We start from the raw sequence: 123,541 nt of genomic DNA on the forward strand, positions 1-123,541 counted from the left end.
ATTTATTTATTTGTTTGTTTGTTTATTTATTTATTTATTTGGCAACCCATCTGTTTCCTGTTTTATGAAATACTTAACATTAGGAAGGCAGTTCAGACGGGACTTTATGTGTCCGGCTTGAGCATAAAAAGAGGGAGATAAATCCTCTGTGTTTGATTGACAGTGCTGCCTTGACAAACCCGCATAAGCTCCAGAGTGTCCAATCAGGAGTCAGATTCAGGGTCCCTCCCTGACTCCCAGGTGAGCTAAAGAGTCAGACTTCAGTAGATTTCTGTCAGACCGAAACACACTTCGTCTCCTCCCGAGGTTCACTCACTTCCATCCAGATGGTTTTCAGATCGCCGCTCGACTTTTTCTCAGCCTCCCGTCTCCTCTTGCCGCACTTCGTGGATGGGCCCCCTGTCTTGGCCCGCTCCCGGTCCCCGGAGGACCCTCCCTCCGCCTCTCCTCCTATGGCTTTCCCGGGACTGTGCTTCTCTGCGGCGCAGATCGCCAGCGTATGTGAGACCCTTGAGGAGACCGGAGACATCGAGCGGCTGGCCCGCTTCCTCTGGTCACTCCCGGTGACCGCAGACGGCCGTGACTCCATCTCTGAGCACGAGTCCGTGCAGCGGGCTCGCGCCGTGGTGGCCTATCACACCGGGAGCTTCCGCGAGCTGTATCACATCCTGGAGACGCACCGCTTTACGCGCGCCTCGCACGGTAAACTGCAGGCGATGTGGCTCGAAGCTCACTACCGGGAGGCAGAGAAGCTCCGGGGGCGGCCGCTCGGACCGGTTGACAAATACCGCGTGAGGAAGAAGTTCCCGTTACCGAGGACCATCTGGGACGGAGAGCAGAAAACGCACTGTTTCAAGGAGCGCACACGGGGCCTGCTTAGAGAGTGGTACCTGCAGGACCCGTACCCTAACCCTGGCAAGAAGCGGGAGCTGGCGCACGCCACCGGACTGACACCGACTCAGGTTGGGAACTGGTTCAAAAACCGGAGACAGAGAGACCGGGCGGCAGCAGCAAAAAACAGGTCAGTGACTTTTACTTGAAATGTGTCCATTGAGTGTCTCAACTGGCAACTTACAGGGAGCAGGAAGAAGCTTGCACGTATTGCACAGGGGAGAAGCCTAATGGAGCTATGGTATTAAAAGTCAAAATATCAAAAATTTAGGCAACTCTATATGTCCAGAATTTCTCTTTATTGATCATTCCCCTGCTTGGTGCTATTATTTACTCACTAGGTGAAGCAATTTCTTCTCCACAGGCAGCCAAGTTTGTGCGTAAAAGGGCCATTCATGCGTAAAAGCGCACTGCTATTCAAGCTTGTAGGTTTTTGTTTTCCCTCTGTGTAACCTGGTTGATCTTTCTTCCCCTTTCTCTCGCTATAATTTGCTTCTGGGTCAGTGTGTGGGTCAACCATCCTGATGGCGAAGGCAAAACGTGCATGAATGGGTGCAAATTGCTCACCATGCATGCAAAGGCTCCAAGTAGTTAGAGACGGAGATAATTTGTTTTTATGTTTTGACAGAAGATTTATTTCTACGGTTTTTATTTTAGTTTTAGTTTGGAGTTTTATTTTTTTCTACAATAATAAAACAATACTAGAAGGTTTGATCTTTAATTTTAAGTTGTGTTTGTGTTCACTTTGGTAAAATGCATTTCTACACTTTGGTTTAACATCTCCTCGTCTTCTCTTTATTTTAAGGTTGCAGCACCATCGGATGTGTCCAGACAGTGCACGTGCACTTAGTGGAGGAGAGTGCAGTCCAGATGGGAGCGCAGAGCGCACAGATGGACAAACCCTTCTCTCAGTAACGGACAGTGACTCTGACTTGGATGTCTGAGACATTTCATCTGTGAAATGTATCTTTGGAGGCCTGTGACGGTCTGCCATGGATTACTGGAGAGGATGATGTATGCGGACAAAGGATAGTCAGGGTGTACGTGGCAATACATTTTCAGGGCATAAAACAGCTTAATCCTAAACATTACCCCACACCAACAAACAGACAATGTAAATGCAGGTTACGTGGCTATTTGGCCTTTTTCCTTTGTCTTGTGAGCATATAAGCGAAAAAAAATTCTGTATGTGGTGTTGGTTTGAGGTGCTCTGGTGATCACCAGCTGCAGGTCAGACCCACATTTTTGATTTCTGACCGCATCACCGGATGGTAACAGGCAGCATCTGTTGACCCATCTTACCCCATCAGCCTAATTGAACAGACATCAAACTGCGGACCCCTGTTGGACTTTAACTCAGGGACCCCACGTAGGAGGAGTTAATCACTCTTATTTTCTCTAATTATGTGTCATTTATTTTTTTTCCAAGCGGAACTAGTTGTTTCTTTAGCAGCCCCTGAAGGACCCTTGGATGTCCACTGCTTTAGACAATCAGTGCACACTGAAGTCTACCTCCCTTTCTGGCTGTTTGTATATTTATGATTATTATTATTATTTGCTTCTTTACCTTCACTTTTACTTTACTTAAAGTTCACAGAGTTCACTGTTGAGTGTGTTTGTGATGATATGTCATACTTTACGTTCAATTTCATGCTGAAAAAATGTTTTGGTATTTTATATATAAATAAAATTATTTAATTTATGACTGTTGTGCCCACCCATTTTTTTTTAAAATATCACCATCCACACACACACACACACACACACACACACACACACACACACACACACACACACACACACACACACACACACACACACATTTATTGTATTGTATTGTATTGTATTGTATTTTTATTTTATTTTGTGTTGTTTACACACATGGTTTTAGGTTCTTTATAAAAATATTTTTAACACAACGTGATACAAAAACTTTTCCTCAGGATTTAGGATATTCACAGTATTAACTGTCAAACTAATAGTTTCTTTCGCGTCCTGCAGGTGCTATGTTATTATGCTGTCCTGAAAATTTGTTTTTTATTTTTGATGTGAGGGTGTGTGAGTGTGTGCTTTAGCCCGTCATGTAGAGCTGCAATAAGTTATACAAACCACCAGATGTCGCTGTACTGGCTTAGTTTGAGGCCTCGAAGCTGCTTCTTCTTCTTCTTCTTCTTCTTCTTCTTTTTTTAAATTAATTAATTAACACACAAACAGTTGATCAGCACAGGTGAGTTCCGCTGTGTCACAGCCACAGAAATCCACCTGCCCATTTACAGCTCGGAGAAGTGACCAAGTGAATTTATTGAAATACTGTTGCTTACTGCTGCTTTCAGGCACAGTTCACTTCCACTTTACTTTAGAGGTAAACATTGTACTTTTTACTCAAAGGTACTTGTTTCATTTAAGTTTTTGTCTAAAAAAACAATTGATGCAAACATATTGTTAAAAATGAAACTAGTTGTGCTCTAACGTTTTTCTGGTGTGCTTGTTCTTAGGTACGATTTTGACTGCATCCTACTCGTGACCAATACTTTCACTGAAGTAAAGGACATGAATACTCGTGAAACATTCATTTACGAGGAGCACTTGAACACTGCGTTCCCAGACGTCACGTCCTGGAAGCTTTATCAACACGGCCATATGTCGCGCACGCCAGCAGGTGGCGCACCTGGCCAGGTCTGATGCAGTCTACAGGTAGGGGCCGGACTAAAATGCTCAATCTCTTCTTTTCACTCAAGTCAAACCTCTGCTTCTTACAGTGGTGAAAAGTAACTGAGTGCATTTACTTAAATACATTTTTGATTTACTTATGATTAATTTCCATTGTCTGCTGCTTTATTCTGATCCTAACTGTGAGATTTGAAGCCAAAAATGTTTTTGATAAATACGCTCACGCATTTTCAAGTGTCCACAACATGAGTGCAAAAGGTTTTTCATGTGATTACAGATGAGCAGGAACGGCGGCTGGACCAGTGAGCGGGCCAGTGAGCGGGCCGTGGCATCCAGAAGAAAGCCAGTGCGGTTTAAGTGGCCGAGTATCTGCTCTTTGCCTGGGTGAGGGCGGGACTGCCTGTGGCAGTTTGAAGGTGCGTTAGATGAGGGCTAAACGATGCCTGTCAGAGGGCCCGGCAGATTTATGTGTTGTTAACTGGCAGCTCATTTACGATGTATGCACGCTCAACAGGCCCGGCCATTCATTCATTCATTCATTCATTCATGTGTGCCTGCGTGTGAGACTAAAGACGTCTGAGGACACTCACATCACAGTCCGTGATGGCGAGTGACAGTTGCCATGACGATCCACTTGTCACTCTAATAATAATAATAATAATAATAATAATAACGAGAGCATATTTCAAAAATTAGTCTATAAATCACTTCACATAAGGCAACAGATTAAAACCTAGATGTAATTAAACAAACATCAATAAATAAATACATACATACATTTAAAAAATTGCAAATTGCAAGCATGATCAGGGTAAAAGAAAAATAAATGTATGTAAAATGTATCTTTATTTATTTGAATGTCAAAATTGCAACAGTAATATTTTTGTTCTTATAAAAAGAACAAAAACCTACAATTACATGTAAATATACACTGAGTGGCCATTTTAAATCTTAAATCTAAGGCAACGCAGTGCAGCAGCTCAGGCATAAATTCTACCTTTATAAGGATAAAGGTGTTCAGTTTATATTGAGATGTTTCATATGTTTTTCCCTACGCACATTTACAAACATGAAGGGGGATGAGTAATAAAAACACCTGTCAATATAACGCAGTTTGATATTTACCACGGCCCCAACAATAATGAACATGTCTCTAACACAAAGACTGATCATTATAATTTTACTAAATGTAGAACTTGTGGCAGACCTGTTACTACGGCTTGAGACAAATTTGTGATTTTGGGCACTATAAATAAAACTGCCATGACTCTAACAATATGAACAGGTAGGTAAATATCCATATATGCACAGCAAGTTACAGGTATGTGGTGATACAGGTATAAGGTGTCTTAATTGGCCTACCATGCAGACTGATACAGACACTGCTGCCCAAAACACCATCATACCCCTCTCTATTCTTATTGCAACTTACAGTGTGACTGTATTACTCAAGAGGCGATTATGGAAACTAGATTTTGTCATGTTTTAAAACACTGTTGCAGCCACTTGTAACGGTGTCGATATAACATCTGCTGTGTTTCATCAGACTCTTTTGCTCTGTTTTTGTGTGTGTGTGTGTGTGTGTGTGTGTGTGTGTGTGTGTGTGTGTGTGTGTGTGTGTGTGTGTGTAGGCTGTCTGTGACCATGCATAAGGACTGAATGATGGACTGGCTCCATTGGCTGTCTAGCCATGACACACACGCACACACACGCACATGCACACTCCATGCCTGCGGGTGAATTCCATCCCCCCTCTTCGTCTCCTGCGCTCCAAAAAAAAAAAAAAACAACACACCTCTTCCATCTGCACGCGTACACACACACACACACACACACTCTCTCTCTCTCTGTCTCTGTCTCTCTCTCTCTCTCTCTCTCTCTTCTCTCATCCGGCGCAAGAGCCCGGCAGCGCGGGTGACGCGTTTTGCGCATTTCCTGCAGCTCGCGCTCACTCACGGATTCAGGAGAGAGGAGACGGGAAACGGGGGGCGCGCGCAAGGATCGAAAGCAGAAAAAAAAATCAACGGGAGGGGAGCACCGTGATGTATTCGGGGTGGTCGTGAGCCCGAAAAAGACTGCATTGAAGGTTCAATAAAGGCACTGCTGCCCGAGAGGACGCGCAAATATCGCGGTACCGTGAGGTCGAAGCAAGGAGCTTAACACAGCGAAGCGCGAGCGAGCCGAGACGGGCTGGAAACGGAGCACCAATCCCGGATGGCTAGGCGCGGCTGCTCGCGCTCTCTCCCACCCTGACCCGGGACAGACACACAAGGACCGTGGGGAGGCTCCGGGGCTTCGCGTGAACCCAACTGGAGCCCGTTAACCTGCATCCTTCCCCCTCCCCGTCCTCCTCCTAGACGTTTATGTCCTGGCCTGTTTCCGCCGATACGGTAATCTTGTCTGGCGCACGGGACCGACCATAAACAAACAAGGCAGGCGCTCGGGTGGGAGAGTCTTCAGCGAGCGACCTCTGAAGGGTGTGAGTCTGCGTTATATCTGCGTTTTGAAGCCCATTAGTGACCCATCAGCTGTGCTGTGAGTGTGTGTGTCTGCGCGTGTTTGTGTGTGTATGTGTGGATAACGCAGTGCTCTGATATGGCTGTACTAGACTGAGAGTCCAAGGAGCCAGCGGCATTATGGGATGTAGCAGGACTGTGCAGTGACCCCGCTCATTGGAAGGAAACACTCTGTGTACAGGAGCAGGAACAGGCAGACTAGCCTAAACACACACACACGCACACCCTCATCCTTCTATACACACACACACACATCCCAGAAGCCTGCAGCCATGCCTGTGTTCAGTGGCCTGTTGAAGGTGCGAGTGTGTGAGGCAGTGGACCTGAAGCCCACCCCATGGGCCTTGCGTCATGCTGTGGGGAAGAGCGGCTCCTTCCTGCTGGACCCCTACCTAGCCCTGAACCTGGACCAGACCCGGCTGGGACAGACAGCCACCAGGACCAAGACCAACAGCCCTGCCTGGCACCAAGAGTTCTGCACTGAGGTCCGTGAGGGAAGGAGTCTGGAGCTGTCTGTTTTCCATGATGCGCCCATTGGATATGATGACTTTGTGGCCAACTGCACCATCCAGCTGGAGGACCTGCTGCAGAACGGAACCAGGCACTATGAAGACTGGGTATGTGTTTGATGTGTAACCGTGTCTGTCGTCCTGCTGCTGTGTCTGTGAAGGTGAAATGATACTGACTAACAAACGCCAGGCTCAGAGACAAACAGGAGCCTCGGTTTCTGAAACAATCAGGGTCTGCAACAAACCTTCTGTTGCATTGTCTGCATAGCATATGATGTGGTGCATACAGTGCATGTGGTTACTTGAAGGCAGTGGGCAGAAAATACAGTGTACAGTGGAGTGGGTCCATAGTATGTTCTTGCCCAGTAGGCAGCTTTAGGGAGTTCAGGGCCTTGCTCATAAGCAGGGATGCACTGAACCAACCTACAGGATATCCGCTGATGCTGAGCACCACTCTGATACCGTTACTCTATTTTTCCCAAATTTAAAATCTCAAATTTAAAAACAGTCACTTTGTGGGAACTCCATGAGATGAACGAGACAATATTATACTGAATGAGTGCAAGTTATAGCAGAAACATTTCTCAGTTGTTTGGGCCTCCCAGTCACAAACATGCTCACTTTTCCTTAATGCCAAAAAAAAAATTATACTCTTTGCATTTTGAATGTGTTGGGTGTTTCTACACAGATGAACCCTAGAGTAAATGTTTACCATTATCACCACCATCTTCTTTCCCTTTCTTTGGCAGTGCAGCAGTGTTAGTTAACTGTGAATTCAGTTTCACGTTTTTTTTTTTTTGTCGAACTGAGACATTGAGAAAAGGTCGTCCACCACAGTCATGTGTCACCCTACAACACGGTCATGTAGTCCTTTTGTACCTGTGCGAAGAACTGTTTGGTTGTTTGCACCTTAATCCAACAGCTTTCCTTTTTTTTTTTATCTGTGACAGGGGAGCTGTTTGAACTTGCTTTTGATCTGATTTGGGCATCTCAGGTCCAGCCTGGAGTTGTCCTTCCTCAATTCCTCACATTCCTTCCTGCCTCTTTGTACTGGTAGAAATAGAAGGTGCCCTTGTCTCTGCCCCTGTAGAATTACAGTTATTAAGCAGACACAACTATGTAGATGTTCAGAGACTTTACCACAACCTGGTTACAGTACGTTTAGAGATACACATAGTGTAACTTAAAAGTGGTAAAGACTGAAGTTCCTTTCATTTGTTAGGGTTTCTCGTCATGTAATCTAATTTGCTGTGGGACTGTGGTGTTGGACCGCCACATGTGGATCTGTATATAAGAGAATAAAGGGCTAGTTGTTTTGGGCCTGAAAGTTTTTTTCTCCAGTTTCAACATGTGATCTTGTTCCACTTCTACGCTTTGTTATTATCACGCCTTTACGTTTGATGAAAGGCTGATGAAGGTGATCTCAGGACAAGAATTCTGGCAGCTGAGGGCTTGCATTTTAAATAACCATGTGTTGTGTTGGTTTGCATTCAGCCCGTTACTTACAGATAACATATATTTTACGCCACTGCCAACCATTTTCCCAAGCGTATTGGTTATTATAATCATTTTCTACCTTTCAGGCAGCCACTGGCTTCAGTTTGTGCTAGAACAAAATGAAAAACCTGTTTGAAATATGATGATAAACCATCAGAGTGAATGTTTAGTGTGGTATTAATACCAATTCTTTTGTCAAAATGGCACTTTTGTTGCATGGTAATACTGCTTTTGAATACTCTTAAATGCCAGAGTTTTTTAATACAGGCCTTGCCTTCAGTTGGATTAACATATGACCATGATGTAATATAAAAAAAAAAAAGAGAGGCAACAAAATGTTCATTGTGGTGAATTAATCTCAAATCTGAGGTCTCTGGAAGCTTATTTTCATGCAGCAGTACTGTAAAAGTCTAAGTGAAAGCTTTGTTAATGTATATGTGATGTAAAGTCTAAATGACTTAATAGACTAAAGTATTCAAAACCAAATGATATGGTTTGGTTGGGGGGGTTTAAATTGATGTATAGTTATGCAACCTTATACCATATCATTATACACTGGCATATAAATAGGTACGTACAAACACACACACACACACACACACACACCTCGTCCCTCGGCCATCCAGATTAAGGTCAGCATATGGATCACTCTGTTGATTGACCACATCCCATTGATCTGCCAGCCAGCTCATCAATGCATCTGCCTCACAGCATCACAGTCCCTCCCACTTCCCCTCCGTCCTCCTCCCTTCATCACTCCATTACTCACCACTTCTGCCTCCTGTGTCTCCCTCATCCTCCCCTCTCCAACAACGTTTCCCCTCCCATCTTCCTTACACCTCACCCCCCTCCCCCTTCATTTGCCCATCATCTTCCTCCCCCTGCCTCGCTTGTGTACCTTAAACTCCTCTTTCATCTGCTTCCTCTTGATGCTCTTACTTTAATTTACTCTTCAGTCTCCAGTGGGTCCAGTGGGGAGGAAAGGATGTAGAGTTCAGACTCAGGTTGGATTCTCACATTAGGAAATGTGAGAGGTATAATGTAGTAGTTAAGAGGTTTTCTGAGTCAGATTAGTCAGTTTTTTTTTTTTTACTCATTCGTGTCATATACCTCATACACTGGTTTCCCACAGGAAGCTTTATTTTTGGATATAAGATGCATCATCTGAGTATAAAAAGTGAACACAGCCATTACATCAGACATTTTCAGCATTTTACCATCCAGTGTCCACCCCACAAGAAGCTAGCACTACGTAGAAAGATCACAGGCTATTGGTGTTTTAAGAAGCTGCACGAAAATTAACACATATGTGTTATTAGATTAGATTCCCATCTAACTGATTGTTTTCTGTTGTTAAAGACTAAAACCCGTAGTTATTTTCGGTGTGTTTCACTAATAAATTTTTAGACACTTTTTTAGCATTATAAAATGTCACAAAATAGTGAAAATTCTCATCACAGTGCCCAAAAGCTTAAGGTGGCATCTTCAATTAGACTGTTTTGTTAAACTGTCCAAAAACCAAAGATACTGAATTTATCATGATATAAAAACCAGAGAAAAACAGCAAATTCTTGCATTTCTGGAGTTAGAAAGAGAGAACGTTTTGGTATTCTTGATAAGTTTTATTATGTTAGCCTTTAGTTGGGTGCAGCCTCATAGAGGCAGTAGCATGGCTGTCAACATCTAGAGTTTACAAAGTGCTTTCCAAGAAGCACAGGACGAACTTTGATAAGTGGCATAATTTAAAGGTAAAGTATTAAGATTTAATATTATGACAAAATAACCCTCCTCAGTATGATGCCAAAAACCAAAGCCAGGACCCATAGTGAGACCCAGACCAGAGTCCGACCAAATGGTACACTTCCTGCTGTTCAGATGAACACTGAGGCCTGTGTACCTCATCTCAGTCTTTCTCACTTCCTCCGCCCTTCTGCTGCCTCTCTCATCTCATCATCATCTCTCTGTCTCTCTTGTCTCTGCACTGTTATTCCCTTTCTCTCTGCTTCCTGTTCTCTTTTGTTTCCCTCAACCTCTCCATGATCCATCTCCCGTGGACCCGAGCGCTGCGGGCCAGGTTCCTGCTCTGTGCCGCTGGTGAAATATTAACCAGTCTTTGATGCTTATTAATTGTCCCACTCAGTAATTGAGATGCTCTGTGGAGCCCATCCCCATGGTGACAATGACAGCCCGTCCCCTTGGTGACAGCCTCTCACCCACAGAAACACCAGGGAGAGATATGGGTAGGTGAGAGTTGGGGGAGATTTGGGAGGGGGGGGGGTGTAGAGCCTTGGTAGTTCTTTGAGAAGTCAGAATAATTTTAATTCAAGGCCTTCAAAGGAAGAGAAACTTAAAAGGTTTTTTTGTGCTGTGTGGCCAGTCTTTAAGGGAAATTCCGTTTTACTCAGCAGCATAGTTGTAGAGATTGTGTATGCAGGTACTCAGCTTGACACAACATTATTGCATTGTCTGCTGGGCTCACCAAACCTCATACAGGTTGAAACACGCTTTACTCAGGTATTTACTCCACCTGTTTGGAGGTAAAAAGTGAAAGTAAAGTGTGAGATTGACATTGACGCAACATGTCCTTTACACACAGTTTATAGAAATATATACCCTTTATTGTTTAGCCATCAAATTAATGCAGATCCTGCTGCTATGTAGTCAAGGTTATGTACATGCTTGGTGTTACATGACTGTGTGCATTTTAATGTAAAGCATACTGAATTTACTTGTAGTGAAATGTGTTATATAAATAAAACTGCCTTGCTTCGCCTTTATATAGAGGTGAGCCACATACCACTGTAAACAAAGCTGCTTCTGTGCATTCCTGTGGAAACTATGGTATGTCAGTGGCTGAGCAATGCAAAGTATGATTACAATTGAAGTCACAACTTTCACTTTTCACTTCTGAATAAGATCTTTAGATAAATGGGTTATATATGGCTGCTGTCACAGTTGTTATTATGAAGATTTATGTAGAATCCCCCACAATGTAGTATCTTGAAGAGTCTTGAAAGTAATCCACAATGAGCCATATCATGTGTTGTTTAAATTGATACTACCTGTATATAACTATATAAATATATCCATAAAATATCTATAAAACAAATTACAAATAATTGTTGATATATGTCTGGCCGGTCGACAAAATGACATCGAAATTACACAGAATTTGGAGCGTTTTTCTTGAGGAAGTGTTTATTCTGCTAGTGATGACCCACATCTGATTAAATGTGAGCTAGACCTATGAAATCAGTTTGTTGACTTATTAGCTTATTTGCTCTGGTGTCTGATTTTGTATGAGACAACAAGAAAAACTCAAGTTTGCCAACTTGTTAGCGATGGTGTCTGATTTTGTACCAGTAGCAAGAAAATCTGCTGTATCTGGTCATTAACTTTTATTGTTTTGATAATAAATCTGATATGCACATCCTAGTAAAGGTGCTGTTTGCTTTACCGCATAAGTTTGAGTATTTTGGAAGAGAGAATAGAACTAAAGATGAGGCAATTTGCTTTGTCACATTACTCAGTCAGGAAATAAATGCCTTTTAGGCCCACTTTTCTTGCTGTATTGTTATATATTTTTGTCACAGCTAAAAACCCTGATCTCCAGGACTGCAGCAGCCACTGCTAGAGTTTATGACCCAGCTTCAAAGTGTATGCTGAATTCAACAGCAAAGCAGGATTTGTGTTAAAATATACAAAACAAGTCAGTTAATGTAATACAGTTGTTATCTGCAGTTAAGGCATTTATTACTGACTTTAAATTGCTAATACACTGGTTTCATCCACTTTATGTCTGGTTCTAAAATTAGTCCAAAAACAGTCTCAGGTAGCTTCAAAAGGTGTTAAAGGTCCTCAGAGAAAGCAGAGGAGGTAGAAAGAAAAGGGAGTTTGGGGGAGGTGAAAGGGAAATGAAAATGCTTTCAGGAAATAAATACAGGAAAGAGGGGACGGCTGTGGAGAAGAGAAAAACAGTGATGAAGGAGAGAGAGAAAGAGCAGGAGATGAGGTGTAGAAATAAGCTCTGTGTACATGTAAATAGAACAGGCTGGAGGTGGAGAGCTGTGAGGCTGCTGGAAGCTTCTGAGACCGAGCCTGAGACACGATGTCCACACAGTGTAACGTTTCCTCGCAGGGACACGGGCCACGTCAGATGTCAGCCAGCCACTGTTTGACACTTGGCATCAACACACACACACATACACACACTCACATGCTCATACTTAACAGCAGCCAGGATTAATGACTGAAGGACTACAATTAGAGGCCAGGGATCTGCCTTTTTTTTTAAATGGTTAATGGATTAAATTCATTTTTAATTTACATTTTTGAACCAAAACATGTAGCTTTGTGAGGCTAACATCTGACCCTGCAGTAAACCAATAATATTTTATTCTTACTTAGATGGTTAACCATGTTTCTAACCTCATATTGTCCATTGCTTATATAAGGCCTAAATTTGCTATTTTTATCCATGTTTGTTGACAAGTGACAAATAAGATGAATCTAATTTTATGTATTATGATGTAAAAGGCCATCAGTGATGGCTTTTCACCAATTTTCCCACTTTTTTGTTGACATTTGTGTAGTTTTTTTGTGCGATATCGTAGCAACAGCTACTGTAGCTTATTAGCTGTGTTGCAAATCTTCTGTTATTCAATCTTCCTTTTTTTGGAGTATAAACCAATCCTCAAATAAAGACATGGTTTGCAGACAGCCATGAGACAGGAGTTGATGGTACAAATAACTTAATAATAAGACTTAAGAATAAACTGCGTGAACTTACAGCTGCGGTAGCTTGTTTGCTAACAAGCTTGCAAAATGACAGCTGGCTCAAAGAGTGTTTTTCCCTCTTTAATAACTTTTTATTGAATGAAATGATGTACAATCTTGAGAACAATATGCCAGCTGGACCTGCGATTAGTTCCTACGTCTCTGAGCATTTAGCACTGATTATTATACTTAGACATGTGGATGAACTTTGCCCTTGAAAGCACTTTTCTCTTTCATGACATGACTCTGATCATCACGGAGGTCACATCCATATTGTTGCCACCCCTTTCTTTATTCCTGACCTCCAGACTCCATTCTCTCACCACGGCAAGTTGCCAGACAATGACATGATACGCTCCACCCCTTAGTGACCTGCTGGTTAAGTAGGACAGACTGGATTTAAGATGCAGTGTTGCCACAGTGACAATACACACACACACACACACAAAGACAAGCACGGTGCTCTGCCCACTGATGCCAAATCAGGTCAACCTTTGGTGTGTGTGTGTTTGCTGGAGGGTGTTTAATGCATGTTCTCAGTGAAAGGGAAGAAATGGGAGGATATCTGAGAGCTCTGGGACAGCAGGTGAAACGCACACTGTTTGTCCCCTCTCTCTCTCTCTTTTGTCACCCCAGCAGTTTGTCTATTTTTGTATGTCTGCAAAGATGCACTTTGAACGCATTTGGATGTAATCTGTCTTTTAGCCAGGGTATGGCTGGGTGCTTTATCGCAATTTGAAAGAGTGCGATTTTTGAATCGCAAGAGACACTTTCAATTTAATTGATTTTAATGATTACTTATTAACACATAAAATTATTATTGAAAGAATTATTCTGCGACTATAATGATAGCTGGAAATGATGATGAATGATGAAACAATTGGGTGTTGAACATCAACATTTGTTTGAAATCAACTGACATGTATCTGTAACAAAAACTCTCATGAACCAGAAAAAGCTGGCATCGAATGTCTGGACAGATTCGTGATGTGGTTTATCGTTTTATCAGCGATTTCCCGATTAAAACCCAAAATTTGCATTGGTTTTATTTAGGAAAAGTTCTTTTGCAGACTGCTTGTGTTTTGACAGCATTTTCTGTTTGAGAGCTTTGGTTTGCTTTTGTTTAAAAAGAACCTCAGAAATGTTATGGTATCAGTTCCTAAACTCACGCATTAGACTAACTAAACAAACGTGTTAATTAGTGAGCTCTAGAGGCGCTGATAGGTGGATTTTGTTGCCGTTGGACACAGCCAGGCTTAACCCTGTTTATATCATTATGTATGTATATTTAATGGGCACATATGAGAATGATGCTGATCTTCTAACACTATGCTAGAAAGCACGTAAACATATTTCCCAAAATGTTGACATTTGGCTTTAAAGGTCATGAACCTGGAGATCCTTGTGTCCTCCCAGTTTGTGAAGCTAGCGTTAGCTTATGCTAGTTAGACCCCTCAAGAATGTTGTTATTGAGGATTTGTGAGTCAGATGTAAAAGCTGTTAGCTACGCTCAGACATGACTAACCAACAGTTTCTATTACAATAATCCACCTAATGTACCGATAGTATGTAGCTGTTATCAGTAAATATAACACCTTTTTTAAATGTCGTTATTATATTTGAAAACTTTGTAATTCCCAGTAAGATTATACCACTAATGTAATATTGTAAATTTGAGCTGCAGTGGTCATAATGGTCATTTTTTTTCATGAAACAAGATGTTTGTGATCTGGGTTAGGGTTAGATCCAGACTTATTTGATTCTATACACATCACTAACACACAGTTGGTGTTAATTTAAAGAAGATAACTGCGATTTAAATCACAGTATCAGTCATCAAAGTCCTAATTAGATATCTTCATTAAATCATTCAGCACCTAGGACAGGGCTTCCTCCTGCAGCCTGTGTGTGTCTTCATTTAGACAGCTCCAACAGCGGTGACAGTCTGATCTACAGGGGCTGCTCATCAGGCCGTCTGCCAGTCCATCTGGACATCACACACCCGTGTTGAATGTTTGTGAGCTCTAAGATGACTGAACACTCAGGAGGATTTGAGCGGGAATGTCCGTTCTTCCTGCCCCAAGTGAGTTGGACCCCTCACTTGTGGCGGGGATCTGGCTTTGCCGAATCTCCCCCATACCTCCCCCTTCACCCTCCTCTACCACCACCACCACCACCACCACACAGCTCAGCTCTTCTTACATTATTAGCCGTCTGTGATGTTACATTAAAGATGCATGACTCTCACGCTGTCTCACTCAGCATAGACCTCCTGTGTGTGTGTGTGTGAGAGAGTGTGTGCAGGCGGACGCGCTCGAGTTTCTGAGCGATAGAAAGAAGGACAAACACACACACACACATGTTATTGTGTGAATGCGGTCGAGCTCTCTCAAAGCCGAAATTTGTTATTTGACAGATGGATGTGGGAGGCTGTCACTGAGACTAAATGCTCCTGAGAGAGACAGAGAGAACTGTCTGGTTGGGCAGAGATAGCGAGCTAGATGGACGGAGAGTGGGAGGGGGTTAGCTCCACAGTATTGATATAATGCAAGCTTTGAGTGCCCTGTCTGCTTGGTTGAGTGCTTCTCTGTGCTGCTGCATATGGTGTGTGTGCGGTGTGAGTGTGTTCGGAGCCCGCTTGTGTGTGTGTGTGTGTGACGACGGAGCAAACGCAAGAGAGTTAAGCTTGTATGTGTGTTTAACGTTAACCTCCCTCTGAAGTACATTTTAAAATCCCCAGACATTCTCACACACACACACACTGAATTTGCTGTATGTGTGTGTGTGAGTGTGTGTGTGACAGTGAGTGAGGGTTTGTGAAGTTATCCGTCTCCCTGGCTGTATCAGTGTCCTAATTGGACTAACAAGATTAATGAGGCGAACTAGATTCTGCAGCTCGCTCTCCTCCCATCTTTTGTTGTCAGGGTGGAGAAGCTCGGTGCATGTGTGTGTCTGTACACAGCAGGTTAAATCCAAGTCACGTTACAGTTCATTTAACGGGGGGTGGTGATGTGGATAAAAGTTTCTGTCACGGCTCAGGTAATTTTATTAGCGCCGAAACGATTAGTTGATTAATCAATTGCTACTCGATTGATAGAAAATAACTTTATAACAATTTTGATTATCATTTAATGGTTAAAGCCATTTATCAGGTAAGCATTCATGTCAGTGTAAATTTTATATATTTGTTTTGTTCAGACAAAAAAAAAAAAAGGGAATTTGAAAATGAAAAGGATAAGCCGACTTTAGTAGAGATTTTTAATGACAGATATGTTCCGGTGTGACAAGAAGCCTGAATGTACAAGATGCATAACTAACTCGTAGCCATCATTAATGTTATTAATTACATTAAAAGTGTATGCTGTGAAAAAGGCCTATTGTTTGTAACTCAATGACTTCTTCCATCTGGCACCTTGATAATGGTAAAAATTAAAGCAGAATATTTATGCCCAAACACCAAATGCCCCCGGATCGCCTCTACCTGAGCAGTCATTGGGAATGAGCTGCTACTTTGGCCACTTAAAAATGAATGTTCAGGAATATCTAGTGTGAATGTTGACACATTTTTCTTGGCGTTGTCGGTGCTGTCCACCTAAGTAAATATGTTTCCTCTCTTATAGCGTTATGTAATCCACCTACTCCTGAATGAAGATCTCAACAGAAATCTGTGGGTGAGGGTTAAAAAAAAAAACAGGTTTTCTTTCTTACCCCTAGTGTCAGGGGTGTTTACTGCCAAGGTCACAAAATAGTTCGAAGTGAGGTCTGTGGATTAAGCTAGCTGTCATCACAACAACATCTTTAATAACACAGACAGTTAACATATACATTCATCCCTTGACATTCATTTTAAGCAGTTCTCTGACAAGCTAAACTATTTTACAAGCTCCCACAAAAAAAAAAGAAGATAAAAGCAGGACTGCAGCCATAGAAAAGTGTTGCTAGGATACATGACTATACTGTAGTAGAACGGTAACCATAGAAACATCCGCATGTTAACATCAGTGTCGGGTATTTGAATCATCTGTTTGTTTAGGTTAAACAAGGATTTCTGACACTACACATTTGCCACTGATTCTTGTATAATTTCTGAATGGACTTTTACGCTTTTCTGGATCGTCAGTTGTTCAATTAATTTATGTGATTACACCAAAGTCAATGAATGTTTTACTGTACCATAACCCATCATGTTAGCCCATGACTCTTAAGCCACACCTGCTACGAGAAGCCTTTTAGACAAAATTTATGTGATGAAGCATTTTGGTGCGACTCTGAACAAGTATGAAAATCTTTCCCCTGTAGTTAACAGCTTCATCTGTGGTCCTATAACTTTCCAGCGAGTATTGTGGGTCACATCTACATTATCTGTCTAACCTATCTTAAACAATCTACTGTTAAATGATGGTGTAAATGCAGTGGAAGAGATTTTCCATCCCGGCAAGAACAAAATTCAGGAGGAACATTAAAAGCCTGTGCTTATTTCAGATTTTTTTGGCATGAAATCGAACACTGGCATGGTCTTAATTTGTCCTCAAAAACCAATATCTGTGTAGTAGTAATTCTTATTGATTTGGATATGAAAAATGAGCTTGAAGGCATTTCACAGCTCAACCGGCCAGTAACTGGTGATGTGAGAACAGTGCAGTTTTTGGCCGGCATGCCACCTCAGGACCCCCAGCATTAAATCAATGATGGTGCCGTCCATTTGCTCCACTCTGCTCCAAATCACTCTGAGTCCATCTTTCAGTTGAAATCCTCGCCGAGATGCACGGTTATGCAAGAGGTTACATTTGGGGGATTAGCGCAATATTTTCAAGGGTAGACATCAAGAATCCAATGGCGTTTATAGGTCACAAATCCCACGCAGTTGTTATGTGTTATACATACAAGAAAAGGATGATACTGCATGTATGCTCACATAAACTACTTGTATTTGGCTTCAGATAGATTCCGTCTTACTAGAGCTGCAATTAATGATTTTCATTATCGATTAATCTGTTTCCGTAAAACGTCTTGTTCTGTTCAACCAGAAGTTCAAAACATAAAGATATTTGGTTTAAAATGAAATGAATATGTGTACTCCGAACTCATGGATTGGACCACACCCATCTTTGAACTCTGCCTTTTGGTCTCAACTATACACATGTAGAGGTTTGTGACGGCAGACGGAGACAGACAGACAGACAGACCGACAGACAGACACCTGCCAAAGTACTCAAAAGCTTCTGTGGTAGTTCCCACAGTAGGTGTCTCCAGGACCACATTTTTACCATAATGCACACACACACACAAACTAGCCAAACTATGGTATGGGCTTTGCTGCTTCACATTTGTTGCAGTGTGATCTTTGCGTCTCATGCTCAGCAATGCATGGAAGCGTATGTGTGTGCGTTGCTGCCTGTGTGAGAGTCTGACTGTTGCATAAGAGGATCTGCTGCTGTCCCAGAGCTTAACTAAGGATTTAGACCTCTCTTTCTCACTCTCTCTTGCACTCTCTCTTCCTGTGTCGTCTGTCTCTAGCGCTCTCCGTTGCATTGTCTCTAATCTCCGTAATTGCATGTATATTGTCGGGGGATGAGGTCATTATTTGTTGAATAAGTCTGCACATGTCTGTATGTTTGCTTATCTTGTAATGTTTAAGCAGGAACATTGTTTTTCTTCTGGTTCTGGGAACATAAATTCTCAGAATGAAATGACCTCCATTTTGATGACACCTGCTAATACAAATCGACTGAAGCAGCGTTCGTCACGACTTGTAACTCAAGCAAATAAATGTTTTAAATAAAGTATTAATGACAGCATAATGATTAATAATAATAAATAAGAAAGACGGTGATTTAATCAGCTTCAGTTTTGATAAATCCATTAATTTCAATTGTATGTAGTTTATTCCATGTATATAGAGGATTAATGGATTATAACTCAGGTGCTATATACCTAGTGGTGACATCATTCCTTTTTCAGCAGCTTTGCTTCCCCTTCAGTCATCCTCCAACAACTAGTCTGTCTTTTGGCAACTCTTGACATCCCTGTGAGTGCAACAAAAGATATTAATTCTTACCATTTTACAGTGTTGACACAGAGAGGATTATGCTCACTGGTGATCTAAATATAAGAGGTCTGGATCAGACTCCATAACCATTACTTTTTTCCAACGTGTAATGCTGCAAATTTGTTGGCGGCAAACTCCTCACAGTTTTTGCGGCCAACAACATTTTGTCTAGGAATTGATTTGACTCTCTGTCGGGGAGGGATGTGAGTGCTTTACCAACAATAATTGATATACTTACATGTAATACCATGTTTTTAAATGTACTTTGCAGTCATAAACCTTTTTATCGTTGCTTTGGTTAATAGTAACATAATATTAACTGTGATAATACGCAGAGAGGTAATGTTATAGCTTGTTCATCTCTGTATGAAAATTAGCTTCTGCTCCACACACTGGGTTTTCAATATTATCTATCCTGGAACAGGAAGGAGACACGGGCCCGTTGCAAAGCACCTGTTAAGTGATAGCAACATGTGGATGAGCACATTAGTGCTCACCTGTAATCATTAAATAAACTTTGGCTTCATCAGTTATATTGAATTGATATAATACTAGAAAGTGTAAAAGATATAACTGTTTGCAATACTTCTTTTCTTTTTGGCATCTCTGTTTTCATCATTTAACCATCATTTAACCAAGTGTGACCACAGGGCTAATGTGTCCTGTGTATTCTTTTCACCTATAGATGACCCTGCCATCCCAGGCCCCAGCTGCGTATGCAAACCCCTGTTATAAAAAAAAAAAATCTCCAGATAATGCATGGAGATACAGCTGGAGCATTAATACCAGCAGTCAGTGCGGGAATATGATGCTGATGTTGAGGATAGAAATGAAAATAGTGATAAAGATGTGGATGTTAATGCTGCTAATGACACGAGTGGTGGGGAGGATTGTAATGCTGGTGAAGATAATGACCTCCTCCATGTGTACTGATGTGTTTGTTTGCACTGGAGGAAAGCCCCCCTGCTGCACTCACTGTTCAGCTGTGTTATTTCTTACTGATTTACTCTCTGTTTCTCTGTCTTTGTCTGCACAGATCGACTTGGAACCGGAGGGGAAGGTGTATGTGGTCATTGATCTGTCTGGATCCTCCACTGAGGGTAAGACCACCACAACACACTATAGTCTACTGGTATAAACACAGAAAGAGAATAAGGAAGAAATGTCATGACAGTGTGGTATGGTGGTGCCACTAATGAGCATTCGTCATATACTGATATCATGAGCCTTAATTTATATCTTGAAACTTTATTTGAGATCCATCAATCTCTCGGAAAAACAAATCATATAAATATGATATAAATAAATATAAAAAACAAATCATATGAATATGATTCGTTTGTCGGGAGATTGAAAATTTTTCACAGTTTCTGACATAAATTTGAAGAAAAACGCTTCATCATTTAAAGAAAAAAAAGGAAATGTTTCTCCTGTTGCATCATCTGCTGTTTTGTTACTTCCCCTGCTTATTTGAAGTACTTGCTTTGTTTTGTGAGGGGGGGGGGGGCAGCGTAGAGGTCAGAATAATAACATTGGTTATTATTCTGACAGATAATTACAGTAAACTTAATGCAGCTATAATTCATATTTTTATTAAAACATTTTATAATTGTATAATAAAAATATAAGAGAGTTTTAGTGAGTTTCCGCTCATTGTTTAGCCTCTGTTTTTAGTGAAAACAGAGAGACATCTGGTAGAGCCCAAAAACAGAGCTAAAAGGGAGTGATTATTGGAAAAGGAGTGATAATATTGCTTGTAAGCTATATGTTCTGGATGTGTAAATAAGCACCTGTTCGCTAGCAAGTACAATATATCATCTTAAGAGGATCTGATATGTTAATGATGTGTTCACAGCTTGTTTCCACTGCCCCTCAAGTGGCCATAAAATCAGTTATTGCAGGTTGAACATAACTTACATCCTGCCTTCACCGCTAGTTTGCTGCGTTGAAACTAGGTTGTGATGGAAAGATTACCATGAGAAGAGGCCAAGCATGAAGCCTGAGACCTTCCTGTTTTCTCAGAAAGTTACTTAACAGAATATGCAGAACTTTCTCCATCTCTCTCTTGTTCTCTTTTTTCGGTCTCCTCTATTTGTTTGTATTGATTAAACATGGAAACACCCACAGTGTCTTCCTCAATTCGCCTCTCCGCACACACACACACAGACACACACACACTCACTCACAAGCTGCCCGATAAGAGTGATTTTCACCTGCACCTGCGTATGTTCACACCTGGTTATAAATAGAAACAGCAGAGCAGCTCCCGGCCTTCCAGTGAAAGTTGTGTATATATATATGTGTGTGTGTGTGTTTATTTGTGTGTTAGGGTGGTGGGATAGACTGGGTAGGCGAGGGTGCAGCAGAAAGCCCCCAGCAGTATTGTATAGTGTATAGTTTCTCTGTGTAAAGACAGATAAAGAGAACAGTGAAGAGAGAGGGAGTAGATTCTTAAAATAGTAGGTGAGATTGAGCCACGGATTACACACACACACACACACACACACACGCACACACAGACTCAGGCGTCCGTGTCTTGCCCTCCTCATCGATGATTGGACTCTCTGTTGTGACCTCACGACCCGCTCCCCGCCCACTCCTGAACTTCCTCCCTCAGTTCAGCTGGCTCGAGTGCTCGTCATGTTAATGTATGCTGATAAAAACGAATGGTGTGTGTGTGTGTCTGTGTGTGTGTGTGCATGCATGTGTGTGTGCTGATAGGAGGGATGGAGAGAAGTAAGGGATGGAGAGATGGAGGGTGAGAACTAGAGGAAGAGGTGGTATTTTTAGCAGATTTTTTTTTTCACTTGGTGCAATCTGTTCTCTGCAGCTTCAGAGGTTGGGAGAACATGTTCCTCTCCTTTATTTTCTTCTCTTTTCTCCTCGTCTTTCCTCTCCATCCTTCTGCATCTGTTGGTCTCAGGGAGTGAAAAACAATAATCTGACCTAATCTGACCATCTGCAGCCTCTCCCTCTCTGTTTCTGGATTCCCTGCTCTCTCTTCCTTCATCCTTTTTGGCTCCTTCTAAATGTTTTCCTCAGATTTCAGTAGCTGAAACAACATTCCTCAAAGCCTAAAAGATAACATTAACACTTAAAATGGCCAGAATAACAATTTTTGGCAAAAACTTCTCATTGGTTGTTTTCATTATCAATGAATCGCTTGATTATTTTCTTGATTAATTGATTAATTGTTTGGTCAATAACACTAAATTAAAAAAATAAAAATAAATATCAAAAATTGTTAAAAGCCAGTTTATAAAAGTGAGTCTATACAAATGTTGTGTATAACAAAAGTTAAAATAAAACCAGAATCATTTGTAATGGAACCAATAAGTGATCAGTTGCTCTATAGTACTGCAGAAATAAATATGATGAGTTCATCTCACACTCCTCCATCCACCTCCTCTTCCTCAACCAGATAAAGGCTCCTTCTGATTCAGATTTATAAATATCATCTAATTTAACTTTGCGTTTCTGTCAGTCTAATTCTGTCGTCTTCAAGAAGGCGAGAAGCCTGGGTGGGACTGAGAGATGGAAATAATTTGGATGTTTTTACCTACATAAAATCTGCACAATTTCCAGGTATTATCATGGGATCTTCCTTTTTTATATTCATCCCCACAATGCGATATCAATCTATTTCTGGTCTAAAATGTTTTCGTAAGAGAAATAAATGATTCATCTTCAAATGAAGGAAGACAAACAGCTGTTTAGATCGACCTTATGGTTTAATAGTAGGAGTAAGTGCTTGAGTTTTATTTAAATGCTTCAACTTCAGATATTACTACAATTTCAAAAGCTGTAAAGAAATCACAATTTTAAGTTTACTGTATTACAGTTTAGTATCAGGGATCATGTGCATAAACTATCTCATGCAAAGAGAAGAGACGCTTTCTACTTGTAGCTAATTTCCATCTCAGATATTACAGCTGTGTGCACACTTTAGTTTTCATTTTCTGTTTACACATATCTACAATCATACTTAATATTTGAGGAGTCCCTTCCACTGTCACTTCAACTTCAAGTGTTTCCACTAAATTGAGTGTACCTTTAACCTCTGTGGACATTTGAACACACATCTCTTTGTAGTCTTTTTTTATTATTTGAGGAGCAGACGGGTTCCTGCCACAGTTGTAATGTTATTCATTTTTACGTCATCTTTGTTTATATCACCATCTGTAGTTCAGTGTTTCCTCTGCTTAGTCTTCGCTGTCTGCTGCTTCTCTGCATGTTTGTGTCGGATCGAATCCTCTGTCTGCCCGTATGTGTGTGTTTATTGGACGGCCATCTCCCAGTTGGTCATTCGGCGGGTCCAGAGTACGTCTGTCTCCAGGACGATCACTCCTAACTGTTGTTATGCCTCACCGCCCCTCCTTGTCAGCAGCATGCCTGTGTATGTGTGTAATGTGTGTGTCTCTCCTGGACAGATGGATGATGTATTATGTAAAACAAAGTGATCCCAGTAATGGCCTGTTTAGCTGCACCCCTCCCAACCCCCTCCCCTCCACCGACACCACCATCACACACAGATACACAAAAACACACACTTCCACTCACACACAAACAGAGTCCCTAGACAGCCTGTCTGTAATCGAACTCTGGAGAGGCTCAGCGGTAACCACATCTATAATGCACCCAGGAGAGAGATGGAGGGAGAGTGAAAGAAAGGCAAACTAGGACAGGAGCGCAGAGAGAAGGAGTGTGTGTGGGAGTGAGAGTGGAGGTGGTTCTCTTGTCTTAAGGTTACCCTCGGAAAGCATTTATCTTTCTGGGGAGATGCAGAGAGGAAGGGAACGGCTGGTTGGATGGTGCTCGCTGAGGAGGAGTATTTTAATATGCTGTCCTTCGTTTTAGTGCCCACACATGGAGGTATAAATAGCATGCACGCATACGTATGCATAGGCCTCTGGTAGGTGTGGGGTGTTTGTGAGGAAGAGGGAGGGAGGGGAAAAGGGAGATGAGAGGCCGTTGAATGATTAAACATCTTGAGCAACATGATGCAAATGGCCCTTATTTGTACAAACGGTCAGGAAATAAAATCGATGGGCATAAGAAAACATCCGTAGTCCTGGGATGTGTGTGAATCCTCAACTAAAACTTATTCAGAAACAGACAGAAGTTTTTTTGAAATATCCCTCTGCAGTTTAACTTTTATTCATAAACTTTGTGTCCGTCCACTCGACAGCCTCAGGAACCAATGACAATGAGGAGCGAGTGTTTCGAGAGAGGATCGGCCCTCGCCGGCGACAGGGCGCCGTCCGAAGACGTGTCCATCAAGTCAACGGACACAAGTTCATGGCCACCTACTTGAGACAACCAACCTACTGCTCACATTGCAGAGATTTTATCTGGTAGGAAACACACACACACACACCTGTGTCTAACATAACATACCTGCTGTAAAGTTTCCTCAAACCAACGTGGCTGAAATGCTGACTCGTCTGTGTGTCACCTGATAGGGGCGTACTGGGGAAGCAGGGATACCAGTGTCAGGGTGAGTACTTTTCTCTGGCGGATTCCAATTTCTCAAGTAACATTGCACATCATTTATTATTAAAGCACGAGAACACAAGAGGGATTACGAGTCGCTGAATGACAGCTGTGATTTGGTCGCAAGCCACCGTCACCCAGAGCCTGTTAGTAGTATTAAAAATGCTCATTAGCATAGTTTCAGTTGTACATTTTCCCAACATGCACTGTTTTTTCTTCAGTTTTCTTACACATTATACTGGAGAACAAAGTCTTACTAAACTGACCTGTTGAGGTACTTTATTGCTGCTTACTTGGAATTACAATCAAAATTGGATGATTCTGCAGAACGTGATGTACAGTACGTCCGGTGCAAACATTCAGTGCAGATGCAGGAAGTTGTTATGTAGCTTGGGAAAAGGTGAGGGTGTGGTGGATGATTGTCTAATGCGTTCAGCTTAAACTCTGGGGATTAGGGTTCACATCCTGTTTTAAATATTTAACCACGATGAAGATAGTTCCCCCGATGTCAACCAGCCAAGTAATTTTAGTTGCGCATGCTTGTGTACAAAGGAAGTGTTTCAGTCGTATTTTTTTTAGTCGTCTGTCTCCTGCACATCTGACTGAACAGGGTCCCCCTTTCACCAAATTTGCCACATGCAAACTCCGATTGGCAACACGAGATAATTTCAGTGTTCGTTGTGACACATTTCACTAATTTAAACTAAAATCACATTTGCATCCCATGCATAATGAGATTTTCAAGTGTCTTTTGTGAAACGTGACCCTGCTAGCAGTTGCGATCTTCTTGTGAGCAGTGCTTGCAAATGAGTACAGCTGTCTAACGGGTCATGTTTTACCAGCGTGGCTGCGACATGAAGGGTTTTTTTTACACTTAGAGTCTTTTTTCTACCACCTGCAACTACAGTGATTGTGTATTAGACCCTGAGCGCTGCCAAAACACACAACAGCGCTGTGCCTGAATGCATCCTGTATAATTGCAGACAGAGAACCTGAAGTTGCTACTGCTCTTCTGCAAATGTACCGCATTCAATATCCACTGAAGAGACACTGTGTTACCTCAACCACACTATAACCATATTGAAGGATAGAGAAGAAAAAAAGAAAAATCTTACTCAAAATATGTTTTGGTAAAGTGCAATTTATTTGACTGAGGATAAAATTGGTAATAACGTCACACTGTTAATCAATCTAATAAGTTCTATAGTCCACGTAGTTGTTGTGTGAACATTATTTGACTAAATTTATCGGGATTTGTGGATGTCTGATGCTGATGCTGTGCTTCCAGTGTGCACGTGTGTCGTCCACAAGCGCTGTCATGAGCTCATCATAACCAAGTGTGCCGGGATGAAGAAGCAGGAGGACACACCAGAGGAGGTACATACAAACTTACATGCAAGCATGCAAATACACATAAGAGTACCGGTGTAGAAATGAAGAGGTTTTACCACAGTGTTTAAAAAACACAGATGTAATTGTTCACCATTCAGGCCTTTCATGAATAAATCTGGGTTACTTAAGGTAACGTGTACACTTAATGCCAGCACTCGAACCACATGCATTATTCCCCCGATAATTCGACAGTGACCTCTTTGTAACACTGTGTGTGTGTGTGTGTGTCCCTCTGTAGGTGGGTTCACAGCGGTTCAGTGTTAATATGCCCCATAAGTTCAGTATCCACAACTACAAGGTCCCCACCTTCTGTGACCACTGTGGCTCCCTGCTCTGGGGCCTCATGAGGCAGGGCCTGCAATGCAAAGGTGAGTTTGTGTGCAGCTGGGAATTTACAGTGAGGGAACACAGGGAGGCATGATAACATAACTAATAGGTTCATATATATTTAGGGTTTGTTTAAGGTTGTAAGCAAAAAAGACAAATCTTTAAATTATTGTTAATTTTGGAAGAAACACTTTAAGCTCATTAGAGCTGTTTAATAATGAAAACCAACACATTCATGTCTTTGCCAAGAAGGAGAAGTTTCTGGTTCTGGTTTGGACTTTTTTTGGAATAAAACAAGCATTTTGATTTTGTTTCGCCTGAACCTCTACGTGTGTTTTTACTATTTTGCAGTGTGTAAGATGAATGTGCACAGGCGGTGCGAGACTAATGTAGCTCCTAACTGTGGTGTGGATGCCCGAGGAATTGCTAAGGTCCTGTCTGACCTGGGAGTCACGCCTGACAAGATCTCCAACACCGCACAACGCAGGAGGAAGGTAATGAATCGGTCTCATTCTGTGGTGCTGCGCATTTGGTCCCACACAAATGAAGATAGTTGCATTATTAATGTTTTATTTCAACATTTCTGAAACATGAGAGTAAAAGTAAACTCTGCATTTGGAAGGATTTGGTTCTTTTAAAAAATTGCTAGGAGATTCTTCTTTTCATTCGGTGTGTGAAACTACATTTAGCCTGTTGAAGGTTTTATTCTAAGTATTTTTGTGGACAACGATGCACGGGACAAAACAGCCACACGCTTAAACTGGGAAACTGAGATTAAACTGCACAACTCATGATTCAAGTTTTAAGAGGTCAGCCCAAAGGAACGGTCATGTTGTCTCTTTCTGTCTCCAGTTGACTCCAGGGCAGGACCCTCCCCAGTCTCCTCCTGAGCTTTCTCAGACTGAGGACAACAGCTTCAGCCAGCCAGCTGTCCCCACCTCCCCCTCACAGCAGGGTAACACTCAGCACAACACAAACACCACCAAAAAAACACAGATTTGACACAAACACGCAGACATTTCAAAGCCTTTTGAGAAGCTCTCTTAGCAGCATGTGGTTTTAATGTGTCAGTTTTACCAGCAAGAGGCAGTAATTTGATTTCAGTAATAATATTGTTGCTCCTTTTAAAAATAAGTACTTAAATGTGTTATTGTCCTTTTAGATATAAGACTAAACATGAATTATCTAAGAATTATCCCCCACCGCCCACCTCCATTTGTTCGTTAGTCATCGTCCTCTCACACTTGGCAAGCTGAGAAATAAAAGTTAACTTTCTCTTTGTGGAAGGATTCCCATTTTTGTTTTATCGAGCCAAACGACGGTGACAACAGCACAGGTCTCTGCAGCTATTTAATCACCCAGGTCAGAGATACTTTAACTGAGTCATCCCAGGTTTTAACAGATAATGCGATCGTCATTCCTGAAAGTTTATTGAAAACTAATTGGTAACAAATAATGAGTAATATCTCTTTATTTATATGACGAGCCGAACAGTGACAGGAAAAAAGGCAGTCAGCCTGTTTTCACTGATGTCTGATCTGCTTTTCCGATGACACCCACAGACTTGGCAGAGTTAGATCGCCTGCAGGACACGCTGTCACTCGACCAGCAGGGACCCCAACACTCCTCCTCCTCCTCCTCTTCCTCCTCCTCCACCACCTCCTCTTCCTCCTCGTCCTCCTCCTCGGCAGGCAGGGAGAACGGACAGAGCCAGAGGAGGAGCCTCAAGGACTTCAACTTCATCAAGGTTCTCGGCAAAGGCAGCTTCGGGAAGGTGCGACGGCACAGAGGAGGCGTTTGAGGGGGCTGTTTATTTGTTTACTGCTCATTATGTTTATAATTGAAACAGTTTTTTTTGTTGTTGTTGTTCTTTTAACACCCTGTTCAGCATTATTCATAATTGCTGAATTATCTGGAGATTTCAGGGAATATCAGGGACCATTACATTACAAGGCAGCAGCTGTTTTTACTCTCTACATTACGAATACAAAACCTTTCACTTCTGATAGAAATATGTTTTGCTACTCTGCAGCTGTTAACTTCTGTGATCTTTTTTTCTGCCCCCCCCAACGTTTCTGTTTGTCCCCTTCACCTCCACTTCCCTCCTCCCAGGTGATGTTGGCGGAGCTGAAGGGGACGGAGGAGGTTTACGCTGTCAAAGTTCTAAAGAAGGACGTGATTCTGCAGGACGATGACGTGGATTGCACTATGACCGAGAAGCGCATCCTGGCCCTCGCCCGTCGACACCCCTACCTCACCCAGCTCTACTGCTGCTTCCAGACACGGGTAGGACCACCAGACAGCGCACACGCACACGCACACACACGCATGCAGATTGGATAGCTAATCTCGGTTTGCTCAGTCTCATACCCGTCTCTGTTTCTCTTTCTGCAGGACCGTTTGTTCTTTGTCATGGAATACGTGAATGGAGGAGACTTGATGTTCCAGATTCAGCGATCCAGGAAGTTTGATGAGCCTCGCTCTCGTTTCTACGCTGCTGAAGTCACCTCGGCCCTCATGTTCCTGCACCGTAATGGGGTCATCTACAGGTAACCGCCCCCAACACCATTTTCATTGTTTTTCAACCAAGGACTCTAAAGCAAACTGTTCCTTAGAGGAAAAGATAGAAAACTGATAACTTATTTGAAGAACTCCTGGACCATTAGGAGAGTTTCATAAATAGCTCAGTTATAAAGAATATACCAGAAGGTGTATGACAACATGTTTCACACTTTAATTGCATTTCATGGTGATTCTCATGTTCTTTTTTTTACATTGCATGATCACTTTTCCCAGCGAGCCCAAGTGTTGTTGAAACCAGATGGTGCTAATTCTCTCCCTCTGTCTTGTTGTCTGTCTCTGCCTCTCTTCCTTAGGGATCTGAAGCTGGATAACATCCTGCTGGACGCAGAGGGACACTGTAAGCTGGCAGACTTCGGCATGTGCAAAGAGGGCATCATGAACGGAGTGACCACCACCACCTTCTGTGGCACGCCTGACTACATCGCCCCTGAGGTGAGCTGAGCTCAGCCCACAGAATGTGACATTGTCTTCAAGGTCATTTTTTTCTGTCTTAGCCACACATGGCTCTGATTTTTATACTGCACAGGTAACTAATTTAATATAGTTACTGGTAACTGCACACAGTTATTATTATTTGCCTGTTCATAGATTTTTCAGTGAGGAAAGGGAGAATGTTTGGTGGTTATTTCCTTTACTCACTGCACCACCTAAAAAAAATCCAGTCTGTTAAAATACAAGGGATAAGGGTAGACATAAAGTCCTTTGCACTGAAGTGGACCCGTGTTGTTGCAGCATGTTACACAGGTGGAAAAGCTGACGTTCAAATTCTGTCCTTCCTTCACTGTATCATGTTGTTGAATTCAGATCCTGCAGGAGCTGGAGTATGGAGCCTCTGTGGACTGGTGGGCCCTGGGGGTGCTAATGTATGAAATGATGGCCGGTCAGCCTCCGTTCGAAGCTGATAATGAAGACGACTTGTTCGAGTCGATTCTCCATGACGACGTCCTCTACCCTGTGTGGCTCAGCAAAGAGGCCGTTTCTATCCTTCGAGCGGTACGTGTCGCCTTTCGGCCGAGACGCACCTCTTTTAACATTTTCTTTATTAGATTATTAGAGTTTGAAGAGCTATTAAATTCTCTTCAGGAGTGAATCTCATCTTCTTCCACACAGAGTCTCGCTTGGTGCTTGAAGGCGTCCACAGCGAGCTGAAGAATAGTTTAATTTTGGTATAATTGAATTCAGGAGATGAGATCATGTACTGAACGACTTGTTTGGGTTTTTGTTTCAGCTTCTTCAGACTTCTCACTACAAAATACATGTAAACAAAATCTTCCTGTGAGGAGGTCTCTGGAAAAATCTGCTGGTGTTTTGTTAGTTAAAACTTTGGTTTGGATGTTTTTACTTGCTTACATAGTTTATGCCTGTCATGTGTTACACTTCTAAAAAAATGATACAGATACCTGGTGATCTTTGAAGGTTGTTAACGTTTACTGCTCTGAACAATGACACGAATTCAGACCAACTATTTTTCGTGTTGCTGTCTTTGTGTCTGCAACACCACTTATTTCCATTTTCATGCGCACAATACATAGATACCAGAGGAAAGAGATTAAATAGTAAAAATTGATCAGTCAGGCATGTGTCCAATCAGTAGTCCATTTTGAAAAGATTTCACATCGTGCCAAAACGTTTTACTCGAGATTTTCAGGTGTCATTCTCTGATGCTCTTGTGATCATTGTTATCAGACTGTCATCATTCGTGTTTCTTTGCTCAGAGCTGCACACGAGCCTGCAAATCAAACTCACTCAAAGTGCACTTAATGCAGAGGTGTTACACTGCACTTTTCTCTGATACTGAGAAGAATACAAAAGTCAGTCTAAGAGGTTAAAGTGATAACAATGCGATCATAAAACCACAGTAGATCGCAAAGTGCTCTCACAACAATGAACAGACCGTAGAACAAAAGCAGCACAGCTTTCAGTCGCAGTAAATAACACCAGCACTCATCTGACCTGTTTCATCACTCTGCCACTACGCCTCTTTGTTTGTACCATTCACAGAGCCATTAATGCCTCAGCTCTATTATTAGCACTGAAATGCTTTTTGCTCAACCCTTCGTTCTGTTTCTGTCCTCATCATTAAGCCTCCCTGCTGGCGACACTTGTGGCCAGAGACACTGTTTTTGGGTTGTCCATCGTTCCTGTTCTCGTGAATGCCATGTCTCACGAAGGCCTTGATGGAATTTCTTCAAATTTGGCACAAACGTTCACTTGGACTCAGGGATGAACTGATAAGAATTTTTGGCCATAACTCAAGAATTCATGCGCTGATTATGACAAAATACACTTAATACTTTTTATTAAATTCCCTCAAAGTCTTCACCACATGTATTATATGACTCTGGACAGACATGGATGTAAACTGCAACTTGCCTGGTTGGCAGAGGCACACATCCATGAGGTGGTAATTCTGGTTTTATGGATGAAACCACAGCTTGAAGTGTCTTTTAAAGGGGCTGGTTTTCAAACAGTATAATTACAAGTCAAAACTCTGTGTTGTTTGTGTGTGTTTGTGTGCAGTTCATGACCAAGAACCCGGCCAAGCGTCTGGGCTGTGTGGTGAGCCAGGGCTGTGAGGAGGCCATCAAGACCCATCCCTTCTTCAGAGAGATCGACTGGGTCCTGCTGGAACAGAGAAAAGTCAAACCACCCTTTAAACCCCGAATTGTAAGAAACATGCACATGACTTACTGAAGCGCTAACATCACATCCTACAAAACTGTAAATCTGGAAAACCCAGAATTTAGTTTCCTTATACATGAATGTTTCCTGCATTTCAGACTCTTTTGTTTTTGTTTTTCACTCATTTTTACTTTTTAAAAAAATGGAACAGATTAATCTAGTTGTTGTATCCTACTGCGAGATCACTTTACTCTGCAGTTTACTGTAAAACGAGGTCCTCTTGTGGCGGTAACAGCTCAGAAAACATTTCTTGTGATAGACAAAAGGAGAGAAAATGCAAATACTCTCTGATCACTGATCAGAGTGCCTAAAAATAATTAAACAAAATACATGTTTAACTACAGTGTTTGCTTTCTGACCAATGTAATAATTTTAATTCAATTTTTTTGGTGATTGATTTGATGATTTTTTAACAAGCTCCACCTACATACAGCAGAACACTGACTCCCAGCCTTTTTTCGCTTGTGAAATTAAGGTATGTCTACTTGGACCCTGTTAATGCAGGTTGCATACATCTAAAAGGAGAGTCATTTTCCTGGATAAATTACGTAAAATAAGAAATCTAATGATGTTGCTGTGATAACAGTCCCAGTCACTTACAGCAGTAAGTCTCAGTGGTCAGAAGGTGTCACTCTAATATCATTTCTATAGCACTAGATTGTAGTGAACTTTCTTTCTCTGACGTCCTTCCCCTGTGTGTGTGTGTGTGTGTGTGTGTGTGTGTGTATCTCTGCAGAAAACCAAGCGAGATGTGAATAACTTTGACCAGGACTTCACTAAGGAGGACCCCGTGTTGACGCCCACGGACGAGGCCATCATCCGACAGATTAACCAGGAGGAGTTCAAGGACTTCTCCTACTGCGCCCCCGAGGAGACACAGACCTAACACACACACACACACACAGTCACACACACACACACACACCGTCACACACACGTGCACACTGATCCGACAATAATAAACCTTTCACGCACATACACACACATGCTGACACCCATACATTTGTGTAGAACCATAAATCCCTTTACAAAACACACACACACACACACGCACACACATACACGCGCGGTCACTCCTTTACTTTGAAGCTATTGGTTGTCGTTACTTTTGGAATATTCTTTACTTGCATTGTGTTGTTCTTGTTGCCTGGGTTATTATGAATATGAATATAAATATGAATATGAATATAAACACCTGCATATGCTCTCACACACATTCCCATGTGCACACTTTAAACGCAGATTCACACACACACACACACACACACTACAATCCCAAGTTTTTACACGCTCTTGCATACCTACAGGCTTGCCGTGTAAGCTCAGACAACCACACACACACACACACACAAACACACTCAAACATACACACATTTACACTGCTTCTCTCCCCAGCACCTGTATACATGTGGACTGTAGGTGCTGGGTGCAGAGGCCTGTATATAGCCTGTGTTGAGTGGCTGTATCGTGTTGGTATTGTCTGCTAGTACAGGAGAGTCGTGGCGCATGGACAAGCACCCTACCTGTGTTATTACTGTCCTCATTGTGGACCAGTTAGGGCCAAATACCCTTTGTGCAATACCCTGACTATCTATATATTTTATTTAGTTTGTTCATGTGTAATTTTTGTCTTTTTTTTCCTCAAGATGTGTTTTTCTTGTTTTTGTTTTTGGATTGTGGTATGATTGAAATCTTGCTCTCATTTGTCCTGTCTTGTGTGTACAAAGTGAATGTCGAGCTTAAAAGTTACAGGCTATTGAACTAATTATGTGGAGCACAGTGTTACAGGCGGCCTGTGTAGCAGTGAAAAGCCCGGTTTCCAACTACTTCATCCATCTGCTAGTTTCAGAATCCGCGTCCGTCCTGCCGGTGTGAATGTACTGGCCCGTGGGCGTGTTGTTTTTTTTTTTTTTTTCGTGAATGTACATTTTCTTGTGTGTGAATGCGAGATTTTTTTTTTCCCCTGTCGGTGTGGGACTTTTTTGTCTTCAGCATTTCTGTTTCTATAGTTACCATCAGTGTTTTCAGCCCCCCTTTCTTCCTCTCCCCTCCTCCAAAGCACCAATTCCCCTTTCCCACCTCAAGCAGCTGTCTCACTCAGCCAAAACCACTTGCTTTTCTGACTTTTGCTTTTTTCAAGAATGGCTTTTCTTTCTTATTGCTCTCTCTTTTTTATTATAATTATTATAATTATAATTATTATTATTATTATTGTAAAGTGTATCTGGAGGAAACCTTTGTGTATAATACTATAACTATACTATTATAGGTCTGTTACAGCCGGGGTGAAAAGAAATGTGGAGAACCAGCAGCTGAATTACCTCTCATTTCAAACACACAGACACACACACACACACACAAAAAACACCACACACAGACCCTCTCCTTTGCCTCCTCCCTCTTCTTCTCACCCTCTTTCTTGCACTCACACACACACACGCACGCACACACACACACAGAAGGACTGTTGTCTGTACAGTGATCTGAAGGCGAGCTGGTTGCTCTGTGTGCAGTAGAGTCGGTGTGTAGTGAAGCTTCGTGCACCCAGGGGTAGGGCTGTTCCTGGTCACACGTCTATCTTACTCTGTGCCAAAATGTAGTGCAACAGCCGGGCTAGTCCTGTCTGGTCTGATTCCAATAAAACACTGAGCTGTCTACATCGCTCCCAGACTCCTCGGTGTCTTCTTTCCTTCCTCTTTCATTATTTATTTACTTGTTTATTTTTTTCGGTTTTATCGATCCTCGCCTGCTACTGTTCAGAGGCAGATCTGTGGGATGCTTGAAAGTTTGTCTGACAGAGAAGAAGAAGGGAGGAGAGAGTGGAGTGGGGAGAGGGAGGAAGGGGAGGGGAGGGTGATGCTTTTCCTGGCCAGCTGTCCAATCATTGTGCTCACTTTGGGAGGCCTGTAGGTGATGCACATGCGCAGGCGAGAGGAGACACTTTCTGGAGTCTGTTCAAGTCATCTGTGCTGCGGGGGACCACTTGCCTTGTGACATTTGGCACCACTAATTGCCTCTCTGATTAATCAGGCTGCCTGTGATGGTGTAAATTGTGGTGGGGAGATTCCCTGCTGTGCTGTGACCTCCTGCTGCCACCATCTCTTTTTTTCTGAGTCAACTTTCACCATGACACTGCATAGAGACACCTGTTGGACGCGATGACAGCTGACAAGGAGAAGAGAAGGTAAAGCTGCGTGTTGCCCTGTTCACAGGCGTTTTGAAAAGTATCTACGCAGTGCATCTAATATGTTTTTGAAAATATATCCATGTACATGTTTAATTGACTTATTTATATGCCGGTTTGGTCTGTGACTGAGGTGATGTGGTGAGGCCAAAGATGGTGTCGTAACCACACTGGGCACTAGAATCTTCACCACAGTAAACTGCTGTCCTTCACAATTAGTTCATCAGTGGTGAAGGACTCAAATCTTTTTTGGTAAGAATCTTAAGTAAAAGTTTAGTTTTGGCAGTAAAAGGAACAATGTTAAAAGTTTAAAAAGTCATGAAAATAACCGAAAACTGGAGATTTCCCAACTCACAAACGTCCTCTTGTTGAAGTATTACATGATTCCCTACATATTGAGAAATTCCCTACAACCCTCTCAGACAATGTCAAAAATTCATTGTGTCATCAAACTCAAATAAGAGTCCCTGCAAAGTTGAGGTTTTGGAGATGCTCAAGATTTTAAAAGGCAACATTAAGAAAATCCACTTTGTTATTTCCCAAATCTGAAACCGCTCATTCTCACCCATTGTGTATGTTTTTTTTTTTTTTTTTTATGTCTGACCTTTGTTCTCTGCAGGGCGATCAGCCGTGAGGCGGCCAGAAGGAGACGTCGAGTGGAGTCTGATGTGTTCGGAGATTTATCCCAGCTCCTGCCGCTCCAACCCTCCATCCGAGCGCACCTGGACAAGCCCTCCATCATTCGCCTCACCCTCAGCTACATACGCATGCACACACTGCTCAAAGGTAACAAAACTCATCACGCACATCAAGGACATGCACTAGGGATAAAAAACGGGATTCAAATCATGTAGAAATTGCCAAAAACTGCATTTATACCTGTGGATGACATCAGTGTATATTCAAATCTAACATATTATTGTATATTCTGTTACGGGTTACACATGAAAAGAAAAAGTTGTCCTATCCGAGACAGTTTCAATAAAAAAAGTTACCGTTCAGAACATTTACAGTCAAATAGTGACAACTAATAAAAGAACAACCGGAAACAGGTGGGCTCATCAAACTTTCAATTAAATTAAAATTCAAAAGTAATATTGGGTTGAACAACAATGCTTGTTTAATATGTTTGAGTCTGCTCAATCAATATCAATCATAACATTTTTATTCTGCTTCAGAAAAAACCAAACATGTTTCACTTGAGTGAATAAGATCAGTTTTGTCTGTATACGGGTGTTGGATAGAGGAAGTCCTTAATAATATGAGAATAACACCTGAAACACACACAGTGATTCACCACATCCTTTATTCACAGTTCCCATAAACACTCAACACTCTTAAAATGTAGAATAGAACAAAAAAGTTTCCCATGAAATGAACGATTTTCCACAGCAATTTTGAAAAAAAAAACAAAAAAAATCATACGGCAGCAGAATCTATAAAATCCCTTTCTTGTGTTGTTTCAGGGAACTCAGGGACAAAAGCAGAGACCAGTCACGCAGTAAAACATGGACAAGTGTTGGAAGGTGGAGAGGAATGGCGTGTGCGTGAGGATGAGGAGAAAGAGACGGAGGACGTCGAGGCCTTGGAGGAGACAAACATGTACCTGAGGATCCTGGAAGGATTTCTGTTGGTCTTATCCACTGACGGAGACATGATCTACCTATCGGGCAATGTCAGCAAATACATGGGCTTGACACAGGTATACACACACATACACACACGTGTATTTCTACATAAATGATGTACAGTGTACACTTAGGATTCAGGTTTCAAAGATGTTATGTTTTCTGACAGACTGAGTTGATGGGACACAACATTTTTGAGTTTACCCACCCCTGTGACCACGAAGAAATCAAAAACAATCTACGGCTAACAGCAGGTGTGTGTGTGTAGCATGAAGAGTCTGTATTCAGTCCAGAGTTATATATTGTGTGATTGAGTACTATTTATTGTGAAATTATGCAAATTTAAACATTTTTTTTTTTTATCCAGCTCAATAAATTTCTTGTTTTTTAGAGGACGTTTGGTGCGGTGCAAAGAGGGATTTTGTCATGAGGATAAAAAGCGCTCTGACACACAGAGGAAGGAGCACCAACCTCAAATCAGCTACGTGGAAGGTTAGTGAGAAACAGTACTACTTTAAACAAAAATTCAGACTGCTACCCACCCTTTCCTGTAACTTTTGAAAATCATGAAGCATCAAAAAGCTTCTGATAAAATTCATTTGCTAAGTTTTACATAAAATTATGTGGTTTTAGGTTCTGCACTGTCAGGGCAGCGTGAAGGTGTGTGTCACTCCCTCTTCAGTTTCCTGCCTGCTGCTAACCTGTCAGCCTCTGCCCCTCTCACACACACTCCTCAGCACGCACACCTTCACCAGCCAGCACAGCATGGACATGAGGTTCACATACTGTGACCAGAGGTGATTTACACAAATGTGTACACATACGCTCAACAGCACACACACGTAAAAGTAAATATGAGCTCCTAAGAAACACACACAGGGTGAAAGTTGCTGCAGCACGCTGTATGAGTTGTTCTGCATGTCGCGTAATAAGGAGGAATTGTGATTCCATTTTGCAATGTTGCACGTTATGAAATTATTAAGAAAAAGGAAGGAAAATTATTGAACTCAAAGCTCACCGCCTTTTATTCAGCAGGTGCTCTGCACTGATATTTGTTCTGCTAGTTTTAACTGCTGGTTCCAAGAACTACAGGGAAAATACAAACCATAGACCAAATGACTAATCTGTCATAGTTCTGATTAGTTACTAATAACCCTCAATACAAATTATATTGTAAGGAAGTTGCAAGAGATTTTCTGTCTACTGTATATTTACAACACAAAGTAGCATCTTTGGTCTCAAATAATGTTTTTTTATGTTAAAGGAGCTGAAACACACGAATACAGAATATATTATGATTTTAACTTTAAACAAAAAAGTAAAACTGGATTTGAAGGGGTTAATTTAGCTTGACAGATGAAAAAAATATTCAGAAAATTAAGTTCTGCTGAGTTTCCTTCTTTCACCTTCCCCTTCTTTAATTTTAGACTGTTGACTACTCTTGCTTGTGGCTGCTGCTGAATAAGTAAAACTAAGTGAACTCGTACTTCAGTATTGAGCCATTGTAAGGGCTTTACACCATAAAAGCATCAGAACAATTCATTTATTGACATGTGCTTGAAGACTGGTTTCGGGCAGTATTTTGTAAAATAAATTCATGTCGTGACGGCGTTGTGTGTTTGTGTTTGTGCAGAGTGACGTTGCTTCTAGGCTACAGTCCTGAGGAGCTGCTGGGTCGTTCCATCTACGATCTCTGTCACACACTGGACACAAACTGTTTGACCAAAAATCATCTGAACTGTGAGTAGAGACGCACACAAACATACAGCACACACATGCACACACATCACGCACTTGTGTATACCTGATCCCCATCCCCACCCCTCTCCCTCTCTCTCTCGGCAGTGTGTTGGAAGAGTCAGTCAGTCAGCGGTCAATACAGGATGCTGGTGAGAGGAGGAGGTTACGTCTGGGTGGAGAGTCACAGTGCTGTCATCCCCAGTTCCCGACCATCCAAGTCCAGACCCAGCACCCACCAGCCTCTCTGCATCCTCTGTGTTACCTATGTCCTCAGGTGAGTGTGATCGCAGTGTTCTGAGCTGTTCTGAGCTGTTCTGTCGGTTGGTTCACCACATTTTGGCGCAGACACTCACGGTCCCCAGCGGACAGGGAATACTCATGTTTGCGTTTCCCCTGATTTCCTCTAGTGTCACCGTGATGTTGACATTTGTGGATTTCAGTAACATTTCTCAGAAACTACTGGATGGATGGCCAAGAAATCTGTAACAGGCATTCAAGTCCCTGATTCTCCTGACTTTCCACAAAGCACAATTACCAGGTCAAAATTGTGTCCAATACTTTAGTTTATGTCCAAATACCTGTCATTAGCATTACCATTGTGAACATGTTAGCATGGAGATGTTTGCATTCAGCTCAAAGCACTGCTGTGTTCTTACAGTGAACTGTTTTGAAAACTCCCTTTGTTCTTCGGTTTGCAGTTGCATTGATTTGAGAGTCAGATGCCAAACCACAACCTCCTTGACACAGGAGAAGTGCCACGTTTGTGCTACTGTTTTGCGAGACTTGTAACCATAATGACTAAAGTCACCTAAAGCAAACAGTGTACTCTTACAAAACCCTAACCGTCGCACTGTCAAATGATCAAAGGGATTTAGTTTTGGGTGTGATTTAACAGTTGTGAAAGGCACAGGTAAATGACCGTCCTGCTGACAGGTGCATCAGATCAGAAAACGCTTGTGTTTTTTTGGAGATCGCAGGCAAACAATATATTTTGTTGTTTAATTTGGTGGGCTTGCAGCTTTTTATAATGTTCTTCACTGGCCTTTGCTGCTCTTCTGGTCTTAATTTTCTTAATGCATTTCTGTCTGGCAGCTGACTCCTTCACAGTACTGATGAGAAGGTGCTTTCCAGGCTTTCCAGGTGCTAACACAGTACAACAGTATCAGTATCAGTAATCAGTAACAGTATCAAATTGAATTTATACTGTGATTTACAGAGACCAATAATTGTGTAGATGGCAGAATGGGAAGCTAACAACTTAAGGTTGCAGCTAATGATTATTTTCATTAGTCATTAATCTTTTGATAATTTTTTCTATTGAACAACAATTACTGCAGTCTATAAAATGTAACAAAATGATGAAATTGCCCATCACGAAACACAAAGACTGTGTGGCCATACAAATAGGTGATTTAGTGTAATTCAGAGTATTATTCTGAATACTTAATGCTGTATGTGCGTGTCTTACAGTGGAGTGGAGGAACCATCCCTGCAACTCTCTTTGGGCCAGACTGTCAACAGATATTTGTGCTAAACAGTCTGCTAAATCCTCATCCTGTACAAAACAATCACCTGCTCTTCTTCTGTGAATCACTTATTTTCATCAAACATGCAATTATTAAATATGAAACTTTCTAATTCAAAACAACTTTCTGTGTATTTGTGTTGTGCCTGATGTTTCTGAGGATATTCATGGACACTATTTTATGTATAGTATGTGGATATTGTGGTATTTTTTTTAATTTTAAGTGGGTTGTAATTCCAGCATAAAGCTTGTCACACAACCTGTTTTGTTTTTTTCTTTTTCTTCACAGCTTTGTACAACTGTTTTGCATAATTGTTGCAGTAGAACAACTTCTGTCCGCCTCACAGAAAACTGAAAGCTTAATGTGTAGACTGTGGTTGACAAGCAGTTGACGGGACGTAACGAGAGCTGAAATTTGTTCACGAAACCAAGTGGTTTGACTTTTTCCTGACCTCTCAGAGCCTGACCGTACTTCCTTTGGGGTTTCCTTCTGAGCCATCTGACACGTGGGGTGACATCTGACAGTCAAGCATAGACATAATGTACAGTGCACACGCACACACACACACACACACACACACATATATATAGAGAGAGATATGCATAGTGCTGATGAAGAGATGTGAGCAGACGCAAGTCAAAGCCACAGCTTCCTGAATGGAGACACTCAAGAGAAAAGTTCTCGTGAGAACGTTTTCAACTTTTTACCTCTCGGCCTTTAAATACACACACACACACACACACACACACACACACACACACACACACACACACACACACACACACACACAGACTATTTCAAGTTTCAGTTCAACTGCCTTTACTGGTGTGGAACTGAATTTAAAATAATCTGAAAAAAAACCCTAATATTACAACCATATGAATGAATAACAACAGAAAATATAAAATTACCCACTTTTTTTTTAGTTACGTTGAACCTTTAATGTTTGCAGTGTCTTTGTTCGATAACTCAAGAAATAGAACAAAATAAATCTCACTCACAAAATATAAATCATGTGGTGCATTTAAATACAAATGATTTAACACCTGATCGTCAACTCTTACACACGTAAAGGTGCTCTAATGTTTTGTGTGTGAGGATTTGTCAGCCTCTCTCAGGAACCTCAGTTTGGTATGAGGGATGTGCACCTCAGTGTCAGTCTACAGCATGTAGAGAATGATACTTGCTCCATCTAGTGTTTAACTGTTGTCACTGAAACAAAAGCGTGGGTTTATTGTTAATTTTAAGTTTGTATTCTGTGTATTGTGTCGCAAAGAAAGTTTCCTTGTTGTATCATAATCTTTTTCCTTGAATAACCCTGAGTCGATTCTTTGATCTTCACTTTCTACTGGTCATTTACTCTAAGTAATGTTAACTCCCAGCTCTGTCTCTCTTTGCTTTAAGAGAATAAAAGGTGCTTGTTAGCAATGATCTTTTCATCCAGCCGCGTGATATTAATTCTCTCACAAAGTCACGACTGAATTTGAGCCGTTACGTAGGCAAGAAAGTGACACGAGGTTTGCAAAAAGGAAAAAAACAAAAACACTGGTGAAACAGTTTTTTATTCTCTATGTTCAAAGCACTTCTTCAGTAACTTGGCTCTTGGAAATCTTTTTCTAATGTTGGATCAGTTTGCCAAACTGCCATTTTCTGGTTGACAGTGCTGGTTTTCAAGGTGACCCTGGAAGGTGTTGAGGGAATTTGTGTCATTGCGTGTTGTTTCCGAAGCCTGTTCACTCCGGTATGACCGAGGCACATTAGATAAGAGGTGGGTGGTGGGGTTGAGGGTTGAGGGTTTAGATTCGTGCTCCCACGAGCTCCCATTTTAAAAGCGTTGACTTGAACACAAAACTTTCACAACCCTCACACACAGACAGGACCACGGTCTCTGTTCCTCCAAGCTCTCGTGCACTTCCAGTAAAAGCACCATGTGACCTGACTGAACAGGCCCTTGTTTACGTCAGCCCCCCATATTCTTACCCTCCTCTCCTCCCCCAGTCACACCCCTATGGTTGGGTGGGTGTTGTCAGGCTGTAAGCCAATGACATGACAGTGCTCACCCTTTGAAACGCAACCATGATAAATCAGTGTCTGGCAGAGAGGCGGCCACAGGGGGAAAGAGGTGGGGAAAACCTGGTGGGATGATGAAGGAGAGAGAGGGCCCTTAATTTAATCAAAGCCAAATTAAGTTCTAGCTTTTCATGTATATAATTTCATTTAATTATTAATTGTCTTTTATTGCAGTCATTGCTTTATTGTGGAATTAATATAAGGTTGTATCTGGATAAAGAAAGGGAGGAAAAAACAGAGCTGACTGAATTTGACCTTTGGTGAAGAGTTCACAGTTCGAAGTCCTTTGACTGAAACATGTTTTACATGACAGGTAAAAAAACAAGTTGGTTCCGTTTGTACAAACAGGCACATGAACAAGATACATATAATTTCCTGACTTTTGTCCACATGGATGTCTGATGAAGATCTTACAGGTCAAAACGTTTGCTTCAGCTTATTCTTGGCAACTTGCAAATTCCAGTGTGCTGACAATCTCTGCTTTTCCCTTGCATGCTGTTTTTTATCCTGCACCAGTACCTGACTGGGGATGGGTGTGCACATCCACCTTCTATGCTTTGAAAGCATCTGGTTGGGTTCAAAACTGAACCAGTGAGCGCCATTTTTTGATGAAGGGGCCTCATGAAACATAAAAAAAAGCTGCTGTGTTCCAGATATCTGGAGCTCAGGTGTCTGAAGCCAGACACTGAGCCTTAGGTGAAAGGGGTCTCACTTGGATACAAAGGCTTGAGATTATCTTTTACTGCTGTTTGCTTATCTTCCAAAAAGAAAAGAACAAACTGACATAAGCATATTCAGATATTATATCCCTTCTCTGCTTCTGTCTGTTCTAAAACTGTGCAGTTTCATCTCAGTCAGTATATCAGCTTTTAGAAGTCGATAAAGCTATATGGCCCTGTAGTAGACCGATAGAACAATAAAGTGATAAGCTCTTTCGTTATTGCATTAGTAATCCTGAAACAATGCCCTGACTTTGTGCCACTTGCATTGGGTAACGTGGTTACTATTGATTACTGACATCAGAGAGATGATACACGATGTTCAGGGAAAAACAGACCAATTTGAAAACCTGTGTGTACTCATTGTAAATATATTTAACATAGTGTGTGGGTAAAATCACACCTAATTGAGCCATAATTCAGTTTGCTTTTCACATTGTGCAATCATGCGTTTGTACCACTCTTTAAGCATACAGTATGAATGTGTATTTGTACCTGTGCCCGGGGGGAAGCATCTAATCTTATCTCCTGTGCAGAGTCCACAGGTGTAAGCCCAGGTCAGGGCCTTCGCTCAGACGAGCTCAGCATTAAGGCTCTGTCTCGCTGTGCCATGTAGAGTGGCAGACAATGTTTGCATGTACTGTACATGTGAAACAGCATTAACATGATATGAACACGGTTGTACGTAAGAGCCACTTCATGCAAAGGTACCTTAGCTGTGCTTAGACTGTGTCTGTAAATAATCTTATAAAGAGTACAGTCTAGACCTGATCTATATGGAAAGTGCCTTGAGATAACCTCTGTTATGATTTCGCACTATATAGATAAAATTGACTTGACTGGTTTTGACGGTGGGAGCAGGTGCACTGTCATAAACATGTGACCAGCACAAAACTGGCCAGTTTTTTTGGGAGTGTTGTGCATGCTCAGCCTAACCCTAACCCTAATTTGTAAAATTGCCTGCACGTGTTGACTACTGAATGGTAGCAGAGGCCTACAGCAGATATTTAATTATGCGACAGTGTCTTGTGCTCTTGTGAAAAACATTGCTCTGCATGCAACGTGCTTAAAATATTATGAAAAAAGCCCCTTGTGCGTCATCGAGGAGCCTCTCTCGTCTCACTTGGACACATATCATTGCACACGTATAGAACGCTTGTATATGCACACATTAATGCACCATAGCACGCACAGATCTAGATAGGACATGCATTTAAGGTCAGTCATCAGTTTGTCTGTTGGTTGGTCCACCACTTTGGTCCAGACTGAAACATGTCAAAACCTTTTGGATGGATTGCTGTAACATTTTGTACAGACATTCATGGTTCCCAGAGGTTGTGTCCCACTGACTTTGGTGATCCCTGACTTTTATCCAGTGCCACTAGATGTGCTGATGTTTGCGTTTAGCTATCAAAGCCTCAAAGATTCGTTTGAATCTCTGTAGACTTTTACTTTCTACTGGAAGCTGTTAACAGTTATTTCTGCTGAGAGTTACAAACTGCATCACCAGATCAACTCCCCCTTTCATTGCAGCTGCCCATGAGGGTGGTTAATGACTGATGCAAACACAGTGGGCTTGTTCAATGTCTCCCACTTGACTTCCCCACTCTCTCTCCCCTCGCATGGCTGTGTCACTCACTCACCAGATCAGGGAACTGCTGATGACAGCAGGCATTGCAAAGATCCTTTGATCAAGCCACAAAGTACAAAAACTGTAACACTGTGGTCGCTGTACAAAAGCTAATGAGTGACCAGGCTGATGCACTTCATATCTGCCAGCTTATGTTCCTGTAAACCTAATAAAATATTAATATATTTGACATAGCAGTTGTTTATTTTTATGCGCATCTTGTTTCGTCTCATTTTTATTGTGTTCAGTTTAAATGTTATAATTTCTATGTGACCTTCAAGTGGTTGTTTGGTCTGAAAGTAATACTACCTGAACTTGCAGCTGGGGAAATAACTAACTAAAATAACTTGATCCAGTCAAAGGGCCTTGGTACAGTACCCTTTTAGTTAGTTTAATTTTAGTTTTAAAACGTTTATCATAATTAAAAATTGAACACAGTTATTCACATAATTAACACATTTTGAGTCAAAGCAAAAACCAAAATGTAAAAACTTTCAAGTTGTGGTTTTGCAGGTTGTTATCTGCTGGACTATTTCTTGGCAGAGTGCAGTAACTTCCTGCCTTTGTACAGAACCAGGATGAACTGTTTCCCACTGTTTCCAGTCTTATGCTAAGCCAAGCTAATTGCCTGCTGTCTTTATCTTCATATTTACACAGCAGACACGAGAGTGGTACTGATTTTTCTCATCCAACTATCAGCAGGAAAGTGAATGAGGATAGCTTTACCACTTGTTAAACAATTAATCCAAAGTGAGATGTCTTGTAAATAAGATACATAAGAACATAATGCAGTTTAATTCAATTAAAACCTTTGTGAAGGGAGGATTTTAAAGCTGATTCTGAAATCAATGATGCACACTCGGGAACGCGCGCTGTCAGCTGCATAGCACGGGCGCGCGATTCCATTGGTCCTCCTCTTCCGCGTGCGTCCCGAGGAGCTCCCGTTGCCTCCCTTGGCTCGTGCTGCCTTTTAAAGCAAACGGACGCAGCATGCCATTCCCCACTCGGCCAGAGGACGGGACACGGTGAGGAGTTGCTGTGTCGCTCATTCTACCCCCCTCTCCTGTCGTCACCCCCATTGTCCTTGTTGTTTAGTTGCCTTTTTATTTGTTCGTTTACACGGTTAGCTAGTTTCAGTCATGTATCGGTATTTCGGGGAGCTGCTGAGCCGCTCTGCGGGTAGTGCCCTGGCCTCGGGGTGCGTGGACTCCGCTCTCCCGGTGTCCTCGTCCCTGATGCGGGTCCGTCACTATGCCGACGCAGCGGACAAGCCTGACGACCCCAACTTCTTCAGGATGGTCGAGGGCTTCTTCGACCGCGGCGCAGCCATCGTGGAGGACAAGCTGGTGGAGGATCTGAGGACCAGGGAGAGCCCCGAGCAGAAGAGGAACCGTGTGCGGGGCATCCTGCGCATCATCAAGCCCTGCAATCATGTCCTGAGCGTGTCTTTCCCCATCAAGAGGGATAATGGAGAGTGGGAGGTCGTGGAGGGGTACCGCGCCCAGCACAGCCAGCACAGGACACCCTGCAAAGGGGGTAAGAATTGAGCCAAACCTCCCCGACCGGCCTCTTTGACGGCTAGCTGCCAGCTACTTAGCACTAGTTAGCAGCAACGTTAGCTACTTAAAAGCACAAAACTCAAGGCAGCTGCTGCCAGCAGCTGCAACTGTAGCTTGCCGCTACACGCAGCTACACTATTTTTATTTTTAGCTAACCAACGTTGCATCCGTGTTTTTTTTTTTTTTTTTTTTAAAGTAGCTGCTCATTTGTTTACATGAGATTGCTTATGAGACTTTTTTGTGCAGTTTACAGTGACCTTCCTGGTCACCTGTGGCTGCAACGTAACTGTTGTTTGTTAGCTTGAGTGCCGGCAGCGAGCTAGCCGTTAAACCTCTGTACCTGTTTTAAACTGTAGCCATCGATCTTTGATGTTACCATTCGTCTACAGTCATTTTGCCATCAGTCTCCAGTCTTTTAATCCATTGGTTTGATCTGGGTCAAAACTTGGATGGATGGATGCGCCATTTTATTTCTTGTTATCATCGATGTGGTCTACTTCTTACTCTGATTTTGTGTGTCAGGTGTGTGAGGTGATGGAGAGGGCAGCCCACAGGTGTCATGTCATTGAGCCTTTCAGGGCTTTGCATCTCCACATGCGCTGCACAAAACGCATGGTTGACCATTAAAAACCTCGTGCAGTGTTCTGTCATTTGATTCAAGCAAACAGGGAAACCCGGGCGAGTGCCAAAAGCAGAGAAAAATTATGTGGTCCTCACCCATTATATAGACAAATCCTCTGTTTAAAGGAGCTGTATGTGCAGTTTGTCAGGCCAGGGTAGAATATGCTATGACAGTGACATATGCCCTTTGGTTCAGAGTTCAAGGTTCAAAGCAAAGGCATTATGGTCTACTGTGGCAGTGCATTCTGGGTAAATTGTGAGTGGAGAGATATGATGTATAGGAATACAGGGGGTGTGAGACATGGGAAGGGGGTGGCTGTGTTTCCAGGCACTCCTATTTGTCAGCAGTGTGACAGGTGGGGGAGGGCGCTGTGGAGAGGAGGCATTCTCAGAAGAAAGAGACATGCCATTCAGTCAGAGGGCATGTTCGAATGGTGTGGAGTGGACGTTGGCCTGGTATTAACACTATGAAACCTTCCACCGCAACTGCCTGATGAAGTCATGGCATTTTTTTATATCACGCAGATAAAATATCCATTACAAATTTCTCCACTAAAGAGTAATGGATCAGTGCACCTATTTATGAATTTGCAGCCAGTCAGCCAGTTGTCAGAGAGAGATCACTTAGAGAGGCAATATAGGTAAAATCAATAACACTAACGTCATTGCCTCTGTCCATCTCAAAAAAAAACCCAGAGGAGAGCTGAGCTGAGCATCACCTCAATACAAACCCATATCAAGACCCTTCTTGGCATTAACTTTTCAATTCCAGACTCATCGACAGCTTTCTGCCACAGGCTGTTAGGCTGAACCAACCACAGACATTTCCACCAAATACAGCTAAACGGTTCTCTGTTACCCGGCGCTGGCACTTTAAACACAGTGACAGTCTGCTTCTAGGGACATTTACATTCACTGACAATTCTCTTGCACAATGGGCATCTGGCTATAGGTTTGACAAGGGGTGGGTCTCAAGGGTCAGAGGGAGGGGGTCTGTTTGCAGGGATCGAATGTGTTTGTTTTTTTGTTTTTTTCAGTACTTGTATTTATTACAAACTTAATTTCTTTGTTTCTACCTTCACTCTCCTGACCCCAGGAAACACTGTCTCATTTTGCCTGCACTGCAGTTGTATGTACAGCAAAGTGACAATAAAGACTGATTTCATTTTATTTTATTTTATTTGATTTGATTTGATTAACAGGCCTCTATAGTGGTAATATTACTAAAAACCTTCCTCTCTCTCATATTGCTTCATTCAGATTGAAGGAACAGCTAACCAGTGGTTGCAATGATAGGACTCATTTAGATTTAGAGGCATAAAACTGAGGGAAAATGTTATTGTGATAAAACTTTATTGCTCAGCCTGTCATTTGCAGTTGAAATATCTCATAATAATGAAATATAACAAAATATAATAAACATTCTCATAGGAATTCCTGTGAAACCACAGCAACTATTAGAACTGAACTTACAATTGACTCAGGAGTCACTTGTCTCAGATATTGACTTGACCTACACATTAAAATGTTCAGTTTACCCAATTTTTATTTAAGTGTTTATTGATTCAAATGGCCCAATAAACAGGTCTGGCAAGTCCCTCATACTGTATTCCTTTGTAAACTGGAGGAATAGGAGTGAAAGCTGTTATTTTTCAGTGGGTTTAATCATTGATATAGTGCATAGACCCTTAGCTATGTTCAGATCAAACTACAAAGTTCAAAGCCTGTCTTTTTTTGTGTGTTCATGTGCTTATTCTTTAGCTTTGAGAGTCACACAGAGGAGCAGCTACTGGATAGGGCTACACTTCGCTCCAGTGACTACTGAGTGAGGGCCTTAACTTAGGAACATCATGTGGTGTGTAGAAACTCTAGAAAAGAGTTTATAGGAATTTGTCCTGTTGTTAAGAAATATAAGACACTCGAGTTTTGTTTAGTCTGCTAAATAGTCAGCACTCTTCTCCTTTCTGTGCAGAAGTGGACTAAATCTGTGGGATATTTCTTGTCACTGTTGTCACATGGAAAACCATATGAGTGTAGCAGTTTGTCAATGTTGCATAGATACATAATAAAGGTTAAAGCCATTCATCAGAAATAATTTGTCCACTACTCTCATCTTTCATGGACAAGTTTATTTTTTTTAATTTGTGGATTATTATTATTGCATCCAGACAATTTCAACATCTTTTTACACTTCTGGAGAAAAAAATGCCACTACCATTAGTTCAGCTTGTAATACCATGAATAATTATCAGCATAAATGAAATACCACATGCAGACATGCAAATAATTCTGGGTGCACTAAATAAAGTTAATAAGAAGAAACAATTTCTAATGACGGGAAACATTCACGATAAGGCAAATGCTCTGAATAATTGAAACAAGTATTTAAACAATAATAATAAAAAAATATATATAGTCATTTAAACCAAACTCACCATTATTCAAGCAAAAGCCTCAAAATGTTCAGTCTATGTGGCAGGTTGCCTTAGACCCAAGAGGCTCCTCGATGGAAAGCTCCAACACGTCAGGCCCTCTGTGGAAACTCAGCTGCTCTGACTGCTGCAGAAACTCTAAATTTCAGCATGGGCTCAGTTTATTTCCAAAAAATCTGCCCTCCATTTCAGAGGAATGTGTTTACAGTTATGTTTTGATTCTTGTTGCTGTACTGGGTTGTTGTTTGGGTGGATAAATGGGTGGTTGGATGGGGGATGGTTAGGCAGCCAGGGTTTTTTTCCCCCCTTTAATTTGATCACAGAGCTCAAGATTGTCCTCTGTCGGCCCGAGGTAACTCAGATGATCTGTGTATGAATGGAAAAGCAGACAGAGGGGGAATCACAGCAGCTCTCTGAAAGATTGAGCTTTGTTTTTAGGTGGGCATAAACTGAAGTCATTAAGTGGCATTTAAAGATGACCTGATCGTGGGTGGGATTTGTGCTTGCAGTTGAACACACACAAATAGACACACAGTCCTGTTATCTCCCTAATGGACACAGATTCTGCAGTCTCCTCTTTGTGCTGTTTGCCCTTGGCTTTCTCTGTGTAAGCTAACTCTGGAAATGCTATATTTGGTATTGCTGGTCAATCTTGCACACACACAAGCACACTGTGCCAATGAGATGGAGTAGTGAGACAGGCAATCTGGTTGGAGCAGCAGCTGGCTATATGATCTCATGTAACGTTGTACACGGGCTGGCCCCACGCGTTACCCTGGCAACGGTAGTAAACTCCAGACAACAGGAAGAGATGATTGCAGCTTGAGGGCTGGGGTCAGAATGGAGGGCTGGGATTGGTTCACTCGGCCTCCACCCGCCCAACACTGTTACTGTGACAGACACAGTCATTGATCTCAGACCTGTTCATGTGGTCTGGTGTGGTTGTAGAGAACATGCACTTCAGTCAAATATCAACAAAATAAAAATGTTAATGTGTGTGTTTTATCATACAAATGTCACCATGTTTTAAACTTCCCCCTGTATATATGCGTGTGTTTTCTCAGGTATCCGTTACAGTACAGATGTGTCCGTGGATGAGGTGAAAGCCCTGGCTTCTCTGATGACCTACAAGTGTGCCGTCGTCGGTAAGTTTTAAAGTCTAAGCTTTCCACAAAGACTCTTGGTGGTTATCCCTGATCTCCTCATACATATTAATAGTGTACCTCTTGTTGGATTTTTGGACATGCAACAATAACAGAGGTGATCAGACTTTTGTTTTGCCCCTGTCTTCTGATTACACATTAAATATGTTGTTCTGCATGTGTATCTTAATGTCTCGTGTGTTGGCAGAAATATATGTATGTCCCTGTGGTTCTTAAGCTGTATTAATTTCCTCCAGATGTACCATTTGGAGGAGCCAAAGCTGGAGTCAAAATCAACCCCAGGAATTACTCTGTAAGCCTTCTAATGTCAAATCTCCTCCCCCACACTAACATGCACATGTAGAGATACACAGACATGTTTAACTGTGTGCTACGATGCTTGTATGAGAGCACTTAACATTAACAAGGCTGGAGGGATATCAGTTTTTCTATTTCTCTTTCTCACATCCAAACAAACCCAGAGCATGATTCAGTCACATAAGAACGCAAAGGGCAGGGCTGCAGACTCTCATCCTTTCATGTGGTATTCGTTCATCCACACAGCGAGGGCAAATAATTAAAAGGAGAGAGGTTGAAATGTGAAAGAGATGCTTGTTTGCATTCAGCTATTGAAGCAGATAATAAAATGTGCCTCTGTATCTTCCTCTAGTTTGAATTCTAATTTAATTTTCTGACCAATGACCAGATAAATAGTAAATGAGTGTTGTTTGGTTTAAGTTAAATGTTCTTATTCTGCCCTGCCTTTTAATTTGATTATAATTAGAGATTTTAGTCTGTGAGATAAACAGATTGAAAGGTCACTTGTTGCCTGTGAGATCAGAGTTGACTGCAAGGAAAACCTAAACAAAAGCTTGACAGCCTGAAGCACCTTTCTAAATATCTGATTGAAACTATTGCTTTATATGGAGGAGACACTGTTTGGTTTGCGGGAAGTAATGTAACCAAGGCGACTGCATGTTTTTCTTAAACTCTGCTCTTTCCATCTGTTGCAGGATAATGAACTGGAGAAGATTACCAGGAGATTCACTATTGAGCTGGCCAAGAAGGGTTTCATTGGTGAGTTTTTGTGTGTGAGTCTAAATTGACAACCGTTAAACTTGTTACTGAAAAGTTTAAAACATTTTGTAAGTAGTTATTTGTTGCACTGCTTTGTATTTGGTTCATTGTCTTTGGTGCTATATGACTAAGAAGCTGTAGTGATGGATATTTCCACTCAGAGGAGCAAACATATCCTGTCACGTTTAGCTGTTTATTCAAGTTGGGGTAGCTCAGGGTGTGCCTGTGAAAACTAAAGAGGGAAACAATTCATCACAGTGGAAAGGACAGGGATCGAGAGAAAAGTTCAACTTGAATCAGATGTTTACAAGTGGATAAAGCAGAAATAACTTATCTCCTAATGTGTATTCTGTATGCAGCGGTGGAAGAAATACTCAGATCCTAGTAGCAATACGACAATGCAGAAATACTCTGTTACAAGATAAAGGTATCTTTCAAAATTTGACTTGAGTTTAAGTATAAAAGTATTAAAATGCAGGAAGTTACAACATACAGTGATTCAGCAGGTAAACAGCCCCCATACAGGCTACTCCTTCACCCCTGCATGCATGCATGTTCATGTTTGTAATGTGTTCATTTCAAACACAGCAAAGAGCAATTTCACTCATCAGTTATGTGTATTTTGACATTTTTACATGTGTTTAGACAGCCTTACTTGTTTGATATGATGGGGTTTTATACAAGGGCCTTCACTAGTGAATTTTTTATACACCCCGGAGGTAAAGCTGTACCCACTGCACACATCACTGCCCTATTCTGTGAGTGTAACATGGTCAAACTGCCCGTATTGAGAGATTCGGTCATCCTTTTCTATGTCTCAGTTGCCCCATCCCCCATGTCTCTGCATGCCAGCTTCTGTTTTTGGACCTTGTTCCAGGATACAGGATCCTTCAGGGCACATGTATATATGACACAAGGACACAAAGCTTGCTGCTCACATTTCCCCTCTCATACAAATCTGTATTGTCAGTGACGTAGCATTCGTTCAGATCTTTAGGCTCGGCAGAGCATGCTTTACAGAACTCTCCCACTTTTCCCTCCCTTCCTCATCTGTATGTCTTTGTTCACCAGGACCTGGCATCGACGTCCCAGCCCCAGACATGAGCACAGGAGAGCGGGAAATGTCCTGGATTGCTGACACATACGCCAACACCATCGCACACACTGTGAGTTCTCAGACATACAGAACCAATCTGTCTGACTTGGCTGGTTTTTGGGATGAATTTTAAAATAGGCCAAATTAAACACCAAGAGTGACTCACATGTAAACCATGAACAGTGGTTTCCTGCCTCTCCCTTCCCAGCCGACCACGACAGAAACATTCCTACTCTCTCCAAAGCAGCTTTACAGACTGAGGCTTTTGTGTGTGTGCTTGTGTTATCAGTTAATCATTCTCCTATCAAAACCTGTTAAACAGGGATTATTTGACTAAAGATGGAAAATATTTACCCATGTGTGTGTTTAAGTGCGTATTCATGTGTGCACTGCAGCTATTGTAAGATCCAAATTGTCAGAAATGATAATGGTCAAAAACTCTCAGTTGACCTTGATTTTAACTGTTTTGGCCCTCAAGAGAATCCAGATGATTGTGCCCCAGACATGAAATGGATGATCGTTACAACTAGTTGATGGACACAAAATGCTTATCCTGGAGAAATGCCAACTATTCACTGGCTCCAGTTTCTGCACTGGGAAGATTGGCTTGGTTTTGGGGAACTACACAACCTCTTACTGTGTGTGTGTGTCAAGCATTCAGCATCATAGTTGAAAACTGAAAGTGGTGCACAAAGGGCCTCAGAATGCAGTACCACTGATGGCCACTAGATGCTAGTTTTTAAAAATGTCACTGTATTGAATTCCCTTCAAAAAGTAGTTTCCTTTTGAAATATAAGAAATTGTTTCCTGCAAAAAAGTACTGGGTTCGGTGCTATTTTTAATACTTCTAATGGATATCTTGGTGGCAGTTTTGAGAGTGATTGAAGTCTTTTCTGTCTGTTAAGCCCAAAAAGAAGCTTCGATAACTGTGCAACAACACCAATACTGTGTACGTAATTTTCTACGATTGAGTTTATGAGGTCTTATTTTCTTTGCGTGTGTGTGCAGGACATCAACGCTCATGCGTGTGTGACAGGAAAACCCATCAGCCAGGGAGGTATCCATGGACGTATCTCAGCCACTGGTCGTGGAGTTTTCCATGGCATTGAGAACTTCATTAACGAGGCTTCCTACATGAGCATGCTGGGCCTGAGCCCTGGCTTCCAGGACAAGACCTTCGTCATCCAGGTACACACACACACATACATGGTTTGATCATAGCAGAAACCTTTTGCTCAGGAGGAAAGAGACCCTGCATGTACCGCAGATATTTGCCCACAGATACTCAAAGGATTTAAGTTTTCATTTGACATCACGATGAGGGGGTTTAGAGCTGCGTCTCAATCAGCAACACGCCATCTGTTTTAGCCTGGCTCTGATCTCCTCATACCAAGCAGACAGCAGTGAACTAAAGGAGCCTCCCTTCTTTATTCATGGGAAATGATTCAGGAAAGTGGAACTAATTAAGTCTTTTGGGAGAAATGAGCCTGCTCTGCTCCTCTAATACCTGCATGCTGAGCTTATTGAGATTCAGCTTGAGATCAGTGATGTCACTGAGCTCTGTTTTTTTTTGTCTTAGTGTCAAAGATGAAATATAATCAGTGATATATCCTAGACAATGAAAATGCCACGTTGGAAAAGTCTTAAACAAAGATGCAATGGAGAGAGTACAAAGGTCACTACTGATTTAAACTGTGAATCTGTTGGGGGGGAGGTGGAAAAGTCAAAGAGCAGCATTCTCCCTGACAGTTTCACTTCCACTTGCCACATGGCAGCTCCTCACGTGTCAGGGACACACACACACACACATAAAGACACGCTGACAAATGGCAAGGGAACCCTTAGGCACTGGCCTTCACTGCTTTCATAGAATTCTTTCTATAATTACGTATATAAGTTTTTCATGACCGCAATATAATCTGGTATTCTTGATTAACAACCCTGTATATTTGTTTTACTCAACACAAGTGCCTGTCAGGACGACTGCACCTTCCTGGCACACAAAAGAGGATGTGATCATACTTTCATTCATGTTATGCTTGTTCTCTCAGCAGTAATACATAAATAATAAGAATATGATGATTGAGAGATGATGTTTGTGGAGGGGTTATTTGAGTGATGATGGGGTAAGGGTGTCACTGAAGAGGTGACGAAGCAGTGACAACAGCTGAATCGTGACGTGAATGTTCAAAACGCTAATCCCTCTGTGTGTGTGTGTGTGTGTGAGGATTATGTTGTACAGAGATTAGATTTTCTTAGAGATCTAGTAATGAGAGAGGAGAGAGCAGATCTCTAGTACGGTATCAAGATCAAAACGGGTTGATGTTTGTTTTTACTCCCCTGTCACGTCACTGCATTTAATTTACATTTGGAGATTCTATTCAACATATAAACATTTTTCCTCTAGATTTTTATAAATAATTTCTAAAACATGTACTGTATTTAGTTATATATCATTAAAGCATTATCATGTTAAATGGCACAGTTGATGAATATCCATATCACCTACTCTTAACTGGCCACATGGGGGCAGCAGAGTATACAGTTTAGTTACATGGACCTGAATTGTACTTTATGGTTGTGTAAAATGGATATAACAATTAAAAAAAAGTAATGTTCACAATTGATGTTATTTAATGATTTAAAGGTGAGGGATGCTGGACCGTGGTGATTATTACCTTGCTGTGACCTTTCACAGGGTTTTGGTAACGTGGGTCTCCACTCCATGAGGTACCTGCACAGGTTTGGGGCCAAGTGTGTGGGCATCGGTGAGATTGATGGAGCCATCTACAATCCAGAAGGCATTGACCCCAAACAGCTGGAGGACTACAAACTGGTACGAGCTCAGTTGCCTTCCCCTTCCCCTTTTTTCTTTATTTCATGTATTTTTTACTCAAGAGTTGTTCTCTTTTCTCTTTATTGATCTGTTTTTCATTCCCAAAATACATCAATCCATTCATTCTCACTTAACAATATTATTATCATACTTTTTTTGCTTCTGGAAATACATATTTTTCTAATCTTCTGATATTCTTCTCTGTGTTTCTCTGCACTTTCTACAGCAACATGGCACCATCGTGGGCTTCCCAGGAGCCAAACCCTACGAAGGGAACATTTTGGAAGCCGACTGCCACATCCTGATCCCTGCTGCCGGAGAAAAGCAGCTCACACGTCATAATGCCCCCAAGATCAAGGCTAAGGTAAACACCCAGTTTGATTTACCCAAAGTGCTGTGCCTTAATTTGTCCTTCGGATTGAAATGAAGCACTGGGCGACATGTGAAATGTGTGTTGGCTTTTTGTTTGTTCCTTCTAGATCATTGCTGAGGGTGCCAATGGTCCCACCACTCCTGATGCTGACAAGATCTTCCTGGAAAACAATGTCATGGTTATTCCTGTAAGCACACACAATGCGCACACACACACACACACACACACACACACACACACACACACACACACACACACACACACACACACACACACACGATGTGGACCTCTAAAATTAATAAGTTCACAAAAACAATTCTTTTACAGTTTATTCCAGTGTCTTTATTTATCAGAACAATCATGTTCATCCATAATTAGAACTTAAAAAACATTTTTGCAGTACAGAGGGAATTTGATAAAAATATTTCCACACAGAGGAATGAAGATTGTTCCAAACAGGCAGATGTCTGAGTATGTGGTGTCTCATGCTGCAGGACATGTACCTGAATGCTGGTGGTGTAACAGTGTCTTATTTCGAGTGGCTGAAAAATCTCAACCATGTCAGCTATGGAAGACTGACCTTCAAATATGAGAGAGACTCAAACTACCACCTGCTCAGTGAGTACACGACTGCTCTGTAATTCCTCTATAGTTTGCAGACAGACTATAGTGTGCTACGGTCGTAAGACACCGTCAGAAGATACATCATCATCATCACATTTCTTTACAGTTGATTATACATTTTGTTGTTAAAGAATTGTTAAAGATGTACAGTATATGACATGTAAATAAAAAAATATTATTGATTTTACAGCCCAGTCACCTATTCATGAAGGAAATAGTAGGAAAAAAGTTTTAATTGGCAGCCGTTTACTGTATGATCACCCACATTTCCCTTTTTTTCTGGTCTGTTTGACCTGGCAGGCAGACAGACAGACAGACAGACAGACAGGGCTTGTCTTTTTATTTAGGGGGAGGGTTTTTGGTCCCTTTGTTCCCAACCTAAACAGGATTTTCTTCTCTTTCTTCTCTGTTTTCTTCTCTTTCTTCTTCTCTTCCGTCAATGGCGAGTTGTGCCATTTGTGTAGCCATATTTAACATATCAAATTTCTTTTCGAATTCTGTCAGGTTTTTTTGTGTGCCTTGTATCACAACCTTTCCACTAGGGTATATACCTACAGTGCCTCCGTGAGGCAGTTCAAGTCTGATAGTGACTAGTTCAGTTTCACTGGTCCCAGTATAGTCAGCCAGTATTGCATCTTTCCACTCATTTGGACGCCTTGTAAAGAAAATGAGGTTGCATCTTACATCATTTCTTTTAGTTTCCTCAAAGAGAACATCTGGTTCCTCTGTCAGAATTCTTTTTTTTATTTCTTTCTTTCTGTCATGTTCTGCTCCTTAAGGGTATTCAAACCTTCTAGCAGTCATCTATAATAAAACAAAAACATGTTAACAAGCTACTGATGAATGGTACAACACATTCAGTACTTAGGTTTGAGATGGTACCTTTTTTGTGTTTTTCTCTTGGTGTTGTGATGCTCTGGTCTTCTGTCTGGGATTGTTGATACAGCTGCTTTGTGAAGGCACAAGAGGCAATCAAGTCTACCTCCCCTGTGTCACTTTGTCCTGTGTGAAAACTTTAAGTTTAAATGTGACCCTTCTTTTACTGCTGCAAGTATTCCAGTTCGTTTCAGTTAGCTCTGTGTTTGCTGACATAAGTTCTGAAGTCTACAAGAATCATGAGCAACTTTTATCTTTTAGCTCTTGCCTAGCAGCACGGGATACCTGGAGGTTTGAATCACTAACAAGGCTTCTAATGTATTTTAAATGCAAGATTAATTTGTTTTTAATATAGCTGCAGGAAAGAGAAGAAAATCACAATAACAATTCAGCCAACACGAATTTGAAGTACAGATAAGTAGATGAATTCTTACCAAATCTGTGGCAGGCAGAGTCAGTGAAGTTGCTGCTCTGAACAACCACGTTCCCTTTTCATTTATATTTTCTCTCTTGGTCGTACACAACCAATTAGGAGTTGGCAGAATCATTTTTTCACCATGTATGGTAATAGGCGTGTCAAGTTGTAAAAGTAGATTAACCGGATGAATCATCAAGGTGTCATTACTTGGTATGGAGTCATTTATGGAGAAACGAAAGAGATGTGTGTGATCTCTTTAACTTTTCCTTTTCCTACATTATCTCTCTCGTAGTGTCTGTGCAAGAGAGTTTAGAGAGGAAATTCGGCAAGCAGGGAGGACCCATTCCCATTGTCCCTACTGCTGACTTCCAGGCCAGAGTTGCTGTGAGTAACACGTGCTGACACGCACATATCCAAGCACAGACTGGTGCTGATCAGTACTGAACTGATGATACTTTTGGGAGTTTAAGACATATCAGGTCTGTTCTGGTAAGTACAACTTCCAAGAAATAGCCATATGCTCGCACTCTAAAGGCAGACACTGTCAAAAACTCTCCCCCCGTCCCACCTATTCGGCTTTTATATATTACCAAACTATCGGCCACATAAATAAAAGCATTACAACCTGAAAATGCTTACAAACTGTTTATTGTATATTCGTATGAAACAGCAAAAATCACCACTTTCTCAATAGTAAAAGCATGCAACCAAACTAATGTTTGCTGTTGCTAATAATTATACATTTGACTCAGTTATTAATCATTTTAGCACTGCTCTATGTACATACTGTATAAAAAGTGTCCATGAGATTGACATTTATCTTTCTTTGCAGGGTGCCTCAGAGAAGGATATTGTTCACTCTGGATTAGCCTACACCATGGAGAGATCTGCCCGGGTAAGTGATCGTGCAAAACATCACACAGACCAACCTGTTTTACAGGTACCACATGTTGTACAGGAAAACTGAAACGAAACAAATGACTTGCGCTTCAGCAGTCTGAAAATATCATAATCCCCATCCTTCTGTAAAGCAGGAAAATTTCTATCAGCCATTGAAAATACTGAGGAAATTTGTAACAAAACAAGTCAAATTGAACCGTATTTCACTGAGTTATGTCCAAGAACATGAACTGCATGTTTCCTCTGAAATTTACATGATATTTTTGATGTGAAAATGACAGAATTTTTAAACCCACAAGGACAAAAGGCTCTTCCATTGAGCCCTTGAGTTGGGATGGGATGGGCTTTGCCATATTTTCACTTTATTGCCATATTGTCTTGATGAGCTCCAGCTGTCTAATTCTCTCCATCTTCCACATGTTGCTTTACTGTTTATATGAAAAAATCTTAATAGCTTAAATCTCAGACTCATTTGTTGACTGTGTCCACATGAATCAGATTTGAGAAGCACTTGTGTTTGTATAGTTTGTGCACTTATGTTTTTGCATCTTTATACTGTTGATCAAACAGGATCATAATGTTTTCTTTTTCTGGTCAAAAATGGTTTTATAGAAGAGGAAACTGTTTCTAGTGTTTAACTGTATTCAGTTCGATTTATTTAACGTAAGGTAAAGAGGACATCAAATCTCATCTCAAGTCTACTGATGCACGTATTCAGCTTTGACAGATAATATCTCATAATGAGTTATTGAGTGTAGCCTGATGGTGCTGTTGACATTGCTGTCAGCCAACAAGTGTAACGTTTTCTCTTCTGCCTTTTTAGCAAATCATGCGCACAGCAAGCAAGTACAACCTGGGTCTGGACCTGCGGACGGCCGCCTACGTCAACGCAATTGAGAAGGTTTTCAAAGTCTACAATGAGGCGGGGCTCACCTTCACATAAATGGCCAATCACGTCCAACACTTCCTCTCCCTCACCCTCCACCCTCCTGCTATTGATCACCCTCTCCTGCCTTCTTCCACCTATTAAACAGCCTTCAGAACATATCACTGTTTACCGCTGCTCTTTGGCTCTTTCACACACACATATACAGCGACATGTTGGCTAGCCTGGTATTTATCATGTGATCTTTGTCTTGCCTGCATCTCTTTTTAAATATTGTCCTGTTCTTGTTTTTGCCTGAGGTTATCTTGAGGAAAAAGAAAATAGGGAGTTATATCCTGAGTGAGAAAGAAACACCCTGTCCCTCCCTGAGCCCTCATAAATGTTCATGATGTTGATGTATGGCAGCCATGTTTAGAGCGTCCTTTTTTTTTTGGATCGCTGAATGCACGTGTGACCCTCCTGCTGTGATTGTTTCAGTTGTCAGCACTACAGATGCCTTATTTTAGAAAGAGGTCTGTCCCGAAGGGGGGAGGACTACTTCAGTTTAACTTTAATCAAAAGGGATTTAACTTCATGTGAATAAGAGAATAGTAATTTTATTACTCTTGAGTTTGTCTTCTCATTCTTTAAGGACTTAAGAAATAGTAGTGAAGTTGCCAAGACTCAATAGTTCAAGTTCAAGACTCAGTAGGTGTTCTCCCATTCCTCGTCCCGCCTTCCTTTCGCGTTGCTGTCTCTCATCTTAAAAGCAGCTTCTCCCCGATTCCTCCACTGGCCAAGAAAAGGGAACAGGGAGGGTTCACGGTGTCACTGTGGCCGCCCTGTTCCCTGGTCTAATTGTCCTCAGTTTTAACCGTCCAGTTCCTCAACATAGAAATCGTTTTGGAGGAAATTACTTTTTTTTTTTATTTTATTCATTTTGTGGAAACCAATAAAATGTTCAGAAAAAGACTGAACAGTGTGTCACATGAGTTTATTGTAATACTATACTATCACAAATTTGGCAGACTGTAAAAGCGTTTAAAGGTTTGTGTGATCGATGGATGTTTTCATTTCAGAAAAGATAATGCAACATCTCGGTTAACCAAATTACAAAAATTTGCCATGACAAATGTACGAGACAATGTCCTGGCAGTAAGTGGACTGGTTGGTTTATGGGTCTCAAAGTAAAACATGATGAAGTTATCGTGTCTACCTGATAAATACTTGTAAGCAATAGTTTGCCACCCCCTCCCCAGTGGTCCACCTCTTCAATAAATTCTTGACACAGTAGCTGGATTTCAACAAAACCTTTTTAATTTCACTGGTACTGTTTATAAAATCAGCGAGTCTGCTTTGATGCCAACTTAAACATGGTGTGTGGTTTGTGTTTGTGTATTTGAGGTGTGATTGTGTATTGTTTAGAGTGTGGTGTGTGAGTGTGTGTTGGTACGTGTGTTGTGTAGTGTATGGTCTATGTGTGTGTGTGTGTGTGTGTGAATGTCAGATTGCTTGATAAGGCAACATGCAGTCATCAGTTTCCATTGGCCTCAAAGTAAAAACACACAAACCTGCACCAGACACAAACACACACACACACACTTTGCTGGCTGAACCTGTTCTATGTTAACACACACATATACACAGACACATACAGTGCATACAGACACACACACTGATGCCGGGCAGGCGAGCAGGGAAAGGTGGCATGACACTGAGTGACAGGAGGAGGGAATAATCTGATTGGCTGACAGTGAGTGGGAGCTTCGGGACAGCCAGGGTTCAGTCTAGTTATTGTGAAATAAAAACTACCCTAAGAACAACTACACACCTCAGAATTCAAGCTGTGCACAGAACTAAACATAAAGCTGATCAACGATGAAACCTTCATTCTGCTGCCTGGTTCCCTCACTGATTGTTTCTCGTCACAGAAATCTTCAACCCCTTAGACGGATTCTTCCCTTTTAATTTCCTAAACGTATTGTCCAGCATTTTATGCACATACCCCCAAAATTCATCCTGACATATTTTTGCCATTTTTTTTCCTTCAGGGCTTAAAATAAAGTTCTGTAGGTTTGAATTGAATTTGCAATGACTTATTTTCTGCCAAAGTTAGAACAATGCTGGTTATTTTGCACAAGAAACACTGATTTGGGGCTGAATTGGAACAGAAAGTCAGGAGATATCAGGGAGATATCATCCATGAATCAGTCAAGATTCAGCAATCAGATCTGCTTTTTTTGCAGGCAGATTGGCTCCTGTTAGTCCAATCTAACCACGCCAACAGTTGTTATTAAATTATAGTTAATATGTTCTTTCTTCATTCTTTAGCTCTGCTTATTTAGCCGTAAATAGGTAAAGTTATAGATAAAATCTTTGAAATTTTGATACTGAATCACAACTGTTCTTGTTTTCATGCATCACAGCTGAGAAAGATGAGCACTATGTATTGCTTCTTGGTTAATGTCACTTTTATGACCCTGTTTCTAAATGCTGAGGCGAAACACACACTAAGCCATACAAAGCTACACAGAACAGCTGCTACTCTATAGTTTCAACACGTGACAAGTCATTCTACACACCTGTTCATGCAGTCTACTGTAGCTAACTAACTACTGCACATATAACAGAGTGATATCTGCCATCAATGCACAATTCCCTGCGAAAGCCTCCTGTTTTTTTTTTTATTGTACGCCAGCAGCTACACATGCACACACATATTTAAGCATGGACACACAGGCACACAAACAGCAGCTCACACACCCTGTCACACCCTGCCTCACTGCCACAGTGAGTCTTTGTCTTTGACTGCAGAATACCAGCTTTTCCAGTCATCACTCATTTGCCCAGGTTGTGCGTCTGTGCTGGCATTTAGTTAATGTACTGTATGTGTGTGTTTGATGCATGTGCCTAATGAAGGTGTGTCTCTTTTTGTTTGTGTGTATGTGTGAGTGTTTGTGTGTGAGGTTTCCCAGAAGGTAGGCGTTGGGGCAGTAACGATATCAGGGTGACACTAACACAGAGGTGAGGTGAGGTGAGGGTAAGACGGGCCGTGGAGGAAAAAGCTACAGGCTGCAGAAAATCGGGGGGGGGGGGGGGGGACAAGAGGGTGAGGACAGGTGGCAGAGGGTAACGAGGAGGAAGGCAGAGGGGTGGATAGGGTCTGAGGTGGGGCATCCGGAAGAGTCTGTTTTAGTTGATTTTGGTTCCGTAAAGTCACAGAAAAATATGTTGAACATTTGGAGTCTGGTGCAGCGAGGCGAGGGGAGCGGGGGCGGGGGATGGGGACTTCTGGAGACGATCTGGGAGGGGGGTGGGTCCTGAAGACAACTAATACCCCTGGAAGGAAGGAAAGGAGGAAAAGATAAAAAAAAATATGTGTCAGTGGTGGACAAAGTATTTTGATTCTTGATTTGAGTAAAAAAATAATAATAATACAATATAATGAAAACGGGCAGTACCTGAGTATGTCAGTGCTTTACATAGCTATGTGTCGACTGTAATTTGATCTGACTAAGCTGCTGTTTGTAAATGATCGGCTTTGCTGTAGTTCCAGCAGCACTCAGACCTGTTTTCTTACCTCTCCTCCTTCGCCACCCTGCTCCATTCCCCCATATTCTCCCTGTATGAGGAGACAGAAGGAGTGAGAATAAATTAGATACAAAAGATGGTGGAGGAGACTTTTCTGAGAGGATGAAAGGATGAGGTGATAGCAAGGCGGAGGGCCATGAACACCAACAGCCACCTATGTAGCTTTTGTTTTTTTTTTCCAGCTCTGGTATATCAAAGCAGTTAAGACTACAAAGACCATGCTGTACAGTTGCCTCAATAACTATTATCATGCGTAAAACACTTCCTAGGGGGATTGGTTAGTTGATTAGAGCTTTACAGCATGTAAGAGTGAGATAAAACCTCTACCTGCCAGGCTCCAGGTGCCTGACGACCAGGCCTCGTTCAGCCTGAGCAGTGCATGAAGCTATTTTGGTGCATGCCATGAATAATGTATATTCACTGGCTTGTCTGAGGTGCTGGAGATGTGGCTAAGAGCTTGCACGTCACTTAATGCTACATGGAGGAGCTACATGGTTAGAAATGAGAAATTTTAGTACTTATTGTTGCCTAAACCATGTGACCAAGTGAGCATCTGAGAGGGCAGAAAAAGTGCTATTATATGTTTTTATGCAGTCCATGTTGTTCAGTGGAAGCTTTTATCTGAAACCAAAATACTGCAGGAATTTGTTCATTTTAACCCGGGAAGCTTCTGTGTCTCCTTTCCCCTCTTGATGCTCACTTAATCTGTTGAGGGCTATTAGCTAATATACTCTGCGTTACCTATTTATTAAGTACACCTTTATGATTTCACGTACTCCAGTGAAACAATCCTGCAATAAATCCTGCCTCATAACATGATGATTCTGTTAAAAAGGCAGATTCATTGCAGGTTTGTTGGATTGGATTGTACAGGTATGACTAATAGACTCATAACTTGGTGCAGGTAGCATGCAGAGTATCCCCTCTTTGTCTCTCCTTCTCCCCAGCCCACCCTGGGATGACCTATGACCCCCACACATGCTCTGTCCAATAGGCACCTCATATACAGGCTCCTCCTATCAGGAAAACACAGATGAGACAGTATAAACAAGAAAAAGTGAGAAAAACAGAATGACACACAAGACAGAAGCATTGCCACAATATCTTAACAAAAGAAGCAACACACGACACAGAAAACAGAAAGACATGCATGAAAGACACAAATGTTAGATGCTCTTACATCTAACATTAGAAAAGGAGGTTTGACAACAGACTTGGCTGTCAAATTAAAATTAAATTCACCATTTTAGGCAGGTAAATACAGTTTTACATCATTGTACACTGAATATCTTTGGATTTTGGAAAGTTTTTTTTTGACATTTTTGTGTTTAAACAATGATTCAAGTGTAAAAAAAATAAAATAAATAGTAGACAACTGATAATGATAATAATCATGCATTATAGCCCTAACTGATAAATGCAGAATACATAAAAGTTTTAAATTATCACAAGATGTAAGAGCAAAAAGAGGTTGTGTGTGTACAGAGCTGTACAGAGGTAAAAGAGATTTCTTTGACAAAGGGCTCTATCTAGTGGCTGACCTCAAACCAGCTGTCTTCAAAAGATCATTCAGTATCAGTTTAACTTCCGGACCTGAGAGTCTCCTCGGGTCCAGAAGTTTGTCTGAACCTGAGACATCAATCCTGTCTCAGATCTACATATTTTTGTGATGTGCTTGTCTGTGGAAGCCGTTTGTGTAACCCAGTGCTGCCCTGGTCACTGACCTGGTTGATCATCCCGGTCGATGCGGCAATGTTCTCAACGCCCTCCACAGTTGCCTGCGACACCTCGTTGGTCCCGGCAACCGTTGTGTCTGCCACAATGTTGGCCTGATCCACGGTCCTATTGGCCACTGGGAGGCAGAATGGAGGACGGTTAGTCGTGAAGCTGACACACACTGTACCATGTGTGACCTTGGTACTCTCTACATTACTTTGTGATTGTTGTATATTTTTGTGGTCTCACGTGTGCTAACTGTACTGTAACTGCGTTTTAATCCAACATTTCCACAGATTGTAGCTGTGGATGTCAGCTGGAAATCAGGACTGACTGTCTCAGATGGTTCCATGGAGACGTTCAGGGAAGCGGATGCATTTTTTTTCAAGGTGGGTCATTTAACCAGACGTCCATTTGATAAAATAACCCGTTAGTCCTCATCCTTAAAGTGTTTTCTCTTATAAAACTGAAAAATACCATTTGAAAACACTGAATAAATCTCAAATTTGTGTCTCTTGTCCAAGTACGTTTTAGAGTGTGGTAGCTTCTTTGCCTCACTGTGCTGTGCAAAGTCTGAGTGGGCTCATTACTGCCCCCTGAGGTTGGAAACACCCACTGGTACTTTGCTGTTGGTGATAGCTGCAGGTGGAATGGGTGTTTTTTCCCCCAACGACCACAGGGGGCAACAATGAACCCGACAAATGACTCAAATGTGAGATTTATGCTTCATTGCAGGTGTTTTCAAACTGTTTTTTTTTTTCTTTTAGTAAGAAAAAGACTTCACCATTGAAGACTAATTGTTTTGTCATGTATATATCTGGTTAACCTCCCCACCTCTGTCAAAGAGCAGTGCTCATAATATAAATACTGGATTTAAATGCTGGTTTTCACTCTGATATTCATATGCTGTGAGATCACCAAAATGCTTCTGAAACTGCTGTAGAATAACAGGTGAAACACATAACATCTGCATCCCCCTCCCCCAAACCCCCAGATTTGGGTGAAGTTTATGTGACAGCTGTGCTGAGGTCAAAGAACTTTTCTTACCTGTGTTTACTGACGACACAACTCCCTCCTTTGTCTTACTGCCTGAGGATCAAAGAGAGGAAGATTACAATCATGTTTGTGCATAAAACTCATGTATATAACTAATGTTTCCTACTTTCACTCATTTTTTACATTCCCTTGTTTTTTATAGCTTGACTTTTATATTTAATTCACAGTTTTTGTTGATATATTTTTGGTTTTGTTGAGTATTTTTGGTCTTCTAATCAGTGAAGTATATTATACCTCACTGGTGGTGCAATAAATGTATTAATCATTGAGAAAGGAAAAAACTTATAATACAATATTAATGCTGAACATCATAATTCTATTAAATGAAAAGGCTTCTCATTAAGTCACTGTAATAATGTGATAGTGTTTATCAGTTTTCACCCATTTATTTGACTTTTACTGTGATAAAAATATTTTAAATTGCCACAGTGTCAGAGAATTATTGCAGAAGTTGAGAGTTATATGATATTTTTCAAGTATTTCTTCTCCGCTGTTGCCCACTCTGGGCATGACCTTCCTCAGAGTGTCAGGTTAGCAGTATCCATTGCTCGTTCTAAAAATAAATTTAAAGACCTACTTTTACTTATGCGTTTTGGAGCTCTGTCACACGCAGCTGGTTTGCACAATTTTTGTGTTTTATGGAGATGTTTTTGTCAGAAACATCTTGTGGACAGTAGCACCGCTCTGTATTTCCCCTCTTCCCTCACCAGCCCTGTGCTCATTACAGAATGATCCCAAGCAGATTAAATTGTGGTTATATAATCTGCCAGAGTGAGGGATGGGACAGAAATATCTTCTCTGAAAGAGGAAAGGGAATAATGGGAGGAAGGTAGAAACTAAGGAAGGAGAGAGGAAGAATAAATGTGAACAGTAAAATGTGCATTGTTTTTCTACACAGATGCAGATGCTGCCATTTACAGTCTCCGGCATCCACCCGTCCTCTCTGTGTCTCCTGCTTTCCTCCATCTCTCTGCACGCTCCCCTTGGTACATGAGCCACGTGCCTGAGTACTGAGCAGCACTGCAGTACAGCCCAACACACACTCACGCACGCACACACACATACACACACTGCAATGACACAGCTTCTTTCTCTCAGCCAACAGAGGGAGCCCTGCAAGTGTCACTGCACTTTGTGACTGTTGGCATGTAAGCCTGTGGTAATCTGTCTTTCACCATCATACAGAACAAACTATGAACCATAGAAGAGTGTTTAACTTCTGAAGGAACTGTTTACTTCCCTTTTTTCATGCATATGATCAAAAAAAAAAATCCAGCAGAAGCTGATGCACAGGACGCTGCTGAGCTTATAACAGGAACAAGAAAGCAATAGTTGAAACAATCCTGATAATAAATGATAATCCCGATCAAAAGCTTGCCTCAATAAATGAAGATTGCACGGATTAGAGTGTGTGAATGCTTTTTCCTATAATGAAATAATGTATTAAATGCACAAAAATATGACTTTAGTTGGAGGATTTGTGCTTTAGCAGTCCTGCTGAGGTGAAAGCAGTGTCCTGTATTTAATGAAAATCTTATCAGTATATATATATATATATATATATACACACACACACACACACACACACACACACACACACATAAGATATGATGTCTTTCCATGATAAGAAATGGAAAGACATTTTTGGTATAAGGTTCAATTGATTCAACCACAAAAATGTACTGTGTTTAACTGAAATGTATTAACAAAACATAGGAAATAATTATCTATAATTTAAAACTTAACAGGTTTAAAACTTTCTAAAAAGAGCCATCTAAATAATCATGTAAAAACACATTTTTTGGAGCTTTTTGTGGCAGCTGGTGTTCAGTGACTGGATTTTTTTCTTTGTTATTTAATCATAGAGTACGTTCTGCTGTCTGTCCAGGTTTGGCCTGTGTGTCAAAGCGAGTGTGCAGACCTTGTTACTGTGTACCCACGTTCACATGCTGACGTATGCACTCTGCTGCAGGCAGATACAATGGTTCATCTGAGCCATTGACCCTCCTCACTTCAGTGATCACATCCCCCCTGTAATCTGTATTTCCATGTACCCTCTCCACCCACCCTCTCCTTTACCTGAGCTTGTCACCCCCCCCCCCCCCCCCCCCCCCCCCACTCTCTGGAACTTCCAGGTTTTATTTTCTAGCGAGTCTCATCCCCCCAGCTCCTCCATTATCCCTCCATCACTACATGTCACCTATCTCTCTCTTTCTGTCCCTCCATCTGTTCACCCAGGAGCCACGAGACCAGAGGCTCAAAGCTTTTTCTGACATAACACCCCTCCCTCCTCTCTCTCTCTGTCTTTTCTCTCTCCCCATCTCTTCCCCTGCATCTTTCCATCCTTACATCTTTCCCTGGGATGGGTGGGTAGAGGTGGGGGGTTGTTTTAAGAGCTGTGGGGGAGGAAGGTGGTTAGTCATCAAAGCAGCATGCACTGGCAGGCAAATCCAGTGGATTCGTGAGGGGGTGGGGGGCAAATTGCTGCAGTGCTCAAGTGATCCTTGCCCTGTCTGCCTCACCTCCCTCCCTCCCCCTCCTCCTTTCCTTCGTCACTTTTTCAGCTTCTGACATTGAGTCTTGCACACATATATATGTATGACAGTTAGTCAGGAGAGTGATGAAGAGATGGACTGCAGACGACGACATAGACTTCTTCTCCTCTAACTCCCTCACCCACCTTCTTAGTTTTACACCCCCACCCCTCCCTCCTTCCCTCTCAGGCGGCCTAAAAGCCCAGTACTCGGGATAACCTTGAGATGTGACGCAGTTGCTGCTTGAGCTAATATAAAAGTGCGGGAAACTACAGCAGGACCACACAGCATCAGAGCATTTGAAGTTATTTAAAGTTAGTTATTTAAAATGCTCTGTCCTCATATATTTGCATTTTTAATGTGAATTTATGCATTTATTTTAAAATATATGTGAATAGAGCTAAAAAATGCATGGGAGTCTGTTAAATGTTGATCAGCTCTGTTCTGAAATGAAAAAAATAAGGCAGATAAACATGCAGAGTCTCCGGGGTCTTTATCACCGGACGTCCCTGTGCACACTGCTCCACCAACCACTGAATGTGAATAAAATAGGGCAGGTGATAAAAGCCTGAGGCAGTGCCATCACAAGATCCTGCAGTATCACTCCTTTCTCCTCTCTTCTACTCTTTCTCATTTCTCTTTCATTCTTTTTTTTTCCAAGACAAACCAGTACCCCACCAGTTACTATCCTGCTACCCAGTCACAACTTTTTCCATCATCTCTCTCACCATCTAACCCCCCTCCTCACTCTAGCAGACCCCCACCCTCTGCCCTGCACCAGTCCTGCAGCAGTACCCTGCCAGCGCTCACTCCATCCCCTCGTTTCTGTCTTCCTTTCTTCTTCCTACTCCTCCTCCTTCCTCTGTTCCTCTGTTCTGCTCCCTTTCTCACAAGTGTCCCAGACATGGACACCCATGGGACCACACCTCAAACAGAGCAAAAACACATAATGCAACCAGACACGCTAAAAAATTTGCCCCACACAAACTTACCAACCTTCCACAGACAGGATGTGCAACGTACCTACATACATTACCCCTTCCTTGGTCTTGGCTGCTGCCTCCTCCATGCCGGCTTTGGTCTTCTCTGCAGCGGCCACCACTCCCTCCTTGGCCATGGAGAACCCCTTCATCAGTACATCCATCTTGGGTGATGAGACGGCTGGGCTCCCCTGTTCCAAACGGGCCTGGCTGGCTGGCTGGTGCTTACAGTGAGTGTGCAGAAGAGATGATGTGAGATGTCAGAGTGTGTGTGTCTGTGTATGTGTGTCTGTGTCTGTGTGTGTGTGCGTGTGTGTGTGCCTGCCGGTGGCTCCTCCTCCCTTTGGTACTACAACAGAGGGCTGAGAGGACCGCACAGCAGGGCTACAGCACGCAGACTGAAAGAACGAGGGGGGAGGAAACAGCCGGTATGCACGAGATGGAGGGAGGAGGAGGAGGAGAGTCAGCCGGATGCTGCAGCATTTTCAAGTCATGCTGCAGCCCCGCCCCTCAGCCATCCCTCCACTCTCATCCATCTTTCTCCTGATGACTCTCACTCATGCTCAACGCTGCCTCCAGCTTGCTGTTTGCATATATTTTGATTGGCACGTTGCTCTGGACACACCTTTCTAGATGCTGAGCTTGTTAGCACTGTTACATAACCAGCAGAGCTTCAGCAATGGGGGAGAAGAGGATTTTTTATGCCTTGTGAGATTTTGGCCTGTAATCTGTAATTGCATTACACATCTTATGCGAAATATTTTCCTTCTTTCTTTTTCTGATGCTGAGAATTTTTTGCTTTGAGTAACCAGTTGCTTATATACTGTATCTCAGTGGTTTGTATGTATTTATTGTGAGCATTACTCTGAACTGAATTACGCTGAATTAAGAGAGACAAAGAGGGAACCTGCAGCCACTTTTATTGTTGTGAGCGGAGAGAAAATGCTTTGTCATCTCCACCGGAATGACTCACAACTGCTGCCCTCCCTCCTCTTCCTCCTCCTCCTCCTCCTCCTCATGGTCCCGTTTCTGCCAAACATGCCAAGTCAGCAACGCAGCAATTCTGTGAACGGTTTTGATATGACAGCAGCTTCATTTTTATATGTTCATTTTTTTTTTTTAATCAAAAGGGGTCACGCAGAGAGAAATTATTGTGGGCAAAAATAAAATGTGCTGCTGCTGTAATAACATTCTTGGCATTCCTTTTCTACACCACATAGGTGATTTATTTGGAACACACTGATCCATGAAGTGCTGTTTTGCTTTGCTTTTTTTTTTTTGCAAAGAGGAGGACGTCTCCTCTGTCTCTGAATGTGCAGAATCCTGCTGCCCTCTGGTGATCACAGGAAATTTGACATCATGACGCAGCATTGTGGCTGTAGGCTACTGATGGTTTTTGACATTTGAAAGATAATTTAGAATTTTATTGGTCAAATTATGAGCTGTACAGTCATCAATTGAAGAGCTGATTTTAATTTTTTTTTTTTTGTGCTTTTTTTGCCATTAGATGCTCTTTCTGAATTGGCGCCCTGTCTGGTATCCCAGTGGCACTGGAAGTGACAGTAAATATGAAGAACGTCTCTGTCAATCATGACACCACACCATGCCATCAGTTTTGATTCCCATGATAGAGAGTGACACACATTTCATATGTGAGTTTATAACAGTTCACTCAGCTGTATAGTTTTAAGAAAACATTTATTCACATTGATATCAGTACATTTTTTGAGTGCATTTTTTTACATACTGTATTTGTGCCTGTAGATAAATCCCCATGTGTGTGTTTGTCCTTGTGTGGCTTTTCACAATCATGCTGATAGTATGAAAATTTATAATCTTGTGTATGCGGTTTATATACCGGGGGCTTAAAAGAAACATTATCAGTTCTGCATTTTCACTTAAATACTTCTTTTTTTTTTTTTGTACAATTTCTTTTTCATTTCAGAGAGACAGAACCCAAACAAAGAGGAAACAGAAGAAAAACCCAAATGCAAGATCAGGTCTTAGCAGCAGACAGATTCATTTGACAGGTAATACTGAGCCTATGAACACATAGCATTCTCACACTAACAGGTAATATCTCACATTCTACTAATCTAGTCTACAATACTATCTCACATCGCTGAGGAGTTTCCTTCTCCTCCTGCTCCTTTTTTCTCCTCCTGCTTCCTGTTAACTCCTGTGCTTCTGTCCATGTCCTCCTTTACATGTCCTCCTCATCTCTGTCTCTCTCTCCCTCTCTCTCTCTCTCTTCTCTCCTGCTCTTCTTTATTCCTGGATGTTGAGGATCTGTGCAGACAGTCCGTGGTGCCAGTTCTTCAGCTTGGCAAAGCGAGGCCCTTTCACCTCTGACTCAAACCTCTCTCTGATGGTGAGGAAGGCAGGACAAAACTCTTACATCAGGTGACGTAATGGTGGTATTATTATTTTTAATTACATTTTAAAAGAATAGCTCAACATTTTGCAGCAGTGCCCTTATTTGCCTTGATGCTTAAAGTTCAATGAGAACATTAATACCGCTCTCATGTCTGCTAGCTTACCTTAGCATAAAGACTGGAAACTGTGGGAGACAGCTAGCCTGGCTTTGTCTAAAGGTAACGACAAACTTCGACCAGCAAACTAGATATAATATGTTACTTAGTGAGCTTGAGAGTAGCTCATTGTGGGTGTGAAACAAGGCACATACGGCAATCTCCAGATTTACAGTCCAGTATTTTGTGGACCCATTCATCCACCCTGACCTCCTGCGTTCGTGGTCACTATGTGGCTTTGTCACTTGAATATAACTGTGTTGTTTTTGTAGTTTCACGTTTACTGTACAGATGTGAGAGTGGTATCGATTTTCTCATCTAATGAAGAGCAAATAAGCCAAATGCAAAATGTTGGACTCTGAGCTGAAGTGCTGCTGTCTGAAAAAGTGAGGAGTCTGTAATAAGTCCTCCTTACCTCGACCTCTGCAGGGCTTCCTCATCTGGGTCTTGCACTGTATGGAAAGAGAAACTCGTTAAACACTCACTTATGAGGCAATAACTGAGTCTGAACAAGAAGTGAGGATTAGCAGATATGAGTACCAAGAAGATCAAGAGAGAAATTACAGAAGGTCATAGGGTGGAATGAGTAAAAACAAAAGAAAGAAATCAGTGTACTGACGGTATTCAGTGCCAGTGATGTGGGCCAGGATTCTGAAGCTCTTCGACTGCAGGTTGGCAGCACGACGAGCCCATTCAGACATGTCCTGGGGTGTTTCTCCTGGCCTGATTACTGCCTGGTACACCGGAGATGCACAGTCTACCACAGGGTCCTTGACAGGCAGAACTCCACTGCAGGTGCAGATAGTAATGTTAGAGTTCTGTGTAGTATGTTCTGTGTACAAAGGCCCAACTTGACAAAGACTGATCATCATGTATTAAATGCCCATAATTCACTATTGTCCACAACGAAAGAGATTATACTACTATTATTTGTGGTGTTTACATCCGTTCCGTGTCTCAAACTTTGAGAATTCAAAAGTTGACACCATACAGAAAAGATTCATCACTTTCTAAGACACCAAATACAAATTTTTACCTCAAGTCAAACTGCTTCAAGCCTCCAGTTTGACAAAACACCATTTTCTTTCTCCGGGCGGTATAAAAAAGTGGACGGTACATGCCTGTTAGCTTATGTTAGAGGGAAATTATTTTTAAAAATATACTTCTGTACTAAAATTTCAGCAGTAGTTTCAAGTCTGAAGGCGATCATCACTTCATCATCTCTAATAAAAGAGGCGAAGTGTGATCAGAAGTGATGCACCCATAACCACACCCAACAGTGATGTCACGGTGTACTGACACACCCTGGGGCGCACTTTTACACCACGGCAGGAAGGTTAAAGTTTAAACCACTGGCATTTGTCTTTCCTTCCATACAGTACAGTTTGTTAATTCATTGTTTCCATTCACTGTATTTGTCTTGCTCCATAGCTTTACTCTGAAGGTGCCTGTCTCATACTGTACAGTAAATACTGGAGTGAGTTTACACAGCAACACGACTAGACAGTGTCTTTTCAGCATTCTTTAATGAGTGTTAGAAAAGTCAGTCGATGTGGATCCGGCATTAGTCGTTTGAAAACCTGTGATTTGATACTCAGAACATTCCCATGCCATGAAATCCCATCAGGGTCTTTAGATCTTGATGCTATTGGCTGTTTTTTCTTTAACGGAGGTCTCCAAAAAAAACAAAAACATGACTAGCACTCTCACACTTTGACCAAAGTACTTCTAAGTACTTCTTCACACATAGTCAAGTCCATGATGGATTCGCGGTTAATGAGTTTATCCATCAAACACCCACATAAAACTTCAGGAACAGATATTAACAAAATAATTGATGCTGCGGGACTTGGACACATTTTCAGCGGGATATTAGTTCATGAGACATATGGAGCAATGCACAAGCTGTTATGAAATCTTGAGACAAAGGAGACACATGTATGAGGAGAGGCAGGATGGAAAAGGAGAGCCGCAGTACTTACGCCAAGGGGGAGCCCGCCTCCTCACTGAGGTTGCAACCGGGAAGGAAAGATGGGGAGGGATGGGTGGAGGACAGCACAGGTGTGGTTGGTTGTTGTTTGGATGGAATGAGCAGAGGAAAGTGGGTGAAAGGCAAGGAGGAGTACGTGGCACGAACACAGACAACAAGGAAAAGCCCGGCCATACGTACAGTACAGTACACAGCCGAGATGTAGCAGCATAGGCTTAAAGATGTGCTTACACGTATAAAAGCTGCTGCTTTTTGTTTGGGCTTTTCAGGCAAAATATCTTAAAGGGTTCGTTCACCCAAATTACAAAAAGAAAGGAAACACATTTTCTCACTTTCTGCAATTGGTATCCAGCCATGCAGATAATAATGCTATCTGCTCGGCTACATGCCGCAAGCAGTATGTGAGTGAGTATGTTTTAGTTTGGGTGAACTGACCCTTTAACTTCTTGGCGCGTGGACCAGTTTGGTCAGTGTGTGAAGTCGAGTGCGTGAGTGGACAGCGCACATAAAAAGACTCGGGGGTGGGGGTGGGGGTGGGGGGGTTAGTTTGGTTGTGTGGCCTCACCTGTCGTGTCCCTTGGCCTGCGACTGCCCTGCAATGGCGTCCATGATGGCGTCCTGTGAGTACATGCTGATTGGTGTGTTGTACTGGGCGTGAACGATGGTGGCCTTTCCCCCTGGACCCCTCACCTCAATGGGCTTGTGGGTGGACAGGGCCGAATCTTTCAGAGCTATGGGGTTGAAGCTGGGAGTGTACTCCACACTGTCAGTGCGGGAGGGTGGGTGGAGGGGTCAGAGGTCAGGGAGTCAAAGAGGAGGTTTCAGGTGCAGGGGTGAAGGTGAGAGGTTAGCAGACAGGGGGAGGAGAGAGGAATTTGAGAGGAAAGAAACGACAGAGAAACACCAAAGTAAGGGAGGAAACTGGGTCGGCATGTAGTAATACAACTGACAGAAAGGGGGGGCTGCTGTACTGCTCAGTATTAATCTTTTAACTTTTATTAACTTTTAATCTTTTGTATAATTTGCTCTTGGTGCACAATTCGTATTTTGTTGTATGCTTATTTTCAAAACAAAAAATATTTTCTTTATATTCTTTGCTTATCATATTAATATATAGTGTGTACTGTTTTGCATAACTCTGTAGTGTGGAATTGGGACAAAGGCTTAATCCATCATGACTGATAAAACAACTACGTCATGCCACTAATGACAGGAAACAAACTTTTACGAGAGGGAAGCAACGGTAAAGCTGACGTACCAGTCCAAAGAAAACATGCTAATTTATCACAACAACCACCAGGCCAAACCGACAGCACCACAGGACAGACCATTGTCTGTGTTTCTCAAATGAAGCACAATGAAACACACACACCGCAGAGGATGTTTTACTGATACACACTATTGCTCATGCATTTATTTACAGTAATATACTGTAAATTGATTCATATCCACAAAATGCATATGAAAGCTAAAGAGGACCAGCAGAGGTGGAAAACATACTGTTGGTAGATTTCACACTATAAGAAGAGTTTAACATTAAAATGTCGGCTAAAGAACTTATTTTTTAAGAAAATAAGAATTAGCATTAAATATACTCAGGTATTTAAAATAAGTATTCAGTTTGGTTTTCATTTAAACTGTGTATTTTACTCTGTATATGGCAAAGTCAAACTGTTTCCTATACTGTAACTTTAAGTAGTTGACAGCTTCATTTTACAAACCATAATTTCATAAAGTTTGTTTTGTAAAATCTTTATCTCATTTATCTTTATCTCATTTAATGAGTGAAATGTTGTGAAGGAAAAGCAGAAAGTTTCACACAGTTTGTTAAAGTAGTAGTACCTTTAAGCTGTACTGGGGTACAGTCCATCAGTAGATGTACTTTTTTTACTTTCCACTTCTGGGGACCAGGTGCTGTTAATAACAAGTCTTGAATTTTCAGTCGTGCGAGTTATTGTTGCAGTTACCCGAAGAAACAAATGACCAGCACACTCAGTTTGCTGTTACAGTGACACCGAGGCCTTAAGCTTTAGCTCAGCTAGTTCACACACATGAATTCATGTTGAACACAACTTCGCCTCACACCAGAATCACCAGTGACAGGTGTCTGAAAACCAGTACTCAATCTACCGAGGTACACTTCATGCACATTAAATACTGAGAATGTGATGGTACTGACTTTGCAGCTGTGTTTGCGATAACCTGAAACACACCAGAGAGAAAGACACAGACAGAGAAAGAGAGGGTGCCATGAATCACCAGTGGTATTTTGGTAATAACAATGGCACCGTGTGTTTGTGGGAAACTATTCAAGTAGCAGTGCTATCCCATAATCTCATGTACAGGTCGTGAATAGCAGCCATTTGTCATCACTGGGATATTTCCCAGCTTCCCCTGCACCATTAGGGGTGACTGACAAGGGCAGAAGTGTCTCAGTCACATGACACAGGCTGGGGGGCAGGAGGTGGGGCGGGTGGATACATTTAGCACAGAACAGACACAAATATACACAAATACACAAACACAACACAAACCACCTGATCCACTTATGTCAGGACTGCTGCCGTTACATACACGCGAATACAGGTTGTAGGCAGAAGTAGACGAGCTGCCATTAGTGCAGCACGTAGCTACTTTCAGATAACTTCCACATTTACACGAACTAGCTTTATCTGTCAGAGGGTATGGATGCCCACCATGAACAATTCAACCCTGCTCGAGAGAGCAACACATCAAGATGTAATGATGAGGGAAGGACCCATGCTTGTAGTTTTTTCACGGGAGCTCACAAAGTAATAACTCTGTAAAAATCACAAAGCTCTTGGTCACCGCAAGTGCATGTTTGGATGTGACGTCATGACTTCAGCGCTCTATACAGTACACGGATGTGTCCAGGGTACAGTAGGTGAAGTGGAACGTGCTCAGCAGCACCTCGCACGTGGGATATCTTCCCACTGACTGGAGTGGTCTTATCCCAGGTTTGGATAAGAGGCATTGAGGGGATTCAGGATGATGGTGTGAAACTGGATCGGAACATTCCATGACCATGTACAACAGCTGCTCTCGCCTGTGTGTGTGTGTGTGTGTGTGCGTGCGTGCGTGTGTGTGTGTGTGCCAGAGGAATCAGAGTCTCTATGTGCTCGGTGAGGTGGGGCTGCTGGCATGGCACTGCCGTCATCGTCCTGAGGTCTGTCTGGAGCACGTTTCCTGACGCCTGACTTACCACTGGCTGTTACTGTAAAGCAGCTCAGCTCCAGAGGGGAAACACATTAGTGGAGACTGATACCTGAATGTGATATGTCAGAGGCCAAGCAGATTACGCCCTTAATTTACCTCTGCAAGTATTCCATGACTGAGGCTTCACCCAAATTCATGCCACCTCAGTGAGGAGAGTTCCCTCATCGGTGGCCACAACTTAACCCCCTCCACACTCCAGCAATTGCAACGCACAGTTCAGTTGCTGATTGGGCCCCGTGATGTTCTTTATTGTTCTTGTTGTCAGTAAATCTCACGAAGACACATTCAACAAAGAATTCAATCTACTAACCAGTGTTAGTCAAAGCTCATTTCTCTAATGGGTGACATGTTCCTGCATTACGATGAATACGGGCACTGTAGTTTATTTTGAGTAAGTCTCTCCCTACAGCACCAAATGTGTATTAATCTGAAGCCAAAAATAATCCCCAACAAATGATCTGTTTACTATTTACTATTGAATTTCTCCATCCTTTATATTTGAAGGCATCCACACGTATCGACAAGCTTGCCTTGTTGACTTTGCTGTAGTTACAAAATGTCACCTCCCTTTAACCTCAACAGCAAATCTGGCCCACAAAAAAAAGCTTTACAAGCAAGTCTGTGCTTTTCAAGCCAAACAAGGAATAAACACTCCCTGGTTTCATTTTATTTCACAATAACTGAGTCTGTAGAAGAACTGAATAAACCAAAAGCTCATTCATACATCTTCTGACCACTGGCCACTTGAGTCTATTTTGAATTACCTTTAGGACACCATCTGAGATATTTGAATGCGGCGCTGAGGCCAATTGACCTTTGGTTCAGTGTCTCAGATCAGATGACTCTGTACTCTGATCTCCTGCTACTCTGTTACCTGGATAAAGGCCAGGTATGTTTGTGTGTACGCTTCCAAAATAGCGCCACGTGTGAGAGGCATGAATGCTGGGATAGTGATGGAAAGTTCTGAGTACATCACGGTCCTGTTAATGTGAGATTAAACAAAGAAAGCATGACACTAACTTGTGAGTGTGTTGTTTTTAAGGTGGCCCCTGAAGGAGTTAAGTCATCTTCTCTCTGTGTTATATGACTGGAGGTTAATCATCCCATTGGTAACCTACCCCAGCGATGAAACTCCCCGGGCAGCTGCCGACCCCTCTCCTAACTTGCCTTGCATCAGCATCATTTCTCTGAGAGTTTCGGGAGAGTAGAGGCCGATTGGGGAATTGTACTGCCCCCGCTGACCTGGTGGAGATATGGCTGCTGTTGTGGAGGAGGCAGGAGCTTTGACCGGGGTCGAGAGGAACTCTGGATCTTTATGATGGACTTGGAAGTAAGTCCTTTCAGAGGGAATTTTATCCTGGAAAATTTCACAAGACACTGACTTCTACATTTAAACTTAAAATGTTTAGGCCTGACCGCCTTTTTCGTCTTGAAATGAGACTCAAGGGAGCAGCATGTTTCATTTTCCTGTCACATGGTTGGTGTTTGTGGCTCGCTGACCTCTGACTCCCTGCAGTTGCACTGTGAATATTTTACACTAGAGGGCAGCAGGACAATGCCTGATGACACCACCATTTAAGAACTGTAAAGCTGTAAATACTCACAAATAAAGATCAGGAATTCAAAACAGGAATGACAGACATACAAATAGACACACATTTACGTTCGCATGAATAAGTGAAAAACTTGAAAACACTGTGGGTGTTTGTACCTTCTGGTGGGGGATGACTGGCATGGGTGAGTCCATTCTTGGAGTTGCTGTGGGAACTGGTGCAGGACGTCTTGATCTGTAGATTAGACAACAAAGGATGCTTTTGAAATTAACTGTGTGTGGGTGCATTTCTTTTCTTTTTTTATTATTATTTCTAGTCGCCCTCCACTTTGTGTGCTTGTCTTGTATGAAGCAGCATGTGTGGCTATTTTCATGACTCTGACTTCCTCCTAATCGTCCACACTGATTTATCCTCATGTCCTTTTCCATTATCCAGGTACCGGTGCCCTTAAAGTTCCTCCTGTATCACCTGCTTAATTTTGTGGGGACGGGTGTTTTGATGTAAGTGTGCTGGCTGTTTACTTCTGCATGGTGAGTGACAGTTTGGTGGTGGCGGACTTGATCTTGTTCTGTGCCTCCAGGTGCGTCATCCCATCAGTGCTAGCCCCATCGATGGCTGAGATGATGTCGCCCTGGGCCAGGCTGCCGCCCGCTGCCTTGCTGCCCGGAGTTATCTATGGAGGGGTCAACAGAGCAGGTCACACGAGGACCACGGACACAGATTCCTCAGGAAACACAGAAGCAACTGAATAAGATGTGCAGTTACACAAACATACGTTACAGAGTGAGTAAATATTTGTCTGCACTGGGTTAATTTCCCAGAGCGGCTGTGAACTAAGAAACTGAGAGCTTTGATGCATATCAGGCAATATTCAAGATAATTATAATTAAAAACAATTTGTTCATATGTTTGTTTTTGCTTTAAACCCCAGGTCAAAACAGCTTCACGGCTCAGCTGACATATGATTTCCTCTGTGATGTAACGCCTCAGTCCACGTGACATTTTTTCTGAATGTTTCAGCTCAGCAAATAAGGCTTAAAGGTAGGGGAGAGAAAAGTTGACGAAGCAAAGTAAAGCAATCTATCAGATCTGCAGATGAAGGTCCTGGATGAAAATCTGTGTGTTAGAGTGGAACCACATTTTATCTAAGAGTGCAATCAGTCGCCATGACAGCATAAAATGTGTAGGACAGAATTATTTCTAAAGTTAAAAATAATAATGTTTGCATCTTTACATAGACTGCAGTGAACACAATAAGGATCCAGTAGTAAAGAGTGAGGCAAGCTGAGGACAGGGATGTCTGAGTGAAACTCTGCAATGGTTAAATGCAAGAGACAATTTTGACAATGTTTTTTATTTTGGAGCTGATGTGAATCAGCTCCAAAAAAAAGAACAAAAAAGAACACTTTTTTTTTTTTTTTTACACTCCTTACATTCATACATTGAATGACAACTGAACGTGGCTGAACTGAGCTCGGAGGCCTGGGGTATACAGTATTGGGTCTAGGCTTACAGTCAACTCGTTAAAGAGTTAAAAATAAGCAGTGCTGTTGATGCCTGCGGCTTCACTGTGATTGACCCCAGCTGAGCCCCCCCCCCCCCCACAAACACACACACATCACACCCCTCCCACACACCTGCTACTGACATTCATACCAGACTTCCTTGATTCTATCTTTTTTCTGTTTACATTAAGTAAAGTGCTCCTCTCTACAATCTTATTTCCATTTCAGTAATATTTGTCAATTCTGCTTTTCTAAAGATTGTTACTCGTGCTGTTGTTCCTCCTGTCAGCCTTTCTGCATGTTTTTCTTCTTTCAGTATTTGAATTCCAGTCATTATGCCTGTGTGTCTGTAGAAAGTGGAGTTAAAGTAGAAAGGCAAGGTGATAAGAAGCCAGAAAAAAATAAAAGCACGTGTAGACACACCTGCACAAGCTCTTAACAGTGGCCAATCAGAGACCAGAGGGCTGTTTTCATTCACTTAGAAATATCTCAGCCTCAGGAGAGAACGTAAATAGACTAAAGTGACACATGTTGAGAGGGTTAGGCTCAGGAGTACAATTTTATCTTAGCAGTTTTTCATTATTTTAACAATGACAGCCCCATACCAAAGCAGTTTGGTTTGCCGCATATTTAATGGCCAGCGTTTCAGCTTGACTAACAAGATCTAAGGAATCCACTGTCTTCATTCCTCTTTCCTTTCTTAGTTCTTGGCAAAAGTAGGCCGAAATCCAAACCGCACTGGTGTTACGTCAAACTGTAATGGCACCCCGAGCTGTCACGTCAGGCTGCAGTGTTTTATGTTAACCTTCCAGAGCCCATCATGACCACGGGGTGAACACAAATCCGATGATACAATGTCATACCAGGCTCGGATCAAAGCATCCCCTAGAGTTGCCTAAGACTGGGATCAGAAGACAATAAACTAACAGGTGTCCGCAGCTGTGAATCAATATAACACAGGCTGATCACCAGCTGAGCATCAATCAGGACTGAGGAATGAGTAGCTGAAGGTGTGGGAGGGAGCAGAGTTAATATCCACACTCTTCTACTCAGGTAAACATCATCTCCTCTACCTGTTTCCTTCCCTTCCTCTCGTCTACTGAATCTACCATCTACCATCCATTGCTCCACAATAATGCTGTCCTCTCAGGAGCAGCTCCAAAAGCTGAAACTGAAACTGACCATGAGCGAGGAATAAAGCTTACTAAAGGTAACACAAGCTGCTATTAGCTTCCTCGCTCACCTCGCGTCTTTCCTGTCCCATTCCCACCCCTCTACATCCATCTACCTCTCCTCAAATTCTATTTAAAGAAAACCCTGTAAATACACCAGTAGTCCTGCAAGAGAGAGAGAGAGAGGAGGAGAGACCCCGTCTATCTGCTGCAGAAGTTAAAACTAATCTGCTGTTGTCATTTGTGTGACAGAAAAAAGTCTTTAACTTTGCCATGTTGTAGTCAGTTCTATCTTCAGCAATTATGATTTTAATGTAACATTTAGAGGGTTTTTTTTTGTTTGTTTGAGATTTGACATTTAAAATAAATTAATTAATCTCTGTAATGTCAATAATCTCTCTCCCTGAATTGGTGATTTGACTCTGCTGAGCTAAAAAAGTAATTCCACTTTAGTCACTTTGGCTGATTATGACCTGTCAAGCTTAAATTTGGTGATAGATATTTAATATTTGAGCTTATGTGTAATGGAATCAAATATATATTTTACTCCTTTTTTCAGCTAGAATCATCATGAAAACTTAACAGCAGTAAAAACTAATCCTGCTGCACCTCCACTTAGTTCAGAACAAGTATTCCTGTCTTTCCACTGCCGCTCTATTCTAGAAATCTCTCTGGAGATTACATCTGAGCCTCCCTGCCCTCATCATGTACAGCAACATTACATAACCTCTGCACAACTATGGCTCACACACACACAAATCACACCTGCGCACACACATATCACACGCATTGTACTGTATGCACATGCACAGACAAAAGCATGATGATGAAGTGGAGAACACGCAACACGTTATTGCCAAAACAGGTGAGAAGGTGATTTGCAGGTGACAAGGATGAAAAGTGGGCCAAATTTAGTTTTCAGTCGGGTTATATTTAATAGTTTGAGGAACTATTTTATATTTTATAGTTTATATTTTACAGTGTAGGAGGTCCATTAATAAATCTTAGTTAAATTAAATCTTACTCAGATCTTTGAATGAGAAATTATAATAATGTGAAGCTTTGTGAAGTTAGAGGGATAAGTTAGGCATGAGGAGTGTTTTCATTACTGTGCATGTGGATGTTGACTTTTAATATCTTTGAGTGTGTGCCGTAGCCTGCCCTGAAAATCTTTAGTTTCAGTTTGAAATCATTGGTGTGCTATTTTGTCATATTTCATCAGAATGTGACACTGCTTGTGTGTTGTTTTGCCACAGCCGATCATCAGTTTGCCATTGTTAATGTCGCAATGCTTGTTGTTTTCTCTTTCTTTTCAAGTTGCTTTGTCACAATAAACCTGAGCCTGTGGGGATGTCTCTGCTCTTACCCTGGAGATGGTGAGCGGCATGTTGAAGTCCTTTCCACCCTGTAGTCTGAAGCCCCATGGAGCAGGGCCATTCAGAGTCACTGTGTACGTACTCATCTTCGGTTAAACGTCAACACTCCCCCTGCTAACAACTCCTGCTGGCTGTGTGGTTTCTCCTCCTGCTCGACGTGCCCTTGTTCTCCGTCCTCCCCTGCTATCCTTTTGTCCCAGCCGTCACCTCCTCCGTCAGCCCTGGCTTCACTACCGTCTCTCCCCGTCTGCTCCCAGCTCTCAGGACAAACACCTTGGGGTGGTGGTGGTGGTGGTGGTGCTGGTGGGTGGGTGGGTGGGTCAGGTGCTGTGGAACCTCTGTGACACACACACAGGCATGCATTCGTGCACACAAATACACACAGATACACATATGTGTAGGCAGACATATGCACGCACACACACACACACACAGAAAGAGAGTGCAGTCAGGCTGAGGCATGGCTGAAAAACCTCCTCGAGCTCTTTTCCTGAAATCAAAAAAATCTCTCAACAAACCTCAAATCAGACAAAGTGCAAAATCAACATTAAACTCAGTATTAAGATGGAGAGGAGTCTCTTGCCTGCAGGGTTGCTGAGGGTGAGGGACAGACAGCCTAAGAATAGCCGAGGCCAGCAGAGACACAGGGGCCCTGGGCCTTATAAGGCCTGTAACGCGAAGCCCCAGAATGCTTCACTGCCGATTCACATCGCCAATATAGACCCCTCTTACTGCCACACATTCTCTCTCTCTCCCCCCTCCCTCTCTCTCTCCTTCTCTCTCTGTGCAACCAGTTTGTACTGCTAACACCCCGTTATCAGTAATCAGGCTTTGTGCACTGACGTCATTCACTTTCTACTCTCGCAGTCCTTCGCTCTGCTCGAGAAAGGAAACAACAAATTACCCAGCGCCGATTCCCTAGAAACACCCCCACCGAGCTGATCAAGCTGCCAGACCCGTGTTTGTGTTGTGTGTGGTGGGTGTGTGTGTGATTCCGAGCAATTCAATTAGCAGCCAACCACAGCTGTTAAAGTTAAATGAACACAAATAGCAGATTCTGACATTGTTTAATAGCTGGTGACAGACTTGTTGCATTTTTTTTTTTAGAATAGCATCCTGGTGTTTTCATAAATCAGTCTTGAAATTGAAAGGTTTGTACACTGGTGTGATATCGAACACCAAACTTTAAATGTGAAAAAGACACAAGAAACAGTGACTGATCTTAGAGCAGGAAGTGGGAATTCTTTTGAGCTACTTTTGCATTTGGAATACATTGTCTGTGATATGATGATGATGTTGTGTTACTTCACGTGACACATTTATTGCTCTTTAGTACTTTTAGTGCACAGCCACTGGCTGTGACCACAGCTGCAGCAGCTCTACCTGGCTGGGTTTGGTGGTTATTGCTTTGGCTATGGTTTGATTTGTGGTTGAGTATACTGTATGGTGCCATGGAAACAGTAGCTGTACTGTGGCCACTCTTTAATGCTCATATTAGCCAAGGAAGCATCATTAAGCCACACAGGATTTGAACCTGCTGTGCTTCTATCAGATATGGCAGCTTTAATATAACCCACATGCATTTAGATGGACACTATACACTGCGGTGCCACAGCCATAGTCATTAAAGTCATGATCACAGCTACAGTTCATCTGAGTAGGCCTCGGCAGCAGTCAGTGGCAGAGATGGTGTAACTGGTATCACTAGCTGTCCGTCAAACTGCAGCGACACAGACTTGGCCTGAGGCAGCCACAGCTGAGGGTGTGCCCTATGGTGTGCCCCAGAACACATGATACTATACCGTCGTACGGCTCAGTCTTCCTCTATTCCATAGAGAAAAACTGAGCTAAATTTGTAATGCAGGAAAGCAAAGGTATTTCAGAAAATAAATTAATAACATGGCCTTTCTGTGGCTTCATAGACTTAGCATTTCAGTGGCTAAATGAACAAAAGCGCATGAGACTTTGTTTGGAGCAACTTCTGGCAGCGGCCTGAAGGAAGGAGGTTAAACTGTGATCAGGACAGTTAAGAACCATTTGAGTCACTTAACTTAAAACTTAAATTTGAGGGTGATAGAAAATGCAGACATTAATGAATTGGAATGACAGATTAGCTTCTCTAATCTGGTCTCTCCCACCCACTTACACTATTACTCATGCAAATCCAGTACCAACTCTTACCTCTGCAGGGCGCCATAGCTCTACAGGGAGGTCAATCCTGGTAAAACAACATGCAGGATAATTGTCCATCGCATCTGCTCTCTGACATGCTGATCAGATGACACATGTGACCTACACTGACACTGCTCTGTTATCTGACATCAGGATGTTCCAGCTGTTATCCGCTGTCCTGAATGGATCTCTTCCATTCAGGAAACTCATCCTGTGATTCATGAAAACATCATAACAAGTGACAGTGATGGACAGATGATGCATTAAGAGCTACAATCACTATGGCGCTGCACTACAGAACACCTAGCTTAATACATGGCTCATTCAAGTAACACCAAAGAGATGTAGAGTATCGGCCACCAGTTGTGCAGCATTTAGCAACATATTTATTTAGAAAAATAAATAAAAATAACACAAAACATTTCGTACAAAGGAAACAAAATCAACATGAAACCATCACTTCATAAAACCATCACTTCAAGAAAGGAGAATTTAAATGTCACATATAAATTTTATATATTTTTGTTTTGTGTTTTTGATACCAAATTTTATCCATAACATTTAAGAGTTTCAAACATGTCATTTTGTACATTCATTGATGGAAACTGCAGGACAGATGAGAAACAGTGGGAACGTATCAACCTTTGTTGCCTCGTTAACTAAGACTTTAATCTTTAATTTATCTGTGTGTCATTTAACAAACATAAAAATGACAGCACGTGTCAGATTTACTTCGACATGTGAAGAGAACAGTTATTACAATCATAGTCAATGATGCAGCAGCTTTAGGAATCTCAAAGGGAACTGCAGGGGACACACAGAAGTGGAGGAGAGAAAAAAAAAGCTCTGGACACGTGATGTTCACTGAAATGGATGCTGGAAAAGTGTTTCTGCTCATCTGTCTCTGATAACAATCTTTAAATCATACTTTTATAAAAACAGCTAAATCATTTAGCACACCTTCTTCTGTATATCTAATGGTAGATATTACAGCATGGTATGGCGGCAAGAGGAAGGATGAATTACAACACTGAGGCCAGTGCAGACACTGACTCTCATGCTCACGCTCACATAGTGACACAGTTTTGGGCCATGCACTGTGGTGTGGTGACACATTTGTGACCTGATCTGTCTAATCTGTGGCACTTCACATCCCCAGAACTGGAAAAATCACTGACAAAGAGCCAGAAGGGAAACAAACTGACCGTGTCCTCCCCTGCCCTGTTCCATGTGTGAGACCAGCTTAGAAATAAAACACTTCATATCAAAACTGCATTAAGTATTTGTATTTGTGGTGGGTTTTTAGCTACCACCACAGAAAGACGTGTCAATCAGTCTGAACTTCCAGCACATTTCCAAGCAGACTCATTTTTTAAATAATAAATACAAAAACTGCCTGAATAAATTTGATACATGGGAAACAACGGCATAAACAAACTCCATACTACTTCTCACCAGTTAAACGTACAACCAATATTCACTTCTGTCACACTTCTGTCTCTCTTTGAGTTTCCAAATGTTTGACTATCTTCACCAGTTATGTGTTAGTGACATTTCACATTGTGCGGATGCAGTCAGCTTGTGCTAACTCTCGTGCCAGAAGTCGTTCACAGTTTTATAAAAAGCATGGTTTTAGTTTTGAGAACCAAAACCATGAGCTTAAAGTAACTTAAATCTGTATTCTCGGTGAGATCGGTGGTGTTTACCAGGAGTCGTTTGATTCAAGGCTAATATAAAAAGTACTGTTTAGTGTATGTTTAATATGAGTGTTTGTTGTATATTCCAAAAATCCTCAAGCACAGTAGACAAAAGAAAAACAGGTAGGGTTGAGTAATGAGAATCTGTTCTGAATCCATTAATTAGTTAAAAATGCTTTTTTTTGATTCAGATAATTGATTTGGGCTCCTGTCTGCGTCACTAGTTACATAAGCATTAACATGTAGTATTTAAAATATGGATCATAAACAATGTGCAAAAATAATTTCAGCATTTTTGACGTGCCCAGGTGTAGTCATAATGCCCCACAATCAGCTTCTACACCGAACAGCAAACTGTTTTTAACAGTGAACATTCAGTTAATGGCAAGATAAAGAAGACTTATGTTTTACTTAGAAGCTGAAAAAAACAAAAAAAAAAAAAAATCAGAAAATGTATTGTCAAATGTGAATACATATATTTTAGTTTCTTAAACTCAAGTAATATGAGAAGAATTTGAACGAGGAATCTATAAAAATCTACGAAACCCATCTAAACAAGACAAACCTTTTCACATTGTGTATATTAAGGCTGATTTTTTTTTTGTTTGTTTTTTTTTTTTTGTTTTGCCTTCGGCTCCGAGGTAAATAACCATCTTCAACCATCATGATATGTCAGAAAAAATAAAACAAACATGTATGCATGTAAATATGCACATGTGTATTTAAATTTACTGGGCATTCACGTTCACACACTCACCCAGTGTATGTGTGTAAAACATTTTTTTAAAAAAAGCATGCTCTGAATTTGAGTTAGCACAACTAGCAAACAGCATGCTAGTACAGAAATTTCCCTTGAAGGGAAACATTAAAACACACTCACACACGTCCATACACCATTACACAATTACACACTCTCATTGCACTTTTGTCCTGCTGTTCATTGTAATGCTGTTGTCTCCAGCCTGGCTATGTCAAGGGGCTCCTTGGCAACTGTGCTGTAAGTTTTGGTCAATTTAAGGTTACCATGAAAACCTGGGGGACTATGCAGGATAGACGGGCTGGATATAGAGGTGACAATGACGGATGACGTTGTTTTACACGCTGTCCTTGGCCCCGACTCCTCCATCACGTTATCCAGCTGTGTAGGCAGAGGGATGTAGAGAGAGACAGATGTTCAGGTATTGTAACTGACACTCGACATGTGAGTAGGCGGTTGGATGTTTGTGTGACAGAAAAATGCACAGAGGAGGAGGTTTAAGGAGAGAATGACGTTTTATCAACTGTTGCTCTGATTTGGATCAATACAGTTCCCATCTATTATGCCAGCGCAAGACATGAAGTGGTCACAGCTGATCAAAGGCATTGATTAGTTAGACCGATGAATGACTTTTCAACAATGCCCTTGATGGAGTGGGACTCTATCACTCAGCTGACCCTCCCCCCCGAAGACGAAAAGCTCTACACTAGAGGAGCATATTTAAGTAGCGTTTTTTTTTTCCAAGGGTGATTCTGTTTTATTACAATTTGGGTCTTATTTTTGATAGTTTGGACCAAAAGTTTTAGTAAAGATCTGATTGTACTCACCATGTTAAAGGAATAATTTGACAATTTGAAATGTGCTTATTTGCATTTTTAGTAAGATGAGAGGACGGATACCACTCTCATATCTGTCTGTTAAATGTGAGGCTGATTTAGCTCAGCTCAGCGTTAAGGCTGGAGAGAGGAGGAAAAAGCTAGCCTGCTAGCCTCTGCAGTCCCTTCAGGTTAACACTGTTAATAAGGCTCAAGTTTTGATAACCTGGAATTATCCTATAAGAGTGACGTACTTTCACACATATATATAAATGCAGTACAACTGCCCATGTACAGAAACACAACAATTCAGTATTTTATCAGATTTTTGGGTGTTTCTGCTAAACAGAAGCAACAAGCAGAAGCCTTTGACATGATGAAGTTGTGCAGCCAGTCACTTTGCGCTTTTGTATTGACAGTGGAGAAATCCAAAACAGCTAACTCAGTCGCTTGGTTGCATAAACAGGAGGACTGTTTGTGAAAGTATGAGCAGAGGATGACAGGTCGAAGCTCCTAAGCTTTTGATTTTCCACTAGGTTTGATTAATATTGATGTCAGAGCAGCAGGAAATGAAGGAAATGGGACAGGAGGGAAAGAACAGTTGATTGGATCAACTAGAATGGGCAGGTGGAGTAACAAAAAAAGAAGGTCTAAAGTGATGTGCCAATCATTTCACATTACTTTACACTTACTTCTACAACACCTGAGCAAGACAGATGGAAAATAATAAGATAAAGGATAAGGCTGGAGCAACATCACTACCTACAGTGTCTCGGGAGGTAGGTAGTGATGTTTTCTTTTTCTTGTTACAACAGCATACAAAGTAATTGTGTTACAACAAGAAAAGTTGTATTAGTGGAAACATTGATTTTGTGCGGCAAGAAAGTTTTGGGACATAACAAGCTGAACTGATAAACTGATATGCTGTCAAAGCAGGGAAAGTTTCTTGTTAAGATGAAATACTTTTGTGTGTTTTCACAAGAAGACAAACTTATTACATGAAAAATATAGCAGTACAGACTGGACTACACTGCAATAATAGGATAAATTTGCTGTTGCTTTCATTTTTTCATGGAATTTGCAGATTTTCTTGTTATAAAAAAAACTAAACAAACAAACAAAAAAAAAAAAAGATGCCACATCTACTGCACAGAGCAAGAGGCAGATGATCAGTGGACTCTTACAGTAGCAGGCAGATGACTAGTTGGATGTAGACTGATGTCCGACATGGAGATGTCTTCAGGCTCTGTCAGAGTCTGAACAGCACGCACATAAACACAGTCATTTAGTGTTAGTTATACACAAAAGATCTTTTGTACCATTTGGGCCTTTAGGTCTACTAAATAGAGAGACTTCAAATTGGGATTTGACCTGGGACCTTTCAGATAAAGGAGTATCTCACTTGAAAAGTATGTCATGCTGTTTTCTCCCAGCGTCCCCGTGACAGTCATATGTGCCAATTGCAACAACTATCAAAGAAAACGAAGGTATCAAAGATTTCACGAGTTTCTTGAACCAAAGTCATCAAAATTCACACTTAAGATAACAGGTTGGCATTTTTTGGAAATACACAGAATTTGTCACAGTTTTCTTGTTGAGAGTCAAATGAGCAGATTGATATCACTCTTGCATCTGACTGTTAAATATGAAGCTGGAGCCAAGAGATCGTTAGTTTCTCTTGTAATAAACACTGGGAATGTGGGGAAACAGCTAATCCAGCAAATGGTTTCCCTTTGTTTCCAGTCTTTATAATGTTGTTTGTCTGGATATACATATTTAGTGTCCAGGCAGGAAAGAAAATGCATGCATTTTTTTGCCAAATTGTGAAATTCGGAGATGCAAAAAAAAAAAATAATAAATAATAATAATAATAACTACGCAACTGGATGAAAGTGATGTTCTGCAAGAGTACATGGAGGTAAACTGCAATTCTAAATAGAAATAAAAGTATATACATCCTCTGCTCTGTGCAGAGATGGAAGCAGATGGAGGTCAGAGACTCCCAGAGTCTTCGTCCGCCAACAAGCACAGTATGTTGAAACATGGGGTTGTGCGATGCAAGCTGTGGATTAAGTCTGAAACACCCAGATTACTGGATTATTTTTTGGACCCTCTGTAATGGAGTCCCCAGTGAACCTGACCTGCATGGCAGTACGCCTGTGTGCATGTGTGCGTATGTGAGTTGCTTGTGTTTTTTTTTTTCTGTGAAATAAGATGATTACAGAGAGAAGGAAATGCTCCATATATTGGCTGTCCCACATAGCATGACCTCTTGCTTTTCATTGGTCACGGCAGCAGGATGCTTTTTATATGAATCACCATTCATATAAAAGTTGTTGGGTTTTTCACCAAACCTCAACATTAAATTATTAATATTAAAATGCTAACAATCACATTTCAAGCAAATATTAAAGTAAGCTCACTTGCTGTACATCACTTACTTTTCCTTTCAAACATAAACATGATGTCTATTGACTTTAACAAGAGTCCAAAACAACGTGACCTCACTTCCCATATTTAGGAGGAGAGGATTTAGATTGGCCTTGACATAATAGCAAAACATCAATCAAAAATATCATAAAACTAATGTGAGAAAATTTGAACAGTCAGTGTATGACTTTCTGACTGCTTAAATCTTCAGTGTGTATTACAATATGTATGCAGACATGACATGAGCGAGGCCTCTATACTCACAGTGATCTGTGAGAGGTGACATATGGCCGGGTCAGTGGAGTTGTGGGCGGCAGTTTTCTCAAACTCTCCCGTGTTGTAACCTCTCACCTTTAACCTCTGGCTTGAATGGCGCACCTGTTTGACATCACCAGACAACTGACGGGTGACAGGCGTCCGAGACGAGCAGTCCTCCTCCGTGTCTGAGAAGTGGGCCTGTGACAGCACGCGCGTACACACACAGACAAAATCGCAGACGCACGAGACTAAAATCAGCAACTCGTAATTCAAAGCATTTGTCGTAGGACGTGTAAGACAGAGACATACCATATTAGATATGAGGTACACTCACTGATTCGCTCTCAGACTGGGAGGAGTGGCGGGGCTTGTTGGGGAGTTTGCTCTCAGATTGACTGGTGAGGGTTGATCGGCGGGTGGACTGGAAGCTGCTGCTGCTGAAACGGTCTCTGCCGGTAATGCATAGCAACACCCCGAGGTAGGGAATATACCTGCTCAGTGCTGACCTGAGAGAGAGAGAGAGAGGGGGAGAGAGAGAGAGAGAGAGAGAGAGAGAGAGAGAGAGAGAGAGAGAGAGAGAGAGAGAGAGAGAGAGAGAGAGAGAAATATTCAAACCCATAATCAAATCAGTTTTATGAGATGATGGTGAAGTGTGGGGAGCCCTGACTTCCATGGATGTTGAACTGAATTAGCCCAATTTCCTCTTTTTAGTAGGATCCAAAAAAGAGCAATCAAATTGTATAAGCACATTAAAGCCAGTGACCCCAGCTCTGACATTACATAGCTCTGTGTTGCCAAGAAGAGGAAACAGAAAAGTCCCCTAAGCCAGCTGTTACGAGGCTTTGCTCCTTTAAAGCTGCATTTATAGTGTGTGTTAGGGGGTTGTGGCATAGCTACTGAGCTTACTGAGCGTGTAGGCTGTGGCATAGCTGAGGTAAACCTTCAAGTCAAGTCAACTTTTACGTGTATAGCCCAATATCCCAAATTGCCTTCAGGGGGTTTACAATCTGTACAGAAAACAACATCTTTTATCGTTAGACTCTTCATTAAAAAAAAGAAAAAACTGACCGAAAAAAGAAAAAAGAAAACACTCTTTAGCAGGAAAAAAAGGAAGGAAGAGCAGCAGAGGGGGATCCCTCTTCCAGGACAGACAGACAACCCCCTCAAGGCAATTCGTAAAACGTTTAACGACACTACACCAATGACAGAGATAGCACATGCAGACCAGAAGAAGTGTGACTGGTCGGATTAGAAATGAGGAGAGGGAAGACAACCACGTTAACTACGGTCAGATGGAGTGACCACACCCTAGCTATTGAGACCGGTGGACACAGACAAGTCTGGCAAACCAGAGAAAACAGAGTTCTGCCAACGTTAAGTAGAGCAATACCAAGAATTCGACACACTCTCAAACCAAAATAAAAATTCAACATTTACTCAAGGGGAAAACTGAGATTAGCCATGGAGGTAGCAAAATATGTCAAAGCATGTAACAGCCTGAGGGAAAAACAGAGGAATAACAGATGAAGCTTTACTGAGCCTCTTTAGATCTGCCTCCTGTTTCTGATTTCATAAAATCATAAAACCCTTTTTTTATGGTTCTCAGAGTTACTGTTTTATTTCATTTCATTGTTAAACAACTGTATGTCTCATCGTGTAGTGTGTATGTTTGTGTCTTTCAATGATTGATTTTTCTTCATTTATATTAGAAAATCCCGTGTAGTATAATAAACTAGTTGTTTGATGTACATATTATATTTATATCATAAACATGCTTTGGCAATACTGTGCTTTATTATGGTCATGCAGGCTTGAATTTGAGAGAGGGAATGAGAAAGAGCATGGTTGAGTCCCTGTATAATAATAATAGCCTGTGTAAATGGTAAATTCAGCATTATGTTATTTCTACGCCTTTTATTTAATCTGCTGTTAATGAAATTCAACACTCGAGTGTGCGTCCTACCTGTATTTTGGATGTGTAATCGCGTATATGATGGGGTTGTGGATAGCAGATGCTTTGGCGATCACGGCAGGAACAGAGTTCATATAGGGAGTCAACATGTCAGCGTACCTGAGGGAGCAGCGAGGTTGGAGAGAGGAAGACAAATGAGAGAAGGAAATGAGACACATTCATGTGACAAGGGCACAACATCCAAGATGAAGGAAGTTTATGTAACAACGATGCATGTCCTATCATATATTTTCTTAAGGAGAGGTTTGGATATCTCTATAACAGTCTTTAACAGTCATTTATAAAATACGCACACATACACACCTACCCAGCGAATGCAGTGAGGGCTGCGCAGGAGTAAGGGGCCCAGGAGATGACAAACAGCAAGATGACGATGAGTGCGATCTTGGCCATCTTCCATTCACTCTTCATCTTATGGAACCTCTTTGCAGAGTCTCTGGTTCCCTCACAGTTGATCTTTGTTATCGCTCTGTCGACCACAGACACATTCTCCACAGTTACAAAAGTTTACTGCTGTTTTTAACAGAATTTGTCATTTTAGAGGAAATTTGCCATTTCACTCTGTTTTTTTTTTCAAGAGGATGTTTATTGTATTTTTCTTTTCATTTAATTAAGTTTGACAGCTAAGTCATTTGACTTAGACACATATTGTATTTGTGTGCACACACACACAGTTTCATCATCATCTACATTGCCAGTGTCACCCACACAGGCAGTATTAGTGTTCAGGTTGAGCAAGACAAATCAATAGGAAAGCCCAGACACATCGTTAATCAACAAGACATCAGTATCAGCGCACACGCGGCAAAGTCTCGGACACCCATGTCTTCATCAATGCATGTGGGAGTGTGTGCTGCAAGACACCTATGTAGAAGGAGCATGACTAAACATAAACAGTGTATGTGTGCATGTACTAACCGTGTTGTGTGTCTGATGGCTCTAAAGATGCAGCAGTAGCAGAAGATGATGATGGAGAGAGGGATGAAGAAGACAAAGGTAAAGAGCAGCATGGTGTAGGAGCGGACAGAAGGGGTAAAGGTCATGTAGTCCCAGGAGCAAGACGTCATCAGACCCTCTGGGACGTAGGCGCCTGTGGGAGAACATATGCGCTTTAGTGGATGGTTCCTGTGTGAGGTTTGACAGTTCCTGTTTTTATGTAAGTATATGATTTTTCTCCCCATTCCCCCCTCCCAATTAATGTGTTTTGTTGTGCTCATTGATCCTCTCATGATTTAAATCCTGTACAGACAAGTGTCTGAGTGTTTGAGAATGAGGAGTTCCTGTTACTGAGGTTCAGCAGCTCAGGTTATTCCCATTTGGGAGCACACACAATGAACGAAACTTTCAAACTTGCTAGCAGGAGAGCGAGACTCCATAACCTCTTCAAATGTAGCTGCACTCTTGGATTGTCAGCTACATGTAAGCATGAGGTTGTGAGTTCTGATAACTGATTTTTTATTAAATGTATTTGGCATGTTAACAAAAGGCAAAGCAAGATCTGTTTGACATAGTAGTACACCTTTCAGCAGGAATTGGAGATGCTGACACAAACAAAAGTGGTGAGAGAGAAGTACTAAAACAGAGCTCAGCAAATGAAATCCCCAAGAGAAATCACACTGATCAATAAAGACTCTGCATCCAGGTCAGTGAGTGTAGCTGTACTCACTCCAGCCAAAGAAGGGGGGCAGGCTCCAGCCCATTGAGTAGACCCAGGCAACAGCCACAATGCTCAGGGCTTTCCTGCGAGACATTACCCCCAGGGAGGCCAGAGGTCTGGTGATCACCACGTACCGGTCCACTGCAATCACCATCAGCGTCATCATACTGCAGATACCAAACAGCGCTCCGCAGAAGGCGTACAACTCACAACCTGTAGGAGGAGGGGTGAGGGAGGGAGAAAGAAGGAGTAGAGAGGAAGGATAAACATGTTTGCCCATGTTATTAAGGTCTGCCGCTTTCAGGATAAATACATTTTCTGGCTGCAATGCCTGCAGCTCTTGAACAACAGCTGGAAACACTGCAGCTGTGCATCAAAACTTACAATTAAGTTTTGGATGCATACGGGTAGTTTGTAATTTCTGCGCAGGTTTGTCAAGTGATCACGTCACTGCCACATGAGTTCGATTTTATTTTTTGCTGGTATCATGTTAGAAACCATCTGCTACACCTGTGCATTAGCTTCTGTGACAACTTTGCTTCATCCTGCGGTTAATTTAATTGGGCTGACTCCACTCAAGGTTAACACTACAGCTGAAAGTGTTATGAGACAGAAGACAAAAAGTTGGAGCTAGAAAGATTATTAATTAACACTGATTGACAGTCTTACTTCGACTATTTAGGTTTGTGATGAGACTTTTTGTCTTTACATATCACATGTATTTTCCACGCACATTTCTAATAAACCAACGTATTACATATTTAGCCATTGCTCACAGCCAACTCAGGCCGCTGGGAAAACAGTCAAGGTTGTATTCAGACTTGTTAAGCGTCTCCAAATTGAATTTCTTTTCACTATTAATGTTACGGCTGACAACACAATCTTTTTTTTTTTGTCTTGGCACAGTAATTTTGTATTTTATTGCAACAAAGCCCATTTGAATTTAATTAAGAAGAAAGGAGAGGGTTGGGAACAAGAGGAGGAAAAAAGGGAAGCTTAAAACACGGAGGGACAATGAAAGGCAGAGAAAAGGAGAGTAGAGGAAAGAAGGAAAAATTGGTGAAGTAGAGGGAATGGAAAAAGATGGAATAATTAACAGGAGGGAATTGGATGGGAAAGGAAGGGGAAATGAGGTAGAGAATGGGAGAGAGGAGCCCGAAGTGAAGGATGAGTTGGAGTGTCAGGTAAAGGGAAATAGCAGCAAGATAAAAGATTAATGGACAGTAAATTGGAGAAAAATGTGCGGATTGATTGGAGGACGAACAGGAAAAGTGTAGAATCCACAAACAGCATACAGCATTCGTGTTTAAATATTTAATACATGTTGAACATACAGTAATGAAACTACAAATTACATGCTGTGCCTGGTTTCATTCAGAGACTGTCACAGTTTTGACAAGATGTCCAGCATGTCTCTTTTTGTTACATATTGTAAGAGGCTGTTCCTGATAGACTCTATTATTATGCTAAATGTATCTATAATATACTGTATGAAGAAATCAGATACACATATTCATGCACACTTGCAGATGTGTGTAAGCTGAAACACACACAGACATACTACACCACACCCAGGCCCTGAGTGTGTGATAACCACCGTCACCTGTCACACATCCTGTAGTGACGGCGTCAAGTAACTACATCCAAAATCTGAAGTGTGTCGCCTGTGTGAAGAAACTCAAATAAATATCACTCAGGTATGTTTCACAATGCCGGTGTGTGTCTGTCGTCTTGACCGTTTGTGTGTGTGTTTGACAGCCCTTTTCACGTTACTGAAACTAATGAAGTCCAGATTGCTTCCCGAGGAACAGCAGATGTTCTCTGGAGAAGAACAATATTTTAAAGTCCTGGGGCATTTTGTCATTACTGCAAAGTTCACTGCATCGTAGTCAAGGCAAGATAATGAGCACATGTAGAACATCTCTCAAATGGAAAGGCTGTTTAAAAAGGTCCTACATTAAATTGTTAGGAGCAAATCTTTTTAGGAAGCACTAATCAGTATGTTTGTTTCCATTTACCTGGTTTCATGATTATTATTGGAATGTGACTTGTGGCATTTTAATTATGCTCACAGTTGATGTTGGGGGGGGGCGGTGAAAAAGCGAGAGTCCTCTTGCAGTAACCACTACTGAGAGTTGAGCTCCTGATCTGACAGCGATTGGCTGTCTTCATATAGGTCAGAACAATTCCCGAAGGAAAACACAGACCTCCAACTATCAGTGTTTGCTCAGTGGAGTAAGGAGTCTCTTTTGTCTCCTCTGTACCCAATAGGTTACACACTGAAATGCACCCAAATGCACTCATGTAAAACACACTAATGACATGTAATCTTGCTTGCACTTTATGATTGATGGAGCTTGGATACTGCAGTATGAGCCTTGGGTGCTGCTTTTTCCACTGTGATGATTGAACTGTAGGTCACACTCAAAAGGGTAGGGAAACACTACAGGTCCCTATGGACTACAAAGTGTGTGTGCATAAATACACAAGTGTAAAATGTTATGTAATGACATTAAAATCTCATGTGTGTGTGTGTGTTACCTTTCTTTCCAAAGATCCATCGCTTGTGCATGCTGGTGATGAAGAAGATCGGTGTCTGGGTGAGACACATGAGGAAGTCGGTGACTGCCAGGTTAATGATGAAAATGTTGGATGGCGTCCGCAAGCTCCGGCTCCTACACAGGCACACACACACACACACACACACACACACACACACACACACACACACACACACACACACACACACACACACACACACACACACACACACACACACACGCACAGCTGTTAAAACACTGTCATTAACATTGGACTATGATTAAATCAGACATCTCATTATCACATATATTGTTATCACAGATATGTACAAAAAAGTGTGATGAACAAGGATATTGAAGGACATATTTGTAAAAACTGAAGTCTGAGCCCATAAAACACAGTACCTGCAGAAAGCATATATGACCAGGAAGTTTCCCAGCATGCCTGTGATGCCCACGGCCAGGATCACAACGCCAATGGTGTAGTGAGCGTGGTCTGGGACATCAACTGTTGGAAATGCGTGGCTTGGAACTATGGAGCCCTATCAACAGGAAAACAAGACGGATCAGTTAGTCACGAATCAAGGAATCATGAAACCAAGTCATGAATGAACAAGAATATGATCCAAAAAGAACACGGTTTTCACTGCAGGTCTCAGAATCATCGCTGTCAAAGAAATGCGATCGCTTAGAACCTGAATGGCACTGAAAGTTTCTCGGGTCCTGTAAATTAGAAAGGATAATTTCACCCAGAATTAAAATTCTGAGTAAAAAGGAAAAGTAAAAGAGAAACTGACGAATAAATTATGATTATTTTGGTTGTCAGGCTAATCTATTTTGAAATTGCCATTTCGCAATATCAATTTGTCGTTTCAATACTTACTGTTCTTTTCCAGTTTCCTTTTTCTTGTTTTGCATTTAATTATGGGCTCATTATCCTGAGCACTAAAATATAATAATAGTTTCTTTGCCAGTTGCCATTTTAATTCTCCATTTCCCCTTTTAATTTTAATTCTGGGTGAAATGACACTCAAAAAAAAAGACAGAGATCTTTTTAGATTGATTTTGTGTTTCAGCCTTCACGTCTCCTGACATAAACAGGGCTGCAGTCGACATTTAAAACTCAATAAAACTGGGCTGGACTACACTTGTTCAAGATGAGTGTATTCTTTGATGGGTACAAATTCAAATTTGTACCCACTTAAATGTGTCTCTAAGTATTAGATTAAAGCTGTGAAATGAGAGAAAATCCACTTAGTCCAGAGCCCACTCCGAATGCACTCTATACACCACAAACGCATCCTGTTTAAATAATAATTTGATAGTATTTTTAGTAGAATAATTAGGATAATAATAATTAGTGTGAAGTGTAAGCATGTGCTTTAAGATATCATTAGGTGAAGTCAAGCGACCGAACAGTTCAACGTATTTCCAGAGCTGAGAGATAAATGAAAGCATCTACCCATGTTCTATACGCCAGTAACTATTTTTATTTATTCATTTATCTATTTTTTGTATAATTTACTTCAGTAATATTCATATTTTAGAATCACGTTTAAGCAGTACTTCATTCATATTGGGTCACTGGATGAAAGCTATTCTGATAAATCAGTAGCTGGTGGCAGCTAAGCAGAAAGAAGCGCAGCAATAGGCCCACAAAGGCAGTGAAGTAACAATACAAGTTTTAAATATACCAAAAAATGTCAAATATTCTGTGATGAAGAAATGCACTTGTGTTTCTTTCAAGCATGCGCACACACACAGACACAGAAACACACACCCACTCATTATTCTCACTAAGCTAAATCACCCTTAGCCGCTCCAGTGTCCAACCAGATCACACACGTCCTTTCATTAATCCTGGTCTCCACATTTAAGCGTGCATGTGTGTTTTTCTGCGTCTGCATTTGTCTGTGTGTTTGTCCAACATCTGTTTCAACAGTCCTACTTTCCTGCAGAGTCACAAGCTTCTGTTACTGAAAGGAGGACATTTGAATAGTACAGTGAAAAGTGATGGAGCGGTTATGTAAGCGAATGAGTGAAAAGGTCGTGGGGATGTGTTACTGAAAGAGGGACGAGTGTAGTGAAGGTGGTATGCAGATGTGGTGTGTGTGAGTGTGTGGAATGTAAACACACTTAGATCCAGTCAGACGCCGTCACTGGTGATGTGGTGCATCACACTCAAGGTCTTCCCCCCTCCCTGCTTCATTTCTTCCCAATTCCTGTTTCTCCTTTTTCACACGCCTGCCACTCTCCCTGCTGGATCACTTTCTCATCTCCTCTATCACTGCTCAGTCCCGATCCCTATTAATTCCCTCGTTCATGTCTGCTCCTCTAAATCTCTCCATCACTCCTCTCCTTCCTCCTGCTTCCTCCCATGTCGTCTGTCTCCCAGCTTGAGCGGCTCAGGGCAAGATTAATGGCAATCACATGGCGAGGTGGAAGGGGAGGCACAGTGAGCGGCATGGCATGGAAGTCTCCTCTATGTTTGTTCAGGATTTTAAGACTGAGGTAGTGGGTGGTTATATCTATCTGTACACTAAGGCTGTGCGCACGTATTGAAGCCATGGTGGTGGCATTTCTGGGTTTTTGTCTTTGTCAGTGGACAGCAAGTAATATATATGTAAATGGTTCGGTGGCCGTCTAATGCACAGCAATTTAGAACAGGCAATGACAAAAACTAAGAGAGAAGGAAGACGAAGATTAGAGTTAGGAGAGAGAGTGAGAGACAGAGTGAAGGAGGAGAAGAGAATTGAATGCCCATTGTAGGAATCAAATGAATTTATATATTTAAAAAAACCACACACGTGAATGTACATACAAGCATAGCTGTGCACCTGCGTGTTTGAACGCTTACAATTAGTGTGCATACGCAAAACATAGAAAACTAAGTAGTGTGTAACAGCCAAGACTAATGTAATAAACACAGCCAAGGGGGCTTCCCTGGTCACGGCATTATCAATGTTATAATCAGGTCTATAATCACACTTGCACCATTATTATTTTCTTTTACACAAAACAAGAGCTTTGTTAAATGTACTACATCACAGTGGCATTGATGTTTATTGCACTGAGCACGATTTTTTTCAATGTGATTTTACATATCAAAAAAATATTGTGATATTGACCCTGAACTTTTCACTTAACGGTACTGATGAATGCTGCCCTCACTGCACAGTTCTGTTCATCTGTCCACTGAATCTGCCACATGTCATGTGCAAGTTGTTAATCAGCCTATCACCGAGCTGGCAAATAAATGGCTATCTGCAACTTCAGAGGTCAGCTCATTTGTTTCTCAGCCAACAGACTCTAATCAGCTGCGGAGCAGTCAGAGGGCAAGATCACAAGAGGGCCACCCTCCTATATGGATTTGTTGTCAAATCCATATAGGCACACACAATCACATCAGCAGACACATCATGTTCATTCCTCAGAGACTCCCTCGCACAAACGTGAGTGCATGCATACACACGTCCACACATAAGGATTGCTAAATTGGACCCATACTTAAATGACCAGAGATTGCAGATTAGAGGGATGATTAAGAGGGGCAGAGTAACAAGCAGTGCTAAAAGGAGAGGGGCGTTTAAGAGAGAAACACAGAAGGCCGAGAGAGTTTTTAAATGAAAACCACACTTTTTTTCTGGAGTAGAAGATCCCATCTGTCTCAGTAGAAGCTGCCCTCGGGCACCGCTTCAGTATCAGCTTTTCCAGCACTCCCACCATGAAGTCCAGACCACAAAAGCTACAGAGACTGAAGCCCGCAGGTCTGAACTTCAAAGTCAGATCCAAACTCAACCATTCACACTTGTTGAACTACATTTGCCATAGCGGTGCACCCATGTGTTTCTCGGTATTGCTTTCAAACAGCTGTTACTCTCTCAAATCACAATCGATGTCTGTTTGAACTCCCGAGGCAAAGTTAAAGCAGTGCATTTTCATTTTATAATTTACGTTTTACGTGCAGTACAGAGGTGGATACACCGCTACACATCTGTATTAAAGGATTCTCCCGAAGGCTATGCGTAAACTAATCCCACACTCAGACAGCGAAGGAAACCGAGGGATGGAGTCTGATCTATGAGACCTGGCAATGAAAACATTCTCTCTGCTGGTAACCACACATCCTGGATGTTTCCAGGAGCACAGATATCGGGCACAAACAGTGATAAAGATCAACGCCATTTGGCGCAACACTTGGTCTCAAAAGTCGCCACTGAGCACGCAGAAGTCCTCTGACATCTTGCAGGATTGGTGACAGGGGATGAAGTCCTCAAACGCAAACTGAGGTAATAATAGGCATCAACGTGACAAAAATACATAAATGGCATACATTTTTTACGCGCTCACGGATGGTGGGAAATACACGCACACGCGCACAAAATGAAACGTATCTTCACCGGCCATAGCAGTCTTTTACAACCATTTTCTCCAGTAACACAAGCTGAGGAAGCACCAGAGACAACCGCGTTCATTCAGGTCCAGTGCTGAATGAACGGAGCGCCGATGCGCAGGGGAGGCTGGTGTGATTCATTCATTCACAGAGTTAACACCTCGCTCGTTCACACCTCCCTCATACTGTATTCTTCATATTTATGAATGACTTGGTGAGGGAATAAAAACGAACAAGTAAGAAACCTAGTGGTTTCTTCGCCTGATTTGCCAGATGTGGTGAATTGGTATTTGGCTGCTCTGGATCGGATCTTGTCGCGGTTACGCATCGCTGCGGCGCACAGAAGCTCTCCAGTCACACCAGGGGATATCCCTTCAAGCAGCTAAAAATAAATCAACAGCAACAATGCAAGAAAAGAAATGGAGGAAGGACATCCTGGGAGCACAGTATACTTACAGCTGTAGCGACTGGAGACAGCTCCATGAGCCGGTGCGGACTGATGGAGCTGATGTTCCAGGGTGCCCGGGCAGTCGGGTCCGGTGTGGGGATCCCCGGTCCAATCGGCAGCCAAGAATCCATCCCCTCCAGTCCACGGTGGTTAATGAAAGGAGGCGGTGTGTGTGCGAGAAGTCAGCGTGAGAGGTGTTGAGTCTGTATGAGGTGGTCTAGGAGTCCAAGTGGCCAGTCGTCATCGCCGCCCTGCTCTAGATCCCACTCTGACAAGACCACTGGAAGTACAGCAGCTGTAGTGGGGTGGGAAAGACGCTCTCTCTCTCTCTCTCTCTCTCTCTCTCTCTCTCTCTCTCTCTCTCTCTCTCTCTCTCTCACACACACACTCTCTCACTCTCACTCTCTTTGTGTGTGTGTTTGCCTCTTGTCCTGTCCCTGCTCCGGGGATGCCCCTGAGTGTGTCAGTAGGTCTGTGAGCGTGTTCACAGATAGAAATGTCCATTGTTCCTGTTTGTTTATTTAACTCAATCGATAGAGCAGTTTCTCTGCTCGTGTCTATACCTGTCTTCTTCTCCATTCTCTCCCAGTTTTCAGATTTCATATGCTCCTGTAGTGTCTGTATTGTGACATTAATGAAAAAAATGTGCTCTTAGCTGTGAAAAAATGTATGTTTATTTAGTCTTGTCACGTTGGCAAACTTGAGGAGTTCAATCAGGCACTATATGATGGAGAAGAAACAATTCACCTCTGCCAACATGTATCACACAGGAACCTGCATGGCTTGTTATAAATTTATATATTTTTTTGTCTTCCTGCAGCAAAGAACTCGATTTTCCTCTTGCAGAAATCTTGCCCACGTCTCCTGCGTTTACGTAATAACAGATAAAATCTTAATTTATTGTGCTGCAGTGACTTGACCCAGGCAACTGGACTGTGTTTTATTTGTGCAGGGAGAAGCTCTGGGCTTTGAGTGCAAAGTTTGAGGTCGCATCTGAGGTTCCACCTGATTAATATAATGTGAGTCCAGTTTACAGTCCTCTTTGTTTGGTCTCTAACAAACCCCTGAAGGAAATATCAGACTGAACTAATATGTGCAAAATTGCACCACTGTCTCATGATTTCTGGAGAGGTTAGCTGAGTTATTACAGAGGAAGATAAAGCGAGACCTGTACCAGGAACATGTTTGTATGTGACTCTAACTGCTCCCAGGTGGACAACAAAGCATGCCTTTCACCTCCACAGATTCATGATGACATTTAGCCGAGAGCACTCGACACTGTGGATGGACAGAACGGTAGAGAGGCTGAGTGATAGATTGGGAATAATGGCTGATTGTCAACAGAAGAAGAAGGATGCTGAGGAATGTGTGCGTGACCATTTTCCAGTGTTTGTTCATTCTAGAGGGAAGTGTAAGGTCTTATGATGCCTGTCTCGCTTATGAAATAACATCCTTGCTTCCCGAGCCTCCTTTCGTTGCCCTTACTCTGTTTGCCTTTGGGCTTGAATTCGGTTTTTGCCCAGTAAGGCACACTAACCCCTGTCCCCATAACCCATTTTACGGTTTACATAACACCATATTCCATGGTCTTCAGTCTTCAACAACAATATGTTCATAATGCTCCCTAGTGCTGTTTAATGCTACATACAGCATAGCTGCCTCCTCAACTCCCTCAAAATCAGTCAGGTTAATCCACCTCTGGAATACTAAGTGTTGATGTGAACTGAGTTACAGAATTTTGAAGGTAAAGAGTATCTACCACTTTTTCCAGGGTTGACCTCTGCATACTTGAGATCACCATGCTTTCTGCATGTCTGCCTCTCTCATAGCACCGCACTGAATCATTCATTTACTTTAAGCAACATCTCCACCTCCTCAAACACACACACTGCATGTACGTTTAGGGTTGCAACATGTTTAAATGTTTAACTCCTATCCTCTTCCCTTTTCACTGAACCCTCTAACAAACAAACACTTCCTTCCTGTATGGATGTTGTGTATTTTGATTTTATGTGTGCAGCATGTGTGTCCATGTTTGTGTGTCTGCAAGAAATGCAGCCCTCTGGCAGCTTCAAGACCCACAAAATAACTGGTCCCGTGACGGCGAGTTCTGGCTGACATTAAGAGGATCAGAATCTGGGTCTGGACTTACACAACAGTAGCATTATACAAACAACACAACTAATACAAAGGCCAAAACAATACCACTCTGTGTGGCATGATCCCCCTCGTCTTTCCTTCCTCCATCTTACTGATTCCTTTTCAGGTTAAATAAAAGCATTTTTCATCCTAGGGTCCTACGTCATCTCTTCAGCAGCTCAGAGTTGAGAATAATGGTCATTAGCTTCAAATCCAGTGACCCATTTTCAGGTCAGGCAAGTTGATGTGTCCAGGAAATTGCAGACATGTTTGTTTGTTGTTGTACATGTCAATAAACAATGTGTCTTACCTAAACAGCGAAATGAGGCTATTGAGCAACATTCAGAGAAAGTAAATTGTAACACAGTCAATTGTACATAAACACATACAGAACAACTATTTAAGCTAATGCAGAAATAACAATAAATTACAGCATAAACATCGAGATTGTGCTCAACATCTGACTGAGGTGAAGCTTGCAGTCACAGATGGTCCAATGGATGCATCCATGTCCATCCCTGAAATCACACAATCAGGATGCCAGAGCCTGGCCACTTTTGCCTGGGATAAGGGCCCCCAACATGAAGTCCCTAATGAAGCAAGATGAAGCTTTCATGCTAAGGGGCGCTGCCAAAATGATTGGTGGATGCTCTCGCCTGATTTTCTCCAAGACAAGAGCCAACAGATGGGGAAATGCAGCAATGTGCGAGGAGGGAGGACCACAGGGGGCAACGAGCTTCTTCTGTCTGACATAACAGAGTTGTTGTTTTTTTTTGTTTTTTTTCATGTGACAGCTGAGGTTAGTGTCATTTCGGACAAGAGACTGACATTTAGAAAATCTGTCTGGGTGCGGGACAGCAGGTCAGGCTGTGGGACTGGTATCACAGATTTCCCAGAAACCCCATGTGGGGTCAGCACAGTTGTAAGTCACATCAAATTATGGATTAAGATGTACCAACCTGGATAAAAGGCTTGGAAGAGAGAGGTACATTTAAAAAAATACAAGGTTGGTCACTTCATTGAGAGAAAATGGTGAACTTGTTTCCAAAATTGGGAAGTGGGAAATTCAGGACTTTGGCATCCTCCAAAATTGTCCCCAACCAACAGATTGTGCTAATTTTCACCAGGTTTCTACAAAGACTTATGTTCTACATTCATATGTATGCTTGTGTGCACTGTTGTATGTACCGAAATAAAGATGCCTTCCACATAGATGTTATTAATTGCACCGATAAAACTGGATCAAATTTTCAGGTGCAGGTTTTCAGTTGCTTTATGTAGCCGAAAGACCTTCTCCCTCCCTGCCACTACATGGCACTGTGCCGGCTTTTGGCACACGGAGTTGTGGAAGGCCCGTTGTGTCCCTATATATATACAGGTGTGCCCGTTCCTCGGTTTCTCCTTCCGTTCCGCTCATACCCCAGTGTTGGCTGTGGCCTGGCGTGGAAAAGCGTTTTTGTTTGGCGTGGGCGTAACTTACTTTGACCAGACGCAATCTTTGATGTTTGTGGCAGCCGTCGAGGCACCTGTCTCCACGTATACAGGTAGGGTGCACCGCTATCCCTCCTCTGATTCATGTGCGTAATGAGCGCATGTTTAATAGGTTTTATGTGTATTTGCGTTTCCATTTGGCAAGTCGCCGTTGTCTGCCTGCCTGCCTGCCTGCCTGCCTGCCCTTTGTGTGTCTGTGGCTTCGCTTCATGTTGGATAGTAACATATATTTTGTGCTGCAGCGTGGTCGAGCCGCGGCCTTCGAGGCTCAAACCCTGTAATCCTCCGAGTAGCTGCGACATGTGGCCAGGTGAGAGTGAGTCCTGGCGATTGCTCGGCCTGCCACTGACTACCACTCCCTGGAGGCACTGCTGTTCTGTTTTGCTTTGTTGTTCTGGTTCTGTTATTCTTTTCTGCTGCTCTTTTGTTCTGCTGGTCTGTGGAGTGTGCTGTTTTGTGTAGACTGCCGTTCTTTTGCGCTGCTCTGTTCTGTGCTGGTTATTGAAGAGTCCTGAGCTGGTCTACTCTACAGACACCTCCACTATATTTTAAATCGTTATTTCCTTTTCATTTTTCCATTATTTTCCTTGAGTTGTTTAGATTGTAATTAATTGTTTTTAATGTTTAATGTTTATTAATGACAAGTGTTAGTAATATTTGTTGTTTTGTTTTTTGTTATTTGCATTTACTTGGAAGTGGTTTCTTTGGATCATTCTGTCAGCACTAGGGATGTGTAGCACTTGGCCTGTTTTTAATTTTTTTTTTATTTTTCTCTAATGGTTGCTGAGGGCCTGAGGTGGCAGTTGATCCCTGGTGGTGGTGTTTTCTTCATGACCCCTCTTTTTTGTTGTTTAGTTTTATGGACCCTTCCCCAGTAGCAAATCTCTTAGTGCCTGACGTGTAGTTTTCTTTTTAACACTTCAATTGTTAATTATTTTTGTTAAATAAAGTTCTTGTTTCTTTTAAAACATCCACAACTGTCTCTTGCCCAGTGGTATTACAGAACCTGTGTTATATATTCAATCCTACACTTATCTCTGTAATTTCCTGGGGTGAAATTCCCCAGGTAGCGTTGTTGCAACACCTCTTTCTTTAAGCCTCTGCTCTGCTACAGTTACATGCTCTTGTTCAGCTGTGTGGCAAAATACATTTTCCAATCAGTGTGAATAAAGCAACAAAAGCAAACTGTCAGTGAAAGCTCTTTTTTTTCCAAAATGTTATGGTAGAGCAGGGCGAGGTGAAACAGCACAAAAAAAAGATGGGGAACAATTCATAGTTGTCAAAAATGAGCAGTAAGATTAAAATATACAACAGCTGAGCAAGAAAAATGAAAGGCCTGCACCACCTGCAAGGCTTTCACCAGGATGCATTTTCAAGAAATACAGGTTATCCCACACAGCTGTGGAATGACAGTGCTAAGTACAGCACAAACATCCAGTTTATTTAATAATTAGGTTCAGCACAGATACAACAGAAATGTCTGCACACATCTGCTCCTGCTCGCTGTGTTTTCACAAAACCTCAGCCTGATACCTGCAGCCAGCTAGCGTTAGCTCCCTGGAAATACAGCAGGAACCAGAGCTGGACTGAGTAAAGATGTGATGTTATAGATGTGATACAGAGGAGACAGTCATTGCCAGTTTACCACCTGGCACTGCAGAATTATTGTCCACATTCTTATCTAAGTACTTTGATGAATTAACAGCACACACTGAAAAACAAAAGATTAAAGTGTGATTAGAGTGATTCTGTTACGTTTAATGGTTTGTTCCTTAGTTCGTTCTTGCCATTGTGTGTTCCTTTTTTCAGACCCATCACGCAGGCCTATTTTTTTTTTTTGGAGGGAACTGCCCAAGATGTCCTGATTTTATGGTGTTGGCTGACATCACTTGGCCAAGCCAAGTGGAGTTTTTTTTGTTTTATGCATTGAAGCATTATGTGTTAGGGCTAGATAGTCTGCCTACCTACTATCTTCCTCGACCTTTGAGCGAGACCAGGAAAGAGGGAGAAGGGTAGATCAGAAGTGATGAAGTAGGGTCAGAAGTGTAGAGAGGAGTATCAGGTGAAGGGTGATGGAAGAGCCACCAATGAGTACTTGAATCGTACTGAGGCCCCTGAGCTCATCAAACAGACCGACAGCGGGGATTAAGAAAACCATGGATTACCAGCTGAGTGGAGAGAGGGGATCTCTCTGTTTTATCACAATGAACTTTAATCCAGAGCTAAACCCTCCACATCTCTGTATTCACAGAGACACAGACATCGATATGTAGATATAGACACACTTATAGTGGTGATATAATGTCAGATCGCACACAGTGACGTCAGTTTGATACCACTTACTGTGATGTATGCCCACCAGTTTACCATATTAATGTGTCCTTCAACATTCCTGTCTCTTACCCACTCACATAAAAGACCAACGGGTGGGTTTTGAAAAAGAGAGGAAGAAAGAAGAGGTGGTAAACAAAGGAGGCAAAAGTAACAAAGAAGGAACAGAAGAAGACAGCGGTGGTAATGGTGTCTGCAGATGTGACGCATGCACCTTTTGTGTTCTGTGTCTAAAGCATCTGATAATCAGTCACACTATACTATATTCCTCTTTTGACATGTTGCTCATTAACATGGCCTGTCATGGTGTTTTTTGTTTGTGACATACACCTATGCACAGTCACCTTGTGCCACTTTGTCACATCTTAAGGACAAATGATCTCCAGTGTGCAAAGGTGAAAGTTGAAATTTAAAAAAAAAAAAAAAAAAAAAAAAGCTTTTTCCCTACTTTTCTCTTTTTTGATGCATCTGTGCGACTTGAAAATGGTTCAGCTTGACACTTCACAATGGTATAAAGACTAGAAGAAAATAACAGGACAAAATAAAAGAGAGATGGGGTTCCATCAAAGCTTTATAGATTAGGTCAAGTCTTAACTTTGGCACACAGCAGCCCTGTTGCTTAAAAATTATCTTTATATGCTACTAATTTGTTTTGCCAATTACTTTTTGGGGAAGAAATCATTTCTGCCTGGATTGTGTTCAATGGTAAGAGTAAGGTTAAGGTTAGGAAAACACTGTAGTCTGTTAAATTTTAATAGGCTTCAAACAGTTATGGCATTGCAAAAGAGGATATTGTAAGAAAAATGAATTATGTAGTTAATCAATGCTTACTATGGATATTTTGTGACTTTGCAAATATATCCATTAAAACTCTTGTTAAGTTTGAAACTTACTCTGGATGACATTATGAGCAATGCATCATAAGCATATAAGCATAATTTCTAGGGGACAGTGGTTCACAGAGGCACACACTGCTAGCTTATAACCAAATACCCACACAGCTGGTAAACTAGCTGTTTGTGGCAACAAGACATGGGCATAGTAGGTGATGTGCATATATTACATAACATAGCATAAGTCAGAATAACCTATGGTTTTCAGCAATTGTTAATGTTTTCTCTAACATTTATCAAAAGCTCTTAATTCCCACGAGACAGCCTGTTTGAAGGTGCACAGATGATAAGAGGAAGGCAGGCAAAGAGAAAGAAGAAAGTGCCCTTTGTGTTCAGTCAGAAGACAACATGTCAGATACCAGCAGATTCCTCTTCCTGGTGAGTCCACCCGTCTCCTTCTTCTGGTCCCTAACCAAAACTTGTGACTACAGGTCAAGGCGAGTCAAATTTATTCTGAAATTTATTATGAATACCACAAAAAAAGCTAGAGCATCAATGACCTGGAGACTAGCTGTCTGAGACCACAAGAAAAAAGTAAGGCATTAGGGTTAAAAAGGAAGAAACCATAGGAAAGGCAGCTCAGGGAGAGTTCAAGTCAGTGGGGGTCGTGAGATGGACAACAGCAATTAGACAACAAACACAAAGCTGTATAAGTTTTACAGGAACCAAGACAGGTCATAGTTTAATCCTTTTAAATTGTGATCATGGGTTAATTTTCTTGATATCTTGTGATAACAGGTTGATTAATCTTTAATTTTTTATCGTAACATAATCGATAATTATCCCTTTTCCCATAGAAGTACAAGAAATAATTAGTTTACAAATGTGATTGAAGACAGAACGAGGTTCTGCTGCTGTCAAGGCTACATTTGCACATATTTAAATAAATTGCTGCTCCAGAGCAAATTAGAGCTGATTCTTTAGTATATGATTGATTTGCTCCATTGGAAACATTAATTCACATGCGAGGGGAGTGATGTAATGTCTCGGTCCCACAACAGATCCTAACAAGAAGAGAAGGGCCTGCTGACTTTGAACTCTGCAGAGAAAAATCTGATAAACATGTCAGCTTTTGCAGAGCAGAGGATATCTGCAGACAGGAAATGGAAGGTTTTGGTTAAGTATGTGTGTGCAGTGTGCATGGAAATGACTGTAAGAAAATTAAAGTATTGATGCAGAAGATGATTACCTGCTCATCAAGTCATTTTTGACACTGACATGGAGTGTAGAAGATTGCACAGCATTATGATTTCTGCACAGGTGTCTTCATGTTTATGTCTTTTGTGGAGGCACTAAGTAAGTGTTGAGAGATACTGACTTGGAGAGTGGCAGCGAATGAAACAGAGGACATCACTTAATCACGACATGACGGCTGGTGTGTCTTCATTTGATGCAGTTGCCACAAAAAAAGGCATCTGCCTGCCCTGTGCACTCCTCACATAAAAGGCAAACAGATTAGATTAAAATGGCATACAACAGATTAAAATGGCAAAGCGGGGGAAGTGATTTCATACAGCTGGCAGACAAGATGAACGAGGGCATGTCAAAACTGACAAACAGCAAGTCGGGCCTCTTTCTCTGCCTGTACGTGTGTGTGTACAAAAAGAAAAGATTAGGTGAGACAGACTGAATGAGGGAAGAAAAAAAATAATCATCAGGTTTTGGAAAGGGTAGAGGGGGTAAAGAGTGTGTGGGAGGGAAGGGAGCAGATTTTAAATGTAGAATAAAAATGAAAACAGGACAGTAAAAACTTTAAAAAGAAAAAAAACGACAAAATGTCAAAGGGTACACAGATTTTGCCAAAAGAGGCTGTGCCAGATAAGCCTTTCTGCTCCCGAATGACCCTTGAGGTGAAGAGTTTTGGGGTAGAAAACACAGCCATGGCATTGTGGGTAGGAAGCATAATCATAATGGTTGAGCAGGAGGGGGTGGGCAGCACAGCCACATCCAAACATTATTTTTAGACAGAAAAAATGTTTGTTAACAAATATCTCCTTTAACTAAAGAAAGAAAACAAATGACATAAATGAGATATAATGAGGATTTCACCACCTGCTCATATTGTACATAAAGTACACTCACACACTGTGTTTACAGCCAGGTGTGACCCGTATTTAAACGCATACATTCAAATCCCCCTTTCGCTCTCGGCATGCGCTGCACTATGCATCCAAACAAGGATTGCAACTGGGGATCGTTTCACTAGTCATCATTCTGTTGATTATTTTGTTGATTAATTGATTCATCATTTAGACATCAGAGAAACACGTCTGACATAAAACTTGCTAAAAGCAGCATATCGTCACATTTGAGAAGCTGGCAATTAGTTTCTGTGGATAAGCTACTATAAATGAAAGGAATGTTTCAACATTTTGGGAATTACTCCTATTTCCTTCCTCTTTTCATCTTATCCAGGATAAGATGAAAAGATTGATACTACTTTCAAGTCTGTATGCTCACAGATGAGAGTGCTATGTTCTCATCTAATTCTTAGTGTTGAATTATTCCTTTAATTGAGAAATTGTTTACGCACCACCTCCAATTCTCAGAGGCATGTGGCACATAAAGGATCTTCAGAGCTCCCTTTGGGCTAATCACACTATCAGGCTAACTTGACTTAAACTGACAAGTCAGCTAAAGATGCCAAAGATAACACGGGGTTTAGCTAACAGGTCGAAGAGAGAGACAGAGATGACTGGTGAGATAGTGAGAGCGGTTCATCTGTATGGAGATCAGATGGGGATTCAATGCAAACATGTCACATTGAGCCTGTTAAATCTGGATCACAGGATGCTAGGCTGACGTCCTCATGTAAACAGACATCCTTTAAACAAACTAAATCCACATTAAATTGGCCCACACACACACAATCTGGATGGTGCCCTGCTGCTCATCCAATTATGACTATGCCATGGGGTATTGGGATGAGGACGATTCAGCTGGTCAGCAAAGACGAATGGTAGATGGAAGCACTAAAGAGGAGAGATAAATCTATCTGGAGGCATGGGAAATGCTAATTAAGTGATGAGGACTGACAGAGCTGACAGTTTCAGTCACTATGTAGACAGTCTGCCCAGTATCTCTAGGAATTCCACTCATGCTGAATGATTCTGCTGGACACAATTTACATCTAGTACCATTAACATTCAGTGCAAGAGCAGTAAATATTGTATTGTTTATGCAGAATGGAATAAAAATTAGGATATATCCAGACCTAATGTGACAAACTACACAAAACAGCTGCCCTCTTATTTTCTCTGAGAAGCAGTGAATCCCTCCCTAGGAGCATGACAGGATGGTGTGGGACAAACCGGCTGTGCAAAGGGCGAGGCTCTAATAAATGAACTGTGGTAGCTTGAGTGAGAATAGTGATTATTCTGTGAATCTAGATTATGCAGAGTGTTGATAGCTTGCATCTTGGCTCTTATCTCGTCACTCCCCACAAGGAAACACAAGGTTCTGCACAGCAAGGATTGGGGAGTGGATTAAGTGATACTTAATTCAGTTAGGCAAGTCAGTTGGGTCTCATCTGTCCACTTTGCTCATGTTGTCTGACATTAAAACATGATATCATTCCCCCCCCCCCCCCCCCCCTTCAGGTAACATTTCAATCGATTGTTTCAGTATATTATCAATTATGTGTCCTCTGGCTGGAGCTACTACATGAGTGACAGGGAACAGTTAAGCCACGAGATCTGGAGGGATGAAGTCAGGAGATATGAGTCGCTGGAGGAGAGAGACAGAGAGAATGACTGAAAGGGAACAAAACACAAGAGAGGGATGGAGACAAATAGGGAGGATTGAAAAGAAAAGAGCGTAAGAGTCAGAGAGAATGAGAGATAGAATGATTTAAGATGGTACACAAATGAGAAGCGGATGAAGAGAGGTGAGACACTGATTAACAGCCACTCAGTTATCACTGTCACCTCTGATGCATCAGTGTTTTCAATTCAAACCAATGTCAATAGAAAGCAAGGACACAGGGGATGGTGGTGGTGTAAAGATATGTGAGCTAGACGTGATGAAACAAGAGAGGTGAGTTAAAAATAAGGTGAAGAAAAAAGTAAGATACAGAGATAGGCAAAGGAAGAGATCCATTATGCTTGTAGAGAGTGGATGGCCTTGGCATCAGGCATTACTGTGACAGATTAAGGGTTAATGTCCAACTGGGGGCCCTTAATAGAAGACTGGAGTACTTCCATTGCACACATACACAGAGGGGGAACTGAGTGTGCTTCTGAAGGCTGAAATGAAAAGCCGTGATTCTGATAATAATAATAATAATAATTGCAGTGATTACTGCTTGTTCGCATATCTCCCAGCCATTATTCCCATGTGTTTTTTTTTCCTACCTAACCGTGGTGCCAGCATTAAATCTCCTCGATATTCTCTGTCAGCAAGCAGGGCTGAGGGAGGAGATTTTGACAAAGAAAAAAAACATCCACACACTTTTATTCTGTAGAAAATAATGTCAGGTTGATGGGTGTGTGCGTGTGTGTGTGCGTGTGTGTGTGTGTGTGTGTGTGTCCATGCACACAAGAATAGCAGAAGGAATAGCAACTGTTGTTGTCGCTGTCTTGGGGAAAAAACTGTTTTATAAGTGGAGTTATGTTCACATTGCATGCATTTTTCATTACCACGCATTCAGTGTTTACTTTTTGTTGACATTACTGCTACTAAAATTTACTTTCAGTGGGGAAGTTTAGTCCCGGCCCTTGTAAACCGAAGATTTTATAAAATAGTCTTAACTCAGAGGTCCACTTTGTAGCTTTCTGAGTAGCTTTCTCTTACTGTCTTCATTCAGCTCAGGTGTCATCGGGTGGACATGTATGACTTGACTTGACTGATGGTCCCACATCTGCACGGAGCCATCTAATTTTTAATGTGCTCTTTTCATGTGAAAACGAACTGTGTCCACATATTTTATGGTAGTGAGGTCCTCTGACAAAATCAACATAAATACATCTAAATGGAAACAGCTGTGTGATCAGCTACGCCAACATTTAAATTGTGTGACTACAGAGAATATTTTTAACTTTGGTGCAGACACAGACGTTTACTCTGCTGAGTGCCAGCCCTTTAAACCTTAGCCCCGTCCCGCTCTCCGTGTGATCACCTGTACTGTTTAAAACAGCTGAATTCACGATGGAGTTGTTCTCATTTACATCATTTCTGAGTGTGAGTAGTGATATATTTGCAGCTGTTAAACACTACCTATTAACCAGTGGTTATTCCCAAACAGCTGCAGATGAAATCACAATGTGATTCAAGAATCTCTTGAAGATTAATTTCTTCCGAGAGCACCTCCTTTCCTGGCACCTCTAACATCCCAACATGCCTAACTAGCACTTACTGATTTCTTTGCACTTTGTTGAAAAGATTTTGTGCTTACTTGAAGATCTTCTACTGTACTGAAGCTTTAGTGCTGTCCCTCACTTGTAAGCTGCTTATAGGAATTTGGTATTTTATATTTCATGACATTTGTGGTAAGGTTTCTATTTCTCTGGTCACTAAGCATAAGTCAGTGCAGTGCCGTCACAAGTGTACCAAAATATCAGTAAGTGAGGGAGAAAAGAAAGAAAAAGGAATGATATATTGGAGACTTGAATGTGTCAGTGAGTGAATAAATGAATGACTAGATTAATGAATGGATGAATGAAGCCGAGAATGGATGAGCCAGTCTCTGCACGTGTAATAGACTAATGGGTAAATCGTGGCTGCTATGGTAACAGTACTGTCTGTCTGGGATGTATGTACTGAAGCTGCTGTTCCTTACTAACATTCACACAGATCTGCCAGTTCTCCACGTTTTGTTGTTAAGTGCATTGATTTGTCCAAAAAGTTGAACCAACTCTTGCAGCACCTGTGTGGGAGTGGTGATGCGTGGGTGTCTTTACAGGGAAAAGCTACATGCCACCCATCCACTTTGTAACCCTGAGTCATAGCTTGCTTGAAGAAAAAACTCCTAGTTAACCTGAACAAAGAGTTTAGAAACCGGGGAGGCTGCACATAGACAAAAATAGACTAACAAGTAAGAAAGGCAAAAGGATTTTCACAGGGAAGAAGTCTCGCCTGCTTGGGCTGCATCAGAGAGACGCATGGGATAAAAATAACCCATAAGTTTCTATTTCTCTCCTTTACAGTCTTCTCCAGCTCCTCTCCCTCCTCCTTCAGTGCACTATTTTTAGCCCACGATGACTCTCCTACATGTGAGTGCCTGGGTGCAACCACACCGCACGTGAGTCTCCTGCACGTGTGTTCCTTTCCGCGCCGTGACAGGCAGCCCCAGACGTCAGACACGACCCGCACCACTGCTGCCAGTGCCAACACCAGAGGAGGGAAGAGAAACAATAAGGAACAGGATGGATGGATGGATGGATAGATAGATCACACATACACAACAAGAGAAATACACCAATGTCAAGCTCAACAATAGCTGACATTAAAATGCTGAACAATTTGAGCATTCGTGGGAATGAGTAGGAATAACCTATAATGTGTGGATACAACAAGCAGGTTTAAACATAGAAACAGTCTAATGTGTGATCTCTTGAATCATGAATGAAGCAGTGACAGGTCGTGTGCAGCATTCATAACAAAGGTGGGTATTTGCCACAGGTTGTTTCAGCAAATGCCCAGAAACTGCACTTGTTTGTCTTAAAGTGACAGAGCCCCTCCAACTGCAAAAGGAAATTCCCAGCCACTGGTGCTGGGAGTAAAAAAAAGGATGTAGTTGTTTAAAGAGCCCACAAAGTTTGCTCAGAGAGGAAGGTGGGGATGTTGGACGGGGTTGTTGCATTTTAACACAGGAGAGTGGTGATTGTTTAATTCAGTTTGGTTCCCTCAAATGTCGTCCTGCTAGGGGGCAACAGGTCTGAAAAAGCCTTTATGTGGTGTTTAATTTGGAGGACTTGCTGCATGATTTGTATCTAATAAGTCTAACTCACAATCTCCTACGCTTCTTGCAGTTTTCTTTTCTTAACAGAAAAAGGCCTCCACGGTTTTCTCACAATTTTCTCACTTGTGGGTTTGAAGTCCTGACTGAGTCACAGGACCACACATGCTTCTCTGAGTGATGTGGATTTTACTCCTGTATTAGCGGCATGTTTAGATTTGGGTTCTCAGTCTTATCCATGGATTTCTGCAGTTAGGTCATTTTCAAAAAGGGATTTTCTGTTTTGTGGACTTGCCCATGTGGAGTTTTCACTATGTTTGATCTGGGATCAGTAGTTGTTCTTTTAACTCCCACCGAAGTCCAGTTTTCTTTTTGACATATTATCTCCAGCAGAGAGCATCTTAAACTATTTTTCAACATGTCTTTGACTGGTTTGATAATTGTATGTGCTGTCATCTGCTGTTGTGCAGCTGGAATCTGTTCTCAGACCTACTGTAAGGAGCAGAGTGTTTCATACGATTAAAAAAAAAAAAAAAAGTTAAGGATTACAACCATCTGTATGTGTTTTCCACAACATGAATGAGACATTTTAAACTTGATTTGAGAACAGGAAGTGTGGGTTTTATGTGATCATGTGGCGAAATCCCAGCTATTCGGAGAATTTTTAGCCACACTAGCAGCATGGCTCGAGGGATGGCAGTGTTGGTCTGCTGTGATCGGTCCACCTCTTTGGACCAGACTGAAGCATATCAAAAGCTTTTGGATGGACGGCCATGAAATTTTGTACATAGATTCATGGTCTTCAGAGGATGAATCCTACTGCCTTTGATAATCCTCCGACTTTTCCTTTTATTGACCACTACTGGCTAGATCACCATGAAATTAGGTATAGACATTCTTGTTCCCCTCAAGATAAATTGTAATAAGTATGGTGATCCCCGATTTTTCGTTGAGCTGTAGCATATCTCAGAACCCCCCCCCCAGATTGTTGCACTGTTGATGATGTTAATCAGCAAACGTGTTCATTTATGTTCATGATTAATAAAAACACAAATTTAGGTATATATTGTGTATCAGCACATCGTGTATTAGAAGAGGCAATAATAAGTTAACATGTAAATTTTACTCAATTAAAAATCATCACTCTGAGCTTTAAAATCAAGAGTACTACTACTATGATTGTTTTCAAAGGCTTCTCTGATGCAGTGTAGTGGCTTTTTTAATTGTACCTCTCTGTGTCTGTTAGCAGCTGCTCACTATTTCTCTTGTTTCTTAAGGCCATTAACCAAAAGAGACAGTTTTCTTCTACAGTTTTCAGCCCCTAAGTGACTCTGATGAATGCAACCGAGCATTTCCTGTCTTAATGATTGCGATACAATGACTCTGTCTTCTTTGAAGAGAATCCCATCACAGCTCATTATCCCTTCTTTGTAATTCCTGTAGTCCTGAATGCTGCTAAAAGAGCCTGGCTTATCTTCCTTACACCATCTGTCTTAGTGTATGAAGTGTTTCTTCATTGTCTGAGTGCGTTCACAGAATTTCTAAATTGTCGGTAGGCACAGGTAGTTCCTACAGTTATGTGCCTTCTGAGCTTGTGTTACTGGTATTTATTTACACACCAGACAATGAGAGACATCTCTTCTTTATTAGCTTGGTATTTATCTTTGGTACACTTTAGAACATTTTAACATAATGAAGGCACAGCTTGTCAAGCTCAGCTCTATCTAAACTGAGGTTCAGCTGACCTTTGTAATCTAAACTAATTTAGCTTAGCACAAATACCAGAACTGGTGGATGTTGAGCTAAGCGTGACAAAGTAAATGTGTCCATGCCATCCAGTCTTGCAGAGAGTTCAGCGGTGCACTGAATGTGCCCAGCTTCTGTTATTGGTAGATATTTGTCACATGCTAATTACATGTGATTTCATCCACAGTTGGAGGATGGCAGCATTCCCGTTTTATGGCTGAATTTAGATTTCGTGGATCAAGACTGCCTGCTGGCTTTCCTGCCACATTATTTGCATTTTCTCATTATGTGGGCTCATCAACCTTCTTAACAACTTCAATTTCGTCCAGCCGGTGGAATTCTTCTTTTAGTTTATCCCTCCATCAGGTAATGATTTTTGGTGCTGCAGTTTCCTCCATTGTGGTGTTTTCTCCATCCAGACAGCCCAATCCTGGAAAGACAGCTATTAAAGTGAATCATCTTTGTTGTTTTCTTTGTTTGCCACAACATCTCCATTTATTCCATTGACCCACTTCATTTCAACATAGCTTTTCAGGCTTTACCTTTTCCTTCGCCAGCACTCGCAGACCTTGATTACCTGTGACTGCAATTTTAGTCTAAACTAGCACAAATATGTCTGATATCTGTACTTTTATCATTAAGATCAGCAGGGTAAATGATGTGACATTTGTCTGAGGAAATGTGTCAGATTTGAAGTTGAGTTCATTAATTTCTGATTTTTGACATTTCCAGTCCATGTTTTTTTCAGTCACACTAAGAAGCGCAGCTCTCAGGAAGAAAAATGTCTGTCTGTCTGTCTGTCTGTCTGCTGGTTGGTGTGAAATGTCTCAGCAGCTGTTGGATGGATTGTGAAATTTGATACAGACATTCATGTTCCAATAATTTGATTTATAACCAAAAAACGTGCAAAACTACTTACATCCCCATCTGCCGCAGCTGTACCTTGAATTTTTTATTTTTACTGCTCATTAAATGACATTAATTAGCTTGTGCTACATTGACCAATGCGGGTACGTGGTGCGCGTCCCTTTTCACATCATTGCTTTTGAATTTTTCAGTTTGTCTTTTGAATTTTGTCAGTTTGTGTTTCTGTTTTCATATAGCTACTTGTGCTCGTGTGTGTGTGTGCTCACGTCTTCCTCACGTATTTGTTTCAGCTGTGCTGTGGTGGTCTCGATGCTTGACAAATGCTTGATGGCATTTTTAAGAGAGGTGTCTGCTTCTCTTAGCAACGTCTCATTCATTAATAAATTATCCCACTCACTACTCTGTCTCTAACAAGAGACGCTTCTGTAACATCACATTCACACCACTTTGTGTTGGTTGCGAGTTCATACACATCCTGGCTGATATAACATCTGCAAGTTATAGCCCAGTCATGTTCTTCTTGTGCATTTGTCAACAGGAATGGGCTATACCATACACACGAGGTGCATCTTCTCCATCCACATGCACCTTAGCCTCATTTTCTGTGTTGCCTTCAGTTTCCAGGTGTTCTGTCAGTCACTGTTGGAATCGCCTGCAGTTTCCTGAAACATTGCCCAACTTCACATCTGCTCTCTGCTGATATCAAGTTAGTTCTAAGCAAAGTTAAAAATGTGTTAGCCACCCCCCCCCCCCCCCCCCCCCCTTTTTTTTTTTTTTTTTACTTTTTCAGTCACATTATTTTATAGAGAGAGAGAAAGGTACATTCTAGCTTCTTAAGATGTGAAGAGAGAGAAACACTAAAACTGCCTGCACTTAACAAAAACAACCTAACCCCAAATACAGGTCACTTGTTCTCTAAGAGACATCAGGATAAACAAACCCCCACCCCCCCACACACATATAAAAGAACCATTAAATGAACTGGAGAGAGGTGTATGCGAAAGGAAATGGCTATTGATTCATCACCTTTCCTCTGCTCTGCAGGGATTTCTGAGTTTTCCTCTTCCTCTTTCCTCAGCAAGAACTCTGTCAAGAAGAACTTTGACAACGAAAAGCTTAGTGCCCAGGGTGAGTGTGTTTTTGTGACAGTGTTTATGTGTCATTGATGACAGCCTGTCAATACTTCTGTTAATGGGAATGACTGAAAGCACTGAATACATGTGGCAGGTCAGTGTATCACTGCTAACATCTAGTGGTAGAGGGACAAACTGCAGACCTGTAGTTGAGAAATGCATCTTGAAAAATTGCACGTACAGATGCTATGCAGAGCCACACGTATGTTTTATTGAATTTTTAGAATCTTTTGTATATTTGTTTGCATGTTTTTGCTTCAGAAACTTGCAATGTCACCCATAATGTGACTTTGAGCTAATTACTCACATTTTTAAGGCAGACGTTTGAGCCAGTTTGAAATGATTGACAGTGTATGGATTTTCTTTTGCCTCTAAAAACAGGTAATGGCTGTTATGGTCTTGCACTGCATTTTGTAGAAGGCTGAAATAAGTACACATCATAGGATTGCTCTTGTTTAATTCCCTAGAAGAGTCAAATATATATATATCTACTTAATAGACTCAACACTGAAAAGCTAAGTCTGAGTTGTCCTGTATAAATTGTTTTGATTGTGGTAACCAAAGGCCTTTTTTCTGGCACCATACTCGGCAGAATCTTCACATATTTTTGCTCCACTGGTGGTAAAAAAAAAAAAAATCTAAGAATAGAAATTTTTACGCCTGATAGTTTGTTGTTCTTTCAGCACGGCGCACTGCTCTGACAGATTTTACAGTAAGTTCAACAGTATTTTTCTCCTCATCCTTCCATAAGAAAATGATGACACTGACATGTTACGGTGGTTACGCCCCCTGTGGGAGTGCATTGGTAATAACTTTATTGCAAAAATACAGGTTCCCTCTTTCCCCGAGCAACACCACCCCAGAACTGACACACATAGTCTACACACACCCACACACAATAAACCATCTTCAGTCGTTAACTCTTCACTCTTCACCCCTCTCCGTCTCTGACCACCATGGCATTCGCAAACACACTCTTTCATCCTTTAGTTTACATTCATTCGCTCTTGTTCTCCACCTGCATCTCTCCGTCCTTGTTGCTCTCTTTTTGCATTCCGTTGGTTGAAAACGTAGCAGTAGATGCAGAACAACAAAGTTCACCAGCAGCATTAAACATGAGATTCTCTTCCTCCTCTCCGTGTCTCTGCTAGAGTCCATGAGAGCGCCCGTGGGTGGGTGTGTCTGCCTCCTGACTGTCTCTGATACAGGATCGTGAGGGAAGGTTGATTTGCATAGCGGACTCATGCGCTACAATTGGCTACATTCTCCCACATCCAGAACCCAAAACAAACAAACAAACAAAAAACAACAATAAGATCTGAACCTAAATGAAAAACAAAAACAGCAATGTTAAATATGCTCTCTGAGTTAAGTGCCAACCTTTGGTTTAGTTACAACGATCAATCAACATCAGTAAATTCTTGAAGAACTTCACATTGGCCTGTTGTTTAATAAGGACTTTGTTATTGTATATGATAATTAATAGAATAAAGCATAAATAAATGTACTCTAGAAATGTCAGAATGCTACTCAGTAAAGGGGGGAGTGATTTAAGTTATAACTGTTCAGTACTGTATAATAACTTCATACAACTGAGGAATGGTTGACATCTCTGAAGAAGGTAGCTCACTGGCTGAAAATATACCTCTAATACATATATATCATATAAAGCATATTTATATTAGACATGTCACTGTCTCAGGCTGAAGATGAGCGTTTTCCTATTCACATCTGAGGTCTCAAAACCAGTTTCAGTGGGTGGGAGAAATAATAAAAGTGTGAATTCATAAGTGCCACTGAAGTTCACCTGAGGCCTTGAAGTAAAACAAACGCCAACGACTTCTCTCCACCTGCTTCTCAGTCAGATAGCCTTCGGAAAGTGCACTTCTGCCAAGCAACCTTACAAAGCACACTTGAGTCATCTCTGCTTTCATTGATAAAGCCTAAGAGAAGGGTTTCCTAACCTACATTCTCTAATTCCTTCTCGACTTTCCTCCCCTGCTGGCCTATTTCTGATGCTACTGTTTCCTGTTTGGAAGAAAGAAAGCAAGCGAGAATAAAAGAGAGCAAGAAAGGAAAGGAGGAGAGGAAAGAAGCAGAGAAAAGGAAGCGCTTTTCTTGTTTAATCTCCCGGTAGAAACGGGAGAGCTGTCATTAGGTCGGCGAGCGGTTTGGGGGCGGAAACTCCAGCTAGACACTTGTGAAGTGCACTCCACTCGTATTTGAAATGCAGACATGAGGAAGTACCACTTTAAGTTTATCAATATTCGTTAATTATTATCAACATTCCATAAGGTCTTATTAATTAACATACAGGTTTCATACATGAGTTTTTCTGTACATGACTTTTAGTTATTAGAGAGTTCGGTCTCGGGCGGGTTTACTGTGCGCGCACACAGGAAGAAAAAAACAAACAAACCCTAAAACAAAAAGAGAAAAAATATGGCTGTCCATCTGAAACAGACCCAGTTCGGCTACGTGTGCGTCCAACAGGAAATGCCCGTGAAGAAAGAGGAAGAGGCGTGGCTACTTAGTAAGAGCCTCCCCCTGAGCTGCGAGGGTCCTGTGGGGTGGAGGGCGAGTCTGCCGAGAGCTCAGGTCCCAGTCAGACCCGGCCGGTGAGCCACCGAAGCCAAAGTGACAACACCACTGAAAGCGGCATGCTCGCCAGACTGACTGCGCAGGGGAACCCTCTGAAAACCCAGGGGGAGACAAGAAACAACAGTCCCGGGAAGTAGGGGGGAAGGTTGAGGTTGTAGTTGGGGGTCAGAGTGACTGCATAGACAGAGTAGTAGGTTAAAGGAGGGCGGGGAGGGAGGAGGGCAAGGAGGGGGCTAAGCAGGGTGCTGCAGGCGCTGAGGGAGGCTCTACGTCAGTGCAGATGTGCATGTGTGCGTGCATGTGTTTGCGTGTGCATGTCGTCTGAGGGAGAAGGAGAAAGAACAGGTACGGGGTTGAGTTTGATCCTCCTGAGCCAATCGCAGGTCCATCTAGGCGAGGCCGCCGCCGACCCCGGCGCTGCTGCCCCATGTGAAAGTGGACGCAGTGAGACATTAGTGAAACAGAGCGGGACTCTGGTCAGAGGACAGCTTCACCCCCGTCAGACACAGCCAGAAACTCCCTGCACCGCCCGACAGCTCCTGGAGAAAAGAGAGAATCAGTTTGATGAAATGAGATGTGTTTTGAAAATTGAGATTTAAAGAGTACAGAGCCCAAACGTACTGATGCTAAATAACATGTTGTTATAACCCTATACAGAGCTTGTAGAAATACGTCAGATCGATGTGCATTAGCCTCAGCTCACTTGGTGAGGTGTGATTTTTGCACTTTGAAAGTGAAGAGGTGTAAAAAAAAAAAAAAAAAAAAGGAACTGACACCTCTGTCTATCAGAGCATTTGCTTTCTTTTAAGTTCTACAAAAGAGGGACCTTAAATGACACAGACAAACCAGGCAGGTCGGCAAATTTTAAATAAATTTAACACATCACAGATTCGCACAGGGATGAAAATGACCTTTGGCTGTCCATAGTTGTTACAAATCAGTACACATCCCCAGGATATAGCTACGTGCAAATAGGGGCCTACTTTTGTGCGAGATGAGTCTGCTTTGCCAGAAAATAAAATGCTCACCAGAAAAATGATAAAATATCAGGAAAAGAATTTTACTTTGAAATTCTGACCTGATTTTAAAAAGTGCTCTGAACATACTCATCTGGCACAAAACAGTAACTGAACCAAGGAAACACAGTAAACATACTGTTCCCAGTCTTCAGCACATGACTGGCATTTTCCTTTAAGGATTACAAGTGTAACGTCAGATGAGCTCAGCACAGTGTTTACCTGTGAAGCAGTGGAGGGAGGTGGTGATGAGAAGGTGTTGGTGATGAGGAGAATGGAGGAGATGATAGTGGTGGAATAGCAACAGGGACTCAGAAGAGAGGAAGTAAGCAAGGAGAGGCACTGACATCAGCCTGCTTCACCTTTGAGATAGAAAGAGGAAAGAGAAAGAAGAGAAGCAAAGAGCAGGGGGACAGACAGGAAATCGAAAAGCAGGACAAGAGGAAGAAACAGGACAAACAGCAGGGGAAGAAGAGCACAGGGAAAAGCAATGCGTAAAGTGCCACGGCGGGAAATCAGGCAGATGCAGTTTAATAGCATGGCCACAGGGGGGCAGCAGAGCTGAGGAAGTCACACTCACAAAGCTGCGGGTTGCAGTCAGGCGGCTGCGGCGAGAGGTCACTACTGTGCCGCTCAGGCTGCGTCCAATTCGCCTCAGATTTTCCCCATCATCAGGCTCCACCCCAAAACGCAGATCCCGCAACATCATTGGCTGCAGGGGGAGAAAATGTCTGTCACATGCATGGAAAATGGATCCAAATGATGAGTAGTGAACATGTGAGGGGGACTGTGTTTGAAAGACTACACAGGTGTTACCTTGTTGAGGTAGGTGGGGGTGCTGGTGCAGTCTGCCCCGTACACACTCCTCTCCATGTCTGCGTTGGGGGTCTTTGAGCGAGCCTGCCCTCCCACCCTGGATATGAGCCTCTCTGATGGGCTGCAGCCTGAAAACACACACATGGATGCCGTGTTTCACACAACTTGAACTTATTTTGCCTGTGTCCTTCTTAAATTTACCATTAACTAATTTATGAGATAAAAGATTTTGTTGCACACAATTTGAAAACATAATTTATACGTTCAATATGAATTCTGCTCCAGTCCTTCACTGAAGCAATATATCACACTTATTGAGTAAACTGTTCAAACACAAGATGCCATTTTTTATTGCTGCACCATTTCAGCAAATTAAAAATTCTGTGTCTTGTGCATCAATTTATAAACATCTCCCTGTAATTTATCTGTGGAAAAATTTGGATTTTGGCCCAGATTTAAAGCAAAGTTCTGCGAGTTAGTAAAGTAATGTGACACCACACAATGAACCGATTATCAGAACTGTTGTTATACA

General features: G+C 41.8%; 7 protein-coding genes and 1 long non-coding RNA gene across 10 annotated transcripts; 4 read left to right on the forward strand and 4 right to left on the reverse strand.

The window, feature by feature from the left end:
- The first annotated feature begins 326 nt into the window (after nucleotides 1–326).
- six3b (SIX homeobox 3b) lies at nucleotides 327–1,835 on the forward strand. Its single transcript, XM_041067440.1, has 2 exons — nucleotides 327–1,021; nucleotides 1,697–1,835. Exons 1-2 carry the CDS (start codon nucleotides 327–329, stop codon nucleotides 1,833–1,835), a joined length of 834 nt encoding a protein of 277 aa, XP_040923374.1.
- A 3,686-nt stretch (nucleotides 1,836–5,521) lies between these two features.
- prkcea (protein kinase C, epsilon a) lies at nucleotides 5,522–34,045 on the forward strand. Its single transcript, XM_041066834.1, has 15 exons — nucleotides 5,522–6,694; nucleotides 19,945–20,008; nucleotides 24,097–24,262; nucleotides 24,371–24,405; nucleotides 25,690–25,778; nucleotides 26,032–26,161; nucleotides 26,472–26,614; nucleotides 26,973–27,075; nucleotides 27,683–27,894; nucleotides 28,233–28,406; nucleotides 28,515–28,669; nucleotides 28,997–29,135; nucleotides 29,508–29,696; nucleotides 31,224–31,370; nucleotides 32,122–34,045. Exons 1-15 carry the CDS (start codon nucleotides 6,350–6,352, stop codon nucleotides 32,269–32,271), a joined length of 2,241 nt encoding a protein of 746 aa, XP_040922768.1. The 5' UTR covers nucleotides 5,522–6,349; the 3' UTR covers nucleotides 32,272–34,045.
- A 391-nt stretch (nucleotides 34,046–34,436) lies between these two features.
- On the forward strand, nucleotides 34,437–39,605 carry LOC121201155 (endothelial PAS domain-containing protein 1-like). Its single transcript, XM_041066835.1, has 9 exons — nucleotides 34,437–34,569; nucleotides 35,189–35,355; nucleotides 36,036–36,271; nucleotides 36,367–36,451; nucleotides 36,589–36,689; nucleotides 36,831–36,994; nucleotides 37,831–37,937; nucleotides 38,043–38,211; nucleotides 39,408–39,605. Exons 1-9 carry the CDS (start codon nucleotides 34,544–34,546, stop codon nucleotides 39,469–39,471), a joined length of 1,119 nt encoding a protein of 372 aa, XP_040922769.1. The 5' UTR covers nucleotides 34,437–34,543; the 3' UTR covers nucleotides 39,472–39,605.
- A 5,220-nt stretch (nucleotides 39,606–44,825) lies between these two features.
- glud1b (glutamate dehydrogenase 1b) lies at nucleotides 44,826–59,678 on the forward strand. 2 transcript variants are annotated; one of them, XM_041066744.1, is made up of 13 exons: nucleotides 44,826–45,418; nucleotides 49,559–49,639; nucleotides 49,894–49,949; nucleotides 50,650–50,713; nucleotides 51,785–51,879; nucleotides 52,818–52,997; nucleotides 54,508–54,645; nucleotides 54,872–55,009; nucleotides 55,125–55,205; nucleotides 55,513–55,636; nucleotides 57,229–57,320; nucleotides 57,769–57,885; nucleotides 57,933–57,971. In XM_041066744.1, the coding sequence occupies exons 1-13, from the start codon at nucleotides 45,022–45,024 to the stop codon at nucleotides 57,963–57,965; spliced, it is 1,596 nt and encodes a 531-aa protein (XP_040922678.1). In that variant the 5' UTR covers nucleotides 44,826–45,021; the 3' UTR covers nucleotides 57,966–57,971. The 2 variants fall into 2 exon arrangements, with proteins under 2 accessions (XP_040922678.1, XP_040922677.1); XM_041066743.1 differs by lacking the exon at nucleotides 57,933–57,971 and adding an exon at nucleotides 58,660–59,678 and having other exon boundaries at nucleotides 44,829–45,418; nucleotides 57,769–57,831.
- Nucleotides 56,401–57,003, reverse strand: LOC121201105. The gene is made up of 3 exons (XR_005896597.1): nucleotides 56,953–57,003; nucleotides 56,525–56,644; nucleotides 56,401–56,446 (listed from the first exon to the last, which is right to left on the reverse strand). It is a non-coding gene; the product is annotated as an uncharacterized LOC121201105 (long non-coding RNA).
- Nucleotides 59,679–60,041: 363 nt separating the features above from the next.
- Nucleotides 60,042–68,850, reverse strand: sncgb (synuclein, gamma b (breast cancer-specific protein 1)). The gene is made up of 5 exons (XM_041066745.1): nucleotides 68,622–68,850; nucleotides 65,056–65,097; nucleotides 64,017–64,144; nucleotides 62,282–62,323; nucleotides 60,042–62,040 (listed from the first exon to the last, which is right to left on the reverse strand). The coding sequence occupies exons 1-5, from the start codon at nucleotides 68,740–68,742 to the stop codon at nucleotides 62,032–62,034; spliced, it is 342 nt and encodes a 113-aa protein (XP_040922679.1). The 5' UTR covers nucleotides 68,743–68,850; the 3' UTR covers nucleotides 60,042–62,031.
- Nucleotides 68,851–70,259: 1,409 nt separating this feature from the next.
- ldb3b (LIM domain binding 3b) lies at nucleotides 70,260–82,271 on the reverse strand. 2 transcript variants are annotated; one of them, XM_041029160.1, is made up of 9 exons: nucleotides 81,933–82,270; nucleotides 78,411–78,562; nucleotides 78,048–78,123; nucleotides 75,279–75,301; nucleotides 73,665–73,862; nucleotides 73,092–73,115; nucleotides 71,729–71,898; nucleotides 71,525–71,561; nucleotides 70,260–70,943 (listed from the first exon to the last, which is right to left on the reverse strand). In XM_041029160.1, the coding sequence occupies exons 1-9, from the start codon at nucleotides 82,026–82,028 to the stop codon at nucleotides 70,847–70,849; spliced, it is 873 nt and encodes a 290-aa protein (XP_040885094.1). In that variant the 5' UTR covers nucleotides 82,029–82,270; the 3' UTR covers nucleotides 70,260–70,846. The 2 variants fall into 2 exon arrangements, with proteins under 2 accessions (XP_040885094.1, XP_040885095.1); XM_041029161.1 differs by lacking the exon at nucleotides 73,092–73,115 and having other exon boundaries at nucleotides 81,933–82,271.
- A 4,477-nt stretch (nucleotides 82,272–86,748) lies between these two features.
- LOC121201400 (melanopsin-A-like) lies at nucleotides 86,749–101,212 on the reverse strand. Its single transcript, XM_041067223.1, has 11 exons — nucleotides 101,090–101,212; nucleotides 96,646–96,782; nucleotides 96,242–96,375; nucleotides 93,710–93,913; nucleotides 92,962–93,133; nucleotides 92,351–92,512; nucleotides 92,035–92,142; nucleotides 90,406–90,577; nucleotides 90,078–90,269; nucleotides 88,568–88,639; nucleotides 86,749–86,949 (listed from the first exon to the last, which is right to left on the reverse strand). Exons 1-11 carry the CDS (start codon nucleotides 101,210–101,212, stop codon nucleotides 86,749–86,751), a joined length of 1,677 nt encoding a protein of 558 aa, XP_040923157.1.
- Between the last annotated feature and the right edge of the window lie 22,329 nt (nucleotides 101,213–123,541).

The sequence above is a fragment of the Toxotes jaculatrix genome, chromosome 21 (genome assembly GCF_017976425.1).
Source record: "Toxotes jaculatrix isolate fToxJac2 chromosome 21, fToxJac2.pri, whole genome shotgun sequence".
Taxonomy (NCBI): Eukaryota; Metazoa; Chordata; class Actinopteri; family Toxotidae; genus Toxotes; species Toxotes jaculatrix.

Bases quoted from the DNA above. Each gene is read 5' to 3' on its own strand.
- six3b (XM_041067440.1), top strand. From the start codon at position 327: ATGGTTTTCAGATCGCCGCTCGACTTTTTCTCAGCCTCCCGTCTCCTC. The intron at 1,022-1,696 runs GTCAGTGACTTT...CTTTATTTTAAG, and splicing joins GCGGCAGCAGCAAAAAACAG to GTTGCAGCACCATCGGATGT.
- prkcea (XM_041066834.1), top strand. From the start codon at position 6,350: ATGCCTGTGTTCAGTGGCCTGTTGAAGGTGCGAGTGTGTGAGGCAGTG. The intron at 29,697-31,223 runs GTACGTGTCGCC...GTTTGTGTGCAG, and splicing joins CCGTTTCTATCCTTCGAGCG to TTCATGACCAAGAACCCGGC. The intron at 31,371-32,121 runs GTAAGAAACATG...GTATCTCTGCAG, and splicing joins CACCCTTTAAACCCCGAATT to AAAACCAAGCGAGATGTGAA.
- LOC121201155 (XM_041066835.1), top strand. From the start codon at position 34,544: ATGACAGCTGACAAGGAGAAGAGAAG. The intron at 36,452-36,588 runs GTGTGTGTGTGT...CTTGTTTTTTAG, and splicing joins CAATCTACGGCTAACAGCAG to AGGACGTTTGGTGCGGTGCA. The intron at 36,995-37,830 runs GTGATTTACACA...GTGTTTGTGCAG, and splicing joins TTCACATACTGTGACCAGAG to AGTGACGTTGCTTCTAGGCT.
- glud1b (XM_041066743.1), top strand. From the start codon at position 45,022: ATGTATCGGTATTTCGGGGAGCTGCTGAGCCGCTCTGCGGGTAGTGCC. The intron at 51,880-52,817 runs GTGAGTTCTCAG...GTGTGTGTGCAG, and splicing joins CCAACACCATCGCACACACT to GACATCAACGCTCATGCGTG. The intron at 55,637-57,228 runs GTGAGTACACGA...TCTCTCTCGTAG, and splicing joins CTCAAACTACCACCTGCTCA to TGTCTGTGCAAGAGAGTTTA.
- sncgb (XM_041066745.1), bottom strand. From the start codon at position 68,742: ATGGATGTACTGATGAAGGGGTTCTCCATGGCCAAGGAGGGAGTGGTG. The intron at 65,098-68,621 runs GTACGTTGCACA...TTTGATCCTCAG, and splicing joins GGAAGGGGTAATGTATGTAG to GCAGTAAGACAAAGGAGGGA. The intron at 62,324-64,016 runs GTCAGTGACCAG...CTCCTCATACAG, and splicing joins CGACCGGGATGATCAACCAG to GGAGAATATGGGGGAATGGA.
- ldb3b (XM_041029160.1), bottom strand. From the start codon at position 82,028: ATGAGTACGTACACAGTGACTCTGAATGGCCCTGCTCCATGGGGCTTC. The intron at 78,563-81,932 runs GTAAGAGCAGAG...ACCCCTCCATAG, and splicing joins TGCCGCTCACCATCTCCAGG to ATAACTCCGGGCAGCAAGGC. The intron at 73,116-73,664 runs GTGAGGCCACAC...TTGCAACCTCAG, and splicing joins CAGGCCAAGGGACACGACAG to TGAGGAGGCGGGCTCCCCCT.
- LOC121201400 (XM_041067223.1), bottom strand. From the start codon at position 101,212: ATGGATTCTTGGCTGCCGATTGGACCGGGGATCCCCACACCGGACCCG. The intron at 96,783-101,089 runs GTAAGTATACTG...TCCTGTTGATAG, and splicing joins TGTCTCCAGTCGCTACAGCT to GGCTCCATAGTTCCAAGCCA. The intron at 93,134-93,709 runs GTGAGTACAGCT...GTTCTCCCACAG, and splicing joins GCCCCCCTTCTTTGGCTGGA to GCGCCTACGTCCCAGAGGGT.